Source organism: Manacus candei, unplaced genomic scaffold (genome assembly GCF_025592945.1).
Source record: "Manacus candei isolate 608988 ecotype Guabito, Panama unplaced genomic scaffold, ASM2559294v1 h1tg000056l, whole genome shotgun sequence".
In the NCBI taxonomy this organism is placed as follows: Eukaryota; Metazoa; Chordata; class Aves; order Passeriformes; family Pipridae; genus Manacus; species Manacus candei.
The window spans coordinates 890805-1034983 of NW_026138104.1; the positions used below are offsets into that span (position 1 = coordinate 890805).

At 37.5% G+C, this 144179-nt stretch overlaps 2 protein-coding genes across 7 annotated transcripts; one reads left to right on the plus strand and one right to left on the minus strand.

Moving 5' to 3' along the window:
- Nucleotides 1-6661: 6661 nt before the first annotated feature.
- VPS50 (VPS50 subunit of EARP/GARPII complex) lies at nt 6662-87244 on the minus strand. Of its 3 annotated transcripts, XM_051802164.1 has the most exons (29): nt 87108-87244; nt 85272-85340; nt 76208-76330; nt 75548-75619; nt 71160-71213; nt 68157-68227; nt 67624-67741; nt 67501-67536; nt 64922-65004; nt 63080-63122; nt 61786-61884; nt 58517-58657; nt 53865-54000; nt 47345-47442; nt 46528-46622; nt 45793-45891; nt 42747-42837; nt 41047-41223; nt 37881-37999; nt 36284-36390; nt 30129-30250; nt 29040-29096; nt 26127-26207; nt 15662-15810; nt 14532-14628; nt 14226-14384; nt 11914-12035; nt 8797-8986; nt 6662-7408 (listed from the first exon to the last, which is right to left on the minus strand). In XM_051802164.1, exons 1-29 carry the CDS (start codon nt 87138-87140, stop codon nt 7289-7291), a joined length of 2961 nt encoding a protein of 986 aa, XP_051658124.1. In that variant the 5' UTR covers nt 87141-87244; the 3' UTR covers nt 6662-7288. The 3 variants fall into 3 exon arrangements, with proteins under 3 accessions (XP_051658124.1, XP_051658123.1, XP_051658122.1); XM_051802163.1 differs by lacking the exon at nt 29040-29096 and having other exon boundaries at nt 47345-47436; XM_051802162.1 differs by lacking the exon at nt 29040-29096.
- Nucleotides 87245-89702: 2458 nt separating this feature from the next.
- HEPACAM2 (HEPACAM family member 2) lies at nt 89703-115814 on the plus strand. Of its 4 annotated transcripts, XM_051802178.1 has the most exons (11): nt 89704-89973; nt 94508-94858; nt 95668-95952; nt 101779-102075; nt 104790-104915; nt 104998-105022; nt 105146-105183; nt 106501-106574; nt 110081-110193; nt 111060-111078; nt 113088-115813. In XM_051802178.1, exons 1-11 carry the CDS (start codon nt 89904-89906, stop codon nt 113148-113150), a joined length of 1461 nt encoding a protein of 486 aa, XP_051658138.1. In that variant the 5' UTR covers nt 89704-89903; the 3' UTR covers nt 113151-115813. The 4 variants fall into 4 exon arrangements, with proteins under 4 accessions (XP_051658135.1, XP_051658137.1, XP_051658138.1 ...); XM_051802175.1 differs by having other exon boundaries at nt 89703-89973; nt 104998-105183; XM_051802177.1 differs by lacking the exon at nt 111060-111078 and having other exon boundaries at nt 89703-89973; nt 104998-105183; nt 113088-115814.
- The last annotated feature ends 28365 nt before the right edge of the window (nt 115815-144179 follow it).

Below are 144179 nucleotides of genomic sequence, written 5' to 3' on the forward strand. Positions count from 1 at the left end.
AGGCTGCTCCCCTGCTTCAACAGTGTGGGGAAGGCAGTAAAACAAACCAGATGACTCTCTCTTGACAGTCAGGTCTCCTCTGGTCACCAGCCCCCAGGTCCTTGTCAGCCAGCCCGCTTTTTTCACCCAGCGCCCCGCAACCTTTCTCTGGCCAGCTGCCCCACCACTTCCAGCCCTCTCCTTGGAAGAGCAACACAGCCAGGACAGTTGGCACAGTGCAGAAGGTCACAAAGGTCCCACAGAGGCACAGTCAACACCTCAACAGTCGCAGGGCTGGATTCTGCTTTCGACTCCAAGGGTTGATGTCTCCACCCTCACTGACTCCAGTGCTAAACCTGGCTGTGTTGACAGAAGGTGCTGGCAGCAGCACAGGCTTGGATTAGTCTCTGGGGAGAGAGGCAGCTCCACTGGGTGACTCAGCACTCTATGGGGGGGGGATAGGAGAGAGGATGAGGGAGATTCTGTGCTGTAGTTATATAAACAAGCCAGCAGAGATTGCCAAAATATGGCCTGCTACCTATGTTAAATTCAATTCTGAGCCAACAGAAACCATTAATTTCATATTTTTGACTGAAATCTCAGCAGAGTGATCATGGGGTCTATGACTGGAGCTCCTGAGTGCTGTTGCAAGACACATATAATTTGGTAGTAATGCCAATGAAAAAGGCTCTCCCCCAAGCTGCCACTGACCATTAGTATATTCTTTTTGATTTTGCAGTGTACAGTAGAATGCAAAAGAAAAAAATGCAAAAATTTTTTTTACATAGTAATCCATCCTGTAAAAGTAAAGTAAGGTGAACATATTAATAAAATATTTAAAGAAGCCCAGTCTTCTGCATTTTCTGTAGTTTTCTTTTCCTAAAAAATTAAAGTTAATAAAAGACAAAATATGAACACTATACTGTTTTCAGGAAAAAAAATGTGGGAACAGAGAGTAGAAGAGTTCAGCCTGAAAATCCTTCACTGACCTTATGAAATAACGAAAGCAGTAAGATTCATCATGAAGTACCAGACAACCCCCCAGAGAATACTGTACTTCTATTTTTCAGGTTGTAATCCAGGCACAAACTATCCTCCAGAAAATTATTAATCAAATTCAAGATTTTTTTTCTCATACCTACAAAGTGCAGGCTTCAAAATTTCGTGCACATATGTCACTCAGTCCAATTCCCAGTCTTAACCATTCATTAGAGATTAATAAATGTGTTTTAATAATTCATACAATTCACTCCTTTCAAATGCAGAAAACTGAAATTTAATACAGAAATGAGTCTCAACATAAAGACATGAGATAAGAGCACACAAGTTCACGGGAACTAATCATGTAGAATCTTAAACAGAGCCTACCAGCTTAGAGTCCGCACACTCACCCAGACAATTAAAGCTAATCAATTTAATGCCTCCAGAAAAAAAAGTGTCTAAAGATACCATCCCCTTATTTCCCATTATTGAAAACATAGATCTTAAAAAGCATGGATAGGCATTAAAAAAAACATTCCCAGGTCTCTTTACCTGATTTTTTCATTTGTAACAGTCTCAGATTTGGGCTTCGCAAAAAAACCCCCTGTTATTTGTAAAGAAAACAAATGCTCAAGAACTTTGTGTACCTTAAGAAAAATAACTTGTGCTTCAAGGAAAAGAAAAACATGATCCCCAGAGCCTCTCCTGCTTCTTTCCATGGGGTAAGAAGTTCTGCTGATGAACAGCAAATGTTTGGTTTGTAAAGCCAGCAGAGACCTATAACTGGCCTAAGATGTCCCACACGGAGCCTGCTGCCTTTGTGGCCCTCTTGGCCCCTCTTCCAGCAAGTGCTTTGCCAGCAGTGCTGCTGTGGGCTCCTGCAGGTAGACTTCTCACAAGTCACCGCTCTCTGAAAGGATCCTTGCATAAGTCCAGGTGTCTGGATATGTAGTGAGGAAAGCATGGGCTCTAGGTACACACAAATGGGAGAGGAGGAGAACTCATGCAATGAAAACCACTTATGTAGAAGGGGAAGATAAAGGCTTGAATCCTAAATGAAAAACTCCTTGATAAGCTCATTAAATACATTTTCCTTTAGCTAGAAACACACTGAACATCACAATAAATATGAGATCTTATTTGCAAATGTCTTGCCTTCTTATAGCTCATGCCTCTTTGGAAGTTTCCCTCCCAATAAGGCATCTTTCAGTCTGCATCCATGCAGTGTCTTCAGGGTACTTAGCTCCATAGTAGCTAATTACTCCCATGAGTCACACAGAGGGCATGAGTTTCTACTGATGGTGTACAGTAGGACAGTCATGAGGGTGTATGTATTTTTAGTATCCTTTCATGTTTTCATTTAAAAAAAAGACATAAATCTCCCTTTAATTTTGTTGACAGTCTTCCCTACCTAATCTGTCTGGTAGTAGCAGACCATTGTAATACATAGGAGAGTCCTATCTATAGCTCAGCCCATGTTTTCTGGTCCATAGGAGGGTTCCCTGCCACACATGCAGCGGCACAGCCCAGTGTGGTCTGGAGCACAGCATCAGAAGAACTTGCATGAGATTACTGGCTTCTGTCCTAATACAAGGGAAACAGCATCTAAAAAGCCTGAGACACAGGAAAGGAAGTTTCCTTATGTGCCATCTTCTCCACAAAGAGTTCATGTTTCAGCTTCCTTGGGGTTAAGTCACCAATGGTCACTAAAAGTACAGTTCACATCTATGATACCACGGCCTGACAGCACTTCATAAAACATGAGAGACAACGTCATTTCTTTTACTCTTGGGTGAGTAAAGTACAGGAAAACAAAACAAACTTCCCTACACCAGGCACCAAGACAGAGCAGAACCTGAATCAAAGCTCAGGACAGCTCTGTGACCTGGTTGCTGTGGTATGCAACCTGTAGGTATCTAACCTGTTAGCTAAGGTGCCACCCATGGGGGGATCCATCCTCCCGGCCAGGGCAGCCATGAACACGAAGAGCTATCTTACTGCACACAGGCAAAAACACGTGCATCACCCAGAGCCCTGCATCTTCCCACAGGGATTTTGAGCAAGAGAAGGTAGAGGTAAACATCTTATTAAAAAATAAACAGACTTCAACATAAAGGTCTGAGAAGTGCCTTGTCAAACAGCAGAGGCACCAGCACAACACTGGGCTGCGTGTGCAAGGGGGGAAGGAAGGGCTAACAGCTACGATGCACTACTATTTATGGCAAAAATTTTCTCTAGTTGAAATGCAGCACAATATAAGCCATTCATGAACACACTGATGGTTGGAACATTTGGCTGCCTAAATATTCAGACTGTGCTGGAGGAGACAGCTGAGCTGGCAGCTCAGGGCCAGGAATCAGTCCCTGGTCAAAGTCATTTACATCAATGACATCTTCCTACACTTCCAGAAATAAATGGTCCTAAAAACTCACAGATGCTTACTACTGTGCTAATAACTGCATCAGGCATCTGACAATTGCCACATTTGCGTCATTTAGAGTATAGCAGGTCTCAAACAGGAAAGACCCCAATATATCACTTCCATAGTAAGAAGAGAGATCTTTTTGTGTATTCTGTGGCACAGTAACAAGTCAAGAGCACAACCCACATCTGCAGCTTTTCACTGGGTATCTATCAAAGACATGCTTTTGTCATTCACATCTCCAAAAATTAAAAGGGAATACAAACCTTTCACAGAAGCTTTGGGGCAGCCATTGATCACTCATCACTTTTTTCCCCCCTAACGGTGTGGGGACAAAAGAAGGGAGGCTGTTCTTTCAGTGAACAACAAGCTATAATCTATATCCTACATCCAGGGCTCGTGATATGGTTTGAAGCTGGCTCCCTGCCAAGTCTCCAAACCTTACCACCAGAGTTCCCCCCCCCCCAAACCTCAGGGAGAAGAGGGAGAAAAAAAAACTAAGAAAACCCAAAATGAGAGAGAGACAACCAAAGTGAGATATATAAATATATTTACACTTACATACAATTAAAATAAGGGAAAGGGAAGGGGGAAGGGAAAAGGAACAAAACCAAAATATTATATATATATAAATATCCCAATTAGCAGCCCAATATCTATCCACTAAAAGAGTTAGCAAAGAAATAGCTCACTGCTCTCCTGGGACAACCGAGGGTCGCTCCGGAATGATCGCCGGCAACCTCTGTCTCCCAAGGTCGACAAGGCCTTACCAGGCCTCGCTCCCCAACACGGCAGACTCAACAGCAGGGAACCTGCACCTCCAAGCCGCCGGAAGGAAAGAGAACGAAAGCCTCTCCTCCTTTCTTCTTATATCCCAGCTTACGTAAAAATCGTAGGGAATACTGGGTAAATCTGGACCCTTCCTTGGTTACAAACTAGTCACCAAGGAAGGCCTAGCCCAAACCACCACAGTTCGCTAAGCAGATATGGCCAGGGCCTAGTTTTTCTCAGAAGCAAGTAAAGCTTTTATTTTAGACATGGGAAGACTCTTACCCATGTGGGAACAACAGAATCCAGAACTGTCAGTTACCTGAAAATGTACTCTTCTGAAAACATGGAGCATTCGTGTACATACCCAGATAAGGCAACTGAATTAACACCTCCAGGGGCTGCTCTGTGCACTTCCCATCAGCTGAAGCACTGCTGTTCCAAGGCGGTCTTTCCCGGCAATTCCATTCTGCTTTGAATAATTAAACCTACTCCAAAGCAAGGACTTCAATCCTACACCAGGGCCACAGCAAACAATCAGTTGGCTTCCCCTTATTTTTGTCCCAGTAGCTGCTTCTTTGCAGAACAGCATCACTGTGAGATGTAACTGAGAGAAGATGACTGTTGAAAACCCAGTTGTGCACTGATCAGTGCAGGGACAGGCTTTGCCTAATCAGAGATTTGAAAACTGCTCATCTATGCTCCAGCTGAGTTTGGCAAACATCAGAGCCCTTACTGTCTGGGGATCAGGATTTAAAGTCTTCATTAGGCTAAAGAAGGACAGATAGATGCACTGTCCACCTCTGCACTGCTGGTCATTCTACTTGGAGACTGAAGGAAATTTTCTCATTATTAAAGTAAATCTCCTCTAAAACATAAATGATATTTAAGCAATATTCTCTATTGCACAAAAAGCAGTATAAGAGGCTTCTTATTGCTCAGGAGAATGAAGATGCACAAAGATGCTCAAAAATCAATGGTTTGTAAAAAATTCTCACATCAGAGGATGGAAACCACAAAACAGACCCTTAGAAAGTTAACAATTCAGCATTCAGTGACAACTTGGTTTCATTAGTCACCCAGAACCATGGAGTATAGAATATCCTGAGCTGGAATGATCCATGAGGATCACTGAGTCCAACTCCTCACTCTATACAGGGCAACGTGACAGTTAAATCTAAGAGTGTATGTAGGTCACTAAGCTATGTGGCTCTGCCCTTAGCATCAATCATGGGGAGCAAGGGAAGGCTTCTGTGGAAAATATAATTTCTGAGGCATATATGAATGAAGATCAAACAGTTGTTGCATAGGTTTAACACTGCATCTCGCACATTCTTTTATTTGGGGACTTACTTAAAAATAACAAGTCAAACTATACATACACTACAAAAAATCACTGCTGACTATGGTTCATGCAATTGCTCGCCTTGACTCTACATTCCAGTCAATGCTTATACTCCTACCTTTTGGTACACAATCAAATTACAGTGACCTAAGCAGTTCAGGAGAAATTAACCATGTGTTCAGCTCACCAAAGCTCTGGTAAAGATATCTGAATTTCTTATTTCATCCAAGAGAAGAAAATTGAAACATATTTTACACTAATCGTCTCCGACACGTTTCTGTTTCTTCTGAGAGCTCTCGCTCAGGATCTGACTTCAGGGCAGATACGCTGACGCAAAAGTCCACACTTTCATTTGAACCACCTTTTTAATGAGGGTAAAAGTGATTCAGCTTCAACCTACATGGTGACAAACCGCTTAGCAAGTTTTAAATGGAACTAGACATGACAGCATGGTCAATAAAGAATGGTGCTAAATTTTGTTTTAAATCTTATTTCCTTTAAAATATACAGATAAACAAGGAAGTTGAATACCACACAGTCAATATTTAAAATGTAAATTCTATCATTCTTCTAAAACTGTATACAGGCTTTCTTAGAACTCACACAATGATGCTCAGTACACTTTTGAAGAGGAAATTAAGCCACAGAGAAGAGCAATTGATGATCCAAGGGGCAATTTTCTGTCACTAGGTTACTGCTGTCATTTGTATGTCCTGATTCTCCTATGTCTGAATTAAAAGTACAATAGCAAGTATGAATCACAAACTGAGAATTTTGCATGTTGTATACATTAGTGGATTGCATCCGTGTGAATTATTTTACCTATTAGCTCAGAGTTTCCTTTTAAAAGGTCTGAGAGTACTGCAAAAAGTTTATTACGTAATAAAAAATAAAATTTCTACAACTTTACATACTGAAAACCAAGGGCAAACCTGAAAACTTCAGTCTAGTCAGTGAAGCTCTGACAAATTGATTTCTAGGACAAATATGCAGCCAAGCCATTTTGCTTTGCTCAGGATCACTCAGGATGTCTACAGCAGAGCAGGAAACAGGAAGATCTTAGTATCAATCCAAAACTTCAGTCAGAAAAACATTATTCCAATTCCCTGGCATTATTGCTGACATTTTGAGTTGTTGAATTGAAAAAACAAACTCTCACAAAGAAATCATATTAGTGTACAGAATTTATTACCTTCTATTAATATGAGGTCAATAATTTTGATATGACTAAATTAATTCTGAAATAAACAGACATTTTTAAATACATATAAAGATGAGGGGCTTTAACATGAGAGTTATTTAGTTGATCTGGACTCTTAATCCACATGCAGGATACATCGATCGAATATTGTACATTTCCTTTCATTTTACACTGGTCCATAGTATAGCACAATTTCTGAGGGTGAAAGCAGGGAGGAAAGAAATCATATTTTCAAGTAGCCCTTTTATTTAAAAAGAGCATCAATGATATATTAAGCCAGTGTCTTTCTATCTGATTTTGATTTTACTTACAGTATAACTTTTGCAAAATATACAGCTCACCAATGATACACAAACAGTGGCCCTTTACTAAGGGCAAGTAACAAAAAAAAAAAAAGAAAGAAAACAGAAAAGAATTCTACAGATTAGAAAAGTCATATTTTAGAACACTATGTCACTTCAGAGTGCCTCCAATGTTGGTAAGAAAGGTCATGCACAACATTTCATGTTGTCATTAGTTCATGGGAGATTTGTCTGCATGCTTCACATGAACAGAAAAAGGTACAAGTCACAAGGAAAGCAGCTTTCTCCAGTTATCTTTTAGGCCTGTCTATGTCGTCAATGGCAGCTAACAGCTTCTGTCTTGCCTTTTTGTTGATGTGGGAGCCCAGACAAACATTCACCAGATTGGTCAACTGCTTAGTGGAGTACTCCTGGCAAACAAAAGCAGATCATGTTACGCCAGAATAAAACACCAAAGATAGAAAATTAATAAAATGCAGATATACTCAGTGTGGACTTTTCACATAGTAGCAGTCAGTACACAAGGCAGATTTAAAGCGGTAGTTAAGTCAGGTCTGGAGAGTTTTCAGAGCTGAGGTAGAGGACAAAAATGTATTTCACTACATGGCAGATTATAATGGAAAATGCTTAAGACTTTAGAAGTGTTGGACAGACTTCACAGAAAGTAACTGTGAATATGTATATAAATCAATTTTTAATATTTTTTCCATTCTTTGGGAGGTATGCTGGGAAATATGTGTGCAAATGGTTAAGCTTTTAACACAAACTGTGACAAAAGTTGATCTTTTTTATTTTGTCTTTTCATTTCCAATTAGCTTCTAAATGCTTCTGTCTACAGAGTCTCCAAACAATGTTCATTTCAGTACATGGTAAAGGAGGGAAAAATGACAAAAATGTTAAGACAAGAATTCTTAACATCTGTGAAAACACCATATTTGCCAGGATTACCTTTATATCTAACACTATCCAAAACACAGCTTCCACTAATGGGTTTAAACAAGAGTTTTTCCACACAGGTCATCAAGCAACAGCTCACAATCTCTCTCTTGACTCCAGGTAAAACACGGAAAATTACATTAAAGACAAATTTCTTTCATTCATTTCTAGTGGGATTTAAAGTAATCCCAAAATACAAATTTCAAGTGCTCCACTTTAAAAGACTCTTCACTTCAACAACGGGCATCTCCAATAGCAAGTGACCGCTACTAACAGTCTTGTTATAATTGTTAGTTTATGCTATCATGAAAGTATGCTAATTGTTCTCAAAACACAAATGAAGACATCTCAGAGAGCAATGTTAACCCTGACTAAGCACTATTAAATAAGGAAAGAAAAAGCAATTATTCTTATTCCTTGTGCCTTACAGCTTAGTTTTAGCAAACTACTCCTAAAGGCAATGCAAAACTTTATGGTGCAATTTCAAACCATACTTCTTGATGATGGAGTTGTGCACTTTGGCATATTCTGAACAGCACACAAATGTTTTCAATTTCACTTTGCTCTAGTTCTCTACATTTTTGGATACAGTAGGTAGCTGTGACTGGTTTAGTCATCCTTCCTAGTCATTAGACATTAAACCAATACAAACACATACTGACTTCATGTGAGAATGAACACATACATGCACACATGCAATTACTTATACTTCTTCCTATACAGATTTTATCATAATAAATTAATATACTCACATATATGTATATATTAATTTTTAACACATTATTTACAGTTGTTAGCATGATTTTATCATCGTGGTGAATTTTCTTGATAGACAATAAAAGAATGCAAATTTAACTCTTACCCTGTGTTCTTTTATCCAGCGTTCCATGTCATTTTCTGTTAGGTAGTATGCTTTAATGTAGGTCTCCACAAATTCTTTATCTGGAATAGGCCTAATGTCTGTTAACTTTTCTAGTTTCATTAGGAACTGTTGAAAGTCCAGTTGCATCAAGGCACGTCCTTCATTGCTGCACTTCTTTACATTGGCATAACTAAAAAGAGAAACAGCGGAAAGCAAAACTTACAAGGAAATAAAAATTAATTTTGCTTCTCAAAGTTGTTTAACCTAGCCCTTCAAACCTTGAGGAGGAACATAATTATGGTTTTAAATTAAAAGTAGACAAGAACTTCTAGGATGTCTCCTGTAGAGCTCTATTTGCATTAGTATGATACGTCTTAGCCCCAGTCATAAAACAGAATCCCACTTTACCCAATGATACTGAAAAAAAACACATGCCCCTCCCAAAGCCAATAAAAATCCTACACTGAACACCTTACTGTAAGTGGCTTAGAGGAAATTAAATCAATGCCCATCAGCACACTGGACAGTGGTTTCACATGATCATGACCACTAAAGTCTGAAAGGTACTATGCCTGCTTTAGGAGTGGTCACCAGAACTGTTCAACTGAGTGGGAACATCAAAGAAAGGCACAAAGCTGTTTGCTCAAAATCAGCCACAATAACCAGAGGATAAAGGGTGGCAGCACTGCCTAATCCCTCTAAGAACTTAGTGTGTTAATGATTGACAGAAAACTGGTGACAGGCTAGAAGAGACACTAGATGAGCTTAAGGCAGGTAATACTAGCAAGGATTGCAGTGGGGTGATACGCAACAAATGACGAAAAGGATCTCTGCGGTTTTTAAAATGGGTAAGGAATTGCATTTGTCAAGATCAGATGAAATGACATTGCAATGCCCTTAACAATGCCAATTTCAGTTGTGTACAGGGAATAAAAAGGCTTTGGTCAGGAGCACAGTCTCTTGAGAGACTTAATCCAGCTCACCCACAGGCTGCTGCCCAATTTATAATCCTGCCCCACTCTACTCCTCTACTGAATGTAGAACAAGCTCACTTTTCCACTGATTGATGAAGTCAGCCCATATATATATATGTATATATATATATGTATATATATATGTATATATATAGTCCCTAGATTATCAGGTCTGATGCAATGGATGCAGCAGAAACATGCAGCTAAAAACCAGATACGCAGCAAAATCAGGTTAAGAGTAAGAAGAAATTTCACACTTACAGTTGGTATGTAGAAAGAATTTGCAGAATGCAAAAATAACAGAGGCAAAAAGAGAGGACATCAATACAAAAGTCCTCTAGAGGACTTCTACATAGAAGATTAGAAGATGATTCTCAACAGGCTCAAGAAGCCAACTGGAAAACAAGAGACAGCAGAGAAAGTGGAGATAGGGAAGGTCAAAATTCAAAGAAAGATATCACTGCCTGTAGTGGAGATGATTCTTCACTCAGTAAAGAGCCTAATGAGAGCAATTTCAGTTGACTGGCTGACTGAAGGAAAACCACCTCCTTCATGGCTTTGAATTCCCTACATTCATGGAATACAGAGACGAAAGAAGTTACGAAGGTATTCAGGAGTCAGCTGTTCAGAATACTTTTCTTCCCTTTCCCCAGTGGGAAAAGAAACTACAAGATATGTAAGAAAAGAAGAACTGGGCGAGAATGAGAAATTACAGGCAAATATTTGAGAGTAGATGATAATGAGTCCTCTTTACACTCTCAGAAAGGGCACAGGACAAATTATATCAGCAAGGTATTCCCAATCCATCCTGACCAGTCAGTGAAATGTTTAGGTTAAAGTGACAGTTTCATGGTAAGTCATAAGCGTGAACCAAAATTGCAGCATGGAACAAGACATAGGAGCTAAGAATGAAGTTGGTCATGAACACCAAAGTCACAAAAGATGAATGAGATTGTGATGTAAGAAAAGAAAACAAGTTCAAAACACAAAGCTTGTGAGAAAGGAGGTTGGTAGTGACTGACAGTGTTATTGACTTGAAAGGTAAGGTGGCCAGGGTGAGGAGAAGAGAGAAGACTTTATTTCACTTATTTTGATTTGAGGTATGATAAGTGGAAAATAAAATTTCAAAAAGAAAAGATAGTTGTATAGGTCATATGTCCTATGAAGGAACTGAGAAGCCAGAGGGAGGTCATGGCTGGATTTAGTTGCCCTGAACATGAAATTGATCTCTCAAGAGACTGCAAAAGGATCACGGCATGAAAAGAAATGGGCATGAGTTAAAAAATGATGGTTTGATGGAAACAGTGAAAGCTGACAATCCTCAAAAGGTAGCTAACACTTGGAGAAGAAGGATGTTTTGTTGAGGTCCTAATTTAGAGCAGACAGCAGGAGAGTGGGATGTCAAGAAATAAAATAGGTAGTATGAAGTGCATAGGGTAAAGAAAACCAGGAAAGAAATATGGAAAGAAGCAGTGGAAGACAGCACACATTCTATGATGCAGAAGAAGTTGTGATGAGAGCCCAGACATACGTAGCAAGGGGACAAACTCACAAAAATAAATGCAGTGGATGAAAGGTCTACAATACTTAGGCTACAATATTGAATCTGAAAAGACTGGGACACTGATTAAAAAAGAGAGGGATAAGCAAGTTGTTACAGTTCCTAAGGTGCTTGAGCCTCTACTGACCAAGCTAACTAAGACACCTTTCTATTCCTGATGCATTTGGAAAAATCCTGTTCCAAGGCTACTCTAAGATGATGGCTATGGTTGACAACTCCATCTTTCTTCCTGGCTAAGATAAATTGTATCACCACTGAGGTGCTGACAATTACCCTTTTAATTTTCTTCTTGCCCTGCTGGGAAATGGTAATTTTCATACAGAAGTAGCTTTGAAAGAGCACTATGTTTTCAAATGCTTCAGTGAAACATTCGATGTCATTCTTCAGAGGTGTCTAGGAACAAGACCATCCCCTTTAGGCTTAGGGCCACACTCTGTGAAACAGCTGCTAAGGAGTACGTTAAGCACTATTTTTCAGGCTCCCCAAAAGCATGTGGGCACTACAAAATTAGAACTTCCATAAAATAGATGTTATCATTACAGACATACTTACCCAAAAGCAAGAATTTCATGAAGTACTCACCCTTCCACTAGAGTTCTATTGGCCAAGCGTATGCAGTGTTCCCAAAGGATGTTGGAGACTGGCAGGGGAATACGGACTCTCTTAGACACCTCATTCAACCTTCTGTTAAATTCTTCAAATTCCTGGCAAAATATAAAAGATGTTTATTCTTTTAGCAAAAAATGGATCATACTCTATACATCATACAACAACAACAAAGAATTAGAGATGCACATGAAAGAGAATACTGAAAAATAAGAGCAAAGCTGAGAAGCTTAAGACACAGACTGTACAGACAAGATTAATGTCTAAAGTAGAAAACATACCACTTTCTGGTATATAACTCACAACATCACCTCAGTGATTTTTTTTTTCAAAATGAAATGCTGCTCTGCTCCCCAGGGCTGTAGTTCTCTGTGAAAATGACACCTTTGAAAATGAACCAAGTAGCTTATCCTTCAAATGCCATTTTCATTGTCTCACTCCCTAAACTCATATTTAACTTCTTTAAGTCAATATACAGCCACTGAAGAAAATCCAGTGATGATCTCTTTATCCCTCTAAATACCCACCCCATCAGCTTTAAAAGAGAAGCTCAGAAATATTGTAACCATTTTTCATTCTTCAACCTTTCAGATTAGATAGTTCCTCAGTCCTTTAAAAGCAGCTGAGAGAATCCATTGAAAGAAGCCAAATCTAACAGTTCAGGAGCACACTGCAGCACCAGATAACAATTCAGGTTAAGAGAAGGCACCTGTTTCCACATGAAACATCAATGGCCTGGATGGATTTGAGCTGATACTAGGAGTGAGAAACTAGTCATAACTGAATGTAAGTACTACTGCAATGATTTTGTGACTTAAATAAAGTGAAACAGAAGTTTGCTGCTGGTGACTCATGCTTCTATTGTTTAAAAAATGTATCAAATTACTTAAATTTAAAGCAGACTGGTAATGAACTCTTCTGTATAACCAGCAAAAGCAGTTTGCAGTGCGGCCTATTAAGACCACATTTGTCCAACAAAGTGTTTTCATTCCAAGGCTGTTAATTTCTTCTTATACCCTTCCCCATCAAAAATTCAGTAAGTGAAGAAAATCAGAAAGGAATCTCAGTAACCAATTGGTGTTTAACACAAATTTTCTGAAAGATGAATTTGGCAAGAAGAAGTAGGGTACCACAATGTCATGCTTTAACTGGCATACAACTCCCACTTCTGAAGATGCCTAAGCTCCACAATAATCAACTTCTTGAACAATCATCTTTCCCCATTTTATCTGCTTCCATGCATACTCTGAATATAGGATTTTGCATATGTGTGCACATGGCTGAAAGTAGTTGATTATTTCTTTAGACACTACCTATATTTGACATTCCTGGAGTCCTAGTGTACACAGCAAATCACTAATTGCTTAGCAGTAACCTAAAAGCTTTCATAGTAATTAGTACCAGCCATATAATGTACAGACCAGAACTGGGTTTAGATGGGATTAGACCTGATTGTCCTGAAGCAAATTCATCAGCAGTTGCACACGCACAAAAGGAGAAAGTTTTACCCCAGTGATTAACTATTTTAAGTACAAACTGATATCAAAAAGCCATGGCAGCATAAACAAGGGTAATCACAAAGACTCTGTCAAATTCAGTGCAACAATATATCCTCTGTCAAATTCTTCCTTCTTTGCCCTGATTTTTTTTTCAAGCAGAGAAGAGCTACAAAGTACAAAGGTGTTATCAAAACTGTTATTCAACACAGATGTGTAGCTTTTTCTGGGATACACAGTTCACACATCTTTAAAATAAAACGATGAAACTTTCAGTTTCTCTGTAATATAGTAGTAGTACAATTCTACTACTGCCAGATCTTCCCCCTGAAGACCTTTAGAAACATTATTTAGGCATATATAAAAGAATGAGAAAGGGATTGTCCCAAGACATAGCAATTGTATAACCACTTCTACTGAATGCAATTGAGAAGTTGGATTAATAACTTCCCTTACTTTCCTTTTCAAGTATTAACATCTAAATATAGCAACTTCAATTAGATATTGTGCGATCATTATCGGTGGTGATTTGACCTACAGCCCCTAAGACAATCACCAAAATTATTCAGAACAGCAAAAAGACTTTGTTAAAAAAAACAAAACACATTATCCACCAGATTTTCCTCAACGTTACTCTGTTTGCTACACATTTCTCTACAATTTTAGACTTGGACATGAGATTCATTAAACTTTTGTGGTGCCTTTCACCCACCATGTAGTCAACAAATCATCACTGAAAACAGTTTAATGCTTATATAAACTCTAGCACACCATTTCTCATAAAGTATTCACCTTTAAAAGAGCATCTACATATACATTGTGCTGTGACATGATTTCCTTCACATCCCATTTCACATTAGCCATGAGAAGTAGCATTTGTTCATAATCAATGGCTTTAGCAGCAACAATCCAATACACTGGTTTACGTAGTTCACTGGCAGTTGACACTGTCTGAAACAGAATATAAATAAAATTCAATTCAGTAAATTTCTGGCTATTAGGAACAATATATAACTATTATGTACAAGTATTTGCACTGTAATGTACAAGTTTCAAATCTTCTGTTCAAAAATCAGCTGTGAATTACACAATCCTGACCTGAGAATAGAACTGCTGAAGAAAAGGCTTCTTGGCAGCTGGCATCACTGCATCAAGATGAGGTTGAAGAAATTCAAACTGCTCAGCCAGAAATACCCTTTGAAAGCAAAGAAAATTTACTGTGAACTAAATGCAATGTTTGGCATGTCTCTTTACAATTTTTACTCTACAGTTGACATATTTGACAATAACAATATGTAACCTTGGAAAATTTAGTCCTGAGAAGAACTGTATCAATTTCATGACAGCATAACAACAAGTATTCTCAATTCTGACAATTTTAAAATATGCATGCAAAGAAAATGCTTGAATAAAGAGACTAAGGCTTAAATACCAACAATTCATATTTCTATTTTACTCAGGATACATTGCAAAAGTCTGGTGCAAGGTCTAGTGGCCAAGTGTCAAGCAATTTCCATACTGCAGGATAGTGAACAAGAATATTAATAAATCCATGTCATAATTAAAAAAAAAATTCCTAATTACTTATACATTAGTGAATCTATAAGACAGAATTTGGTATCATATTCATTGTCACAGGTAGAATTTGTTAATAACAACATAACAAGGAAATACATTTCTAACTAAGCGTAAATGAAAAATATATTTTTAAAATTAATTTCTAATTTTTAAGTGTCATCTTATGTAGGGAAAAAATAATTCCTACCTGACCCTTACTACTATTCTGATCAAATAAAAACCACTGTGTAACTTTGCATTACTTGCTCATTATAATCTCTTCTTCACAGTTCTGCTTCCACCCATTGGAAAAAATATGGTAATCCAAGCTAAACCAATATGAACTAAGCAGTTTTGAGTCTCAGCATAAGGTTAAAATGAACCATACAGATTAAATTAGCCTCTTTAAAATTAAATGTTTTTCTTGTATTGGCACAAATTACTGGACTACCTGCAGTAAAATTTAATTGTTGTGCTTGCAGGTTGTTAGACCAGATGGTCAGGCCCCACTATCTTTAATAAAGAAATTACCTCTATCACTCGTATTTAAAGTGTCATTAAGATGTAGGAATTTTTCAGCTCTCAAGAAGGTTTTGGCTTGTAATCACAATTTCTTAAACAATCCCCAGCTTTCAATGATCACAAAATACTGTATACAGTAAACAACCTACAAGGATTCTGTGGCCACCACTCTCTCTGCCAAACCATACAGTGAATTGCCAGATGTCAAAACTACGAGATGACTGAGATGTGGGCTTGGCACCTTCTCTTTTCTCTCTTCAGCAGCTGTGAGAGTTCCTGAAGGATCAGCAGAGACCTCCTAAAAACAAAGAATTAAACAAATTAAACCCCACAAAACCAGCAAGGATAGCTCCAGCTGAGCAGTTTCAGATGCCAGATAAGATGAAGGAATGTTTCAAATTTTAAGGCGTAATTTAAATCAAGCCTGAATCTAAAGATAACCATAGAGTATTCTATTTGAACAGTATAATGTTCAAATGGGTGAAAAAAATCATATAATATAGATCAGTATCTAAGGAAAAAATAAAAATAAGAAAAAAAGGCAGAAACAAACTTCTCACTACACCTTAACATCCAAACAGGCTTTAGCCCAATTGCCTTTTGCAAAACTGACTTCTCACCCTTGCAGATAGTATTTTCAATCTTACAGCAACCAAATTAAAAGACATATCAAAGGAATGTTACTTATGCATGGGCTTTACTGCTTATGTGAGCTGTGGCTAATGTAAGTAAAATACAATTGATGTACTCAATCAAGCTACCATTCCACAAAACCTTCTATTCTGAAGACATCTTGATGGCAGAAAACCAGAAAATACTCACAGCAAGGGAACAGTAACTGTAGTAAGAAACAGGTTACACCATTGCCCTGTTGCAAAATTAAAGAAGAAAATAGGGAAAACCTCCATCTGTACATTTGAGGAATGTATGTACAAGTTACAGCTAGGAGAGGAATCACAGAAGGAAGAAATTCCCAGAGCTATCATATTGGTCTAAGTGGGTGTATAAATGGACACCCCTTGAAGCTTGGCTACTTCCCAAAACCGCAGGAGGACATGGAAAAAATCGTAGTTCTGGCTTTGGATTAATTACTCATATCATGCTTACACACAGGCTATAAAAAGGTGAGAAATGCTACAAAGTAAAGGTAATATAAACCCCAGAACAGATAAAGAAAGTAGGCATGACATGGCACTGATTCAGTAAGTAAGAGCCTTTTATGGCTCTGGAGATAGAAACTCTGTGGCCAGACAGGTGCTACAATATATCAGCCTGTATGTTTGGAATGAAAATAAATAACAATAGCACAGTGACAAAGTAGTAGTAAAAATAATTTCTTCAAAAGCAAGATCAGTGGTACAACATTTCTGTTGTAAAGCAGCATATGAACACACAACAAATGTGACAACAACAATGCCTAAACATAATATTTATGGTTGGACTCAAAAAATCAAATCAGTTTAATTCTCAAATGGCTGCAAAAAATTGGACAAAGATGAAGCCAAAAACAAGATAATGAAAAAAAAAAGCCTTGAAGTTTGTGGATTGTTTGTTTGCTTGTTTCAACTGGAGATAGAAAAAAAATGAGAGGAAATTGCTGTGAAGTAACTAAAGAAGGAGGAAGAAAAATAGGCTCAAGCTGACCACAACAGTCACCATGAGTTTCTTCCAGGCTTCACAGCAGAGAACAACTGTGAGAAGTGACCTGAAATAGAATCATTGCTATTCACACAGTTTTTTCCAGACACTTTTGCCTAAGGAGAAGAGGAGAGCAATGAGCACCAGAAACATCAATGGAACTTAGTGGTAGTGTAACTCATTCTGTATGTCAAGATTGAGACAAGGAGGAATATGCATTGAAGCCAAGAGAAAAGGTACTGCACAGATGATCAGGTGAAAAGTGGAAAACCAACAGGGAGGTTATTCTGATAGCAAAATATCTGACAGACCTATTGTGGTTATACTGCAGCAATTAAAGGTAGGACAGGTGAAAATTGATTATGTCAAAATGTGTAAGCACTTGGTGAAAATTAAATGAGCAGAAAGATCAACACTTTGCTGCCATAGACAAAGCAGCACCAGAATGTGTTTACTGCTTGGATGAAAGCCAAGCCAAAAAATGACATTAAGAATATAAAACAACTGAGAAGATAATAATGTCCAAGCTGTTAAAATGGTTTGAGGTGTGGAGGAACAAAAATTCACAAGTTTCACTTTAACTATCTTGGATTTTAGTTGACAGTTTCCTCCTGTGGTGTGGCAGGCCAAGGCAACAGGGAGGTAGATTTGCTAAATCAGAAAGGCTCTTTCAGTTTTGCATCTTCCAAAGACATCAAACACAATGATAAAAACAGGCTACAGCAGATGGAACAATGCACAGACTGGGAACGCAGAGTTCTCTCTAACAAGGATGAGGAAAGTATCCTCAGATTTTTAAAAAATTTTGTAATAAGGTTACAGAAGCAAAAAGCTGATAAAGCAGGGAGCCTTGATGGATCCCCACAGAAATTCTGACATTAAAAACAAGGACTGCTGACTGAGCAATACCATCAACACAACTATTTGTAGTGCTAAGAGATCTCACAGAAATAGATTGCTGAGCAGAAGATAGAACTTCTAAAAGAAGCTTATGGCAAATGCTATTAGATACAGTTGCACTGAGCACAGGAATGATTATAAAGGCTAGCCACAATGCTATGTTATTTGCAAAAAGAATATTCATTGCTCTGATCTGTGTTCACATTCAGTCAGATAAATTTGCAATTAAACTGGCCAGATGCTTCACAATACAATGAAGTTTGCATTCTGCTGAGTCTATCAGAATGGATAAGCAAGTCAAAAGGCCTGGATATCTGCTAAACCTCATGTAATCTCTTTCAGGCAGCTCTAAGATACCTACTGAGCACATCCACAAGTATTCTGCACTTGGGCAGTGACATCCGATCATCTAGGCATAACAGTCAATTATGTAAAAATATTAACTGAGCCAAAGACACCACTAATAAACTATTAAAATTCTCTCTTTATGTGCCCTTTTTCTTTTTTCACTTCATTCCATTCTCTAAAAACCCAAACCAACACAAACAAACAAACAAACAAACAAAAAAGAAAGAAGCTTTGAAATGTTTACACAGAACAAAAAGAAACAAACACACAGACCACTCTGTTCTCAGGAGAGACAGAAAGTCACAAAGCAGGGGGAAGAGTATCAGTGGTAAAGATTTCAGCAGCTTTCTTTCTCTCAAAGACTAATTACAAATTATGTAAAAAACAAATATTTTGAAGGCTTAATTTTGTATTTATCACACTTCACAGTTGCCTGCCACTTTGGAGACATTTTAAACACGTTTTTTCTTCCTGCCTGCTTCTCATGAAGGTAAATATCTTATTAATCTTTTAATTGCCAAAATCGTGTTGCATCTGAAGACACAAAACGTTCATGAGAACTGGCTCAGTCAAAGACACGCTAGGATTCAACTAAGGAGTCAAACTCTGGTTCAAATACACTGGCCAAACACAGCATGAGCATTTATTCTCCCAATTTGTTGTAAAAGGCAGGCACTGCAAAAGCAAAAAGGAAGCCCAGGGAAACAGCCGGTGTGCCAATCCCCAAAAAAATCAGAAGATCACTCTGAAAGGGCCTCAGTGATGCATGAGGTTTTTCCTCCTGCCTTCATTAACAGAAATGATCAAATGACTGAAAGCAGCAATACAGTGGCAAAACATACAGGCTAGAACAGGAAAAAAGGCTACAGACTACTTAAAGAAATCAGATGTTTTTCAGTGTACCGGACTTTTAAAGTTAACCCTTCCAGTAATAAGGAAAATCTGCAAGACAATGTCTGTTGCCAGTGACTCCTTTGGAGTACCATAGCAAATAGGTAAAGTCCTGTAAACCAAAAGTGAGTGCCAAGCCCAAGGGGAGGAGGAGGAGAAGGAGGGAAGTATAAGCCAGTACATTAAACAGCAGCCAACCAAATTTTAATTTCAAGAAATGTCAAGTTACAGAGAACATATTGTAGCACCCAGTATCAAGCATGCACAGAGCAATATCAGAGCAGAACAAACTTACTTAGCTTTTCCTTGGATCAAACTAGCAGGTCTTGCTCATTGAGCAGAACTCTGGTATATCTAAGACATATCACAGCCCACACAACATCCTTGTAAGCAAACTTGGAAAAAGAGATTTTATAAAATAACTTCAAGGTATACATGGAACTGATGCAAACTACAAGATGCTCTTCTCCTTCCTTGACAAACAGGAGGAAACCCAAAATGTCAAAAAAAAAAAAAATAAAATTCATTAAAGGTACCAAAATTATCTGAACAATAACTACATGAACTGTAGCAGGTGCAGCAGGACAGGTTAACCAGGATTGCACACAGAAACTTTACAGCTGGTCTTATCCATTTAATTTTCTCTAGTCTAGTCTAATCTCCTCATACCATCATAGGAAAAGAACTGTTTTCTAATGCTACACACGACTGGCATACACAACTAGCAATTATTTATAAAAATGGCTTTGCTATAAAGGCCTGAAAATATCAGCATAATGAAGTGTTAAAAGAAGCTTACGAAACTGCTTTACCTGTTTAAGGGTTGCTAATAACACTAGTATGAGTGATAGTGTGTGCTTCGGGAAGTATCTTTATGAGATATGCATATTTGAATTAAATTTCATCTGGAACATGTTTTTACAAAAGAAAGGCATGTATTAGCAAAGATCAGGTATCAAATGAATAGGAGCATGATATTGTTTAAACAATTGCTGGGTATTTTTACTTTAGCATTTAATTGTTTACTCCGAAGAAGAAATTTTAAATGAACAAGAAGGAAAAAAAACCTGTAAGGAACAAGCATCTCCTTCAATCTCTTCCTCCAAAAAGTGTCATGTGTAATATGAGAACATTTTCATTTCCGTGGTTTGGCTGAACCCAGTAGCAAATTTCTGTTAAGCCTTTCATCTTAGTGGGAAGAGAAGACTATGAATTAATTACCTTAATCAGAAGTATAAACTAAGTTAATTATGTAAGTCAAAAATTTCACATGCAACTTGCAAGAGAGACATTTTTACGAGGCCTGATTTCATCATGAGAAAAGAAGTATGTATTTATTTCAGTTATCCAAAAGAACTTATGACCAAAATGACTGATTATCTGCCAATTATGGTGGGGATAGTTGACAGTTAATTACAATCATCCACTTCCATTAACTTTCAACAAAAACCAGTAAACTCCACAACTTGTCTCCAGCACACAAAGTTCTGCAGATGACACTAACAACCAGTAAATTCTTCAAAACTGTGCTTCTTCTGACCTAATACTTTTGCATAAGACTTTAGTTTTAGAATTGTTTTAATATATACACACACAATAGCAAAAATTTTAGTTTCGATTTTGCAATACCTCTTTATGCTACCAAAAGAATCCCAGTCTTAAAGGACTAAGTGGTGTTTGAAAGGCATGGACAAACCTATACTATCTGAAAAGGCTCTGGCAGTAGAACGGTCTACAGCAGCTCTGACATACCAACACTGTTACCAAGAACTTGATGTGTGCTGATGGACAAGGAAGAGCAGAAAGCAGACTAACCCCAAATGTTTATACAAAACAGGGTAGCTCTATGGTCTCTGTATATAAAACTGTAATTGATAGTTTCTGTAATATCATGAGCACAGATTACAAGAAAATAAAGTGATCAAAGAAAGTGTAACTTCTTATTGTATTCAAAAGCTCTCTTAAAACAGCTCAACTAACTCCAAGTAGTTGCTTAATATACAAGAATTTTTTTCATAAGAAATGTACTGAAAGCAACAAATCAGGTTATTTTCCTCCCTTTTGAGCTTACACTTACACATCCGCAATTGTTCTTGAAACTTAATGCTAAAAATGATAGGCAAGGCCAGTTGTAAAAGCACATTGCTTTCAAGGTAAAAGTACTTTTTGAATATGATGCAAATGTGTTAAGGTTTAAAAATGGTACTTTACAATACTCCTACTATGTTTTCAGTTGCAAGATTAGTATTTTCTTGCTGAGGGGCATGAAGCCTACCAAGCAGGTAATATTGACTCAATTTTTAGGAAAGTAAAGCAAACACAAACAATGTAAACTACTACAATGATCACTACTCTACAGACTTTAAGAAAGCAGATCATTAAAAACCAAACAACAAACCATCTTAAGAAACCTTTACAGCACAAGAGCCATGCTGCAACAGAACCTCAAGCTTCCCAACACATACAGTGCAGGCATTAAGCATCAGCCCCAGGGCTGAGCTGATCAGCATTGACTCACGGCAGGCATGAGGTTCTGACTTCAAGAGTGTGGATCCTCCATGCTCTTTGTCACAAAACAAGCATGTCCCAAACCTTAGTTGGGTCAGTCCCACTGACTTCAGTAGAAGAGTATAAAGTATAAAAGAAAACAATGTTTGTGAAGAAACTTCTGGGATCTTTGCATTTCTTTTATTTTTTAGTGTTCAAAGTTAAATGGAAGACTTTTTGCATAAAAAAATTACCAGAAGTTAAAAAGTTTATATATTTGTGTGACCCAATGCAAGAAAGCCTCTATCAGGAATCACTGTGTGCTGACAGACAACCGAGGAGTCATTAACTACGTTCTAAAAAAAATAAACATCAAATGAGATGTTTAGAAAAGCACGCCCACTGCCACAGCCTTGGGAACCCGAACCACTACCTTACAAAAAAACACGTAAGACAATCTGGTCTGCTCACACACATTTTTACTGCCGCACTTTCTTATACAAAGAAAGTTTTTCAGCAGGAGCTGCCACTGGTTCCCAGGTGCTCAGCTGTAACTATGTGGACAATTGCACTCCTCTGGAACTGTTTTGAGTGCCCAGGAAGGAGAGTCTGAAGTGACTAAAATAAGATGGTTCAGAGATCGCCCAAAGAGAGACCAAGCAATTGCCAAAACCCAGAAAATTTATTCAATTAAATAAGCTAGAAAACTTCAGTAAATTACTCCAGTCTACTTTGGTAATACAGACAAGTAAACAAAAAAAGCTGTATGAAGAACTCTAAATGAATAAATGTGAGGAAGCAAAATAGCTGCAGAAGTCCTAGCATAATTTCAAAGTGCTTGTCATGTCAGAACTTTCTTTTGTATACACAGAGTTTTCTTCCTTTGACAAGCAATTCATACAACATCTTAAACATTGAAAAAGCTTTCCATAAGGTGTATAATGACAAAGAGAGGAAGGGAAAAAAACCCCACAAATTGCGTTTCCTCTTTTTTTCTTCATGTTTTTTTTTTCTTTTAAGCAGCAGGAGACTAAGCAAGGATTAAAAAAATTGCAGAAATTATCTTCAGCCAAGCAAACCTCACCAAGAATCAGAACTACCATTTCACTGAAGACCTTAGTTACGACCTTTAGGAGCTGCATCCTGTGCTAGGCACTGCCATGTCAAGTGAAAAATTCCACATCAAGATTCTCCAGAGCTTGCCTTTGAAATGAAAAAACATACATAACAGGGTGTATGTCCACACTAAGTAATGCAGGACTGTGCTGTGACATTTTAGTAAATGGTTGTTTCCAGAACTGGGACTAATGTAACAGAACTGTACCATTCCACAACATCAAAGGGTCAAAGCCAAAACGGGCTGGAAAGTCAGGCATGAAGAAAATCTTACCAATCCTTATCTTATTTGCACAGATGAAAAATCTACATTTTCCTTCTCTGCACCATCAGTCTCTAACTTACTGACTCTGTCAAAAGACATATACTTTCTGGGGAAAGAGATCAAAAGCCAAAGCAAAGATAGAATATAAAATACACTGACCAATACTTATTTATATCACTAATTCTTTCCATCTACTCTTCTATACATTGCATTGAAATGCTTGTATACTTTACCACAATGATTTATTTCCTACTGCTGTAAGGCAGAGAAACTCTAAGAAACTTCATCTAAATTTCTGTTTTGCTTGGGCAAACTGCAATGAAATATTTATGAGTATTCCATGGTTATTTGCCCCCAATATTCTCTTTTGAATGCAGCAATAACGCTCAAAGCAACTATTTACATACACAGGACATTCACAGACAACATCTAGGTAATGGCAGTATCACAAGTACACTACATTTGGTGAAGATAAGGATGCTGGTTGGAAATAGATAAAGCAAGGAATCAGAAGTAGAAATTTTCCTTTCAAAGCACCAATTACCACAGATCACACCATTCTGATTGATGCCTTGTACCTAGTTGAGGGCTTACAGGTCTCAGTGAACAAACATGAACATCATTACTGTGTAAAAACACATTCCTGTTAGAAATGACAAACACAAGGACCAAATGCGTGCAAGTATCTCTACACACCCCACTCAGGAACTCCAAGTGAGGAGATATAGGCAACTCAGAAACAGGGACTTGTTTTGATGTATTTAGCCTAATCAAAAATCACATCTTAGTGAGGTTGAAAGGATAGCACCTCTTCATCCCTTTTTCACTCTTCTCTTTCTGTGTTTTCTTTTTAATACATCCTGCCGATATGAATGAGTAGAGTGCTTTTAGAGTGCTATTTCTGGAGGATTGAAATTATTAACTCTGAAGCTGCTGCAGAGCAGAAATCCGTATGAAACCCATTTTGTACTATCTGTGCAAGGGCCTGACTATGAAGTTCAGTTCATACTGTTCTCTTACCTCTCAGAAATGAAACTGGACCCTAAACTATTCTGAAACAAATACTCAAAGTGCTTTTATTTTTTATACTTCTGAGTTAGCCTACAAGTATTTCTTTAAGGCAAAGTAGGTTACACACAGAAAGCTCCTTATAGAAAACTACGCTGCCAGGACAATTCCACATAATTTACTATAAGAAAGCAAATAAAGGCAGTTTTGCTAATTGATAGGCCCCTTTTATTTATTTTTAACTAAACCTATTTCATTTATTTATCAAAAGAAATTTCAGATCATACTTAAACCAGTATCTTCAGTAGCAGGGCAGAGATTAGAAAGAGCCATAATTGGACAAAACTTCATTATTAGTATATTTGTAAAAGTTTGAAATCAGAAGCCTGTCTTCCTCATAAATCAAAAAGTGAAAAATTTCCATTTATAGTATAAGACCAGCATAAGTTCATAAGATATTAATAAATCTCATGGAATGCCTTTAAGTCAATAGGAGTTAGATAAGATTTCTTTCCCCTTTAAAATCATACCTTGAACGTAGCCATTAATTTCAATTGACAGTAACATTATCTGTTACAGGACAGTTAATGACTGAGGAAGAAAAAGAACTGCTTTTATTTTTCCATTTTACTCCTAGAAACTTTGGAGCTTTTTTGGTTTTGTTTTGTTTTGTTTTGTTTTGGGTTTTTTTGCTTGATTTTTTTTTGTTGGTTTGGTTTTTTATTTTATTTTTATTTTATTTTTTTTAAAGTTAAAAAAATTCAAGTCTGTAAAGCACTGTAAGGAACCACCACTACAGAGTAAGTTTAAAGAATGGATTCCATAGCTTGTCATTTTTCCATAATCTTTAACTGATTCGTCTGCAAGTTCTTCTGAGAATTAATTTTTCTCTCTTAATACACTGCCTTTGAGAAGAATATTAAGATGAGTAGCCTTTTTCTGTTTTTTAAAGGCCTAGTCTTATTAGTTATCTTATGCTCCCTCTACTGACTCAATAAGAAATGGCCCCAAAACCCTTTAAGACACTTCTCTGAGAGAACAGTTTAGGATTTGATATAATACTTCAAGGAATTAAAAAGGATAAAGTATATTTCTGTGGAGTGTCAAATCTTTGTGAAAGCCAGACTAAAGCATCTGTTTTCTACTTATTTCTAAGGCAGAAGCCTTAGAAAATAAAACGTTCCTGTAGCATTAACTACTATACAACCCAGTTATCATACCCCTAGGAAATTTATTCATAATGTTTGAAGGCATTTATATTTTGGTGGAAAAAGAGAACTTTAAATTTCCATTTCTGTTGCAGTTCTTATCAATATTTCTCTATAAACTCTGCTGCTCAGTTGAATCCACAAAATCTACCTGAAGTCTCCTTTACTATCCTCCTGTGAAAGACAGTAATCTACTACCAGTGTGACTGGTGCAGTGTGACTGCATTTAGTTTTCACATTTTGAAAATAAATCATGAAGTGACCAATGAGATACAATGTAAAAAATATATCAGGGAAAGTTCCCCAAAATTAAGAAATTACTTAATGAAGGACTTTGTATACTACCTCTACTATCTTGAAAGACAAACAATCTTTAGGATGGTTTACTGTTTTGCTATTCTTTCACCTAAGAAAAATGAGTCATCTATTGTGTTGGGTTGGTTTTCTTTTTATAAAACCTCTCTTAATAAGGATAATACTGATTGTCTCTCTTTATTACATGAACTGTAAAAGAAGATTTAAATACAGAATGTCATTGTTACATCTAGCAAACCTATTAAATTAGTTTTGCTGTGTATTAGAAACAAGTCATTTCATACCATAATGATCTCTATATCATGAAACCAAGCCTTTCTCATTACAGACACTGACATGAAAAAAGAAAAAAATCCAAAGGCCAAGATGAAATATAATTCCTAAATTTTGTACAGAGACCTCTATTCCACTGAGCAATAACAAAATACAGGTACTTACCAGATCAATCAGACTCTCCTGGATTCTGTTCAGCGTGGTGCGTAATCTGCTGCTACTGAGGCCCAGCCCTGTTAATTCAAACTGGAAGAAATACATTCTATATAAGTTGGGAAAGGAAAACTCATTGGTTTAAATTTTACAGTTATACAGCAAAACTTAAGTTTGCAAAGACTATCTACAATTTACTTACATTAAAGTTTTAGCACATAATCACAACCATACAAAATGAAAAGAAAATCAACAGAGCTCATGGCACTCAACATTGCACTGGTGTGAGGACTGACATAAGTATCTTTCATGAAGATGACAGCTTATCATTCATGTCAATAAAACAACCAGTATCCTTTACTATTTTAATACTGTATTTGGTTGCAGGACTCTACGTTTTCTCATTTGGGCAATGAGCCCAGATGGTGCAGCACAATGTCCCCTCAGAGACTTGCACGCACACCACACCCAAGCCAAATGGTCTTCACTCTAGCTATAAAATCTCATTTAATTATCTATCATGTATCTTGCATATGTAGAAATTATAACCATTGATCTTTATAAAAGAGTCATTATCACTTAATGCTTGTAAAGATCTACCTGAGAAACATGCCATCTTCATGTTAGTGGCTCAGGAGTATACAGTGCAGAGGCTCAGCTGAGATAAATCAATACAGCTATACTACTTTCCTGCTAAGTGCAATGAATTATACCAGCTGAGGGTCTGATTTGACATGCAGAACTATTGTAACTACTTATCTTCTACTTTTAATTAAAAAGAAAACCAATAAACTAAAAAACAGTGAAGGTGGAAATGGACATCTAAGAAACACACATTTAAGTCAACAATCTTGAAGGATTTGAATAAAGTTCTGGTATGTGATTCACACCAAAAGGCAATTTACTGAACAATATTTAGATCACTGTTGTGCACTGTATTATCAGACTTTCTTCAATGGGCTGAATCAGGGAAGCCAAGTGTTTGAGTTCAAGTCCTCTCCTCTGCTTCTTTAAAAGACAAACCAGTATAATTTAGGTCCTCATTTACTGAATCTAAGTTTCTGACTTAAGATGTCCATCTGCCCCAATTCTCCTACCTATTAAATGAAAATTTACATCTGAGCCAAATTCCCACTGGAAGTACACTCTGATGAAATCTAGAACCTGATCTAGGAGACATAATCACTATCTTGATGTCCACATTTGATAAACTGATAAATAGAAATGTTCATGCCTTTGTTTTTCTGCGAGTAAGATTTTTACTAAAATAATTTGTATTTTTCTTCAAATTTTTACTGTAGGAGCATCAGTTCTGAATTGCCTTTGATTTTGCAGGTATGTGACTGAAAAATCAAATAACATTTTTCCCTTACAGAAACACATCCTTAATTCTTAACGTCATATAGTCCTTATGCCCAAGAAGTGGGCATAAGGACTGCAAATTCAAGGCTGACTATTCTCTCTGTCAGGGTAAGAACAAATGGAAAAAAAACCCTACTTAAAAGAAAAATACACATGTACTAAAAATCTATTTGCAAGTTTCAGCCATTAAATTTTATTTTAAGAAATTCATACCATGAAAACTACGCATCATGCAAAATCTACCGCTAATTCTTTCTTTCTCTACCTTTTGATTGCTAACTTTCAATAGCTATCAGTAACTTTTACTTATTTCTTAATATAATTATAATATGTAATTATATAATTAATATATAATGATATATTTCTTTCTAAAAAAGGGTAATTTCATATTTGAAACATATCTGAATAAAAAGGAATGTAAAAACAAACTTAAATTTCCATGGAACACTACATATTAAGTAGTGTTTTACTACTTAAAACAGATTTACCAGGGAGCCAGTTACAGCCTGAAGTCAGAATCATGTACCCATATGTATGAGTGGCCAAAAAACCAAGAAGCAAACAAAAAATATCAAAAAATAATTGTTGCTCAGAATTTTTCCACACAGACAGAACCTCATGGCTTAACACAGAACGTGTCACTCATCAGTACATCTCATTTGCTTCATAGAAGTTTTTACTAGTTCTATATGCAAAATGATAGGTATTTAAATTCCACAGGTTGATGACCTAGTAAGGTTAGTAAGCAGAGTATTAGACAATTTGCAGAATAATTTTACTCATCACCAATTTTACATAACTCCCTTCAGTTATAAAAAAAATTATGTTTACAAATTGGTGTGATATCCTGTCAAAAGAAAATTAAAACTCACCTCACCTGTTTTCTGCTAAGGAAGATTATTCTGTGGCATGTTAATGAATGTCTTACACTGTAGCGAGTAGATATTAAACAGAGCCAATTTCTTTTAATTTATATTGGATTTCTCCATAATTTGAGACAAAGCAGCTTTAACTTCCATCCCACAAACAAAAAAAGTGTTGAAAGAGCAATTCTGATTACAATGATGTTTAATTTTTGACAGTGAAGAAAGCTAAATACTGACTACTTAGGATAATGGTTCTAAAGAGGTCTGGAAAACATTAATTTTAAATCCCTGGGTTTCACTGAACTGGCAATGAACTCTGTACAATTAATCACTCTCCTTATGTGTCTACTAACTCATACATACAACATAAGCACAATATTCACAAATAATTTCAAACATTTAGGTTTGAAGTTATGCCAGCGTACTCTGAGAATCCCATTTGAATTTATTTTGTAAATAAAAATAAACCAGGAATATTCTCAGTGGTCTAAATCACATACCATCACCCATCTCTACTTTCTATAGGTTTATAAACACTATGGGGAGTGAAGATATTTAAGCAGCATTACAAGAGGGTTTATTACAATCATAAACCTTTGTAAGCATTGTGTTTCCCACAGAAAATCATCTGTCAAAACAAATATTAGGCATGCTACAAAAACATCACAATTTTACCACCATCTGCTATAATGTTTACCTGCCTATCACTGTGCTGTTCTCTGTTAGAAGCACAGAGTAAGGAAGTCGGTATGGGCTTTAGAAACACAAAATGGGAGGTGCAAAAGAAACAAAACAAACAAAAAAAGGCAACACAATGTGAATATCAGAGCAACTGACTAAGCCAACAGAAATCAATTATCTTAACAAAACAAAACCCAAACAAACAAACAAAAAACCAAACAAAAGAAAACAAAAACAACCAACCAAGAAAAAAAATTCAAAAAACAAAACACTCGTCTTGTAAATACAAGTTGAAAGCACATTTGCCCTGCCAAATAGAACAGCTCAAAACCATTCAGAACCATATGCCAAGTCTGAAAATCCATTACAATCTGCCAACAGATGATGATGAATTTGGAACCCCTTCATATTACTACTTGTGGAGTAATTTAGGGGCCAAGAGAGGAGAAAATTATTTTTACACGCAATTATTCATAAACACTTAAAGACAATTCAACTGAAAGTGATCTATGTTATGTAAAGACATTGCCAACAAGTACTTATTTCAACTACAAGATCACTGAAAAATGTTTTCATTAGTGCAAGTAGTTTGACAGAAGAACACTAGATCTGAAAAAGTATTTTTCAAACCTCTTAAACTTGAGTTACAATTTAACTTTCATGGCTCCCTTCTCCTCTTTTCTTTTACTATTCTTATGGAAGCTGGAGAAATACATACTGAAAAATAAATCACCTGACACTCCCTGGGCTCAAAATCACCACCCTTCTTCTGCAGACTGCTCCTTTGCTACCCACTTTCTGCCACTACTTATATGTGTCTCATGGTTTCTTTCCTCCCTTCTAATACTGCTGGAAAAAAGAATAGAGAATCTATCTATTCAAAACATAACATGGTTAATGTCCTAGTGACAATAATGCTTTCAGTACTTATTTCCCTTATGGCTGATCTAACCAGCCTTTTCTTACTTCTACATTCAAATCCATTCTGTTGAAGCTAATTTTTTTGGGATTACATATTGGGTAGTATTTTAAGCAAAGAGATCTCCTTTGTATTTTCATTCTGTGTGTACAGTGATGCTTGAAAACTAAAAATGTTTCCACCTACCGTGTCATTTCGGCCAAAAAACGTATAGACTGCATACAGATAATAATCGAAGAGCTGGGACATGAAGTGGATCACATCAAATGCAATTGGTTTCAGAATATTCATCATCTGCATGTATTTCCCTTAAAAATTAAGTACAGAAGATCAGCTTTCTCAGTATAAGTGCTACAAAGACAATTCCAAGCTCTAAAAACTCAAAACCAGCTTTACAAAGAATATTATTTAGCCTCCAATATTGATAAACAACTCAGGAAGTTTAGAGACTGGGAGGTTTAAAAACCAAGATAAAAATGACACCTAAGACATCACAATGCCTCAAGATTTCTCAAAATGTGGACATTAATCCATATCAAAATGTCTTCTAACATTCTTGACCTTCTGGTACCAAATTCAAAATACACAACTTTCTAAATCCTCTACAAGTTTCGGCTTCATTTAGCCAAAAAATAATAATCCCCTTAAGTAGTTTCTGGCAAGGGCTATATAGAGCCACTGAAGATTTTATGCATTAGTTTGTGTTCATATATGCATATAGGGATATTTTTCAAGCAATAGAAAAGTACAGTATAAAAATTATATGACCAGGATTGGATTTTACCGAAGAACTCTACAAATAATGTGTTTCACATCAGTTCTATAGCATTTCCTGCTCTCTCTCCCTTTTATCCTGGGGTAAGAATCCCAAGCGGTTTTAAGATGTACACTTGAAATACTTTTAGAGGGACAGACTGTAAGGGAGAATGATGGGACCCTGGCACATATAGGGAGAAGACCCTTCCTTCCTGTTCTCTGTTGTAACATATTTGACTTGAGAAAATGAAAAATTTCTTAAAATAATTAAAAAAAAACAACCTCAGGACTTTCATCTATATGTTATCTGAATCAAATGGATCATATGATTTGGACTCAGAAGAAATTTTTCTCTGCAGGCCTAGTTCATGGGGCCTATAGTTTTCAGTTATTTTGTTTTCCAGCACAGGGCATGGCTCTTCATCAGGTCATACAAGAAGAGGATTTAATGAAAACCCTGATACTGTAGAGCCCCCAGACTGCCTGCTGGTTACCTCAAAAATGACATCCTGCTTGCTCTTTTAGAGTTTTAAAAACATAAAGAATATATAATAAGCTTTTGGTTATTATAGTAAGAGACAGTAATTTTTGAACTGTAACACAAATGCAGCCTACCCAGCATGTAGGATATAGCAGATTATTTAACAAATTGTCATATTTCAGACATGTTTTGACGTGACAGGTTGAAAAAATTACATGAGGGTGCTAAAACAATTTCTTTTTCCTGTAGTCAAAAACACTGTTTTTCAAGTTAATGCTGAGCCCATCAAAGTATTTTACTAATAGATACAGAAAATCTTGGTTTAATCACAGAAACTGGGTAACAGAGAAACAAAGTTACCTTTTAGTACTGAGGCAATGGGGAGTTACTTAAATTTTTTTAAGCGAGTAGGGTAGGTTAGCAAAGATAACATTAATTTGACAAATACACAATGCAGCTACATACCTAGTAATATGGTAGAGCACCATATTGGTTGGTAAGAACCAACCAATAACCTGATTTTGCTACTTTCCAGATTTTTATCTAGCTTAGAAAGAATTCAATCCCTGCTTGAATGCTATGTCTGTACCCCTGTTTGCTAAGACACACAAGTGTATATTTTGGTATTTTTGGACATTTGACACAGGTGGTAAAATTCAACAGTTGGTAGTTTAGACCAAACGTTAACTCTATGCATAATTATTAATGCTTTGACCCACAGTATTATGAACAAACTGAAAAGCAGACTTCAAAAATTCTATTTGCCTTCCAAAAGGAAAAACCAAATGCACAGTCCAATGTGGAAATTTTTGGATGTTTGGAAAATGATGGTACCCCAGTCAAAGCAACTGTCACCTCCATGTGTGCTATGTAAATATTCTGTATTGCCACAGGCTGATTTTTTCCACTTACTCTGTGATAAACACATTTTTAAAATTGCCTGCAACCTAAACACAACATAAGAGTTATGTGTCACATTCTGGACAGTTAAGACTTCAATATATCTGTGCAGCTGGCATGAATATTGAACCTAATCTCTTGGGTAGTATCTTACACTTTTCCAAAGGGCTACACACTGTACACTGCCCAAGTATTGTCCCTATAAAAAACTTCTGATGCCAAGAACATTTCTCTATTACTACATCACTCAGCATCTTGACACAACAACTGTTCCAAGAACATTTCCTCTTAGTTGCTCCCTCTAACAGGACACTAACTTTTAATTTCTACACATTGTTACCTAATTGCACTAAAATTCCTATTTGGGGTGGAAAAGGGATATATAAGAACATTTCCAAACAACACAAACTAATTCACACCATGATAGAACTTCCAGCAATGCCTGAAACCACCACTTAACAGTTTCAGCAACTCACAGTAGCTTGACTTTCTAGAGGCTCCCTGCTAATAGCTAAAACTGCTAAACATTTGCCAGGTTTCTTTTGAAGCATTGCTTCCAGCACTCCTTCTATCCTTAAAGATAATAAGTAGAGAGTATTCTCTACCAGACTACTCTATATAAAACTGATGCACCTCACAAATTAGCGCACACAAATCTTTGCCAATAGAACGGCCAACCTGGAAAAGCAAGCTTTAAAGTAGGAAAGCTGGGGAAAAGGGGGAGTTATAGTGACCAACCAAGCATCAAAAGAAGGTTTAAGTGGAGATACCTCCAGCAAGTACTGGCAACCAAAGACAGGACTATAAGACAGGAGCATGGGGCATCCCCTTGCACTCCCACTGGGATACTGACGCACTCATACACCACTATAAAGTGCCTGTACACCAATGTATGCAGGGCAAGGAACAAACAAGAGGAACTGGAGATCTGTGTGCAGTCACAGGGCTTTGATATCATCGGAATTACAGAGGTGTGGTGGGATAGTCTGTGTGACTGGAATGTTGTCATGATGGCCTACATGCTGTTTAGGAAAGACAGACTGGGAAAGCGCAGTGGTGGGGTTGCCATCTATATAAGGCAACACTTGGAATGTATCAAGCTCCATCCTGGGGTGGGTGATGAGCCAGTCGAGAGCTTATGGGTTAGGGTAAAAGGGCAGACTAGAAAGGGTGACACTTGAGGGTGTTTGCTACATGATGCCTGATCAGGAGGAGAAAGTGGATGAAGTCTTTTAATAGACAACTAGAAGTAGCCTCATGGTCACAGGCCCTGCTTCTCATGGGGGACTTCAACCACCCCAACATCTGCTGGAAGAACAAAACATCAAAGCACAAACACTCCAGGAGTTTTCTGGAAAGCATTCATAACTTCCTGACACAGATGGTGGAAGATACCAATGAAGAATGGTGTGTGGCTCAACCTTATACTAATGAACAAGGAAGGCCTCGGAGGTGTGAAGATCCAAGGTGCAGCCTTGGTTACAGTGACCATGAGATTGTGGAGTACAGTATCTTGTATGGAGGAAGCAGGGCAGCAAGTAAGGTCACAACTCTGGACTTCAGGAAAGCTAACTTCAATCCCTTCAGGGATCTTCTTGGAAGAATCCCATGGGAATAGGCCTTGCAAGGAAAATCCATCCAAGAGAGATGGTCAGTATTAAAACACCACTTCTTCCAGGCTCAAGAACAGTGCATCCCGATGAGCAAGAAATTGGGAAAGGGGGTGAGAGACCTGTGTGGATGAACAAGGAACACCTCCAAAAACTCAGTCATAAGCAGGAGGTAGACAGGAGGAAGAAGCAAGAAAAGGCCACTTGGAATGAATAGAGATGTTGTCAGAGTAAGTAGAAACAAGAAAGGAAGACCAAGGCCCATTTGGAATCAAATCTGACCAGGAATGACAAGGACAACAAGGGCTTCTTCAAATACATCAATAACAAAGGGAAAATTAAGGAAAATATAGATCTGTTACTAAATGGAGATGGGACCCTGGTGTGAGAACACAGGGATGGCAGAGACACCAAATGCCTTTTTTGCATCAGTCTTCACTGATAAGACCATCCCTCGTTAACCATTAGTTCAAGCAATGTGTCTGATGCCCCTATTGTACTATAAACTAGCAGCTCGTTCTTTGGGAAAACAATAGGAAAGTACACCTTGTACACCTGCCAGCTGTACAAGGTCATTACAGATGGACTGAACTGCCAGTACAAGCAAGTTGTGAGAAATCCAAAGATGTGCATAAGGGAGGGACTTGTGACTAGGATGTTGATAATACAACAGAGGCACAATGCAGCGAGATGTCATTCAAAGTATTGCACATTATTTTGGTAAGACTCTAACAAAAGTAGAAAAACAACTGGTAAGAAAGCAGGAGATTTAAGTTTCTGGTAGATAAATACAGAGGATGCTAAAAAGCTTAGTACATTCTGTTTAGCAAATCAGAGAGTGAGAAGAAATAGGATTGCTTTCTGTAAAACCAGCAGCACAGTATGCCCTGAAGAACAAGACAATCTGTTAAGCATAAAAGGTTCTTTTGGCATAAGATCGAGTGGGCAGAAAGTAAGTGGATAATTTTTTCTTTTTTTTTTTTTAACCATTAAGTTGTTAAGATTTTGGAATACAATTCCTGTTAGACAGAGTGGTGGGAAGAGAAGTATTTTTAAGCCGGAGCTCAAAATATGCACATTTACAGGCAGTAGTGAATGACCCAACTTCCTATAAGGGGCTGCAGAGGGTCGTTTTCCAATTCCATGTTTCTACTAGTGGTATTATCAGTCATTACAAAAACAATATGAAACACCCCAAATAGCAGAAAAAAATTGAAAATTAATCATAATTCCAGAAGGAGAAAAAAAGTGTATATATGAGCTTTGAAAATTACGTTTAAATTTTGAGTTATGAACAGAATCCACAAATAGAAAGACTTATGTAAAACTGGAAAACCAGAACTACAGCTCCACCTACTCACACACTGTTAGGGCAGGGGCAGAGGCTGGGGTTTGCATGAAAGTGCTATGAGTGGTTTCCAGATTCAATTCTAAATTTTCTTAGATTAGAAAGGAGCAAACAAATCTCTTCAACGTAACTCACAAATCAACGCCAGAAAAGTTACAACAGAATAATCTCAAATCTCATTTCACCTCTATATTGTAAATGCTCAAGGTAAAAAAGTGTTTCAGCAAACCTGCAAAAAACATTTAGTAAATTAATTCCTGATTTACATGCTGCCCCCAAAGACAGCAAAAGGTACTAATCAAGTGTTGGAGTAGCCTTTTTTAAAAGAGCTTACTCTGAAATACAACAATCATTTTCAAGCACATAAATATTGAAGACAAACTTCATTAATGCAACACATACAGAATTCCTCTCTCTTCTGCCTAACCTGATAAATGTAGGTAGTTACTTCTATGAATAAAATGAAAGTCAGTAGCTACTGTACAATTATCTAGCTAATCAAATGGAAGGCATGAACACAAAAAATCAATTCCATTAGACCTAGATTGGAGGCAAGTGTTTTCATAGAAAATGTGGCTAGAAAAGGACTGAAGAAGTGGCCTAGTGCAACCTCCTGCTCAGAGCAGGTGTAAGGAAATGAGGTTGCTCTGCAGCCTTTCCAGTCATGTCTTGATCACATCCAAGGACAGAGATTCCCTGAACTCCCTAGGGATTAATGGGATGCATTTCAATTACTGAAATTACAGTACGGGTGAGTTCTTTTCTTCTAGTTGTTTACCACGTAGTAAAAATAGTTACTCTGGATGTGAGAATTTGTGTAATGAAACAGGAAAAAAACCTAGTCTGTAAGTTCTTACTTCTGCAACAATTCTACTTTAAGACAAAGCATTTAATAAGACACATCAGCAACACAAACATTCATCTTTTTGTTTGCTATCTCCACTCTTTTTACACATTCAGTATGTTAGACAAATAATCCACCATTATAAGTTAAAAATCAATATATGCATGCAGATTAACTTTCAAAGTGAAGTAACCCATAAGACACAAGCAAATTTGTCTATTTAAATAAAAAATACTTGTTTAGTGATTTATTCCTATTTTATTAACATTTTCAAAGAGTAGAAAAGGAGCCAAATTAGGTATATTTTTAAGGCCTTAAGTTTCATTCAACATATTTGCTGTAACAGGTACGTTTGCACAAAAATCAAAAACACTTACAAAAAACTACAATTGCTCTACATACCAACAAGCCGTATTACATTCAGGGTAGTGTTTGTTAGAATAGGTGCATTCACTTTATTGAGGTTGTAATCTGATCTCTTTCTGCTCCTCAGAGTTTCTCGAGAAACACTTTAAAGAAAACAAAATATACCAAATGTGACAATATTCAAGGACATACAAATGAAATTTAGTAGAAAATAAATTATTCCTCCCCTCTTCTTTCACATGACAGTATGTCTTCCGGTGAAGCATTTTATTTATGCCAAAGCATAACTGGGTTAGGATTCTAACATTTAAGAGAGAAGCCTGACCTAATTTACACAGAATTGTACTTGAGAAAGGAATTTCTTGTACTGGTAGTCCAAGGCTTCAGTTATACAGGCCTCTGCCTTGCCCCACCAACTGTTTTAATCACTCTGACTCAAGACAACAGTTCATGAAGTAAAAAAAAGAAAACAACACAAGCCACAACAAAACAGGGGAAGATTAGTCAGGTACAGATGAAAATTACTATCTGGAAATGGAATTAATTTTGAGGAAGATGAAGTTTAAAAAAGTCACTGAATTTTTCATGAAGTCTAGTCCTGCAAGGGGCAGGGAGTCGGACTCGATGATACTTATGGATCCTTTGCAATTCCAGATATTCTATTTTCCTATAAGAGAAACCTTCTGCCAGCTGCCATAGCTCAAAACAATATTATTCCAAAAATTCAGAATGCTTGAATTTCACAGCACAAACATAAGGACAGTAAATATTGTTTGTTCCAATTAAGGAATTTTTAAATATATCTCCATCAATTCTTTGAAATTAAGTAGTTTACATGACGTATCTTATGGAATCATTTAACAATATTTTATCCTGAGGAGTTATTCTGTAAAAAACCCATTACTCTGCTTTGACATAAGTGATGGCATTTTGGTCCTCCTGCAATCCCTACATAAAAATAATGTTAGCCTGCCTTACAAAGTCTGAATGGACATCTAAGTTGTACAGTGTACTAGACAAAAATTTGTATTTCAGATTCTTTTAAAGGCTACAAAGTTGGCTTTTGCTAATATTAATAGATATTAATTTTTTATTATATTCATCAAAATAGAATATGTATATTCATTCATATATGTGTGTGTATATATATTCTCAAAGAAAAAGATAATTTAAAATTCCAAAGGACTGCCTTTAAGCTATGGAAGAATCTTTTTTTTTTCTTCCTCTGTAGAAGCTTACTGTTCTGCAAAAGCAGAAGCCCAAAACTCAAGCCATTTGTCTGCAAACAACTGATTTTGACACAACAGAAATTATACATATGCACAACAGCTGCTATAGAAGAACCTTCAGTTAACATCTAGTCCTTGCTAATCAGTGTTCCACGACCTGCTTCAGAGAGCCTATTTCCTCTTTCAAAATGTTGTTTTTTGCAGCTTTTCTCTGCAATAATGATAAGCAGTTTTATGTTCCTCCCCATTCTGGAGATCTAAGTGCTGAGACCTTCTAACTGTGCAGGCAGCATAAAGATTATTTAATTATTATTCCACTGTTGTAGATTATAGAAAGTGAACTACTTAGAGTACTGAGATGAAAAGCATGTAAATTAGACCAAGGACTCACAGAGCCTACTTACCTTTTTATCGGGGCATCTCCTGTCTGCTCATCCACATAATCTCTTTTCAACTCTTCAGGAACATCACTGTCACTATCATACTCTTGATATGCACCTTTTTCTTGTTCATCTGATTCATACTGTTCAAAACAAACAAACAAATAAATAAATATACTAACATATCTCTTGTAATAATATCACTCGTAATGTGGTACTTTGGTAATTTCTTGTCTTTTACCTTGATCATAATACAAATAATTTTGCTGGTTGAAAGGCTGCTGACAATGTTCATTAAAAATGCAACAGGCAAATTATACAAAGCCATTTTTAAGTGCATTTCTATTTTCAGATCTTGATTGAGTAAGTATCTGCATCATCCTATTTCTCCCATCCTATTTGCATTCTAGTTGGTGTATCAAGTACCCACATATCTGAGATTTTATTATTTACTTTCTAATCTGAAAAAATAGTAATAAAATCCTTTTTGATGGAATAAAGTCCCATGCACCATTTGCTTCATTTTTCACAAATTATTCCAGAATAACCCTACAAAATATGTGAAAGCATAGACAAATGAATCATGTACACCTGATTCAAGACATGCCTTTCTATACATTTCATGTATACATTTGATGGTAATTCCACCTCTTGAAAACTATGAAACTGAAGCAGATACAGACAACTACTGCCTCCAAACTCTCAGCTGCATTTTTGGTTTTTTGAAACTGTTTCTCTCTGTTCAATTGTTGAATTGCGTTTCAGAGATCACAAAAGAATTATTTTCAACTCAAGGATGCAAGGTAGGAGCCTAAAAGGTGATATCTGGAAAACAATAAGCAACAAAGGCTAGCACACAGAAAATACACTTTAGCATTTCCATGCTGGACATCTATTACTATTGCCAGAGTATGAGCTTTGTGGCTAAATACTAGTCACAAATACAGACACTAAATGTTTTTTATAAATATGAAGTCACACATACATATTAAAAGTGTACAATTAGGATTTTTACACCTGTAATTTGCAATCTTTTTTTTCACTCCAATTAAAAGCAGTATTTAATGCCAATCTCTTTTTCAGGTGTTCTAGGTTGTTCTCTAGCATACATGCTTCAGACACTTCAGAAATAATGAAATAATTTTTTTCACAAAGTGAATTTCTTAAGCCAGAAAAGATTAAAGAAAAACAAATGCTTGATGCTCTGTGATACAACCCTTTTTCCTGAACACCTACACAGCGATTACAATGTTAATCGCACCCATCAGGCTTCAGAATGCACTTGAAGAGACCCTATCACTTTTCCTTTTAATTTTCCTTAACATGTACATTGCTTTGAAGCCATTTTATCCAAGTAGTCAAAAGTGACAGATATGACAGACAGTCTGGTTCCAGGATCCTTAAAAAATGGTAGGTTTTTAAAAAAGGATAAGACCTCTCTAGAGAGGAAAACCCAGTCTCTCCATCATGCAAAACACCAGGAAACATATTTTTTCAGTTACGCCTGGCAATTCCCAGCCCAAATCCCAAGTTCCTGAGACTTGTAAAGCCTAGCACTATGAAAGCACCATATTAGAAAAGCAAGAATCCCACATTACAAAAATTCAAAGCAAAAACAGCTCAGGTGGAAAAAAAGAATGTAGTATGAGACACATTCTAAAACGAAATATTGATATCAATAGTATTCACAGGCAAAATTTCTGCCTCTTGACATTTTAGACAAAGGAAAGCTGTAATGAAAGCAGCTCATTTATTTAAAAAATGAGCTGAGTTCAGCCGTGGCTAAGGACAAAAAGAGCCACAGTTTAACTAACTTGGGTGGAACATTAGCACAGAGAATTACCACCACTTATTATGCATTAATATATAATAAATGACATGCTGACTCAATTAAAATCTAGTGACAGTAAAATGATAAATTGAGAACAAACCGTTAACTATAATTCGTACTGATACATGAATCTGACAATTGACATTAATTAACTCTCTTAACATCATAGAATAAAAGGATTTTAAGAAAAAAAAATTTAATGTGGAAAAATACTTTATTAAGTCTCCTCAATCTAATGCTATTAATGATCTGGAAAAGTTATTTAATGAGTTAAATGCATCTGCATTTTAAAGTATGCAGTAACTCACAACTATTAAATAGTGAACTCAACCCAAAGAGATCTTATAAATCTCTCTTGAATATGCACACTCTGCAGTAAAATTTTAAAGTGATGAAATTAATTCAAGTATCTTGTAGCAATAATCAGTTCACAAACGTTTAGGCAATCAGCCCAGGCAAACCCATAGGCAGTGGTAAGATTCATCAAAGTTGAAGAATGCTACAATACTGTGAGTTAACTGTATCACAACAAATACATTTTAAGAAGCTACAGAAAAGGGACATAAAGCATCTCAATGAAGCTCAAGATACAGAGTTGAGGTGACTGGGTCCAGAGGCCCATTTTCAGTTGTCCAGAACTGCAACAACTAAGCAGTTACAAAGACTTTAAAATTCTCAAAAGAAATCCTGGCAGTTCTCACCATCCTACAGATTATATAACAAGTAAATTAATTGCTTATGTCCTTGTCATGATATTTCTTAAAATGTTTGGAAACACGTCTGCATTCTCTGGAAACAAAATTTTGCAACCTCCATCTGCAATAATTTCAATTTTAAGTTCTAAAACGTGCCTCCGGTCAGTTAACCGGTCAGTTAAGAAACCAAAACACAAAGCCTCCATATAAATTTCATCCCACATTACCTAAGCAAGTATTTCTCTTTCTATGTAAAGGATAAGGAAAACCACAGCCTGCCACTGCAGAACTGCTGAGGCAGCCACTCTCAGCCCAAGCAGAGCAGGCATATGGCATCCTGACAGGACCCATCTCCACCACAGTGCTTGCAGTAATACCACACCTACCTGCAGAGCACGAGGCAATCCTTTACTAGCAAACTAATGCCTACTGTCTAAAGTAGCTCCCACTCTGAGACTGAGCCTCACACACCTTCAAAAAACAAACTGAACTTTAAAAAGGATGCCTGACTTTCTGGCACTGTTAAAAGAAAAGCAACACAGTACTGCAGGTAACTGATTCTTGTATCAAGACATTTCGCTGTCATTGTTACACAAAATGAATCAGCATTTACTGAAAGCACAATATGCTTTTTTTTTTCTTTTTTTCCTGAATCACTCCATACCCCATTGGAAGCTAGCACATCCTCTGTCTCGTCATCTTTGTTGTCAGCCTGAATTTCAAATGGGTTTCCTCCATTACAGTACTGCTCAAATAAGGTCAGCGTTGCTGAAATTGCTGAAGCAGGCTGCTTACTGGGTGACACCGATGGGGAACGTGACTGCTCCATGAACTTAAATTCCTATTAATAGAAATAAAGTACAACTTTAATCAGGCAGTTTCAGTATTATTATGACAGCAGTTCTATAAAAATAGAGGATAAAAACAAACTTTTGGACAATTAGCCAAAGATTGCTGCTTATTTAAACACGCTTTTCATGCTGGCTCAAGTTAACCTTGAAAGTGGCAATCTTATACTGCTGGTCTTGGCAATTTTAGCAGTTTTTCACTGACATGCAATACATCTGCATTCTGAAAGTACTTACAGTCTAAAACTAGGTGAAAGCTAATTGGTTTTTTATTTCACAGAAATGAGGAGATAAAACAAGACTTAAATTCTATCCAAAAATGTAGTTTTCATTACAAAAGTTACCAAGAACTTTACTAAAGCTGAAATTTTCTTGTTGATACTTTATTTTTAAAAAGTTCTTTTCCAAATTTTTTATTTCTCAAACCCACTGCACATAAGCTTTCTGATCACTGGGTGAGCGTAAAAACTTTTGCAAATAAATGGACCAAGTAGGACACATAAGGCATGATTTTTGACATTTTTTTCTAAAAATCCTGACTTAGTTGATATACCATTTTTATCTATTAAACTCTAGCTATTGATTTTCAACAATGGCAAAATGTACATCGTCATTTAACTGAAGGTTTAAAGATCAAAACACATGCAGATAAAAGGATTACAATATTAGATTTCTCTTTGCTTAAACGAATCAGTTACTTTCTGCAATTTTCTGCTGCTCCAGTCCCTTGAGCAGTATATATGATTTATAATCCCATTTCTCTACTAAAAATATTATTTCTTTTGTTACTGGATGCTACTGAGCGTCCTCCTTCCTTTTTCCTTTCTACTATTACTGCCCCAATAGCCTATTGCTTGCTTCTACAGTTAACTCTACAGAAGCTGCAAAACTATCTTTTTTCTTAAGATTGCTCCACTAAATCATTTTTCACTTTAGTTATAGCTTTAATCATAGGCACCATGTTTTATTTGGCAAAACAAGTGAATTTCATTCACCACATGCTGAACTTAACAAAAATCACTTGAGGACAGAAAGTGAGCACACCAATTACTTGCTTTCAGTGGGACTTCAGCACAGAAGAATATTTTTTTCCCTTTCCAAATGAGCCAGTATGACCTACGTTTCCAGAAACAGATGCCAGATTGGTACAAGCTAGTGAGCACTCATGCCACTACTTTTAGGCGTTCATCTTTTAGCATCTTACTGTCAGACAAACAATTGAGAAATTGAAAACAGACATATTAACAGTACATTAAAACATGAAAAATAAAGGCTAACATTATGCTTACAACTCTAGTATCTTCCATAAACCTCTACCTGCCTGAAACAGAAACACTACCATTTTAAAACCATTTGGTTCTTGGGTTTCCAATATCATGAAGTAAAATTTAAGAGTTTTTAGCAGCCATTAAAAACGTTTGAACAGTAGTTCATGGATCTTATTACTTCTTAGAACACCTGGACTCTTACTTGTTAAAGTATTAATACATTTGTATGTTTTATACGTAGAACGTACATGAAGCTGCAGAATATTAAAGCTTGATTTAACAGGACAAAGTTCCCAGGTCTCATTCTCCAAAAACATTCTTAGTTCTTCAAGACGGGTTCTGAAAAACAACAAATGAATACTCTTAATTGGCAGGAAGTGTAAATCAGAAAGTCTCAAAGAATGTCTATCTCCAGAATTTGGAAACAAATCTTTTTGGTCAAAACCATTACAAACTATAGAGGGACATCTATGATTATGCAGCAATACTGGACTTTTTTTCCTCTATGTAAACTGTAGAAAGCAACACTGTTAGCAGCACAACAGCTTCTGAAAGACCAGACAAGACAGATGCTCCTTTCAAACACACTGAAGCCAACACATAGCAAAGGGAAGTGGAAAGAACTCATGTCCCACGGGCATCTCAACTTTTCAGAGAAGAAATATTAAATGGCTATTAATCTGTATTTTTCTTCATAGCTTAACTTTCATTGGTACCAATTAGAAACTGTAATAAGGAAAAGTAATCAAGCCATTACATCCCTGCATTGTTTCTGTTATGTTTTTAATCACTAGAAAAGCCTCTGTTTGGTCATAAGCAGAAATACCTTTAATAAAGAAAAAATTTTGCCACATAAGTGGAACACAGAGGAAAAGACAGCAATGAGTGCTTATTGAGGTCACATAGCTCTATCTTTTCTTCTTAATATCTGGTATATTGTTTTGTTTAACAAGTATCAGTTGGTAATTTATGCACTGGGTTTCTAATTAGGTAATAAAATATTCTAGAAATACCACTACTTCAATAATGAACTACAACCACCGCTACCATTAAAATTTGCCTGCCTCAACGAGATAAAGCAATGTGTTGAATTATGACTACAGTTTGCTGTGTCTATTTAAATTCACCAGTTAAATGCAAATAGACTTCAGGTGCTATTTTCAGTGCATTTAGTAGCCATAGCTTGCAGACCTCACAGAAAAGCCAACAGAAACAACAGACAGAGGTGCTGTGAAAACCCGAGTTAGATTAAAATTCTTAGTGAGGGAGACTAAGGGGAAAGAATCACAGAAAAGCAAACATTTAAAACCCACACAGCAACAGGCTTTGTAGCATTTCAAAGCTGAAATCAAGGCTCTGACAAAGTATTTGAACAAATGCTCTTCATTTTCACCAGCATATGTTTAGAAAGGGGCACACACAGAAGACCTGATGCATTCATTCTCTGAAAAGCTTTAGTGATCAGGTACACCTTTTTACAAGTGTATCAGTACAAAAAGTAAATTGAATTCCAAAAAGCACCTTACTGATGCTCTTCACCAAAAGCCCATTCAAATTTCTCAAAATAATCAGTTTTCACCGCAAAAAAGGCTCTAGTACCATGTTCTCTACCACATTTTTTGAATTACATGGCCAATTCCTTTGAATGTTTTCTTTGTGTTGGCAGTTCTCTATAACCCCACACTGCCCAGGAGGTCACATATGTCAAATTACACAAAAAAAGAACTGATTACTCCTGGACACTAAGCATTTCAACTCTATGTAGCTTTTATGTACTAATTAATCCTTAAAAGCTCTACTGCTTTTCTTCTTCCCCTCCAATTAAATACACAAGAGGAACGAAAGCCACATTAGCTTGATCTGAAAAGGCAAGATGCTTAAAGCTTTTATATAAAATAACCAGAGGCACATAGCTGTGAGGCAAGGTTTTTTAATATTTTTCCTTCTGAGGATGAAAACATCAGCCAATTAATGGTCACAAAACCCACACAGCATAAAATACACAGGAAGTATTAAAAGGTTCACACAATTTGAGTCATATCAATAAATATTTCCTTTTATTTTCACAAGATTTACATTACATTAATAAAAAACACAAGTTATTTCAAAAAATTATTTCTATATGTATTCCATCAGTGTTCCTTAACCTTTATTTTACCCAAAGATAATTCAGAAAATTAGTCCTTAAGCAGTTAAACATAAGCAAAACCACAGCAGTCAAAATGATATTTACTTAACCAAATAAGGCATTATGTGGTAAGGCAGTGTAGTAAAAGATGGTTAGGTAGACCAAAATCAGTTAATGAAATTCAGTTCAGGATTCGGAAATGCTTTCAAGAAATAAAGATAGGTGGCATCTCCTGACAAGACATAACGTAGATATGATTAAAGCTCAAGCTTTTCAGACAAACTGGAACTGAGTTCTTCATCAAATGTCCAAAAAGAAATACTAGCTACAAACTACCAAAGCTGGAAGAAATTTTAAACCACATTCTCATCTTCTGAATTTAGGCACTGTCTCATGTTCTCCTGCCATCATTTTCATACTTTATGGATTTTAGGCAGAAAGTCTCAGACCAAATGTGTCTGGATGTATTAGCTGTATGACAGATGAGAACAGATCAAGACTAGGAAAGTAAGTTTCTTAGAACACAGAACATTCTATTTCTTCTCATATCTTTCTAGCTTTTTACACACAGAAAGAACATAATGCTAGACAACTGGAAGAAAAAAGTTACCAATCATCCAAACCAAAATATTTGGAAAATCAAGGCAATTAAAACAAGTAAACAGAAAGACAAGTCTTGAAGCTGTCATAGCCATATATCATATTTGAGTCCAGACAGCACATATTACTGGTCTCAGATACAACAACAGAGTTGACTGAAATGTAATTAGATACTGCCAATGAAAACACCATGAAAACATGACTCAAAAGGATGGACTCAGTTCTAAATATCTCTTTTGACGCAAGACAAAATTGCACACTGAAAAAAAAAATTTCATAGTCATACAGGACCACTCTTTTCAAGCAGTAGCATAGAAAAAGAAGTAACAATTTGCTACAAAGATTGGACTTCAGAGGCATTCATCCTCAGGATGCCAGGGGACAACTTAAGAGTTAACCTGCAAAATTCTCTATAAAAAAATTATTCATCTTTATCTGGCTTGCCAGCTACAGAACTAGGGCTTTCCACAACCACAGCAGAAGCAAAGGTTTCTCCTTTGGAAAAGCATTTACCCAGTAAAACTAAATGCCATTAGAAACATTCACTGCACATATAGCAGTCTCACCTGTGGTATGTTTTGAAATAGTTAACACTTTGTTTTCTGATAGATTCTTGCAAAACTTCAGACTTACTGCCACAAAATTCCTCTCCAACTTGCATCAGCCTATAGTAATAAAACAAAGTTTAGAAATATTTATTGATTTCTTAATACTGCTGTTCCAACCATGAGTGTACAACATGTATCTCCATAAAAGCAGAGCATCAGTGTTCCGCTGCAATGCCAGGGCTGCATTCCACAAAAGCCCATGTCTGATTTCCCTCTAAATCTTATCATTATGTTCCATACACATAGAGACAAAGAGCCATAAGCAAAATAGATGTTTTTTTGAGATCCCACTATGCAGGGCAAGCTGTCAGCTCACAGTCTCAATCTGTCATTTTTTTGCCAAAACTGAAAGATATAATACTGTAAAGGTTGGTAGTACCACAGTATTTTTCTGCTCTTGACTGAGAGTCCCTTTAAAAGCTGTTAGAAACAAAATTGCTAGACCCACACATGTCAAATCTTAAAGGCAGACAATACTGAAATCACATCACACATTTAAGCACTACTTGAGCAGCAAAGTAATTCATGCTATCTCTCCCAAATACATCCTCATAAACTCCCACATAAAGAAGAATTGCTCTTCAAGCTCAGCACATATGACTGAAGCCAAAATGTTAATATCAGCCTTAATCAACTGTGCTATCTTATCAGAGTGGACGTGTATTAAATGGTCTTACAACCACATCAGTATACCTGCTGATAACATCAAGTACAAATATGAAGTCGTCATATTTGAAGTTAGACAGATCCGTTCCCAGAAGATATGTTTTCACTTTCAATTGAACATCCTACAAAACACAAACAAGTTTTTGTATACCTAATACACTAAAGACAAAAAGTGAAGGCTCAGATGCCTGGTTCATTAGCACTTTTCGGTTGCTTGCACTTACAACTTCTGTTTTTGCGATTTAGAGTAGAACTCCATTTTCTTTAACAGGGATGATTTCTCTAAAGTAATTCTATAATCAGTTTCTTTAACACTCTATAAAGTCAATCATAGATGCTTTATTATCAGTGCAAAAGCAGAGCTCAGGATTACAGCTTTTTCATCATACATCTGGGTGTCACTGCACATCAAATTGATCCAGTGGTCAGATCAGGAATACTGTGAAACCAGGCAGGTTCACAAGACTCCAAGTTCTCCATAGCTCTGGTTATACCAGAAATATAAAGCAGTATGACTGTGCTAACACAGAAAAGCACATGAAAAGAAAATAGATAGTGGGGCAGCACACACAGGTTGTGAGAAATGGAATCAAACTGAAAGTCTTGTTACTATATCTTGGTATCTTGACTGAGTTTGTAAGTGTAGCAACCAAGTAGTAACTGAGTCACAGAAATTATTTTTCAATGGTATTGATATATTCAAATCAAACCAAATCACTTTTAAAAAAATCCCTGGAGATATTTCTTTAAGAAGATTAGTATAAATATAACTGTAATTAATAATGGGGGGTGGGGGAAGGGAGGGAACAAATATTTAGTGGGTAAAAAGAGTCAAAAAACATACCTGCCATATTCGTGAAAGCCCATGTTCTAATTTCTTTTTCACATAGTTGCGGTCAAAACTGTTCTCTTCAGTTCCCATCACAGTGTTGCCATCTGAAACTTAAGGTGAAAGGCACTGTACATAGTTCCAAAAGCTTTGAAATGTATCTTATTTTCCTACCCATAATGAAACTTTTCCTTTAGCTATTGCCATATTATCCATTATGCAAACTCCAGGGGACCTACTTTGCTCTAAACTTTCGAATGGAAATGAATAATGCACATGTAAGTATTATATGCTAATGCAAACCAGGAAAGCTCGTGGTGGCTTTTATGTGAGAAAGATATCCCATTAAACAAATTAAGACAAGAGCAACATATACTGATATTTCAAATAAAAAAAGTTAAATGCCTAAGTGAGCACTGCTTATCCTCTACAACAAGATTCTCTAAGACATTCTACCTTTGTAGACAAGAATCATGAACTTAAAAGTTTCAGAAGCAAGATTTTTAACTTTATGCCGCAGCAAATTCTTACTGCAACTCCAAGGAAAAATACTGGAATTTTTCTATGAACTATGCAAACGATATGGCATCTTCTTTCCTTTTCCCCATACTAATCTATGCTTGTGTATGAAATAAACTGCATCACTTTCCAAGAAAGCACTGTAATGCATGGTAAACTGCTCCTGCATGTGCTCCCCCTCTCCCCATGGAGGAAATAGATTTTATTTCCATTTTCAGAAAGAAGAGGTAATATTTTATATGCAGTTTGTGAGCCTATAGCAGTAGTTACCCCTGCAGTCAGTGATGGCACAGTGTCATACAGTTTGCTTCACAGCCTATGACTGACCACAGGAAAGCTCAGGTTTAGCCAGGCTATACAGACAAACAATAACTCTGCTTCCCTGACAAGGAGAAAAGCTATACATGTCCTCAAAAGCCTGAACCATTTAGTGTTTTGACATGAAAAATAAAAAATCCCATAAAATAACACACTGGAATATTACACAGCATACAGTCCTCCTTCCATTCTATCATTCAAGAGGCTGCAAACACAGAAGAATTAGGATTGCCTGTAGTACCCTAGCATTGTTGTGCAGCTCAGACCAGTCTTTCCATATCTTCTGCAACCTGCAGCTAGTTTTCAGTCCCTTGCTCCTGGCCCAGCTGGTCACATCTCTCTACCTCCACACAAAGGCTCCCAACTCAAAGAGATTTCTTTCCCTTACTCCTGATCCCAGCATCTCCTCTCAGAATACTAAGAATACTTGAGCCCTAAACTATCACTTTGCACACATATTAGGAATTCTCCTCCCCTCTGCCTAGGAGTCACAGGAACAGGCAGCACAAAGCCCAGATCCTATAGGTGTGCAGAGAAGGACCTGGAGAAAACTAAATAAACAGGTAAATGAAAGCAGTTGTTTATGATATCGTGGGAAAGACAGTTACTATCTACAATTTGAGTTTACTTGGAGATAAAAAGGACATGTCTAACAGACTAGGGCATGTCTAACGTTCTTGCCTTAGATTATATTCCTGAAAGATAGACTCTTTTTTAACGTCAGACTTCACAGCCAGGTAGATACTACACTGCTACAATGAAGACAGGAAGGCAAAGGAAAGAGTAGAATTTTTAACAGCTCCTCAATGACCTGCAGTAATGTATTGGTCAGCCCTAACTTGCAGAACACTTTATGTGGAATAAATAAACACTAAAAAAATAATAACATTTTATTTCTAGCATCAACAGGGAATTCAGAAGCAATCCAAGGTCACCAGGGAGACAGCACTAAGGTCGTGTAGCCTTTTCAGCAGTTAAACTGTGTGATGCTACCAGATGCCTCAGGTGCAGCTCCAGAAGCTTTTCATTCATGAGCTGACCTCATCAATGCAGGGACAGGATTTCGTGTGGTCATTCAAAACTTGTAAGGACAAAAATGTCACCTGCATACCAAATACCCATCACAGCAGTGTTATTTAGACAGTAATGTGCTACTAGGACCACAGTGAGAGCTAATCCTGACTGACCGTTGCAGTTCTTCATTACCAGGCTTCACAGCTTTTTCCAGAAAAGCTCTTGGCTTAGTTTCACTTTCCTCAGAGGAAAGAGCAATTTTTCATGTCTAATTGCAAAAGAGTCCACAAACATAAAAAACCTACTGTCCTCCATCTGTCAGCACTAAGAAATTTTTGTCAACAACTTGTCAAGCCTTGCCCTGAATTCAGACCTTGCAGTCTAGATGAGTATCATGTAAATACTGTGAGCACTCTACTAATGAGCCAAGTAAGGAATGGGAGGCCAGACACAAGACTTTGATCAGTGTTTTCAGATGTGTGCAGAACAGATCTCCACGGCATTATCTGGACTACCACATATTTAAGAGAAGGAAGGAAAAGCATCCAGTGACAGGAATGGTTATGACTGGTATCAGACACTGACAATTCAACTAAACCGAAATACAAAAGAGCACAGCAGTCTGACCATGTTCTGATCACGTCTTCTTCAGATCATTCAGTACTCACTGTCAAGTGAGTCGAGTTTCCTTCTCTAACTATCACTAATCATAAATAGCACTTAACAGTGTTTCATACTCCCAGTCTTAGGCCAGACTCTGTGTAAGTAGAAGAGCATGATATACATTTTTTCCCCCTCAACCATCTGGTTTCTGCTTTGAACCCTTCCAGAGTATGTTTCTCAGAACAAGAACTGTTACCTATTATATGAATGTTTTTTATATAACATATAAGCATAACAAGAATAACAAAAATATGAAATCTTCAACATCTGTAACTCCATTTAAATTTAAAAAAATGTGTGGAATATGAATACTGAGAAGGATGCTGGCCTTGCTTAATTTCTTTCAGACAGAGCTATGGGTGTATTTGGACATGTTATTAAATTATGAACTTTATCAAACACTGAGAAAGTTTCAACTGCAAGCCAGGGACCATGGTATGAACACTATCAAGAAGAACTGTCTACCCAATATGTCTGCCTAGGAGGCTAGAACTCAAGAATACAGAACTAGTGTAATAGTGTAACTAGCCAGAATGTAAAAGCTCTGGTACTGTCAACTGAATAACTCCTCATCAGAATTAAAAACATAACAAAATACGGTCTGGAATTTGGGCTTATATTAGGGACAAATATTTGTTTCTTCCAAGGCTGCAAAGCTATATTCAACTTTTTCCTCTTTAAAGTCACTGAGACTGCTTTTGCAGATTAACAGAGAATTTACCCTAATTACTCAAAATGAGATGATAAAAGGCTGCTTGATATGCAAACAAGACCCAAACATAATTCCACACTATATCTATTTTTGCAGGGCACTTAAAAAAATTTTTCCTTGTGAAAGAAAAATCATAAAACAAATATTAGTCTCCTAAATATGTTCATCTTCTGAAAGTAATAATTCTGACAAATGCATTTTCATAAGTGATTTACACGGAAGATTAAACAAAATATAAACAGAAAGAATAAGCCAACCAGAAAAACTCTAAGTGGATTTACCATTTCTCAGACTATACAAGGAAACAAACCCAGCTATCTGAGCCACAGCACGCTCTTTGTATGATTCTGTGACCTCCTCTGTTCTAAACTTCTGCAGATTGAGGCCACTCCTAAAAGAGTCAGTGTCTTTGACATATTCTCTAGATTAAGACCATAGTCCTTGTACTCATAAACTGCTACTCATGAAGGAATGGTTGGACAGACATTGTCATATAAATGCTATTGTTCAGTGAAAAATCCATGCAACATTCTCTCTGTCAATCTCCCGGTGCTCACATGGTTTATGGACAGTCATGCTACAAGGTCTTGTTTCCAGTCTTTTAATGAACTGTACTGCAGCTAATTTCACACATCCAAACATATTAATTTAGGATAATTTCCTTGAAAATCAAGTATGGGACAAAGGTCCACAAGCATTTATACTTTTTGCTTTGAAGAATTTGTAACATGTAGCAGAGCACCCAAGGAGTTATTCTTCTAGATGCCTGATTTAAATACAGTAATTCTTCAGGTTTTTCAATATTTCTCAAAAACTCATAAAAGCAGCCTTCAATCATAACAAAAGGTTTTTGTTTAATCCTTGCTGGACAGAGGAAAGGGAAAAAAACCCCACCAAAATCAATCGCATCTCTGTCCTCTAGCCTCACTTTTTCACTCTCTGAATAGCAAGCAGATCTTGCAGAGAATTTACGCAGTACTATAAATGAAAATTTTTGAAAATTAAAATGGTTGACATTCGATTTACATCTTGCATCATTTTCTTCTTGCTTTTCACTGAATCTATTATAGATATTAGAGTTATTACTAAGGATTACACCAACTGTAATCCTTTTACCACTAGGATTACACTTGTGAAATCAGCAAATGCTACAAGTGATCATTTTACTGCCCCCTTTCGTTCTTCTGTTAAATCATTGTCGCATAAATACAAGTAAATTACATCAACGTCACAGTAAATTTTATGGTATGTGAAAATCCAACTGAACCAGACAAGGCCTCGCACAAACCAATGCAACTTCAAACTTCACTTTGCTTAGAGCAGGGAAGACAAAAATGACCCGCACAAGTCCCTTTAAAATTCATTTTCTATTTGATTCTCTAGTATCAAACAATGCTCTGACCACAACCAATAATGCCATGGAAAATTTTCCAGTAAGTAATTTATTTTCAGCAATGAAACCCCATATCACAGCAATTTGCTGTTTACTGTACAAGCAACAAAATCACACAATAAGCAACAGTTCATTAAATGTGACATAGAACTTACTTCATGCTATGAAGTTGATAAATTTAATTCACTAATTTTATCTTCAGTAGGATTAAACAAGTTCTACCTATGGACACTTAATTCTGTCTTTCCAACAGTATATTAGAGTACTTAAGTGTTATTGATAATCATAGAACTATTAATACCATACATTTCACTACGATTTACTGAAATTCTGTTACAGAACACTTCAGCAACCTAAATCTCATGATTATTTCCTTTTTCATGAAAGGTTCTAAAATATGTCTCATTATTTTAAAATAATTAGGATTCCATTTATATCTAGAGATAATTATCTGTTTCCATTTAGTTTATTTCAAGCAAGCGTTTTTTCAGTTGATCTTAGAAAAGGTAATCCCCAAAGATCAGTCCACACTATGAGTGAAATAAATTGCAAATTCTGAACTCCATTCAATTGCGCTTCAGACTTCTCAGAACAATAACAAGCAGAATATTTGAAGATATAAAGCAGATGCCTCTTTCCTCAGAAATGCAGAAGGGCAATTATTTACAAGTTAGGCAAAGTACATTTTAACATCTGTAACAGGCCTCAGTAATCACAAACACTTGATACACGACCTATATGAAGTGCAACCTCCTTCTGATAATCCAAGTAGGACTTCTTTTGGATAAGCTTCAGTATTAAAATAGAAAGAGCTATGTAAATCATGCCATCGAAGTCCAGCTTCTCACTTCTACAGCTGCGTTTGTGCCCTAAAATCAAGAATCCCTTGACACACTTCAGGTACTTTCTTAGAGTGCTGACATCAACTGGTACAACGACAGAAAAATACCAGGACAGCCTCGAGTTCTCAAAATGATAAAAGGTAGACAAACACACAACACTGAAGCCTGCTACTTCTATTGCTTCGGTCTATGGGGTTTAATTGAGGAAACAATTTTAGCATAATGTCCTGAACTGCCTCCCTCTTTCCTTCTCACATACATGCCCTTTCTACAGGAATTTTACTCTTTGGCTTTCGCACATATCACAGCCATTAAACTAGTAAGTATGGAATTACTAAACCATGTATGGGTTTAGTAATTACTGCAGCATGAGCAATAAGTTTTAGAAAAAACCTTTAGTAGATATTTATAGTCCCTCTGAAACTGTACTTGCAAAATTCCCTCTGTGTGCTTTATCATTGCAGAGGTATTTGAAAAAGTGATTCACTAGATCAACTATATTCCAGTTGTACACTACAGCTAAGCCACATCTCCAGAACCTCAAAAACTAAGAGACAGAAGATTAGTAGTAAACATACCAAAACACTCTGGCATGCATGTAAAAAGCAATGAATTTAAAATTACTCATATGACTGTATATACCACTTCATTAGGCTTAATGGTTCCTGTAAAAGGCTTTGCAGTGCAGATTATTTTCTTTCTTCAGGATATCGCAAGGAACGACATTAAGGGGAACTAGTTTTGGAAGCGCATCTGTGGCTGAATAAGTTGTCAACTGTGATAATGTTTCCATGCAATAAATACCTGCTTGATTTTACAACACACAATAGGGGAAGGACATGTCCCCTAAGAATCGTTTAAAATAAATGCATTTATATCTACAAGACTGGCACATACAAATATTAATTAAAAAATGAACCTTATACTGAAGAGTGCAAAAATCCAGTGAGTATTTCAGTTCTTCCTGCACTCTATCAGCAGTAAGGCTGAAGGCACCGAGTCAAGACCACAAAGATATAGCACAAGAAAAGTTACATCCAAATATCAGAAGTTTTGTTTCCAGAAGTTTCTTACCAGAAGACACAACTGCTGCCTCATCTTGGTCATGGTTCTCATGCCACTGCATTGTTCGGTAGTAACTGAGCATGACTTCCCAGAGGGCTTTGCAGAGATCAGCCAGGCATGGAATGTAGCTGTCTGATGTAATATGCTACAGAAAAACAAAATAACATTGTGAAACTTCAAAAGTGTGTTTGTTTTTTACAGTGGCAACACAAACCATACAAACCCTTCCATATTCATACAGCTGAGGTGCTTGATATATATCCGTTTCATTTTCAAATGTATTTGAGAGGTGACAAATTCCTAATTTTAGTCAATTAATCAAATACTGTCCAAAAGTGCAAAGTTTATTTGTTAGCACTTTTCTCAGTTGGCCCATATGTTAAACACCTCTGACATTTATGGAACAATGAAGCAGATACAGAGGTAAAGCCATGAAGTCTAATGATCAGCACATCTCATTGTCAAAGAGGGATGCAGACACCCATGACATGCAGACACTGCATCTTTTCAATGATGCAGATTCTTGTACTTCAGTAGTACATAGAAGCCATCCTGGTTAGTAGCCCATTGGGTTGAATGACGTATAAAGAAGTAGTTTAAAAGCAAACAAACTTAGATGGTAGCTGCCCTACTTCCCTGAATCACCCCGCTCCAAAGAGTCAACTACGATTTCAGATACTCTTTAGGCGAAGAGTATAAATTTTATCAGAGAGCCAGATACACAGAAGAAATAACTAAGATGAGATTGTCAGGAAAAAGGATGACTTTGAGAAGGGGTCTTGCTGGATTAAAAAAAAACTGCAAAATATATTGTTCATTGGAGTGGCAATGCTACGCCACCCTTGTCTCAGTCACTGTGAAGCAGTGTCACAACTTATAGACAAGGGTAAAGTCCAGCTGCATAGATACGATTTTAATTACATTGTTATTTAAAGTTTCTCATAGAAGTCTGGAAATTAGCACTTCCAACTAACACTGCTCTAGAAAAGAGATCATGTTTTCCAATAGCTACGTCAGTGTCCACAGCTGGCTTCTGCAAGGCTAATTAGCTTTTACCAACTGGGTACTGTGAGCCTGCTAACCCAAATACGTATATCCATGATGGTACAAAAGTTTTGACATTAGTTACAAGGAAACTCTTCAAAAATATGAACTGCTTCTGCAACAGGGTGTCAGCATAATCACCAAAAGAATCAACCATGGATTCCATAGAGAGTAAACCTTTAATTAAGGCAATCAATTCCCTCAACTGCATCCTCATCCACTGATCTCACCGAGGCTTTCAAAACATGGTGTGTCCTTCTCAAGAATTGTAACATCACTAATCATCTTCAGTACATTTGTTGGAGAATAAACATTACACTGAACAGATTTCCTATACTCCTCCTATTTTTCAGCTTTCAAGTAAAAAAAAAATATAAACCGCACATCTTTATTTTCTATTTAATCATGTTCTCGTTTCCCAAGCTTAAATAATGTTCCTGGCAGTAGGACATACCACTCAAGCCATATTTGCCTAAATTCCACTTATGATTAAGGACTCACAGAAACTGCTCTTCAGCATTAACAGATGTCACTAGCAAAAGCATCTGGAGACTTCATGTTAATAATCATGTCCTTTCATTATGCTTGTTTGGGTTTTTTTAAACTGAACTATTATCTTGGTTCTGTACCCTACCAAATCAGAGCTTCCTCAAGGATATAAATTAGGCATCCTGAACATATCGACAAAAAAAAGAAAAAAAGTCATGTTCTTGGTACATAAAAATTCTAACAATTGAGACAACTACTTTTTTCTAAAACACCCCTTAACTGAAGAGTTGATATACTTTAGTGACTGCATTATTGAGACATTTTAATCTCAGATACTATAGGCCTTTACTAACAATTGAACAAAACAAGGTAATAAGTTTATTATTCAAACAGTAAATTGTCCTGCCAATTCACCCACTGCTTCAGCCATTTTCTCTGCCAATTCATCAGAAATGTTACTCTTACTGTATTTCATGGTGTTTAGTAGCTATAAAATCTAAACCTTGCTTATGCAGATCATTATACTTGAAGATATACTGGCCTTCAGGTGGCCAGGAAGAAAGTATCACTTACTAATACCAAGTTAATTCCATTTAGACTAAGGAAACGAACAACTGAATTTCTTTGGACTTATATTCTCTGAATATAGAAATTCAAAACTTGAAAGTGAAGCAGCCAAACTCTGCCCTGCTCCAGTAGTATTCTAAAAGTGAAAAGATGTAAAAGCTAGAGCACAGCACGTTGCTAGGAAAAGAAAGAGTCAACAAGGAAATAGTGAGTCTGAGTGCACAAGTACATAACTTGCATAAGTGCTTAAAAATTTCTGAAAATATTATTCTTCTAAAAAAACTCACATTATTATAATATCCAGTATCTGAAGAAACAAACAAAACAAAGAAAAAAAGCCACTATAGCCCCCCACTACCCATATAAAATAGAAATGAGCTAAATGAGTTCATTGTGACAGATTTTTAGAAACACGCAACAGGAGATCTGTCCAAAAAGGAATACTTCAATTTTATATGACTTCCATTGTTTAATTAGAGGAAGTACTCCATAATCACTTATATGTTAAGAGCATCCTGGCTTAACAGCATAGATAGCCTGAAGAGGGTTCTCACTAGAACTAAACAAAGAAAAAGAAAGCTCATATTTTAGTCTTGAACAATTTATTCCTCCAAAACAAAATGCAAGAGATAAAAATCTGCTAGTGTTTTTGCTGCAGGAAGTTAGAAATTTAATTGCTATGACAGTCCAGCTTATTCAGCATTCTGATTTCACAAATGCACTGCAACGGGTAACAACCAACACTGAGCAGCATGGTTTGTAAGAGATCAAAACTTCCCATCTGCAGCCTGTCCCTAAATACCTAATTGTTACCAAGAGAGTAATGAAAAAAATAAAAAACTAAATTACAAGCAAATTACAGCAGTATTCATAGTACATTACAGTCCCAAAGTCTCAGTACCTTCCTTTATACAGACTGCCAGATTCCAGTTATTGCAGGCTCACATAACTTAAGCATCATCTCATTAAGGTTTTGCATAAGTAAAACCAAATAGAAATAGAGGTAATAATTTTGTAACCATGCAGTTAAAGCCACTCTCTTCCTGTGTATTACAAAATGTGATATTTCCAAGTATCTAAAAGATTCCTCTGCACTGTAAAGAATAAGGATCAACAGCAGCACACAACTTGTATTTAGAAGTTGTCAGAAGCAGCTCAGTAGTACTATTTGTAAATGTAAATAAATGGGCTTAGTATCACTAGCATTAACAAAGAATGAGAAATAAACTAAAGGACATACATAAGTATAAAGCAAAAATAAATTTAGACAAAAAGTGCATTAGAAAGTAAAAAATGAAAATAAAACCACACTCTGAAGACTTATAGCAGAAAGATGAAAGGGCTGCAGTCTAGAGAACAGAGATCAGGGTTTGCTGACTTTCTTCAGCTAGAATTCATCTCAGTGAAGTGTGAATTCCACCCATCTGGAACCTTTCTCATTCTGTTCATTAATACTTATGTCAATTATTCCCAATAAATTATTTTTTCATATCACACTTCCATTCATGTGAAGGTCCTTAGATTATGTAAGCTTTCAAAGTCAAAGGGGCACCTCTTTAAAATTAGATGGCTTTCAATGTCGATGTGTTTACTAGTTGAAGCTACATGATTCCAGGAGATATGAGAAGTGAAAGAGCAGAAAATGGATTCGAGTATGAACTTTAATCTTCTTAGGATTGTACTTTAATAAATTGCAACTGACAGGATGGGTCCATGAGTTGATGAAGTATAATAAGTATTTAGCCTGTGACTGAAACAAACATCCTACAGAACATTCAAGATAGAAATATAATTTCAAATTTTAAATCAATGTTAGAACCACCTAAAATATCTAACATTCTTCCTCACCAACACTGAAGTTTAAGCAAATTTCTCGGGGTGTAACAGTAAAATCGCAAGTGAAAAAACTAAAGAGTGAACTAAAAATGCTACTCAAAATACAGTAATTCATTCTAATAACATTTAAAAAAATAAACAAAATACAGATGTGGAAGAAACTGCACCTAAAATTTGTACTAGAGGGAAATATATGGTTATTCCCAGTGAACGTTTTCCCTATTATCCAGCTTTTACATCTCAATATCACAGCTGTTCCTTACCTTGATATCAAAAACACAATGAAACTGATACAAAGTCATTTGGGAAGACTCTAACTAAGTTAGCATCTTTACAAGAATCCTTACTGAAATGCAGTATTATAGAAATTGTGAATACTACTTAAATGCACTAGAATAGAGTTCAAAGTTAATAATTATGCAAATAACTAGCATATTATACCGAAGACATGGGAGTTTTGAAATGTTGGTCTTCTGTTTGTATCCTATAATTTACTTTGTATTTAGATGGAGTGCACAGTAAGTTTAAAGTGTTAAGATTTAGTGCAATCAAAATCAGCATTAAGCTGTGAATAATAAATCTCTCAGTTAGCCTATAAGTTGTACTGATAAACTATAGTAGCTGCAGAGTTATTTTCATAACTGAGTCCCTACTGACATAAGGTACACTTACAACAGTGGAAAAATTCAGATTAAAAAATATACATATATACAAGAATTACATACTGTACAGAGGTCTTTGTACTGTAACTTCTGAAACTTGGTGTCTGTGTTTCCTGCACACAGCTCCACATATCCAAGGACTACTTGAAACACGGTGTTGTGGATGGCTTGAGTGAAGTGCATATGTAACTGGTCCATTGCTGTCTGAAAGAAATGGAGTGACATAAAATCAAATAAAAAGTTCAATTTGTCATATGTCATAATCTTTAAGCCATCACCCTTTAAGGTAAGTTTTTTCAGTTCTGAACAGAAGAAACTGTAAGCAGTATGGCATTCAATCTTTGTCTCAAGAATACCTAACACAGAACCTGATAATACTACAATCCATCCTCCCTCTACAATTCACTGGTTTTTTTACATTAACATGAGTAAATATTAATTATACACCTATATAATATGGCTAATCATTCTTTTACTCTCTCAATCACTGATTTTGTGTCAAAAAGAAATTAGTTGAGATCTGTGCTCTTTCTCCCACTAGAAACACTTCCAACTAAAATAAAAATATTTCCTTTGCAATTATTAAAACTAAAACCACAATTACAAAGTCTTCAATCCATCCACTTGCCAAACTAAAGAATATAAAGTAGCATTAAGTGTTACAGAAAGGTATGTTCATCATATCAATAAATTTCCTATAAAACTCCTCCTTGTTACAGAAAAAAAGACATTTGTTTAAAAATAGATTACTTTTTCCAGAAAAAGATATAACAGTACATGTACTAGGGACTAATGATGGCATAAAATATTAATTTTACCACAATCATGCCTGAGTTTCAGGTCAGGATGTTTCCTTAGTTTTCATGTTGTTAATAGACTGTACATAACATTAGTCCATTTCAGAAATGGAATTTTCTCACTGTTTCATGATATGCAAATAATCAGCATATGGTGTATATAGGAACCAATAAAAAATATCTTTCAAATGCCAGAATGAAGTTATCAGATCCTGCAGATTTGAAAATGTTTACTTTCACTACTTTCTATTTGACATTTTTAGCTACTGACAAGAGCTGAGAACTCAATCATCCCATAAGAAATGAAAAACCAATTCTGCTTAAATCCTATTGCAAACAACCAATCTTCTACAGCTAGTCCTAACTTGAATCAGTCAAAGAAAACAAAATGACAAATGAAATATGAGAATTACTGAATATACTGAAGGTTATTGACATTTTGTTTTCTGAGAAGGGGTCAAAATGGGAGATATTTCAGTAACAATGCAACTAAATTATATTTAGGACAAGTTCAAAATACCTACTTTAAAAGTAATAAAAAGAATGTCAAAGCCAAGTCACTTTATCATGAGAACAAAGCAGGCAAAACCATGCAGCAACAAATAACACTTTTATTTTGTTCAGAAACTTCATTCCTCTGACAAACAATCTGCCTTTCTCAACATATCATGCACTTGACTTCGGAGCAGTGAATGCATTATATCTACTTTCGTTCAGTAAATAAAGAAATCACATACAATGCACTAACAAAGGAAAAGCCTAATTAATCTTCTCCCCTGGTTTTAAGTTGCAGACTCCAGGCACTCTAATAATTCTGCACATTAACGAAGTATGGGAAGATAAATCCATTTCTATCCTATTGCAGAGTTACACTGTTATCACTGTCGAGCCATGAAAAAAAGAATCCAACTTTGCTAGAAAGGTTCTAATTAGAAAGAAAGAAACAAACAAAAATGAAACCAAACCCAAAAAAGCCAATCTACTAACAGATATAATTCTGAAATCTGGAAATACCATTAAAAAACCCAAGCATTAAAAAGAACAAATGGGGACAGGCACTTTGACGTGACTTGTAGCAACTAAACTGTTCTGAAGGAACCTCTTCTCCAAGCAAATCATCACTACTACACTGGCACCACCATGCTCTGCCTCAGTGTGTTATGAACACTGATCACTGACAAAACATGCCTCCAGGATTTTCTTGTTTCTTTATCCCTCTTTACTTCACAGGACCTTGGTATTAGCTCCCATACTTCATACCTGCTTCAGAAGGAAACTGGTTCACCACCTTCCCAGAGAAACCATATGAAGCCTCGAGGCAGTGCACCAGCACTTACATCCTACAGGAGAGCTTAGATCTACTATTTACACAAAAAAATGCTCTAGGCATGCAGAGATGTAACTTTTAGGACATATCCACAGTGTATGTTTGAACACATATCAATGTTCAGGGCCAGGCTGGATAAGGCCCTGAGCAACCTGTCTAGTGGGAGGTGTCCCTGTCCACGGCACAGGGGGTAGGACTAAATGATCTTTAAGGTCCTTTACAACTCTTAACATTCTATGATTTTTTTTTATGCCTTGAGACATATTGTATTGCAAAAAACTATCTCCTCACCTCTTCATTCCTGTTGTGTTACAGTACAATATAAAATGGAAACACACAGGTCACGTACAGGTTGTGCACAATTTTGTGACACAGATCTAGCTATTGGAAAATATTATTCACATGCCCAAAATCAATTAATAATGCAAAGAGCATTATAAACAGAGCTGAAATGTGGAACTGTTACGTATGCTACGTGTTGGAGTAATACGCAGTTTACCTTTACCAAGTACTGTTAAATTATCCGAGCATTACAAAAGCCTTTGATACCTGGTAAGATTCATAAGCATTAGTGTGCTGATTTTAGCTGGAATAGAGTTCACTTCCTCCATAGTAGCTGGTATGGGGCTATGTTTTGGGTTTGTGCTGGAAACAATGTTGATAATTCAGCGATGTTTTAGCTATTGCTGAGCTGTTGCTTACACTGAGTCAAGGCCTTTCCTATTCTTCATCCCACCCCACCAGAGGGTGGGGGTGCACTAGTTGTTGGGAGGGGACATAGCTTGGACAGCTGACCCCAACATGGTCCATAACATGTGGCATCATGCTCAGTAATAAAAGCTGGGGGAAGAAGAAGGAAGGGGGGAATGTTCAGAGGGATGAAGTTTGCCTTCACAAGTCACTGTTACACATGATGGAGCTGAACACCTGCCTGTCCATGGGAAGTGTTGAATGAATTCCTCATTTTGCTTTGATTGTGTGCACAGCTTTTGCTTCCCCTATTAAACGATCTTTATCTCAGCCCACAAGTTTTCTCACTGTTATCCAATTCTGTCCCCCATCTCACTAAAGGGGAGAGAGTGAGTGGCTGTGTGGGGCTTAGCTGCCAGTTGGGACTAATTAGGAAAATAAATTTCCATCACAGTACTCAAAGTTCCATGCTGTTACATGACTGTTCTTTGTAACTTACTCAGAAGATGAGTACTAACCTGTGTTTTTCCAAGCAGCCTGTAAGCCTGCTGAACCTTTGTATAATGATTGATATCAAAATTCTTGCATATTTTGGAAAGTGCTACGTCCAGTTGTTCCTATATGAATGAAAAAAAAGACTGTTAAACACTAGATAAAAACAGGCCAAGTAATATATTACTTAAATGACAGCAAAAGAGGAAGACATTTACCTAAACAGTCTGATAATTATGTTTGTAAGCTAGCCAAGATTGTACACAATCAGACTATTCTGAGATGCTTAAATGTTACTTCTTGAGCATAAGTATTTCAGCCTGAACTTTCTATCAGCCAATGAGTTCCACTATTTCCAAGAACAACCACAGTAAAAAGTACATTATTTCACTGAAGTCAAATTCAAAGCGATACTGAGAAGGCCTAGCGCCCCAACATGGGAGAGCTGGGATTTCTAACTCAGTCTAACTGAAGGAAATATAACAAAGTTCTAATTTTACAGGGAATTTAATAACAAGGTACAATAATACATGCACCAATCTGACTTTTTAAAGAGCACATAACCACAGGTGTAGAGAGCTGCTGGAATAGCTAATTCAAGTTCCTGCTAAGCATTACATGCGTATGCATTACATGCACTACATACACATTATATATATCTATGTTACCAGACTTCTTACAAAAAGCTCACCAAGTTCCAGCTCAAAATTACCTAACAGTGGAGTTAAAAGAATTCCTTTTTTTCACCACCAATTTCCAGCAAGACACTTACCATGTTATATTAATTTGCTTTTGTGATACTATCTAACTTAAAACTGGTCTTTGTTCCATCCTTCACAATTATTTAAGTCTTACTTCCTCTGGCTTAGCACTGGCCCTATCCAGCAGTTTGCTGACCTCTAAAATTTCCAGTGATACTGTGATCTCTTGTGTAGCTTATCCAAACCTAATGGTTTGCTGCTGATTTACTTTTCACAACTATTTACAAGTAGTCTAAAGAACTCACAGAAGTTCAGTACTTCAAATGTTATTTGACTTTTTAATTTGACTTCTCTACCACTTACAGTGGGCACAACTAGTGAACTGGGCTCGTAAGTATGACAACATATTACAGAGCATTTAGATTAATTGCATCACAAAAGTTTACATGAACAGCACTGCCCATAGCATTCCAAAGAGAGTAATTGAAAGAAATGTGCACATTCTGTAATTGCTAACAACGTTGTATTGGAAAGCTCTAGTACTTTAGAGGTTAATTACTAACATATACTTAGAGGTTAAATATTAAAATATACTAAACATCAATATATCAACTTTTACCTCTATTTGTTCCAAGGTGTCTTGCAGTTTTGAATTTAACTCACTATTAATGAAAGAAGAAAATGTTTAAAATAAAATTACTGATTACATTAATATTTCAGACCAAGTTCCTTATTTCCAAAAACACGTTTGCCTGCTACCAAGCCACAATATAGTAATTTATCATAAACCATTTAAGCTGTTGTTACTGTGTCAGACTAGCACCATCTCACCACTGTTATTATTGAAAGGTATCTACTTCAGGCATATGCAGTATTCTTAATGCTTCAAATTAAGGTATTTGTTGCAGCAGCACATAACCCTAGGTTTACAACACAACACTGTTAAGATGGCCCAGATAAGGTCCCATCCTGCTAGGGTTTAACTAAGTATTCAAAGACATTTCCAACTCCCAATTCATGCTTTAAATGTTTTGGTTTGGTGCTGTGGTCTAAAGCAGAGCATACCCAGAAAGGTCAAGGCTATCAGGCCTTTGTAAACTATAGTAACTTTTCTTTGTTGCTCGGGAACGTGTTACAGAAATGCTATAAAAGAACTCAAGCTTACAAAACTCTCAGAAAAATTTTTAAACACCATTATTTCAATTCTCTGAGCTATACTTGGTATAAAAAGATTAACAAAAATTAGCTACCATAAGAGACACTCCTTAGAACAATGAAAGGCACCGCTGCACCTTTGCAACAATCAGGTTTAAAAATTTTAGTACGCCGGCCAGAAAAATAAGACACAAAACATGACTACAATGTTTTTGTTCAGAAGGGTCAAAGCAACACAGAAATAGGCAGGATATTCTCTTCATACATGGAAAGCACAGTTTTCATTAAATAATCACCATACCTGATTTTAAACAACTTCCTTCTGTGCTCTGAATCCTCCCCTAAGGGGCCTATGTTAATTATCAAAAGATTCTAGCTTCCCTACTTAGTTCTGTAGCTTAAAGATTATGCCCATCACCCTCCTTTTTTGGTTCCATTAGATAAACTGGACACAACATCCTCCAAAGAAAGGTTTAAATGGAAAAAAACTGCATCAAAAAAAGCTGGCATTAAAAACCAGAGTAGAAAATACTTCCTTATTGTTTCTCCACATGCAACAAGCCTTCAAACAGAAAAGCCTCCACAACAATTTGATGTTACTACATCTCCTGCTGGAGTTCATGAGCATTTCCTGCTTATTTTTTTTCTTTTTAAAAGTATGGAAACATCAAGTCTTTATAAGTTAGGAACTGCAGATATTTGGATTAGTTCCAGTTCTGAAAGCAATTTCTTCATGTCAGCATGAAATTCTGCACTTGCTAATTTCAGTGCCAAGAATTAGGGTAGGTTATCCTCCAGAGGCCATCTTGCTGTAGGTAAATTAATTCCAGAATATAAACTTGCTTATTAAAAAATCAGCTCAGGTATCCCTAGGCTGCATGTTGTAGCACACTTATAATTCAGTCTTAGTTGAAACTTTACCTGCCAACATATTACAACAGTTACAAAACAATGATATAGTCCAAACACAGATTATAGATTGTGAAGACTGGTTAGTAGTGGTACCAGAAAGCAGGAAATTACAGTGGATACTTAGGTTTTTATAACTGACTCAATTTTACTTTTCTAAGAAGAAAATAACATTTCCATCAAACCTTCTTTAAAGAAGAAGAATTAATGGTCACTGTTTCATACATTGAGACTGGATGTGGCACTTAGTGCCATGGTCTAGTAACCATGGTGCTGTTGGATCAAGGCTTGGACTTGATGATCTCGGAGGTCTTTTCCAACCCGGTTGATTCTATGATTCTATACAATTTACAAATAAAATCATAGAGAAGCTAAAATCTGCACAATGTTACCTTACCTTATACAACTGTAGTGTTTGAAGGTGCTGGCAGCTTTCTGGCATTCTAAGCACAGCTGAATAGCTCCTGGATAATCCTCTTCCTTAGGATAAAATACAATTGAAAGCTCATTTGAAGCAACAGTACAACACCCATTTTTACTTGCATGCTTACAAATTAACATTAAGAATAAAATATTTTGCCTCATGTCTATACAGTAAAGTTAAAGGAAAAGAGTGAGGGTCTACTGCAGCACTTAATGTGCAAGTAGTTTGGAAATTGAAACAGATGTTAGCAACGTCTGAAAACACTATCTATTACATTACCTTATGCAAACAACTTGCATTGTTGTTTCCTTTGTATTGTTTCCTTTTGCATTCATAAAAAATACATCAGAAAATTTTTATTACAAAACAACTAACATCTTCTCAGTTAAACATCTTTCCAGCCTTTGTTAATACAGTATGATCTACTCATGAGCATGGAAAGAGGTAAGTTCAGACACTGGCAGGCTTAGGTTACAAAACCTAAAAAGAGACAAGGAAGACACCTCTAACATTATGCTCAAATAAATACTATTTAAATTGACACATTCTATAGGTTATTAGAAATTAATTTAAATACAAGTGGCCTCAGACCACACAAGGCCTCAGGGCAAAAAGAACATACTTTAGAATAAAAATGTGGGCACATTGTCCTAATTTGTAAAAAGAATATCCAATAGGTAGACAGATGAATCAGGAAATATATGAAGATGTCAGGACAAAAACAAAAAAAAAAACATAGACACAAAAATATAAAACCCCAGGATCTTGCCATCAGAACATGGACAGTGTCTTGGATATATCTACTATTTTTGTGTTTTATTAGACATGAGACCAGAAAGAGCCTCGGAGAAAGGAAAACCCTCTTTAATAGCTAAGAGCTTCCCTTTTTTGTCATAATTACATCAGCTATAATATGTGCTTTAGAGAGCTCAAATACAAAGCTGTTACTGGCATTTCAGTCATTGACTGAAGAGTAGAAACGCAGGGGCAATTTATATTCAGCTATTATCATAAAGGAGGTTCTGAAATGAAATTGGTTTTAACAGCAGTGTTCTAATGCAGATCAAGTTTAGCTAAAAAAAAATACACAAAAAAATCCAAATACATTATCCATTAGATGAAAACAGAACAGTACATTGGTCTAAAATGATTGCTGCATTTACAGGTCTTTGCATCTTTCTCCATTGTAAACCTGGTATTTGCTCCATTAAGTCTAACAGAGCTCAAATCAGAAAGCCTGTTTGCATAAGATATATTACTAATGTATTCCAGATGCAGCTCAGCCCTATAAGCTACTGTAGCTTCATTTCTAGCCCTTTTCAATTAGGAACCCTTTCCAAATCCTCTTCTGTGAATGGCTACTAATAGCTCTCGTGCATATTCCATTACTAACTTCTTGGAGTAAAGACAATTAACTGGTCAATATCTGGGATAACTTACTGGGAGCAGACACTGAGCACAGCTTTAAAACTGCACTCAGTTAGAAACAGCAGTTCCAGCCCTTAAATATCACTGATGGATTAGGATAATCAGATATCAGAGTCTGTGTGTGAATGCAACACCCACACCTCTGTCTCAAGACAACTCCTACTAGTAGACAGTTGATTTCCTCTATGACAAAATACAGCACAGAAATTAAAAGCTAATTATTGTACAGGGCTTAATGAGCAGAAGGCAATATTTATGCCACCTGAAAATGAGTACATTGCTGCTTGGTACAGAATAAGAAAGTTTGCTGACACAAGAGGATTTACTCTAGATGGAATTAAACTCAAAGAATCTTAAAAGTTACAACCATTAAAAACCAACTTCCAAATTTACTAAGGATTATCATCATGACATTCCATCCAGTAGTAGCTGCAAATACATGTACTATGATTAAAACATAGTTGTCAATAAAATTCTGAATTTTCTTTCACACAATTAATCACGTTAAGACAGGATCTTATTTCACTCTGTGCAGTATCTACTGCATTTTTAGGCAGTATATACAAGAGTATCAGAATTTTCAGTGTCATGAGCTGCATGTTGCAATGTTTTCTACGAGTGACTACTAAAAAGCCAACCCAATGAATAAGGAGAGAAGCTACTACACTTACAAATAAAATACTATTTTATTAATAGAACAAAAATAATTTACAGCCCCTCTATAAATTTGTACAGTAATATACCAGTAGAAGTACTTTATCGAGACACAGCATATCAACAATCAGCTCAATCTCACCTTCTGTTCTTCCCAACTATCAAGCTAAGGTCAGAAAAGAAGTATAAGTTGAGGGCAGTAGGGGGAGTGAAGATTCCACAGCATTTTTACCCAACTAACTCAAGCCTCAGATCTAAAGGTAGGATTAAGGTTTTTACAAAAAATACTCCCTTCTGGCAGAGGGGCTATCTAATTGGATATGAAGTTTTTTGCACAACATTTTTAAAAAAGAATAAAAATAGAATTTCATCCCATGCACACACAGCCACAGCCTGTTTGCAAGAGGAAGGGAAGAGACAAAAGTAGACTTAGAATAGCTTCAAATTTAACCAGTCCAGCAGGGACTTACCTCCAACATCTCACTCAAACGCACATCAGTTCTTTGCTACAAAAAAAAACGAAAAACAAAGAACAATAACTACACAGAAAATAAGAAAAATACTTCCCACTGAAAAAAAAAAACTACACATACCAGTGTTTTTATTGTTCTCAGAGACTTTAGCAGTCCAATAAGCAACTGTCGCTTCCTCTGATTTGCAAGAAGCCCCAAACTAGTTTGTGTGAAGCCTTCCTTTGCTATATTCAGGTGTCTGCAAAAGTTACAAATTAACATAATCTTCAACAAATTCAGAAAATGAAACTTACTTCTAATCAATTCTAACATGTCTATCAAAATACATGCTAGAAAATAAGATCATCAGCATTTTTAAGGAAACTCAGAAAATGAGATATCAACAGACTACTAAGAAGGTACATCCTCCCTTCTGCATTTGTCTGTGGTTCAGTGGTGTATCTCAAAACCTTCCTGTTTTGAAGAGAACCCCCAATGGCAAAAGTGAGAACTGCAAGAGTTTGCAATCATTTTAGTATCCTTAACTTCTACTGCTAATAGCATTCAGTACATAATATGGAAATATCATCAGCAAGCAAACTTCCTGGGTATACAGATTTCTTCTTAAATACTTTTTCCTCCTTTCAATCTCTGCAGTTACTTAAGCAAGATACCTTCTTCCATTTGTGCAAATAACAGCTGCTAACTGAAGGCCAGTCTGCAATGATGTAACACGTTCAAGTTCCTACAGAGAGACAATAGGTTGAATAAATATACAATTTAACATTGTGCTACACACCAATAAAGACTAGTGATTAGTAGATTTCTCTTGAGATGTTATAAAGACCTTGTAGAGTTGCTGTATATATTATTTGTTTCATCATTTTATATATGCTAAGCATTGCAATGTAACATTAATGAAAACTATCTTTTAAAATACAGCTCTCTTTTGAAGTAAGATATTTGAAATCCATTTCCATTGCAGTGGGACCCTCTATATTTATATATTATACATTTAGCCTAAGAATCTCTAAACCATTAGTGCATCACAACAGAATGATCAAAGCTTCAGGGACAGAAACACAGGGACAGGCATAATTAATATGCCACAGAGCAGCAAAACAAAACAAACAAAAAAAATCATGTTTCACACAGCATTTTCTTGTTTAGAAGCACTTGTGTTCTACTGATTTAATAGATGTCACTTCATAATGAATGTTAATTGTATCCTGTTGAATTTCAGCTGAAAACTCTTCAGCAGAGGTGACCTGATTTTAGCTTGATTTTTGACTCAGTGAAGTGCCTAGTGTAATCCCAACTATTAGGATTTCTTTTGTTAGGAACAGTACTGTAGAAAAGTGAATGCTTTCCCCACACTACAGAAAATGATAATTTTTTTTAAATTCTGTTCATCATTTCAAAACATATCAAGTGCTTTCCATGAGGGGAAGGGAGACTTTCACTTTGAAAATCAAACTAATTCTAAAGATATGACAAGCAAAAACAAGTTCACAGTTTAGTTCAGTTCCAAATCAGCTCCTGGTCAGTCTCCAAATCACTGAGCTGCACCTATCACCAAAATCAGCTCCTTTATGTCACCAACGTTGCTTTTGTAAAAATGACAGCTTTGTTGCTGATATGCAAAATATCTTAAGAAACCAAATTCAAAGATTCCTTTCCTCAATACCTACTAAAAACATACTTTGAAAATATGAGAGTTATTCAAAAGGCTTTTATTTCCTTTTTCATGAGGAAACACATACAATAAGGAGCAACTCCAGTCCTGCCTGTTGCAAAGATTCTATAAAATCTCTCCTTTGAATGTGACTGGATGAAGAGGCACAAGGAAAAAGTGCAGCCTAAAGGTCCCCAGAGAGAGTCTTCTGCCCAGCACTTAGGGCTGAATAAATTTTTTCTCTTCTCAAAGACAATCTTCCACCCGCTGTTTGTTCCTAAAGCATGCCTTTCCTTTCAAGGAGAAGGGAAAACTATAAATCCCTTGCCCTGTGTCTGTGCTATGCCTCTGTTAGCCCATAGTAGTGCCTGTTAGACAAGTATTCCATACTAGAAATGGGGTGCAAATCATGATATCCCTAAACTTTACTTTGCACAGTTAAAATGCGTCCAGGAGACAGTCAACTGCATTTTTTTATTCTTCTAATGACCTGCTGCTGTAATTGGACACTGAACTGCAGATGCCATTATTGACTTAATCAGGCTAATATGCACTTAAAAGAAACGTTTTTAAAAGATTCCTAGTGGCACAATGGATTTTTAACTGTCCCATTGGAACATCTGAAAGCACTTCTTGATATAAAACATGAGCACCTTACCAAGATGTTGCTGCGATAAGAACATTAACATTACACAGCAAAATGCAAGCAGCACATTTGCCGCAGTGAGAAGAGGTTTTCAAAGTGAAGCTGCTGGATTCAGAAAAGCAGCACTCACTCAAAAGTATCAATTTCAAACACGTGTGACAGTGCAATAATACCAGAAGGTTTTTATACCACACAGTTACTCCCCCCTACACTATCTTACGAAGTGTCAACCACAACTACCAGCCTCTTTCTGCAATAGCCTGCCACCTCACTCCTTTAACTAAAACTGAAACATTACTGTTACAGCTTTTTTCTTCCACCAGCTATTGCAGGAGATGAACCAAGCAGTGCCCAATCCCCCACATTTATCTTTAAACAGCAGCACTCCTCCTTTCACCCAGTGAAATGCCAGAGCACAGATGGCAGGGTCAGTAAGGCTGGATGCACGGGCCATAAGCACAAGCGAGGAGAAGAGGATGTTGTGCCCTCAGGATGAAAGCGGAAAATAACTGCAGCTCCATGACATCTACCATGGGTTCACATTCAGAAGTACAAGCCATCATTGCTCTCCCACACTCTTTACAGTTTCTTGACCAATATGTGAATTGCCATAATCACTGGTATGACAACGGTGACAAAAGGTGCTGCACATACACAGAATTATTCATCACATGATAATTCTCAGACTAACTTGGTAACAATCACTATTTTCCACTTTGCAGAATTCTCCATGTTGTTTCCTGAAACAATCACATAAAATCAGGCAGTGCTGACCACACATTATAGGAACAGTATGAAGAGTAAATGAGTAAAAATAAATGAAAAAAACATCTTCTTTTTAGAGAATCATTATGACAGCTGTTGCAAATATGTTTTGGGAGGAAGGAGAGAAGCCATGCCAATATTCTACTGCAAGCAGTTAAAGCAGTTTTGCTTTGTTTTGCTTTTAAGAGATCTCTGACATAGTGAGACTATTTGCAGCTCAGTCTTCTCTTACATGCTTTCTTCTTGCAACTGCCTGAGATCAGTGAAACTGTTCCTAAGCATAGGCACTAAAGCAGCTCCTATTCCAAGTCCACTAGAGGTATTAATCAAGCTTGTGAATTCATGTTTTCAGAAAGCCTTCTTAAAACTGACCATATGCCAAAACATTTATCATCCTAAGGAATTCCAACTCAATATGCCCTTGGTTCTTTTCATTATAGAGGTTTAGCATGCATAAATAGCTGGTTCCAACCAGACATTAGCATCCCTACTAACAGATGACTATATCAATCCTCAATGAAACCAGTGCAGCATTATAACATCACAAAATTGAGCAGTTTACTCTTAAAAAGTAACTGTTAGTCTTCTTACCTCAACATATGCAGGCTGTTTCTCAAGGATCAAGTCTGCAACTTTTTTAGATACCTAAAAAAGAAGAACATTCCATGTAGTACATAGCAATCTCAATTACGTAGGCCATGCCCATACTAAAGTTCTACAAGTTTGTGCTTCTCTATCATTTACTTCTGTATTTTTGAAATTTCTTAATAAATATTCCACAACAACATTAAAAAAAATCATAAAAATTATGATCAGTTTTCCTTAGAAGCAAGGTAAGAAAAATGTTCACAGTTTCATCTAGGGATTAGTGGGCATTTTTAAATTAATCCCTTAACTCTCTGCTTGTTAAGGAACATGCTAGAGTATATAAATAATTTGGCACACTGCAAGTATATTCTGCTCATCCTACTACTAGAGTACAAATTTAAGTTAACCATCTACCAAGGTGTGCTGGTTTGAGCTGGGCTGGAGTTAATTTTCTCCATAGTAGTAATATGGGGTTGTTTTGGACTTGCACTGAAAAGAGTGCTGATAACACAGAGATGTCCTAGCTGAGCAGTGCTTGCACAGAATCAAGGCCTCTTCTACTCGTATCACCTCACCAGTGAGTGGGCAGGGTGTGCACAATTTGCTGGGAGGGATCATAGCTGGGATAGCTGACCCCAATTGACCTAAGGGACATAGGGTCAATATGATGACCTCTATGTGACCACACAGTGACATGCTCAGCATGTAAAGCTGGAGGGAGAGGAAGGAAAGGAAGGATATTCAGAGTGATGGCACCTGTCTTCCCAAATAACTGTTACACGTAATAGAGCCCTGCTTTACTAAAGATGGCTGAACATCTCCCTGCCCATGGGAAGTAGTGAATTAATTCCTTGTTTTGCTTCACATGCTTTTGCTTTACCTACTTTTCAGCTATTTTTTTTGCATTATCTACATTTATCTTAACCCATGAGTTTCCTCCTCCCATTCTCCCCTCCATCCCACTGGTGGAGAAATGAGTGAGTGGCTGCAAGGTACTTCATTGCCAGCTGGAGTTATACCATGATAGACGGAGATCTAAGAAAGCCATAAAGACTGACATTGTATTAAATTAAATCTGTGTCAAAATGAATATTCACCCTGTGCACATTATACCCTTTCTTTAGCACACAGGATATGCGTATTTTAAAATTTTCCTCATTGTTCTCAAGTAATAGTAAGTGAAATACTACTGAGAGCTGCTGTCTGTACTGAATTTTAAAAAAAGGCATTGCTACCTTAATCAATCTCTTGTGCACAAACACAGAAGCTTAAAAAGAAATACAACACTAACAGTCTTATAAATGCAAGCTTGAGAACAGTGTGTTTTGTTTTGTTTTTCAGAAGGGACTACAAATATTTAAGAAGAAATGGTTTCAAACATGACAAAGAAATTATTGGTATTGTTATATATTCTTCTGAGGGAACAATACTCCCAGAAAGAGAAATAAAATAAAACTGGCTGACAGCCAGCCCACAGTACACTACTGGCAAAGAGAGACAATGAGGTTTTTCTACACCTGCCTGCTTAATCAAACATAGCACGGAGTTGGGATCTTCAATAAGCATTCCTGTAACAAACTTCTACCGGCTCCACTAAGTAAATTCCCATCCTCTGGAAGAACATTTGCATACAAATGGTCTTCAAAGTATTCCAATATCATCAGTTGGTAATCTGGAAAAGGGGCATATACCTAGCTATGCTTTCTTCCTTCCATATTAAAAGCAGGTCAGAATCACAAAGCAATTTTAAAACTTCTTGCTGGTTCTTAAAACCTCTCAGTAGTTCTATAATTAATAAAATGTTCCTCTTGCAGGACAGCAAAAGAACCACTCCAGAGTGGGGTGTGGTCAGGAAAGGATGTTATCAGACCAAATGCCACACAAGCCTACATGACCTTCGGGCTCTTAAGAAATTTGTTCACTGCACAGTCTATGCCCTGTGAAATTTTTCCTCCCTTTTCCAACATGTTCTTCATTCTAGCCCTGCACCTGTAAGAAACTTCAGGACATGGATATACCTGCTAGTTATGCACTGCTCTAGTACAAATCTAACAGTTTGATTCTTCACTGTTAAAGCAGTACAAGTGAATAAGAGATACACTTGTGCTGTGTTAACACTTGGAATCCTGAATTGCAGTTGCCAGCAACAAATGTGACCACCACGGTTATCAAGGCATGCCAACAACATTTTCTGAGGGGACCAAACAATTGTCTCTTTCCTAATCACATCAGTAAAAAATATTTCATCTCCTGAAGAAAAAACAACACAGTTGAGGATATCAGCCTACTAATTAAAATGAAGTATGAAGTCTAGCAGACATACAACTCAAGAAGCCTTCTAATACAAGTTGTCCATAGTAAGGTGATTACAAATTAATGTTGTCATGATACATACATTAAAAAAAGTTTGAGTGAGCTGGAATCCATCCAGTGGAATGAAAAACCAATGAGCAAACTACAGAAAATACAGAGTCTACAGTGACTCTAACAACAAAGGCATGTCCAAGATCAGCTGTGCAAATGCAGATGGTAACAGTCAGTGAGAAGTGGAAGATTAGAGCTCTAGTATCTGTAATTCACACTCATATGAGTGCTTTGTATAAGAGAAGTTTAGAAGTTGGTATTATCTCTAAACCACCATTGTAAATTCCTATGCTACCTATAGGTACAGACACTGAAGTGAAAAAGGCAGTATTTAGTCTTTTTCAAAAGCAGAGGTATTGTGTGATATGTCAACAGACTTCTTGAGTCCTCTACCTAATAATTTATTCAAATCACGATTAAAACATTTCTAGGACTGAACTAACAACATACAACACTCTGTAGTACTGTCTTCCACAGAGGACACTAAGCTCCCTTAATGCAGACAGTAATCTAAATGACCTATCACAAGATAAATGGACAATAATTGAGACAGAAGAAGAAAACATGCAACAGCCTCTCACACTCCACCTGGAAATATGACACAAGGACATGAAATACAGCATATAAGAAATTTTAGCACCTTGGCACATGCCTAAGGAAGAAAACAACCAAGCAACAATTCCCTCCTATAGCAGAAATACATTTTGACTAGATTAAGGAAAGGCCCAATCCTGACTGGGGAGATGGTAGGAAAGAACTGGGCACGTTTCTTGTCAAAAGTTTTTGCTTTTACGTGTTTGTATTCTAAAAGAAAGACACATCTGGGTGATATTTACTGGAAACCTTGTATTCAGTTCTCACCCCTATTATTCATTAGTTGCATGCACTTTCCAGTTCAAATATTTCAGCAGCAGCCAAGCCCTGAAACTATTCCCCCAGCTGCAACCAGTTCCCATCCTGAAAGCAAAAATGGCCAAGACATTGATAACACACATAGGGTTATTCAGCATATCTCAGTGAAGTTGTCTCAGTCATGAGAGCATTTCCTTTCAAAACAAGGTAATCACCAGATGTCCCCTTAAACTTAAAAAAAGAAAAAAACAAATAAAACAAAAACCTACCACTCACAACTTCTTTCCTTATAGCTCTTGGTGAGAAATATGGGATATTGGAATATTCATTCATTTCCTCAACTTCTCACTAGTACTTCACATAATTTCATATGCATATTCTGGGGGAAGCAGCCTTAGGCAGAAGGCACTTGTTCTCTATGTATTGTTAACAATGCAACATTTCCCTTCTATACATTTCTTTAATTTAAAGACATGCATTAGGACTACTGCTTTTATTTTACTTGCAGATACTCTCCAAATACCACAGTTAATACATTTGTTTCCTGTACCACATTATTCATCTTAAAAGAGCAATGGAACAACTAATGTATGAATAGAAAATAAAAAAGCCAGGAATATAACAAGTACCTTTCAAAAACTGCAGCTTCGACTTCTCACCTTTGACTATTCATAACATTTCATTCAGTTTATTATGTAATAACTGTGTACCAGTATTCACTAGAAACTCTTGTGGACAATCAACAAATTGGCAAATGAAAAGTAAGAGAAAACAGCATCTCCAAAGGAGACAGTTTTCGAAACATTTTATGTCTTATGTTGCTAGAAACCCCGCAAAAAGAGAGATAGTACTGCACCATTCAGTGCCGTGTTGAACATGACCTTTCTGGTAATAGACATGAAAAGATGAACATTCAGAAAATCAAGTTTCTAAAGAAATAGTTAGTACATTTGCTCGTTACTATATTTGTCACTAAGACTTACTTCCATGATTTCATACAATTATATGAGGTAGTGATGCTTTTCCACTATAAAGGCACACAATATAATATTTTTTTAAAATTGTATAATATTTGAAGTGTTTAAGAAACCAAAACTTTTTCAGTTACACTTCTTGCTAGACTTATAGACAACATGCAAATTGTGTGAGGGTACAGAAGAAACAAGTTTACTTACAGCAGCTTGCTGTTGTTTTAATTTGTCTCTGTACTCTTCCAGTTCTTGAAGACTAAGTACTGGAGGAAGCCTCTGCATATAAACAATAAATTAAATTCAGTGAGAAATTAAAGGATGTTAAATCACACGTAGTATTAACTAAGCAATCAATTTCATTAAAGAAACATTCTTATTGATTTTGCAATCTAATTTGCAGAATTAATCCATTATTTCAAATGATGGATACTGAAATCAATTAGTGGTAAGATATACAATGTATTATCATAATTGCCTCATAATTACCTCAAAGTTACTTTATTTTAAGCCATATATACACACACACAACCCCCAACAAGGAAATTATTATATCTCAGTTAGTTTGCTAAAAAAAAAATACACAAAATATAGAACCGACTTTTTTTTTCCTGAACATTTTGGCTTTTTCACTATAGTTTGAATTATGAAGTGTCTGTTAGCACAACTGATATTAATGCTACCACATTAAAAGAGACTGCACCAATACTATACACTAGAACAGCAAAATGACGTAGGAGAGTATGGTTTCATATTAATGCAAGACATAAGAAACAAAACAAAAAATAGCTCATTGAAATAAGCATATTTTTGATCTTCATTTTTTGTTATGCTGCTGTCTTTTCTCTTAAGCAGAGAAAAGCTTACCTCTAACTCATACTTCACAATATCAAAGGAATCATTGGAAAAATAAACTTCTTCAATGCTGTTAATTATTTCCTGCTGTGCCTGAGGATCAGTTGGTTCTTCATGTAGTTCTCTGAACTCCTCCTGCACAAAACAAAAAAGGATTTCCATAATGTAATAACACACCCTAACAAAAACAATGTTTTAACAAACCAACAATCTTTCAAAAGCCATTTACAACATTAGTACAAGAAGCAAGGGCAAAAAACAGAAAGATGAGTATGCTGTGGCTTGTTCTTCCCATTAGGGACAGCAAGATACTTAAAACATTTCAAAAAGCATAGTACAGATTCCAACATTGCAGCTCATTTAAACACTTCTTCATCAATACATTTATGGCACAAATGCATGTTGAGTCCATGGATTTTTCCCCCTGAAGTTTAGAAATTCTCATAATAAACTGGTAGGCTATTTCTCAGAATTAAAAAAAAAACAAACACCAAAACCTAAACAAATAAAACCTGAATTTTTAAAATCAGAAGAATCCTCTTTGCAAATGTAAGGTAGACAGTGACACTACAAATGTATAACTTTCAAGTCAGCACTCACAATTCACTGAAATAAAAGTCATGTCATTAAACACTTGAATTTTTTACAGGTAAACCCAGAACAGATCTACCTTCTTTGCACAAGATTAACAGCTCTCAGATTTTAGTACAGTGGTCTAAGCAGAGCTGTGCTGTCAGCTTTCTGAAAGCTAATATTCAAGAGGTAAGCATTCCCTCCTTGCTGTCATGATCTCCCCTCAGTCTTCTCAATGGCTCAGCTGCTACCAGTGGCTAGCAAACCAAGAACTGAGACTCCCCCTGCTGTACTGGACATTGCAACTAATTCTTATCCTGTCCCAGATGTTGCTCCCACCAAAGGAACGAAAAATCCTTCATCAGACACTCTAAAGGGAGAAGTGCTAGGATATTCTTCCATCAAAAATAAAGATAAAATGGACCAAATTGCTTGATATTGGAATTAAACCCTGGTGAACCAATCCAGAGGACTGAAGAGTCCCATAATGACCCTGAGCCTCCCAACAGTGCCAGGCTGTTACAGGGACAAAGTGTCTGTATTTTCATCACCAAGAGCTCAAGGGCTTATTTCACTAGCTAGAGACATCAGATTTTAGATTAATTGACTAAACAACCACTAACTTGCTTCTTTTGTACATCAACTGAAACAAGGTCAATGTGTACATGTTACGAGGCAAAGCGACACTTTTAATGCAAGCAAGGTGCTGTTTTTCTACAGAGTTGGGGGCAGCCAAGGGGTGACGAGTGGACAGTTTGGAAGAGCATCAGAAGGAGCCGCTGCTCCTCTGAAATACCTCTCGCCGGAAAAGAAGAGAGGGGCGAAAAAAAGAAAAAAAGGAAAGAAAAATAAATAAAAGGGGGGCAGACAAAAAGCAGAAGCTCTGATACACAGAAGAAAAGATTTCCAGCGGATTTGGTGATCCCGAGCGGCCACGACCGAGGCTGAAGGAGCGGGCGGTGCTCGGGCGCCACCCGCTGGGCCGCGGGCGAGGCCGCAGCTGGAACGCGTCTTCGAGCCGCCATGGGGCAGCGGGTAACTCGGAGAAAAGCCCTCGGAGCTACCTTCTTCCTCTCCTGGGCGGCCCCAGGCGCCTCTGATCTCGTCTGAAACGCCTGATGCAGCCACTGCCACCAGAGCAGGTGAACGCAGCGACCCATCTACCAACAGCACGCACCGGCAGCAGGTGAACGAGGGAGGGCATGGACTGCACCAACAGGCCGAGAGAAACAAGGAAATAATACAGATCAATAACTATATATATAACAACATATATAATAAATAACAATATCAAAGGAAACTGATGCCGGTTTTTAGGCAAACTCTTAAAGACGCATTTGGAGCGTGGACGTGCCACGAGCCACAACAACGCCTTGCCGAGAAGAAAGCAAAGGCTGGGTCAGCTCCTGCCACTGAAGAGCAGAAGGTGCCAACACAAGTTTGCAGGAAGCCCCTGCAGCTCCACACCGACACCTAAGAGCCAGGCAGGACTCCAGGCAGCCAGGACTGTCCCTTCAGCACCAGCCACACAATTCACCCAGCAGTGACACCTTTCCACCTCATGTTTCTGCTTTGCCAAGATCACGAGAAACAGAGGACAGGAGGGCTGGTTAGGGATGAGAGCAAGAAGATTTTTGACAAATAGTCCTTTTAGAGTCTGTTTCAACTTTTTAATCTGTGGTTTGAAGTTTCCCTCACGTGAGAGCACACGGATTGGCAGAGGACACACACATTCAGACTCAACGGCATACCACTTTTGCACTAATTTAATTTAGAAAGCAATGAAGCTAATAACTAACCATATGCATTCCTGCCCCTTAAAACAAACAAAAATTATTTCCCTCTGGGCTCCTTAACAAATCATAGCTTTATACTGTACATCCCTCTATAAATCAGCTTCACATCTTACAGTACATTTAGTTTTAGCTATATGAAACTAAAATTAAAAATTATCCAAGACAGGAAACAGGGTCCACTGAACCATTGCAAATGGAACGATCCAATTTATCATCTGATATTTGCCTACAAGTTCCTGCATTGCTGTTTGCTAACAGAAAAAAGATGAAAAACTAAACCCAAGGAGAAATCCTCAAGATCATTTAAAATCTGCACCATTGATATCTTGTCATATTGGTGAAATAATATGTTAATGCATAGGTCAAGGTAACTGACATCTGATAAAGATGCATTAAGAAAGCCACTGTGGACACATATTCTGGATTTGGATCCATGTGGTAATGAATTGGAGGCGTGTTTTTAATATTAGGATTTCAATGAAGCCTTATCAATCACCTTTTTGCTGTCATAGAACACCACAGTTTCCAAGACAAACATAAAGCTGATGTTGATGTGACTATGAAAATGGCTAAGAAAGCATTTTATCCTGCCTCAGAAAGACCATTCACCTCCATGTTTCTTGCCAAAATACTACTCAGGAAAATATTTTTTAAATGGACAAGGTTTTTCATTATATTGTATATTTTTTTAGAAAAGCAGTCTAATGAGATAACTCTCCAGGATAAGCTTTAGCTCCCATATAAATTACACTGTCTGCCACCAGACTTTATGCCATGATAACCTGCACCTTCCAATACATTACACTCCACTAGTTTCAAGGAATAATATGCTGAAGGCCAATGTATTCACTCACCACTGAAGGATGCAACCACCATTGGCTACAGTTTATTTGCTGATATTCAATTTTCATCATCCCTTCAATTAGATATACAAAACAATTTTGCTATATATAAATAAGCCCACAGTTTCAGGGGCCTCAGCAAAGGCCAGATTTAGCAATGTGAAGCTTGTACTCACACACTTTGCAGAGGGAAAGAAGGAAGTGCTATTGAATCCCTCAAGGCATTTTTCCACCTCAAAACCTTTAACTATTGCCACTTAAGTATCTGCCTTTAAAAAAAGTCATCATTAAAACATGCTTGATAGGAAATTTTATGTTAATTCAGCAATTCCAAGTGCTATTCTGAATTTAAAAAATTGCAACAGAGGGAATCATATGATAACAATCATGCAGAGGACTTTGCCATTGCTAAACTGAATCAATTAGATATATAGGAGATGAAGAAGAGCAGCATATTGGCAAGGTGGATCCCACAGTAGTCACTTCAATCCCCCTGCCCAGGTTAATACACACGTTCAGCAGTTGGATCTCTCCAAGCAATAAAGGGCCAACAGCCATCTAAGAAGCTGTGTCATGGGCTACTCCTTTTTACAAAGTTTTCTTCAGCAAGAGGCTTCACCTCCTGAGTAAAACTTGTGTCACTTGTGAAGCCAACTGTGCTTTTCTTTTTTCTCCCAGTACTTTCGATCATACTTTCATGGAAATACAATTTCTCCTGTCAGGCTGCCATCAGTGCAACCCTCAGCAGCAGAGCTCTTCATAATGCTCCCTCAATAGATCAGTGAAAGACAGCTTCTAGGGAGGGAAAGAAAAAAGAAAAACCCTACCAGTCTGATGGCTTTATATACTTGAAGAAGCCACTGCCAAGTAAAATACAGTGCTTGCATCCACACACTTCTCACGTCATTTTGCCTACCTGTTGCAAGGAAATAAAAGTTTACCATCTAGGAGCCTGTGGCAATTCCTTGAAATATATTTCAGAAGAGTCATCTCATTGCAGACTCATCTGAAATGCAGTTTAGCAAGTTTTAGATGACTACCCAGCTATTTCCCAGTGCGTCACACTCCCACTCTCCTTGTATTCTGTGCTGCCTGTAACAGCAAAACCAATATTGCTCTGTTGAATGAAGCATTACTGGTAGGGAGTTGAAGCAAACACCTTCTGTATTCCAGTCACTATCAACTAAAAGACTTGGGAAGTGAAGACGTTGAAAAAAGGTAACTGCTACTACTCAGATAAAAAAAAAAAATTCTAATCTAATTAGAAGCTGAAGTTCAGAAACAACCTATGTACCTCTACTCAGAGAGTGCCAGGAGCCAAATCTGTGCTATACTCACTTGGACACAGCCTCCTTCTCTTTGTCATGAAACAAAAACACACCAATGAATATGGTGTAGATTTATATCCTTCCATTTTGAACAGGAATAATACTTCCGTTAAAAGCTAATCCTAAATACCAGGATGAGGGCTCTGCTCAAAAGATTCAATCAGCAGGTATACTGCAACATCCTACCACTATGAAATTAAAAAATATAAAAAAGTATTTATATACATATATACATAAACCAAATCGTTTATTTTAACAATATACAAATAGATAGACAGATATAAAATATGTGTTCTATAATGTATATATAACTATATCCATAAACTCACTTTGTTTGCCCTCCCTTCTTCTCACCCACTTTCCCCCACATGTGGGAAGGCAGTCCCACAGGGAAGTTTAAGGTATTCCCTATCTTTGATGCAAAAAGCCCAGAACTTTCTTTTGCTCTTTCCTCCTTCAGTATGTATAGAGAGTACTTATTAAAAAGCTCTCACTAAACCAAAACAAACTGTGAAAACAGCTCTCCTGATTAAGAGAATAACAAAGCTGACCTATAGAACAGCTATTAGCCACACCACCACTTAATGCACTCCTTTGAAGCACTCAGCTACTGCTGGGGAAATAGACTAACAAAGCCATACTTCTATATATATAGGAAAAGCATAAAAAATAAACTTTTGGTGTTGTTTACCACCATAAGCCACGAAGTCAAATAATAGTTGTATATTGTGTATGAGCTGATTATCATCAAAATAAACATAATCTAATTCAAAGTCAACTCATCATTAACCCCACACACTTGAATTCAAGCATAGAAAATACCTATCTCACCCTTTTGTGACAGAATCTGCTAAACAAAACTGTTATCAGCTTGGAAAACTACAGAGCTGACAATTCCAGAATGGTTCAAAAAGAATTACCATTTGCCAGGGCAATCAAGGCATACCAGTGAAGTAAGATATCTCAGACAAAAAAGATATTAAGTCTTTCTGCAAACAACTTTTTCTTCTAGATATCATAGAATCATCACAGAATCATAGAATGGTTTGGATTGGAAGGGACCTTAGAGACCATCTATTTCCAACCCACCTTTCACTAGACTAAGTTGCTCAGAGCCCCGTCCAGTCTGGCCTTGAGCACCTTCAGGGATGGGGCATCTACAGCTTCTCTGGTCAACCTGTTATATCCAGCCCAGCAGTTCAGATTTGATTGCTCTGCAGACACTAACACAGACTTAAACTATTATACACTTACATCTTACTATGATACAATTACTATTATACACATACTTCCCTGTGTGAGTTGGCTGTATGAGTCTGTATTGGAACATAGAGTAAAGCAACTTTGCTAGTGATTTGGCTTCATGTGATGGAAGCAAATTGAAATTTTTCAAGATAGTTGCAGAAGTTATTGGAATACTGGCTAATGTGAGTGCATTCACTCAGTAAAATACCCAGGAACCAAATAATTTCATTCCTTAAAAATAAAAAATTGAGAAGCACAGTCATAATTGAACATGCTGGCCAGCAAGCAGTCAGCAAACTAACAACTTTCAGACATCAACACGCAAAGGAATTTTGCCGGATTTGCCATCAAGAGATGAATTGTCAACATGTTCTTCTTCCCGTGCTCCATATTTCCCATTTGACCTCCAAACTAGTGTGACAGTCCCTCATCTCAAAAACATGGTTTTGTTCCCAGAGTCAGCATGATCTATCAATGGCTTGTGCTTTTTCCAGTAATTCATGCTGGCCCTGCAGCCTTTCACTCTGTATAGCCCTCCATAGCTTTAACACAGTTTTTTGAAGCTTTCAGTAACACTTGCCCTAAATCAATCTGGAGATATGAAACCAAATGTGGAAGTGTGATGATGAAAGTGCAGCATCATAACCATTCTGTCATCAAACATCTTGAGACTTTCATGATTCAAGATATAAACAAAAACAGTTATAAAAACAGGGCAGAAAAGAAAAACATTTGTGTTCAAGTAGCAGCTTGAAACAGTACAAAGTTATGCTTTTACTCATTGCCTTTAAAAATCTGCACCTTTTCCTAAGTCTTTACTTTTGCATTCAAAAGTGAATTTTCTTTACCAAACCTGTCCATTAAAATACAATAATTACTGAGAGGCATTAGATTATATCCAGCAAAGCTGCTTGATCCTATAATTATAATGCAATTCTGTTTTGTGACATCAGTACATTGCCAGGGCACTGAATACAGCTTTAGATGAAAATAAATACCAATATCCAAAAGCTCAATGACTTTCAATTTCTGTGAGTACTGAAACCTAACCTCCTTGACAGTTACTCATACCAGAAACAGAGACAACATCTCCCTCTCCTCAACCCTCAAAATTCCTGTTTTCAGCATATCTGAATCTACCCTCCCAGTGACAAGAAACATATTACTGCGCCTCATCTGATGTCTCATCACCTGAAAAGTAAACTCCTACAATAAAGGCTTTAACAAAGCTGAGGAGGCATGACAATGTAAATCATTCCTCTTAAAGAAATGGGCTGGAAGTAAAGTTACTGTGACAAATGGGTTGGGACCCTAGCCAGAAGTTAAACTGATCAAAACACATTCATTATACTCTTAGAATCATAGAATGGCTCAAGTTGGAAGGGACGCATAAGGATCATCAAGTCCAATTCCCAGCTCCTCACAGTACTACCTGAATATAAACCATATGACTAAGAGCATCATACATAATCAAATAACCACTCAAATTTATAAGACTTTCCTTCAATACAGCTTTTTGAGGAGGTAAAAGCAACTCTGAATATATTCCAAATATAGAATGTATATTCTGAATATAGTTGTTATTTTGAGAACTAGTCACTTAAAACATTTTTGAAGGAAAAAAACATAATTATAGAATTACAAAGTGGTTTGGCTTGGAAGAAACCATAGAGATCATCTAGTTATAACCCCCCTGCCCTGGGCAGGGACACATTTCACTAGATCAGGTTGCTCAGGGCCTCATCCGACCTGACTATAAACACCACCAGTGTTGGGGTATCCACAATTTCTCTAGGCAACCTGTTCCAGTGCCTCACCACCCTCACAATAAAGAATTTCTTCCTAACATCTAATCTAAATCTACCCTAAATATTAAAAGACTGAAAAATATAAAAGCTTTATTCTGTGGCACAGGAGAGAATAACACTTTAATTCTATCAACTCTGAAAAAAAAAGTAATCAGATTAAAAGTTCCAATGTTGATGCAATCTAGGTTTTTCAGGCCCAGATTTCTGTTTGCAGGACAGATGCAGATAATTTTTTCACATTGCATATGTTTGACATAAATGTGTGAAAAAAATACAAATTATTGAGAAGTATTCGATTTCCCATTGTCGTTGATACACAGCTTAGACTTACCAGACACGTAACATCAAACTGTTACAGAACAGAAATCTAGCCAAGATACCCTTCATCTACTTTTACATGAAGAGTCAACTTCGTTAAAAACACAGTTTGAAACTGGATGCTCAGTGTGTGGCAAGAATCTGCAATTCTGAAATCTAAGCCATGGAGATGAGACAGTTCTTTCAACATCGCTGCGACTGAATACTTTTGCTCTTTGATATCAATATATTGGCCACTGTTTAATAGAGTGTCATGTACCAATTCAGAGATTCTTACTTGATTTTTTAAATATACAGTAATGCTGATTTTCTGGTTGGCCTCAGCATAAGCACCATATTACACAGTACTTATATAGAGGCAAAGAAACACAAGCAGTCTTTTGGGTTGTTTTTTTATTGTAAAATGGCCATCCAAATTCAAGTCAGTGACTTAAATAACTTATTGGTTAAAGGCAAAGCCCAGATTAGGGGAGAATAATAGAATAAATCCACAGAAGTCTTGTGAATCATCCACTCAGATCAAAAGGGTATAAGGAACGGTCAAATATTGTGGTAATTGTTCCCTGACACACAAGTTATTCAGCATGACTTCTGAGATGAGAGTGAGTTACCATTAGTTATGTATTGAGCCCCACAAAATGCCAAAAGCTATTATTATTATTATTATAAAGATACAACTTTTAAAATAGAACATGAGGTTAACTATATATGCTGAAGATCAAAACCATGACACTACAAAATATACTTACAGCACCAAAACCATGAAGACACTAAATATCAAGACCAGAACTATACAGGCTACCCATACAGTATCTACTTTCCAAAGTAAACATTAAAAAAGGCATTTTCCTTTCTCCTTCTTTTTTTAAAATTCACTCCAACAAGAAGGAAACCTAGATAATATTAAGATCAGCATCCAGTGACAACTCAAAAGTTTCAAGAAAGAAATTTTCATGCAAGTTCATTCAGAGTTGGTGAACAGGTTTGTCTCACAGCTCTTAGTTCTTTCATAAAATAAAATATTTTCAGCAAGAAACAAAACTCTCAAAAAGAACAACAGCAAACCTTGTGTTTAATAAAAAAAAAGACACAACTAAGTGTCATCAAACTATAAAATGAAAAAATAAAAACTAAGGACATGGGAGTGGAGGGATGTTGTATCATACCTTAGTAGGAATCCGAAAGCTTTCAACAGGACTGAGGTCATTAACACTCTCCTGAGGACTTCTTAGACCCTTTAAGAGAATTTCCATAATCAGTTATGATTGATTACTTTACGTATCTTGCAATCAAACTGCACAAGTCTTACCTGATGTTGAACAGATACCTGTAGGCCCTTTGACAAATACTCTGACGTGGCTGGAAGGCTAAGACCTCATTCTAGAAACATTTAAGCAAGATCATTGGTCTATAAATTATGCTCCTCAAACATCTAAGCATTTCCAACTTTATGCTGCACTATGCACCTTTTCAGTGCAGTTTACTAACGTTCTCTTCATAAAGTTCACTTACATCCTCCTCTCAACTTCCAGACATTACTTTAAATTTTAAAATGAATGTGTGTCCAAAAACCCTAAGTACTCCTGCAGTTGATGCCAACAGTTTTTTTGCAAGCCCCTTTCAGGCTCTAGGTATCTATATTTCTTTGAAACAAAAAGACCTCTGCAAAACTACTATGTGAGTTTACAATGAGAAAAGTTTTGTATTTGTCCTTTGAAAAGGACAATGCTAAAGTGTTGTACATCACTTCTGTTGTAACTACTATATTTTACAATTACTTCACCTTCCCAGAATGCAAAACCTCTTCATTTTGGTGTTGATTCTCAGATTTCATTGTGCATCATTTCAAAACATCCTCCCTTTCCAGTTACCACCATCAAAGATGACTCACCTCTATGCATCAGAAATTCAAGGTAAGGAATAAACAAAGCAACTGCTGCAGCTTCTTGTACTTCACACAAAATCCTTCACATATACTCTCAAAAATCAGCAGTACTAGCAGCTTATCTCCAGAAGCAATCAAAAGTTTCACTTATCAAATGCTAAATGGAACTTTATCCTTTCCAAGGACTGAAAATTGTTCAAGCCGTATTATTTTCAGACCACATCTCCACACTGGGCAGACTTCCCACTATTTTTCTTAGTCAAGCTGTAAACTCATCAAGTACCCCTATACTGAAGGGAAACAGAAGATTATTTTGCAAATTCCACTTCTGTGCCAGTATTCATTTTTAAGCCCTGCCTCCTGCATAAGCATTATGACTCTGAGGACATAGTTTAAGAAAGAAAAGCTTCTGACTTTCTCATCATTTTCTGTAACTATCTAGAGTATTTGATGTGGTAGGTGACACAAGTGATTAAGTTCTCCAATCTAGACACATGGACAAACAGGCTTCATTTCAGATGTATCTCATATACATGAATTATCAAATGTTCTGCTGATACACTTCTTTAAAAAGGCTCTCAACCTGAGAAATACTGGTCCAAACGTAGGCTTAGATCTACATAATCCTAAAGACCACTGGTACGACTGGTACACAGCAGTGCGGTGACAGACACACACCGAGTGCTCTGGCACACATTCAATATGTGCCCACCCAAATACATCCCCGGCATCTCCACAGCCTCGCCTACCTTTAGACCGAAAGCGTTTGCTGTCAGACAAAGCCACGCTATCGAAACACAGCCCAGCGCTACAAAATTACATGTCAAAAAGTGAACATGACACAGGCCGGCCCTGTCATCTCCAACAGCGATTAGTCTGGTGTGACACAGCTACGCGCTGGCACCTGCGCACGCTTCCACTTCTCGGTGTAAAGAGAAAAACAAGGTGGATGCCGGTGCCCCGAGAGAGATCTCACACGCCCCGAGCCCTCCCTCCCCGGGCAGCCGGGCAGAGGGCGATGCCCGCGCCTCGCTGGCCCTCCAGGGGGCCCGGGCACGGCGGCCCTAGGAGAGCCCCGGACCCCCGCGGAGAAACGCCCCTTAGAAGAACCGCTCACCTGGCGGGTCATCAGCGACTTGATCTTCTGCATGATGGCCTCGCCGCCCCCCGACAGCGCTCAGCGGCCCCGCGCGGCGCCGGGGCACGGCGCAGCCATGTTGGGCGCAGCCATGTTGGGCGCCACCTGACCGCGCCCGCCCGCGGCTCCCTGGGACCGGTAGTTCGGCGGCGGCGGCGCCCGACTACAATCCCCGGCAGCGCAGCCGGGAGAGCGGGAGGGCTCCGGGAAGGGCTCGGGCGTGGGAGGTCTCTTCTGTCGCGGATCGGCTGCTGGGCGGCGGCTTCGCTGGGCCGGCTCCTCCCGGCGGGGTGCGGGGGTGGCTGGGGCTTGGGGTATGCCGATGGGGTGTTTGGACCATGAGGTTCGCTTGTGTAGCCTTTTGAAAGCGGTTTCTTGAGAAGACAAAACGAGGCTTTGTCTGTGGAGAGAAACTAGAAAGTACACGTAGACAATGAGCATTTCCCGGTTGCCGCGGGTTATTTCGAGTTATGCACAAGTGCGTCTGGCCTGGTCACGGGTGATGGGGTTCTGCGTCGCCAGAACAGGCTTGTATCTCTGTTTGGTTGTATAGATATCAGCTACAAGCAAGCAAACAAACAAAAAGCAGATAGCTTCTTAAATCTACTTCATATCAATGCAAGAAAAGGAAGAATTTATCTGACAACCTTTGCTTAACATCCGGCAGTAAAACTACCAACACATTCCCTATAGCATAGTAGTACCTCCAGAAAAGGTGGTGTTTCCTTCTGGAGTTTATAGAGTGTGCACGTAAGTCAGCCCAGCACGTGTTTCCCAATCCTGTTGTTATCTCCCATCTGACCAGTGTGTTTGCAGGGTAGGTCAGGTAAGAGCAGGCGTCTGAAACGACATAGTGTCAAAAGGAGGGTCAGGACCGATGGTCCTCTCACTGCTTTCTTTAGCAGGAATTCATTACTTCTGGCTACCATTAGGCATATCATGTGTAATTGTTTCTGTGGAAACCTCTAACAAGTTTAGCACGTAACGAAGTTACTTCTTAGTAATAAAATAACTAAAATTTGCAGAAATGCAAGTGTTCAAAATGCTAGTACAGCAAATAATGTTGCTTTAATGTAGTTGCTTTTATTCAAAAGAGGGAGGTTTGATTTTCGTAAAGTCTAAATGCCATTTAACGACTAGCGCAAGTTAGAATTCTATAGAAAAAATAACACGCATTTTTAGCATGCACTACATTTGTGTGTTATTCAGTGTAAAACTTGCAGCATATTAGTGACATCAAGAATTATTCAAATGCTGGAAATGAGGGGACACACTTGAAAAACATAACTGCTACTCTGTTTGGTTTTTTTTTTTTAATGTCTTTGCCCATATCAGGTGTTTAAAGCACCAACGCAGGCTCTGTGCCAATGTGAAAGCTCCCATTTCAGTTAGAAATTAGTTGGAACCTGTGATATTTTAATATATGTTGAAATAGTAGATAGTAATTTCTAACTCGGGTTTTATAAAAGGTTGTGATTTGATATATCTAGCCTACAGTTAAGTGGATTAAGCAGGTTATAAACAACAACATTCAGAAGGGGCAGGACAATGGACCCAGGAAGCCATTGGGAATATGTGAAATACCCTCTTCATCTCCTGGCTAATGTCAGATGGTGATATTATTTCTGCTGGGACCACTGTATTTCTGTTTTTGTTTGCCTGACATAACCCTTATGTGTCTTCCATTGGACCTGGAAGGATCTGGGTGTTTTCGCCTCCCTTTAACTACGGTAAAAATTGAATGTTTGGCCCTTCTGCTGAGGGCTTAGAACCTTGCTGTACCCCTGCTCCTAGCACACGATGAGGGGAGACATTTCCTTGCTACCAGTCCCTCATGCACAAAGCAGGATACAGTCTAGCCTAATATTTGTTAATCCATAATAGCCAGCCTAAGTGCTGTATAGTGAAAAATATAATGTGTTTTTGTATGGATAAACCATGTCTGTTGCTGCAAATATTTGCTGTTGCAAACTGTTACTGCACAAGTGGGGGAGGGTTTGCCTGATTTGCTGCTGATTTGTATGATGAGTGACAGCTTTGGACAAAATCCAAATCCTACATTAATATTAATTTATTGTTGTAAATACATGCAGAACAAACAATAATCAGCAGCTAGCTCAACAACTGTAGTAAGCTGTCCACTCTAGCCATAGGATTCTTATTTTGAAGATGCCTGATAGACACTTGACATCATGTGTTGTTTAGAGAAAGGGAGTAAACTCTTTGCTGAGTTATGCTTATGTTAAGGAAAAAAAGTACAGAAAATTTATGGGCTTGAAAAGTGCTAGGAAAAAAATTAAGCGAGGCTCTTTAATAGCTGTTTAATGTTTTTTGTAACAGAAGAGGAGAGGCTGTCATTGGCAAAGATCTGAAAAAATATTCTGAGTACTAATTCTAGTTTGAAATAAGCAGAAGCATGTAGCATCAGGGTATTTTTTTATGGAACTATAACTAAGGGAAGTTAATAACTATATAACCTGTACACTTGGTGCGTTTACTTACTTCTATTAATTAAATGTACTTTGTATTGTGTGCCCCATTTATTACATTCTGTGTCATATTTGCTGTGGCTGCCGGGGAAGGCAATGAAGATGGGTGCTCATCTAACAGGTGCTCCACTCCCTTTGTTCTTTGTATACACATATTCAAATCACATAAGGCAGGGGACAGGATAGGGCCTGTTAACTCATTACTGATTTCCCTAGCAAATAAACCAGCTGCAGGTCCAAGCCCTGGCTTAGTGCTGAGGAGAAGGTGGCATTTGTGTGGGACAGGATGCTTTCATGGAGCCCCTTAGCCAACTTCTTTTGGGACTTAGAGTGCAGAATATATTTTCTACTTGTAGGTAAGATACACTATAAATTATATTTGATTGTCCTTGTGGAAATGGAAATTGATTTTATAAGATTTATCTTTATAAATTTAAAGATATTCCTGTTGTGTTCTCAGATGTTTTGTTTCAGGAAAGTAGCCTAAAAGCTTTTAATCATTTAAATCAGATACTGGCTCCCTGTTTTATGAGTGGAGCTCAAGTTTTAGCACCTAACAAAAATGAGTGCTATACATAATCTATATGTAAAATGTGGGCATTGATTAAATATATATATAGTCACATTTATTGAGTACTATATACATTGTGCATTCTTTTTAAAAAGTAAGGCTGGAGAGGTTCTAAACCAAAGTTTATACAGAAGCTGTTACATACCGCTTTAAAAATTTGTTGAGACAGTCCTGATACATTATTTTTCATTTCATTATGATTAATTTATATATAATATTTAAATGTACTTAAAACACAATTAAGCTTTTAGTCAAATGAAGAATGTCTCCCCAGTAATAGTGCTTTTGTTTGGTATCTGGGTGCAGTTTTCGTAAGTGTGAATTTGTTATCCATGCAGTGGATAAAAAGCAGATGTTCTATGCACTTTGACAAGAATGTCCTGTCAAATGTTAGAGAAACTTATTTCTACAAAGTACTGTAATTAACTTTTTCTATATTTAATTGGGTTTGTAAATGTCAACAGAGGAAATATATACTATTACAAGTGTAGTGCATCCTCTAATCTTTCATCTATAAGAAGAATTTTTCTATCTTCTTTGTGAACCTTATATAAAGTCATCTAGTTTCCTTGATTTTGAGCTAAATACTTTTTCAAGAGTTTTTGCTTCATAACAATTGCAGATTTATATGAAGATTATTCAATCTCTTCTTTAAAAATGAAAAATCTTTGGTTGACAAAAAACACAGCGAATGTATGTTTTCTTTACATTACAACCTTATTGGACATTTTTCATTAAAACCCTACTAGAGATATTGTCATGCAAACAGAGTACTTTAGAGTACATTTGTTCACCAGGAAGTCTCGTCTTATATCCTTACTCAGATATATATATTTTCTAGTAAGGGAAATGTGCTGCTCATACTTAATATCATGACAAGAACCAGGTGCATTGGAGACATGATGCAAAGCCCACTGAAGACATTGACCTCAGAAGCCAAAATTAAGTCCAGTAACAAAGCTCAGTAGAACTTTTTCTTGGGCAAAAATCCCAACCCAGGGAACAGTATTCCTGAGTTTTTCCTGATATAAATGGAGATACAGAAATCACAGCTTCCCTGGTCCATTATATCTGGGATTTTTTTTCATAAATGAACATACTTGCAAAAAGTGAAAAAAATGCAAAAACTAGTATCACTGATCTAGTGACATTTTACACTGGGTTCAGGGAGTTTGGAGAGCTGAAGAGCTAAATGAACACTGGTGAAAAGCAGTTGAGAGTCTAAACTCACTTTGACAAGGAGATGTGCATGTTAAATTCAGAGAATGCTAAAACCTCACTAGGCAGGTTTCAGTTTATGCCATAAACTCAAAAGTTATGTCATAGTTTTTTATTTAAACTAAAACTGCAGCCCTTGTTTTATGTCAACAAGTCTGTTGTGCTTGCTAATACTGGTGATAGCAAAGTGAGATGGAAGCAAAGCACAGATCACTGAGCTCCAAGTGGAGGTCATTTTGGTACAGCCCTTATGGTCATTAAACAAAAACTAGTTTCTGAAATTACATTGTCTTGGAAAAATATATCATATTTGGAAGGCTGTAGGGATAGGAATAATTATATGGAATTTGTGCCTGATGAATATGAATTTAGTTTGGCACATTGGCTTGATTTTGCTATTAACATTAATTCAAGGATTAGTCAAAACGGTCTTCAGTTTAAATTTAAAATCAAGACTAGTCTAATACAAGAGAATCATAGAACCGTTTAGGTTGGAAAAGACCCTTAAGATCATCTAACACTGCCAGTTTCACCATTCAACCTTGTATCTGATCAAAACGTCTACGTGTCTTCTAAGTACCCCCAAGGATAGTGGTGAGTCCACCTCGTCCCTGGGCAGCCCATTCCAATGCCTGAAAACACTTTCGGTGAAGAAGATAACCCTTTCAATAAAGAATATTCCGGACTGCAGAAGGTATGGTCTCTGCAAAAACCAGAATTCTTCCATCAGTGCTCCTGTAAAACCCTTGCCTTCGACAGAGCACCATTTTCTAATAACTTGGCCCAGTCTCAGCCTGCCTTGTCCCTTGCCCTGCCAGCCATGGAGAAGTTCCTGTGTGCTGGTGGCAGTCCACAAAATCATCCTAGCAGAGCCAGATTGAGCAACAAGCCACTCCTGAAGGGACACCAGGGGAAAAATGGAGTTTCCGCCCTCACCACCAATGGTCTTGGCTAAAAGAATTTCCTTAACTGCACATCAAAATGTCTTTCCAAGCTGTTACACGGAGCCAGTTTTCCCTGTGAATCAAGTGATGTTAATTTGCAGTTTCTATTCCCGCAGTTTTTAACTGCAGAGAGAGTAAGCTTTCCAGCCAAAATTCTCTTCTTCTTGCTCTAGTATGGTGTTACCTTTCATGCTGGTGGTCCCACTTACCCTGCTGCTTGCAAGACCTTTTGGGGTTTTGCTAATTTTCTGCACAAACAGATCTGTGAGAAATATTATTTGTTTTACATATTTTATGATTACATTGCAGCTGTTACTGGCTTCTTATCCAACAGCACAATCGCTTATTGATAGCTAAATAAACCCAGAAATTGAGCAGCATCATGTGTAAAGAATGAGGAAGGATATGGACAGATCTTTTAATTGGTCATTTACAGATCTCCCAACTCTCCCATTTACAGATCTCAAACAACTCTCTGTTTGAGAGATGTTTTTTACTTCATTCCAGTTGATATAAAAATTGAAATGTATTTGATATGTTATATAAAATAGATCTCCAACATTACAGATTCTACTGAGAAGTTACTCTCTTTTTCTGTTTTTTTTTTCAACTGGACAACAGCAATTTAAATCTGGTTTGTGCAGTAGGGTTGTCAGGGAATTAACCTCTGAGAAATGTTACACACATATTTTTTAGCAGTCTTTAATAGCACAGTCACATATTTTTCACACGTAGCTCCCTCTGTCCTCCCCCTACTACACACCACTTTCCAGGTAGAAATGTACTCTGTGTGCTTCAGGTGGGGATTTACTTTTTGGTTACAGGTATTTTTCAAGAATCACAGAATCCCAGGTTGGAAGGGACCTCAAGGATCATCTGGTCCAAAGAAAGATGATCAGTAGCAGAAAGAGAATAGATGGTGCCTGGTGAAGGCATTGCATGTTGTCCTGGGTAGTGCATTCTCAGTCTCCAGTGTGCTCTTATGCAGTGTCAGATTACTTAAATCCCTTTTTTTACACGTCCTTACTTATGAGAGGTTGCCTTTTTTTTCCTAGGGTTATGTCTTAGCACTTGCAGTGTGCTTTTCAGCATTACTGAGCACTCAAAGCTGAGCAATTAAACCTGGAGTCAATAGGAATTGCATCTTGAACATACTAAAATATGTTTATATGTATTTTGGGAAATCCAGTCCTTAACATTTCAAAATGATCATCCAAAATAAGTGGGTATTTTTGCTGTTAATTTTCTCTGGGCTTAAATTCTTCACCTATAAAATCTCATCGATTATAATGGTGTTGTGAAATCAGTTCAATAATGTATATGCCTTACATCGTTGCTGTTCTTTTGAGTTCTGTGGAAAAGTTCATGTGAAAATCAATCACTCAGTCCAGAGACTAAACCTTTAATAATGTTCTCTAAATATGCACAGTGAAAAATTATTAAAAAAAACATACATGGGAAAGACAATGATTAACCAAGGAGTGGCCTTTTTGCACCATAATAGAGACAGAATGCTTGGAGAACAGAATTAATCATGTAGCTGAAAAATTTGCTTTTGTGGATATCAACATCAATTCTGCTAATTTCCTAAGACCAGAATACTTGACTTTTGCAGGCTTTTCATAAGTTTAGTCTTGCAGATACTGAGCTGTCATCAATAATAACTATATATAATTATATCAAACAGTCATGGAAGTTCTGCTTGTCACATTTTCAGTCAGTTTCTCAATATAGCTGGCAAAGCAACTAAGAAGTTGCTCTGTAGCTGAACCAACCTAGAAAAAATTCCTAAAAATTGAGTGTGCAATCCAAGACTATTAGAGAGTGTAAGACCTAGGAATTTGAAATATTTTAAAGGGAAAATATTTTATACATTAATGTAAATGTACATTTTCTCATTTTTCTCAAACTTTCAACAGTAAAAGGTCCTTCCTTTGGTTTTCTTTATATTTTGAAGCTGCAGCTAGACCCAACTTCACCAAGGTCAATGAGCATTTGCCTCTTTCTTACTTGATTATCTGAGTTATAACCGTACAAAAAAGTGTAAGTTTTAACATTGAGAGTTTTTTCATTATGAGAATTTCTCATTCAAGTTTTCCAGGTTTTCCAGTTGTGGTTTGGGTTTGTTTATTTGTTTGTTCTTTCATTTTTATGCAGGTATTTGTTCTGCCTTAAAGTTGACAGTACCATCTCATACCATCCATGGTATTGAGGGACAGCCACTTCATCTTACTGTTGACTACAATTTCAATGCTACAGCTTCTGAAATCCAGATAATTTGGCTTTTTGAGAGGCCTCAAAGTAATCCAAAATACTTGCTTGGCTCTGTAAATCAAACAGTAGTTCCAGACTTGGAATACCAGCACAAGTTTACCCTTGTACCACCAAATGCATCTTTGATGATCAATCCATTGCATATCAGCGATGAGGGCAATTATATTGTAAAGGTCAATGTCCGTGGAAATGGGACAATAGCTGCAAGTCAAAAGATTCAAGTAGCTGTTGATGGTAAGTTAGTAAGAGATGGTATCTTCATTTTGAAAATAGAATTGCAAAAGTTTTGAAGTACTGGTTCTTGGTATCCAGTTACAATAGTGTATCGTTTAATGCAACCATACATTAATAAATTCTAACAAGTTATGTTGTTTTGTACTGCTACTGAAGGGAATGATAAAATATGTCATCTTTAAACAAAATTAATATATTGACTGATGTTTCTGTATCATAAGTAAAAAACTGAAGAGGTAGAATTATATAAGAGAATGACAAGAGGCTACTGTAATTTATGGATTACACAGAGAGAGCCCTGTAACTGTTGGGCTTGGAAGAATGAGATGAATGACATCTTGAGGTGACAGAGTTGTAGCTGCCATTTAACTGACAAACCCATCCCAGTTTGCAGCCATCCTCACGACTGGATCACCCAGTGGTGCCCAGTGTGGGCAAAGCTGTGGGCAGTCATACTGAGAAGTCATACATCGTGGGCAGTGTCATGCTTTGTGCTCTTTTCATTTCTATGGCCTCAGTGATTTGTATGTGAGGCAAGAGCTGGAGGCTGTGGTATACCTCACTGCAGCCTTTATCTTATTACCAGTAACCTAAACAGTCTGGTTTTATTCAAGTACTGTAACAATTCTTGCAGTCACCAGCTGAGAGTATGGCTTTCTTTTTTAACCTTTAACCACATTTAATAGATAAAATTTGGAGTATGAGTAATTTCCAGTGAGAATGATGACTGCTATTTGAATCATCTTGACAATGAAGACTGTGATATAGTGGCTTGTCACTTTAACAACTCCTATCTCTTTATTTTACAGTTCCAGTCACAAAGCCAACTGTACATACTGAACCATCTTCAGGGGTAGTGGAATATGTAGGAAATATTACCCTAAAATGTATTCTGGGTAAAGGTACAAGGGTAACTTACCAGTGGATGAAAAATGGGAAGCGTCTCCATGCTGGCCCTAATTATACCTTTTCATCAAACAATGCTACACTTCTAATTGTTCCTGTTGTAAAAGAAGACATTGGGAATTACAGCTGTCTAGTATCTAACCCTGTCAGTGCAATGGAAAGTGAGATAATTGCACCAACCATATATTGTGAGTATATGAAATATTCATTACTACCTTAGTATGAATGATCTGGCTGGAAAGAGTGCCTCTAACTATGGAAATGGGCAGAAAACAGTTGAGTCAACATTATATGTGAGTTTGCATTCCAAATGAGCTTGTTTGTAATAGCTCTAACTGACGACAGGATAATCAAGTTACTCAGTGTTATGTGGTTGTGAAGCTCAGTCTCAACTGCAGAATTCAAATAAGAATTCCATAGACATCTTGAGATCTGGAGGTGATGGGACTTAAAGGAAAAAAAAATAATCAGATGGTTACACATGTAAATATTGTTAAAAATGGAGGTGCCAAACAGTGTCAAAAAGCTAAGCACAGAAAGTACCAGGCTGAAGGACTGGTGTTGGTCGGTTTCTTCAAGATCATTTGGAGTCCAGTCCTGTTTAATACTTCCAGTAATGGCACCAGCATAAAGATTGGGAATATCTCAATGAAGTTAATCTGTGACATTAAATAGGAGGACTGAATAACTAAAACACAGTAGTAGAACTGGTATGAAATTTGCTAGTAAAAACTAAATGGGCACGGCCTTTTAGGGAATAAAAAACATGAACTTCTGCTGGTGAGATTGAGATCTATTGGGAAATAATCAAGACAGTGAGCCTGGATGATTGAGCTATCACAAGATTTTTGTGAACTAGCAGTGTGATTCATGCATGAGAAAGACATATATAATTCTACGGTGATGGGCAAAGGATTTCCAACAAGGAAACAATAGAATACTAATGGCACATAGAAAGTCAGCCCCCATGTAGAATGCTGTGTGCAGTCTCTGCAGCTCCTAGAGCACTGATCTCAAACTGGAAAGAAACAGAAAATAAAGAAATGGGGAAGAGATCCAGAGAACTGTCAGGCTTAGCAAAACTAGAGCTGAAGAGACTGTTTGCTTTCCACATCAAACGGGAAACAGGAGGGAGAAAGAAGAGTTGCATAAAGACCAGTGTTACCAGAAGAATAAACCATAAGGTAGCCATATATTTTGACTGGAAATGGAGGCACCCGAGAAACTAACTGTGAACATAGATTGAGTTCATGAATTAATTTAATCAGTATTCAACAATTTGTAGTATAAATCTTAGAATGGGCACTCATTTTTCCCTGTGCGTCCAGGATTTGCAAGTAGCACATGCTACACGTGACCTCTACTCATGTCCTCAGGGGCTGAACTGTCATTCTCAGTGGAGAGCTGAAATCAGACAGGTCAGGACCTACTTTGCCACCAATCCTGTTCAGATATAACCAGTTTAACAAATGGCAGAGTGGATGGCACAGTGCAAGGTCTGGAACAGGATTCCTGTCCAGCCAAGTGTTAGTGCTCACTCTTGCTTTTACCAAACTCTGTCATCCGGCAACTGGTAGGCAGCATATGCCCTAGACTTGTTATGATTGCACTACCAACAAATTCAGAACCTACACCTCTTACTGTCATATTTTTCTTCTCCTCCTTTCACCTCTTTCATTCTTCTACTTATTTCTTTTTAATTATAACTTGGAAGAATTAGATAAGGGTGTGACTTGCACCTAAAGCGTGCGTCCGGGATCTCTACACTGCACTGTACAGAAAAAGATTGCCTAAATTAGCAAAGATTAACAAGGACATTGTTATATATGAGCTGATTACTAATGCAGACCTTATAAAATTGACAGCAATGCAGACATGAAGATGAAGAAGCTGCTGCAAAGAGTCCCGAACAGGGCAGATGTGAATTGAGCTTCTGTCTCATTAAACAGAGGAATCATGCTAAAACACTCTACAAGGAAATAGCTCCAGCACCATGGGAGTTTTAATTTATCATTACCGTAATTTAAAAAAAACCCCAACATTTCTTCCTCAAGGTAGCACATTTTTAAATGCCTGTTTTTGTACAGTCAGAATCTCAGCTCACTTAAGTGTTTAAATTGCTAAGTGTGAGAGATGAAGGTTTATGAATGCAGTGCCTCTATTGCTTTTTTCATTTTAATGAGCTGTGAATGGGCCTTATACACCTCTTTTTTCAAAGAATACTTACACAAGTAAGTATCCAGCCCAACAGCCTTCTTTCAATGCAATAAAATCAGGTCAAGCTAGAAAAATATCTACCACTCTTGCTGGTGTTCAGACTGCTCTTTTTGTTTGTGGCACAGCCTGCATGGCATTTGCATTTCTGACCTGTTGCACACAGGATCAGCTCCAGAGCAGTGATCACACTGATGGGTGTCTGGGACACTTACACTGACCTTCAGTCTCAGCCCTAGTACTGCTTCCTTCCTTCTTCCTCACTCAACTACATCACAGCAAATTTGAAAAATCTTCCCAAGCTCTAAACTGGAAACCTATTTTTGACCTATTGTTTATCAGAATTTTAAAATGTCAAAGTTACTTCAATGTCCACTTTTCTAGAACATTTTGCTGTTTGAGTGGTTGGGATATGCAGCTCAAAAGATTAGTATATATCAAAAACTTTGAGATTAAGTTTTTCTCCATATGTGTAAATAGCATTGTAAGTATTTGCATTTTCAGAATGTCCTTTGTAATTCATCAGAACTGAGGGTTTGCTTTGTGCGTAATGTAAGATCTGAAAAAAAATGTTAAAACAATGCAATGCTGAAAGACTGCAATACATTTGCTGCTGTCTGTATCCGAGTCAGTGATGGGGATTGAGGTCTTATTTCCTGAGCTGTATGAAGTCACTTATTTTGGTTCAACCTCTGCCTGCAGAGGTAGTTTGTCTCCCAGCTCCCAGTTGTCAATAACAATCCAGAACAGGCTCTGGGATCTCTCCCTGTGCCATATGTCATTGCTGCGGGGGAGTTACTGGAGGTGATAAAGAAAAGGTCACTCACGGTAAATACCTGCCATCTGCTTGGAAACTGTAACAGTCTCATGGTGATAGGAGCAATTGGAAATATTCCCATAGAGCAGTAAATTGTTACTCAGAAAGGATGATTTATTATTTTACAAGTCATTTAGTTAACTGTTTTTACTGAGACAAAAGGCATGTTGAAAACAATACTGGAAAGGAGACATAGAGCTGAGGGACCCATGAAGGCTGTCACCGTGGTTTTTTACTAAGTATCAAATTAGGTTTTTATTTCATTTCTTATTAGTATTATTCTGCTTCTCCATTAGCTATGATGATAATGCACCCCTGAACATGGCTACTGTAGTAGTCTGACCCAGAAACTAATGATTTCAAGAGTGGAAAAAGCTGTTGTCCTAGAGGCTGCAGCAGAAACTGTTGTACTGTATTCATGGAGTTGAACTTAACAAGCTAAGTGGGATTTTCTTCCTTGGGACTTCCCAAAGCTGGAATATATTTACTATTAGAGCAGAGATGGTTAATTACCTGCTTTTCAGGATCATCCTTGAAGCTGTGTCAGCTGTCAGCTACCTCGTGTTTAGGGATCTCGGTGAGGCAAAAAACTGAGCCAGGTGAAGCAGAAGGGTTACCCAGTCCTTGTGTTGACTTCAGCTAGGAATGCCACTTTTCAGATTTTGCCAAGATTTGACTGTTTCTTAAGGAAACCTCTCTCTATTTTTTTCAAACATACTTCCCCAGCCAGTGTGCATCAATGTTTTTATAATGGTTTCTTTCAATTTGCAGCTTTCATAAAAAAGTGTAGTCATGTTGTCAGTGTTACCTTTCTATGCTGCACTGTTACTGATAAAACAGTATCAGAACTCAGTTCTGATTCTTTTGCAAATGTGGCAAATCACCCACCAGTCAGCTATTCTTACCATTAGTCTCTGTTTACACATATCAAAGGTTATATTATCAGTAAAAATAAAAGCTAATTCTAAGAAAGGAAAATTGGATAGGAAGAAGCAACAAATTGCTCTGAAAAGTAAAAAAGTATGTTCCTGCCTATAAATAGTGTGTGAAAGTCTTTACTTTCATTTATGAAAAAGATCAGTACATCCCTTATCCCTTCCCATCTGAAAAAGGGGGGAAGTAAACACCTGTAAAAGGCGAGCCCCTGAAAGAAGCTGTTGTTCTGGGATAGGTCTGTGCTTCAGAGAAGTGTTCATTACAGGGTTCATTACAGTGGCCCTTGGAGACAATAAAGCAAGTGACTCAGGAATTGCAGAGAAGAAGCAGCCCAGCATCTAGAGTTTAAAAAAATGCCTTTATTCTTCAAAGTGGCCCCTGCAATCTAGGTGGGAGCAGCACTAATTCATGCTAAAGTGAGTCTGTATTTTATTTCCCAAGTAAATATTTTGCATGATGTTGGCCATTCCTTAAAATGAGGCTGCAAAAAGCTTGCCACTAGGAAATAAATACAGAAAATAAAAAGCTTGACAAGTACATGTTGTGAAATGTGGACATTTGGTTAAAAGTGGACTAAACTGAAGTCATGTATGGTAGGCATTCTCTTGTCTAAGTCTTCACAAACAGAAAAAACAGAGGCATACCAAAAAATGGCCTGTTTTGTGCTGCAGGTGGCCTGTGTGTTCTTAAAGAATAAATGAGTCATAAAAAAAGACAGATGGTAAATAGAAGTGTACGTTAGAGGAAGCTCTAACATCGGCCTGCATTTCCTGGTGAGAAGTAGAGTCTGAAATGTACCAGTGTGCAGCTTCATGCAGCAGGGAATTTCACATTCAAACCCAGCTACATTATCTTAATTCTTCAGACAACCATAGGAAGGTATAAATATTACTTGATTGCATTGTCTACAGTGGACACAGTACTGTCCCCATTTTTTGCTATACCATTGTATGTGAGGCACTTGTCAGCAGCTTTACTGAACTTCAGGGATCCTACCAAAAAGATATTCTTGGTGTTTTCTTCTTTTGACTCTGTCAATATTAAGTCTGTGCATTTTTGATCATTCACATAAGTCCTTAGGGAATTAACAACAATAAAATTATTAGTTTGTGGGGGTTTTTAACTGAAAAAATTATTTAATAAGGCACATTTTAAGTATTATATTCTCTACATTAATTTCTATACTTTCAAAACTTGAAAATCATTTTAACATATAAAGATATAAAAGCCCCATGATCTGAAATGATCTAATAAAAATAACATGGGAAATATTCCTATAATATTTAAATATATTGTTTCCCTTCTCATTTTCCTATGAAGATTATCCTAGAAATACCTAGCTGCTCAATTTTTTCAGTAATGAACACATGACTATTGGATAATATATGTCTTTTCTAATTATATTCAGAAACACAGTCTTCTTTCAGCACAAGGACTTACTCTTGAAAAAAAATCTTAATTGTTGGAATAGTATAAGCCTACTAAAGTGGGGGAAGGTTAAAGTTTATTCTAGCAGTCATTTATGGAAAACTTTTTCTGAAGTTATCTAAGACCCACTCCACTTTATATTATACCTGTAGAATAGCTCCCTAAATAATTATTATGCTGCTAAATATTACAATTAATGTTTATATACTCCAAGGCTAATTTATTCACTTTTACATTTACAGAGAAATTACTTATGCCAGTAAATTTGGCATTGAAGTAAAAATCAAATATGCCCCTGAAGAAGATATACTCCTTTACTTCATAGCTTTTCCAACTGATTTCAGTTTTCATTCTTTTTATCATATTGATCAATGCATAGACCTGTGCCTTTTCCTTAAACAGCAAATAAACCAATATCGAGTGGATGTAGTTTGAGCTAAACCTGGTACAGATCCAGTTATTGAACTGAAAGCTAGACTAACCTTTAGAATGGATTCTAGGTAAGGCTAGTCTAACTTAAAAATTTTAAGTTTAGAGATATGCTCCTGTTTAAAGTTTAATTATATACTTTGATTTTCATTTTCTCACTGTGTTTTCCTTTTCTTTTTTTTCAATGCAGATGGACCTTATGGTCTTAGAGTTAAGTCAGATAAAGGTCTGAATATAGGGGCAGTGTTTACAGTTGACATGGGAGAAGTTATACTGTTTGACTGTTCAGCAGATTCAAATCCACCAAATACTTATTCGTGGATTCGAAGGGATGACAACACCACTCATGTAATCAAATATGGACCCCACCTGGAAGTTGTGTCTGATAAAGTGGCCCAGAAGACAATAGATTACATGTGCCGTGCTTTCAACAACATGACTGGAAAACGAGATGAAACTCACTTCACAGTCGTGGTTACTTCTGTAGGTAAGAAATTAATGTCATTGCTGTAACTGTAATAACTGATTGGAGTGTCAGCCACATAGAAAGGGATAATTCTTAGAGTATGTATCAGAATTGAGGTCTGGCTAACAATGCAGTAAAGGGCCTTTTGGCCATTCAAGGTTTGCGATACAGGGTTTACTCGCTGTGTGACGCAACTTCGAACAAGGCCCACTAAGACTGAAGTTTTGTGGGGTTTTATTACGATGTTCATAAAAATTATTTCACTGTCATTGTTGTGAATCTCTGGATTGACTGCTAGGTTCTGTTCTCCTACACTATAACCTCAGCTCCTCTATCAGATTGTGTTAAGGAGCAACAAAGCAGTTTTTCAGAAAATCTCCAGAAGCATACAGGGAAGAACAAGATATTGAGGAAGTGTGATATCTCTTATTAGTACAAATGGATACAAGTATTTTCAGATAAAGGAGTGTATGTTATTAATGTTCAACAAGGTAGAATAGATTGCCTTTAGAAAATTTAACAAAGCAATTTCTCTTGTGCAGAACAAAGAGCTCAGCCATTTGTTAGTCAGATAAACAAGGAGAGCAGATGTCCATCATTCAGGATGATTTATTGATTCATCACAAATCCATGGCTTTCAGTATGCTGGAAGAAAGATGCGTTGCAATTTTACAATGAAAATACTGCACTTGAAAACTAAACTTTGTGGTTAGTGGTGAAAGCAAATGCAATAAGAGCTGTGTCAATAGAAATAAACATGACATTTCTCCAGGAAGTTTGTGTAAGCTATGATATATATGTGATGTTCATCAATATGTGTTAAGAAGTGTAAGTTGCACTTGAAATAATAAATTTCCTAATTACAAATATTTTACTTTAATACGTATTATTAAAACATTTTATCCTGTGTATTTAAAAATGTAAAAAGGCCATTTTCCCCCTCTGTAACCATATTCTTTTTGATGAGTGTTTATCCAGATAGCACTAAATCCAGATGTCAAGCCCACACTTTGCAATGCAGCACTGACTGATTCCAAGAGGTATGAATTCACGCTCAAGGCTAAATCTCAGAGATGCTGCTCAGGCTAAATTCTGGTTGTAACTGAATAAACATATCAAGCAAAGACTGTGAAAGTTGCTCCATATTCCTTTTCCCTATCCCCATAATCTAGATATGGAGCCTGGACTATGCCTTTCAAAATACCAGAAACCCCATTTTCAGCAGCAACAGGAAGTCTGATGTTTCAGAAGACCTTACACAACTTCCCAACTAAAGGATAGAAACTCACCTATATGGTGCTATAAACAGCTGCCTAATTAATACTAAAAATGATCATCAAAAAAAAAAGCATCAAGCACTGTTAAATAATTGCATCAGTAAGTTACAATTATATCAACAATTGCACTAAGCTTTTACCCAGTTTTAACCAGATTTCAAAATAAGAGGAGGTATCTCATTATGTGCACAAGCCATTGCTCAGTTCTCAAACTGAGTCAACCTGAGTGTGTTAAATGCATGCAGAGCATGTCTTTGTTTTCTGCACTGGTATGATTATTGAATCTAAATTTGAAATAATTAATTTTAAAGGACAATTTTAAGAACTCATCTGATTTTCCAGCATTTGGCCTTTTTTTCCCCTAAGGAAAGCAGTACATTGAAGGACTATGAAAAAATTTGGTGAAATTGGAGTGATTTATTTTCCCTTATCTTCAGGACACATCTAGTTCTAAATCCTCATATTTAATCTTCATGATAACCACTGCACATGCAGCCAGCACAATGACAGTGTACAATAGAGATGTAAGTAGATGTAAACAATTCTAGCTCTCTGCACAGGAGTTCATCAAGTACAGGAAATACATCCAGCTAAATAGTACACATTTGAATTGTACTTATAAAGCTGGCACTGACAAATATGCACCATTAATTTACATATACGGATTGTGACATGGCCATCAATTATGAGAATTCTGCACAGTTCAGAGCAAAGGTGGAGATTAAGGGTGCACAAGCAACTATGTCTGGCACTTCCTATCACGTTCCTGTCTTTCCAAAATTCACTGCAAATGTTTTCCATGTGCTTTTGAATATGTAATTTTAGGCAATTTGTATTTGTGTTGTATCAGTAAATCCTGCTGGCAAACTGCTGCTAATGCATATCCCAGCAAAAGATCTGAGCAAGGGAAAGAAATATTTTAGATATATTTAGACATGAATTCAAACAAACATAATTTATTGGGTTTTGATGGGGTTTGATAAACAACCAGACCGTCAGTGATCTGAAAATCTTGATAAAAAGTATAATGGTTCTTTTATCCCCTCCTACTCTACAGCTCCTACCACTTAGAGGATTTCCCTCCCATCTAACACAACCTGCTCACTTGTCACCCAGTTTCTTGGTAGTTCAGTGTCTCTATGCCTAAAGTTAGAATACAATCCTACTTTTTGTGATGCTGTGATTTGTGGATTATATTAACTAACCTTCATTTAACTCTAGGTACCAACCTTCTTCTGGACTTGTTTTTGATATGCGTATCATTGCTTTCTTAGTTGAAGATTTGTGGGGAAAAGTAAATATTACCAATTCACAAGAACCCAAATTTTGTACCTGTTTTGTATCTCTATGCAGCTTTACTAGCTTCAAAGTAATTTCAAAAGATGTATTTTTCAGTGTCATTGTAGCACATTGTAGAGAACAAGAAACTAAATACACTATTCATCTTCTTTGTCACAGGGTTGGAAAAGCTGGCCCAGAAGGGAAAATCTTTATCTTCACTTGCAGTAATAACAGGAATTTCGTTATTTTTGATCCTAGCTATGACTTTTTTATTCCTGTGGAAAAGATATCAGCCATATAAAGGTATGTAAATGTTAGGCACAGTCCAGTTGTTCTTTTGAATCGTCAGAGCAAAAGGAATAATTTTTTTTCTTCTTCTTTTCAGTGATACAACAGAAGCTGCAAAGCAGGTACAAAAATAAATCATTCTTAGGTCTTGAAGTCCTTTCTATCAAGAGAATTGTATTTTATCATATTAATTTTCTTTCCTTGACTTGTGACGTCAAACTGAGAAACATGTTTATGTTTTCTAGGCCAGAGGCCGATTACAGAAAGGCACAGGCATTTTCAGGTAATGCTAATAAAAGAAATATGAGCATAAGGTCAAAATCCTTTCCTGAAAAAAAAAATCTCCACATAAAAAAGAAAGAAGACAAGGAAGGGAAGTGTGTTTTTAACTTGAGTTGCACACCTCTATGTTAGCTTAGGACCAAAATGACAAGTCAGCATAGATTTAGCTCATGCCTGGATTTCACAGCAGTATGTACCCTATTGGCTTGAATTCTAGCTGTTAATCTCAGTATTTTGAGGTTAGAGTCATCTGTATCCCACTGCTCTCACCATATGACATAAATTATTGTCATTCTGGGATAGCAGTAAGAGGAGATACACCATGGGAGGATCACAATTACAGATGTTCATGGCACCAATTGTTACAAAATCATGAGATAATAACATGATATTACAGTGTATATATTTAACCTTCTACCATATTCTGTACTACCTTTCTCTCTGTCATCAGGACCCAGAGTGGTTTTTTTCACTTTCTCTTTTCCCTCCACAATCCTTCCCACATGATCCTGGGCAGGATATGGAGACCAGCCATCCTTTGGAAGGGTAGCACTTTTATTCCCATCCCTTTCTACCAGAGTGTCAGAGCAGACTGTAAACTGCTACATGCATGAGAATAGGGAACTATACAAATCTTAGGAAGGTAAGAATTTCACTTGAGCACAGAGAGCCCTTCACCCAAACAAGTGATATCAGAGGACAGGATCTCAACATTGTTGTTGGTGCTGCAGTCTTTGCTGTGGAGTGATGCCCAAGAGACAGCTGAGAGTCTCCAATGTCCTGGACAGTGGGAGGGTAGAGAAAGAGACTAACTACGCCTAACTAGCAGCTGTTAACTACATCTAAATACAAGCTGTACCTGGCATCCCAAATAATAATTTGGCACCTATTAGTATCATGTTTCCTTTTATTATTGTCAGCATTGTAAAAGATTCAGGTGGTACTGCCTCACTGCAGTGTAGATGTGCAGAGTTTATGGATTGGGCCTCTTTTCTATGGGAAATGAAAGTAAATTTGTCACTTTAGCCTTCCAGCAAAGACAGTACCAATGGCTCTACCAAAACTAAGGTTAGCAAGATGCCCCTCACTTGGTCCAAGATGTTGGAGATCACCAAGCACTGTGCACACCAGCTGTGCAGCTGCCCTTCCTCAGTCTACACCAGTTTAAGAGCTTGGCAGGGAAGTAGTTTAAATCAGATCACATAAACAGTATTCAGATGTTTTAAAAATTAGGCCAAAATACTTTGCCAACCATTATTTTCCAGGTTCATATTACATCTTGATCCTTTTTTTTCATGTTTGTCTGTTCTAACTTTAGGACATGAAAGTGCTTCAGATGATTTTGGGATATATGAGTTTGTCGCTTTTCCTGATCTTGCCAGTGGTTCTAGGGTATGTGCTTTTATATCATAAGCAGATGGTTCCTCATCTATTTCTTAAGGTGTGCTAAATATCTGTACTAGAATCCTTCCATAGGTTTACTTCTTGTTGCTTTTTACAGATGTCTGTATGACACTATATTCATGGCTATTGTTTGCCCAGTATTTACTCTTTCTTTACTGCATTACTAGTTCAGTACTTTGTATCAGCATGGTGCAGTAAGGAATAACCAAGCTCTAAAGACAGGAATCTCCATTCAACTACCCTATATTAAAAGAATATTAGTAGTGTTAGGTAACACTGAACCACTTGTGTCACACAAGTAACTATTGTGATGCCATTTTGTCCCTTGACCCTAATATTGCTGCTCATGCAAAATGCAACTCTGTCAGTGCAGAAAAGTCTCAGGGAGGTATTTAAAATTTTCATTGTAAAAAAATATGTAAGCCAAATCTCAACTGTATTTCACAAAAACCTATTTGTTTAGCTTCATGTATTGTAGAGCAGGACAAGCAAAGGAATTTTGCTAGCAGAAAAAAATCCTACTGCATTTGCTGCTTCTATGCATTGTGTCTTTGCTGAGATTACTATATAGTAGTTGGAGATGATTCTGAATGTTGTTTAAAAGGACCAAGAAAAAATCAGAAACAGGACCACAAAATTTAGGGACAACAGAGTGAAATTGGGAGGAAGCGGAAGAGCGACTTCCCCACGCTAGAGAAAATTTCTGGCAATAGAATGTTGTGCCTTTTGAGAGTATCAATATGTTCAGGTAAGGGAGAGCTCTCAAAGCATGGTTACAGGGTCACATTGTCACACCTATTTTGTTATTATGATTAGTACTCACAATACATGATGTATTAGGAAAAAACCAGTCATAGACTAATAAATTCTCTGATGGAGTTGGATGATTGAAATATACATTTATAGGGCTAGAGTGCTATCATAAATGTTAGTGGAGAGGACAGACTTTTACAGCAGCAGAGATAAAAGGCTCTTAGAAAACAGAGGAACTGAACTGTATCTGTGACAGTTTGTGACAATGAGAGGCTTATTAATTTAGAGATCAGGCCCTAAATGATTACAGCCTTCAGTACACTGTGATATTATACTGAAGAGGGTATATTTAGATTATGTATTAGGAATAAATTATGTACTGTGAGGGTGGTGAGGCATTGGAACAGGTTGCCTCAGTTGTGAATGTCCCATAACTGGAAGTGTTCAAAGTCAGGTTGGACTTTGAGCAACCTGGTCTAGTGAAAGATGTCCCTGCCCATGGCAGGAGAGGGGTTGCAGGTAGATGATCTTTAAGGTCCCTTCCAACCCAAACCTTCTATGATTCTATATCCCTTAGGCTGATCATATCACAATTCTGCAAGAATCAGGGCCTTGGTAGGTCAGAAGGGAGAGACTAGTGACAAGGACAACAGAATGGATGTACAAGCAAAGAAATCTATAATAATTTTCAGTAAAATTTCAAGGAGAAACTCCTCTGGTTTATGTTCAGTTACTCAGATTTGTAGTATTGCAGATAAAGTCGGCATTTGATCCACTCATTCACTGATTTGATCCACTGTCAGCCTGACCTCAATGCCTGGCAAGGTTATGGAGCAGATCATTCTCAGTGCAATCACACAGCACCTACAGAATGGACAAGGGATCAGACCCAGCCAACACGGGTTTACGAAGGGCAGGTCCTGTCTGACCAACCTGATCTCCTTTTATGATCAGGTGACCTGCCTGGTGGATGAGGGGAAGGCTGTGGATGTTGTCTACATGGCCTTCAGCAAAGCCTTTGACACCATCTCCCACAGCATACTCCTGAAAAAACTGGCAGCCCAGGGCTTGGATAGGGGCACTCTGTGCTGGGGTAGGAACTGGCTGGAGGGCCGGGCCCAGAGAGTGGTGGGGAACGGTGCTGCATCCAGTTGGCACCCGGTCACTAGTGGTGTCCCCCAGGGATCAGTGTTGGACCCAGTTTTTTTTAATATCTTTATTGATGATTTAGATGAAGAGATTGAGTCCACCATGAGCAAATTTGCAGATGACACTGAGTTGGGGGGAGTGTCGATCAGCTGGAAGGCAGGAGGGCTCTGCAGAGGCACCTGGACAGGCTGGAGAGTTGGGCTGATTCCAATGGGATGAGGTTCAACAAGGCCAAGTGCCGGGTCCTGCACTTTGGCCACAACAACCCCATGCAGCACTACAGGCTGGGCACAGAGTGGCTGGAGAGCAGCCAGGCAGAAAGGGACCTGGGAGTTTGGATCAACAGGAAGCTGAACATGAGCCAGCAGTGTGCCCAGGTGGCCAAGAAGGCCAATGGCATCCTGGCCTGGATCAGGAAAAGTGTGGCCAGCAGGACCAGGGAAGTGATTCTTCCCCTGTACTCGACAGTGGTGAGGCCACACCTGGAGTACTGTGTCCAGTTCTGGGCCCCTCAGCTCAGGAAGGATATTGAGGTGCTGGAGCAGATCCAGAGAAGAGCAACGAGGCTGGTGAAGGGACTTGAGCACAAATCCTATGAAGAGAGGCTGAGGGAACTGGGGTTGTTTAGCCTGGAGAAGAGGATGCTCAGGGGAGACCTCATCACTCTCTACAACTCCCTGAAAGGAGGTTGTAGCCAGGTGGGGGTTGGTCTCTTCTCCCAGGCATCTATCAGTAAGACAAGAGGGCATGGTCTTAAGCTGTGCCAGGGGAGGTTTAGGTTGGATATTAGGAAGAAATTCTTTACAGAGAGGGTAATCAGGCCTTGGAATGGGCTGCCCAGGGAAGTGGTGGATTCACTGTCCCTGGAGGTTCTTAAGATGAGACTGGATGTGGCACTTAGTGCCATGGTCTAACACAGTGGTGTTGGATCAAGGGTTGGACTTGATGATCTCGGAGGTCCCTTCCAACTCGGCTGATTTTATGATTCTATGATTCTATGATTTTGGTTAGTAGAGAAAGGGAAAAATAAGAAAGTGGAGATAATGAAGAGCTGGAGGTAGGGTATAGCCAGAAAGACTGGGAATTTCTTATGGTTGGGGAGTCTAGGTATGTCTGTTGTGTTGACATAAGATCAGATTAATATACTAAAGATATTGAACAATTTCATTATTACTTCATTTATGGAAATTCTTTGCACTTCTCTGTCTTTGACATGCTAGTGGGAGTTTTATGCTGAACCCATGCCCTGAATATTTTCTCCTTTTTTACTGTCTGTTCTTCTGCTCTCTCTTTATTGAATGTTTCTTTCTTGACTTGCGGTATGTTAATATAAAGTACTTGCTATATTAAATGCAGAAGTTGCATCCTAAATCTTCTAAGGTGCTAACTGAATTTAAAACTATTACTTGCCTTATTATAAATGTGATGAATACTTACCCAAAATGAAATGTAAACTAATAGACACGACCTGTTCAAGCCACACAAAACATTGATGAAAAGTTAAAAAAAAGACAAGTTACATTATCAGTCTAATTTCTGTTAAATCTTTTCCTATTTTTACTTACAGTAGGAATACACTTTGCTACTTTTAGGTTTCAAGTCAAGCTGTTCCTGGCTCTGACTTTGTCCCAGGCCAGGATATGCTTAATACGGTTTATGAAGTTATTCAGCATGTTCCTGACCAGCCGCAACAAGACCACCAACAGTAAGTTAAAGGCTGCGTTCACTCATGTGGTAGCTCAAAGGCAAAAACTTCAGCATCTGGAACAATTTAAATTTTGGTAGCTGTTATTTGATTCCATTGAGAGCGGTAAGGAAGGAAAACAGGTAAAAGCTACACCAGTTCCTCCACCTTTGTCTTTAGAGCAAAAGAATTTTGTTCTGCAGTACCTTGTCTGGGAACTCCACAGAAACACTTTTGCTGAGTTAAACACCAGGAAGGCCACAGCATGTTGTTCTTATGTGGTTAGCGTCTGGTAGACCTGGTTTTGTTCAAGTCACCTGCTGTGCAGCGCTTCTTGGCATAAGAAGAGTGGATACACTGTAAAGTTTCTGTAATTGCAGTATAGCTGCCATAAATCTTTTGTGAATATTGAAAGTCTTTCTTACAAATTAAGAACAGGACACAAGACTTTATTTGATAACAAGCCTATTATATCACATTGTCCATTTTTTTATGATGTGTTCTATTTCTTTTTCGGTTGAAAAGAAAAATACACACTCTTACCCATATAGTAGTCAGTTGGCTTAATAATCACATTGTTTATGTGACTGCATTAGCATGCTGTACTTACAGTACAAAAAATTTTGTGCCAGTTTTATCTTCAACTGTGTGTCCAAATTACATATGCAAACATACAGCCATGGTTGTAAAAACAAGTTGTGAGAAAGCAACAATGAATTACTAATTATGCTTTTGTTCTGCTTGGCATTTTTCACTTCGAACCCTAAGATGATTTTTAAAGCCAGATGTACAAAATAGCATTCATAAAGTACATATTTTTTTATTCTTCCCTCCTACATGTCTTCCTTCTCAATTCTCTCACTGATACGTGACCCCTCTGAAAAAAGGAATAAATGCAACAAAAAGGTAACTTAACTTTGTGACAGTTCAGATTTCAACTCAAACTTCGCAAAGCATATTCTGTAGTTGTAAAGAACTAATTTGCATAAACCTGTTTTGCTGCTCTTTTCATATTTCATATTTTAAAAAAGAAACATAGGAACAAAATTTTCACTAATAACACAAAATCTGCTAAGCATGATAGTGGGTAAACTACTCAGATTAGAAAGACCATGTTCATGAATTTTCCAATTCCTGACCTGCTGAGAAGGAACACTCTGAGTCATAAATAAATAAGGACAACAGTGAACACTGGTGCTTACAGCAGGATGCTTCAGCATTCAGTATAAGGGAAAAACAAAACACCACAGAACAGGGAATAAAGCTGGGAAAGTAATTGCAAACTCCTGTAGTGCAAAGTAATGATTGCTTATGGATGAATCCCACAGACTTGGTATGCAGCCATCTGTACAATAATCAGCAATATTCATGAGAAAAATGGTACAAAACTTGATTGTGCTCTGCTTATGGCAGGAATCTCTCTTTGTACAAAACAAAAAGAACAGATATGGGAGCCAAACAGTTTTATTAGTAAACTGATCATTTTGCTCTTATTCCCAGTGCTTCCAACTGGAACTGCTGTAATTTCATAAATGTATTAAAATAAATGTGCAAAGAAAAGTCAAAGGCAATGTTTCATTCTCAGATTTGCAGTCTGAAAATCCTTCAAATCCTCTCTTGAGTGTAACTTCACCAGCATTAGCTGGTGTTCTCTCTCTTGCTCTTAGAAATCCCAATGAGAGTACAAGCACATTCACAGACTAGCCAATGCCTAACACCTGGGAATAGCTTTTCCCTTCCACTTTTCTTTGTGCTTTTATCAGCATTTTTATCCTTTTATCCACACATGCACTTATGCCTTTGACACACTAAACAGTTACAAAATTTTAAATGCACATCAGCTCTTAAAAGGTAAAAATACCGCTAAAAAATAATTAAACTCTTCAACTCTCTTGGGTTTGGACTGCTGTACTCATAACCTAATTGCAGTTGAAACATGAGGTGAGATGATAGCTGGCTGTGCAAAGTTTTATATTCATGTGTTCACATTAGTTGCTGTTCACAACAGTCTTTTGCAGATTCACCTCCTCTGCTCCTCAAAAGAATCAAATGGAAAACTCAAAGTCAGATTTTGAGGAAACTGTTCTGCTCCATCTCTCCACAGTCAGTGGGAGTTACAGGACTGTCACATACTCAAGTATTTCATTAAGACTCTTTTAAGCCATGTTGGTTTGGGGGTTTTATGACATTTTTTGCACATTTTTTTCAGCAAAATATAAATTGTGTGACAAACAGTACAACAGGCTCTTCCACATATGAAAGAAATATGAAAGTGGCTGTAAATGCTAATGAGCTAGAGATTTAGCCAGCTTTTACAGATAAACACTGACAACCCTCAACTGTTCTGATAACAGAAACTCTCTGTAACTTGGTTTTCATTTTCACTCCAAATGAAGATAATTTTACATCATCTCCCTCTCCTCTGATCCACAGTGTTTCTCTCAGATCAAGACTTAATCATTTCACAGATTTCTGCTCTGCCAGCTGCTGAAGAGCAGTGAGGATGCAAAGTCTTGCCAGGCATTTCAGCACAGGGTTTGTACTGTGGACTGCACTGACTCAGCCCACCATTACCACCACCCTTTAGCAAGTGCTCCAATACATTATTGTTGGTAATGCATGAGCAGCTTGAAATATCTGTCCTGAAAGAGCAGCAATGCAGGGTGCCATATTAGCAATTATATTATCTATGTCTCAAATCTGTCTTGTCTTTTAAATATTAGACATATTATGCATACTGAAGATTCAGTCAATGGGTTGCAAATGTGCCCCAAGAGCAGGCTGAAGAACTGTTTTACTTCTGTAATTAGAACTGCTGGTTTGTTTACATGTTTACAACAGTGTTTTTTCTAAAGAAAAGAAAGGCAGCATTGTGGACAACTGTTATATATATCTATATATATGTTCTTTCCTAGATGTATATGAAGACATGGGAACAGGAAATCAAAGCATCTACAAGTACTTCTTTTTCTTTATAACATACTGAAAGGAAATGCCAACAACTCCAAGAATGGCAAAGGCTTGTGCCACGTTTGCTTGAAATAGCAATTTTTCTTCAGACTGACAGTCCCTTTCCTTGGGGTGCTCCAAACTGCCCATTTCTTAATTTTTTCTTTTTTAAAGTAATAATTCCCTGAAAAATACACGTATTTTTCATTAATTTCTTTTCTTTATTGGTGAACAGAAAAGACAAAGAGACAGCTTTAAAAATGCAGTATAAAACCTATAGATTTTAGTAAAATAATCAGTAGAGGCACAAGAAGAAATCAGGCCCAAGATGCCACCCTCACTTGTTTTATTAAAAAATGGCAAAAATCGCATATGAGAGTTTTTCATTGGTGTTGACTTTTACAAGAATACTGCCATGAAAAGTAATAAATGCAATATGACAGATTGCAAAATACATTTGAGGTTTAAAATAAAGTCTTTTAACTCATTTAATGTGACACTGTATTTTAATTTACAAACATAGAAGCTGATCTGTCAGGCAGTTAGAATTTAAAAATGTACATATGTATATTATTCAAAATAATGTGTTCTCATTAAATTCTGTTTCCTTTGCATTTTAACTGTTTTTCTATTTTCTGCTGAAGAGCATGTTTCTCATTGACTAGGAGAGCAAGTAATATTCAAGTTATTTCTTAAAGCTGCAGAATGTTCAGGCTATTTGTGTATTAAAATGGTAATTCTCCAGTGCAAATGAATCCGATCTTACTCTGTTTAAACAGTGTGCTACAAGTACCTTCACAAATAGAGGAATACTCTTCCAGAAGCTTCTGTTAGCAGGCATCTGAATCCTGCAGAAAAATTCACTATTATTTCCTCAGAGTCAGCTATTAGATGGTGTCAGTTGGCTGCAGCCAGGGAAAAGGGGAATTATGAACTGAATTAATCTGCAGGGAAAAAAAAAGGATACTTCAGTAACAGCTAATTGTGTGGGAAATCATTAGTGTGAGTAATGAGAAAGCATACAGTGTCTCCATCCTTTAAGACAGGCTGAATGGGATTATTTAAAGCACTCTTGTTTATGAAAAATTATTTCCACTCATTTAAAGTACCTCCCTAATATGCATTTAGTAAACATTCTTCCTGTCTCCATCTTTAAAACACAAGGAAAAATAACACAGTTTTCAGTGAATATTCTGATCTTGTGATGCTGAAAAAAGGGAAAAGGACATCTTCACCGTTGCATGTGAGGAAAATAGGATTTGGCATTTCACAGAGGCAGCTGATGCAGCCCAAATATGCAAGAAATACTGACGTAATCTAAAAGAATGTAGTCACCAGATTTGCTCCCTAAGAAATAACCCTCTGACATGAAGGCATCAGGCAGAGGCTGTAAGCATAAACATTTGGGCAAAATTCTAAAGTACTGAAGTTGTCCCAAAGGACTTATTTAGGAACTCAGGGGGTTCCCCACAAATTCCCCCATTGTTCATTTAAAGCTGACTTCATCTGTGTGTTTCACGTTGAGACAGCCCTTTGGGATGTGCGAAGTCTGAGTTTCTGCTTCTTTTTCTTTTCTTGATGGAGTGCTCTGAAATGAGCATACAGATTTCTTGAGACCATTCCATCCAGACCATCTCAGACATATAATGTCACTGCAGGGCCACAGGGCAGCAAGTGCAAATGGATTAAAAAAAAAATTACTGTTTCTGCATCTCTAGAGCCTTTGTATTTAAAACTGACAGTAGTATACATTTTTCTAAGTTTTTCTGATGAAAATAAAAAGAATTGGTTCAATATCAGTTCTGTTCTGCATGCTTTTAAGCTCACTTAGGCCCATGCCTAAGTGCATTTTAAGTTTCCCCAAACATTTTGTTTCAGAATCTGTGTATGTGTCTTGATAATGGATCAGCAAGCTGTTTTGGATTAAGCCATTTGTCAATAATGCGAGATGACCTCAGCAATCCAAGACAAAAGTCCACCCTAACAGTCTATCAAACTTCTGCAAAATACCTGTAAAAATACCTGTAATTTTAATAAAATAATTTTGTTTATGCATCACATAATGCCTAATAGTTCTGTGGGTCCATTTATGGCTATGCATTTTCACTGGAAAGGTCACATAGCATTAGGTTGGTAGATAAGAAACAAAAATCTGCCTGTTGAAAGTAAATTGTTCCCCGGGGGTTCTGTATGCAGGTCATGGTTGCCACATTCTCACTCTCCACTTCCACATTCTCACTCTTCACTTACAACCAAAATTTACAGAGAAAAACTCAACTGGTAGGGAAATTTATTTCTTTATAGAAAGAAGAAATATTCATTGTCTGGGTTAAATAATTCTACTAACCATGGCAGCAGAACCAACTCTGCAAATAGAATTATGTTATTGCAAGGGACAGAAAGCAAACACAGGCAAGTTGCCTTCTGCTGTTATTATATTGTTCTCATCTCTTTTTCTTTCACTGCATCTTGTGTGTTACTAGCTGTTAACCAAACATCTATTGGTGGTTTAAACTCCTGTTCAAACTGTGCTCATTCTTTACTGTTCTTCCAAAATCTGCACAGTGCATTGAGCTACTTTTCATGGAGAAATACTTTTGGTGGAGGTATAAAAACAATAAACTATGGAGAAAAAACAAATTCTGAAATGTCATGTAATTTTAATGGATGAAAAAGGCAGCCTTTTCATATTGTATTCTTGCTCTTTTCTCCCTGGAACTACAACATTCAAAAGAGATTGATAAGTTTTTATTTATTAATGTAAAATCTTTTCCAAATTTTACCAAACCAGTGGAAGGTTTATCCAGTGAACTAGATGATGTATACATTGGGCTGTTCAAATATGAGTTGGGTATAATGAGAAAGCAGTATGTTCAAAGCTTGAAATGGGGTGGGGGGAGATTTTAAAAAAGTCTTGCCATGTTTTTCCCCCAGTCCTTTTGGTGGAGGCTTTTACCATTTCATTTACCCACTGATAAGGGTCAAGAATGGCTTTGATGAAGTGAGGCTGTGGACTTAAGATCAAAGGTAGGGAACATAAGCCATAACTCTGGAAGTTTGAAGTGTAGGAACAGCAACAGCAGTCAGACCATCTCCAGGCACTTGTACCAAGTCACAAGGTGGTGTGTAGTACTTGATCTTTTCTTACTACATAGCTTAAAGGCAATTCATAAGAATACTGAAGAATATGGGCTGTCACCACTGCTCATGTGGGAATGCTCCATCTTACACTTTGTTATGGCTTTCAAATATTAACTCCTTCTTTCGGGGCAACAGACTATATTCCACAGTCCTATTAAGACTGCGGGAAGATCAAGACCAACAGTGTCCTGGGCAGCATTAGGAGAAGCATTGCCAGCAGGGTGAGGGAGGTGACCCTTCCCTTCTACTCAGCACTGGTGAAACACATCTGGAGTGCTGGGTCCAGGGCTGGGCTCCCCAGTACAAGACATGGACACACCAGATCAAATCCAGAGAAGACCCACAACAGGGATCATCTGCCATACAATGGTGAGTTGAGAAAGCTGAGACTGTTCAACCTGAAGAAGAGGTGCCTCAGGGGGATCTTATCGATGTTTATAATATAAGAAAAATCTTTTATAGTGTCAAGGCGGTCACACTCTGGAAGTGGCTGGCTGCCCAGAGAAGCTGTAGAGTCTCTGTCCTTGAAGATATTGCAAACCCACTGGATGCAGTCCCAGGCAACCTGCTGTAGTTTAACTAAAATTTGCACTGGCCCATGCCATCTAAGGAGAGAATCTGGGATGCAAAGCATAGAATTACAAGAGTAGTTATTTTATTCATGCATATGAGGTATCCCATTCAAAGCAATGCAAGCGTTCAGGTGCAACAGGATTTTACTAATTACTGTTTAACAAACACACACTACCATTTACTCACCATAGTAAAACTTCACAAAGCAACTATATTTATATGATTCATCATTCACCAGCTTCTTTATTGATCAGATGGCCCTGGAGTTGGTCTTGCTATAGTTACTTATCTATGGAGACAGACAGTGGGAAGGTTTCAAATATATGTTAGAAGGGCTAGGGCTAGGATGCTGGCATTATCTTGGTTGTCCAGGGGTATCTTTTATCCTTCATGGACAGTTTTTAAGTTTCCAAGAAGTAAAGTACTTATCTCGGGGACTACATTGTCCTCATCATTACCATGAGCTGGGGCCCTTTGTTTTGCTTGCTTAAGCATGGCTATTCAGTATACAATGTAAACTATACATAGGTTTGAAAGTTGATACAATTTTATACTGTAAAGATTAATTGGTATAATAGCTAGGGAATGAGATTTTCCTGAGACCCTGCTTTGAGCAGGAGTTGGACTAGATGATCTCCAGAGGGCTTTCCAGCCTTAGTCATGCTGTGATTCTGTGAGCTCGGGGAGGGAGATGATTAGTACATAGGTGTCAGCAAAAATGACACTAGCAGTTATAACACAATGAGTTCCTGTTAATGTAGAGGGAATGTATGCCTCCAGATAACACTCCCTTAAACATGCATGGCCAGCTAAGCAAGATATAAAACACAGTACTGTGCACGGTACTGTGCATGTACCTCCATGCTTTAGCTGTAGAAAGCTGAGACTTGAAAAGGAGAGACCTTATTGTTTTATGATCTCAGGTTAAAACAATTTTTTAAGCAGCTTCTTTTCTATTTCTTCTTTTGCCTTACTCAAATAAAATAGAATTACTTATTTTCTATGGACTTTCTTTAGTGTTAGCATAATTCCTTTGGAAATCTGTCACCGGTATGGTGCTATAATGTATCTGTATCATACATCTTTCTGGAAGCTAGAGGGCAATGGCTTCCCACAGGACATGGCAGGAGCTTCTGGATAACTATACATGGGACAGTGAGAAAGAGAAAGGGAAAGGAGCTTATATTAGTAAACACTAACTTCCTGGTAGACACATGAATTGATCGTGTCTCATGTGAGTTGTACATTTGAAGGAGGACTATTTCCTCAATCCTCTGTCCTGGAAGAGGCTTCCTGATTTATAGAAGCTACTTTCTAGGTAGATAAATGGTTGTATTGTGAATATTTTTGTGGCTAACCAAGTATTTTTTTAATGCTGCTGTATTAGATGCCCTTGAACAGTCAGTCATGCTCTATTTTTGGGTATATTCTCTACCCATACACAAAAAACTGCAGAATGTTGTTCATAAGCATCTCTTAAAAACTTTCAAGTGCAGTATCCAATCTTTATCATTGGCTGACAGTATAACAGTCTATGTAAGTCTGTACAGAAATGTTTTGCTCAACAAGTAGTCCTTCCTAAAGACTCATGAGTATGAAATGAGCCCAGCTTCTACAGAGTAGGAGCCCTGCTCCCTCACTGCCTTTCCGTGGAGGCCATAGGACTTTTCTAGAGAGGCAGAACTGCTCCAAAACTTTCCAAACACTTCACAAGCAGATATAAAGAGATCACATTGTAAGCCATGAAACTGATGCAGCCTTGTGATGGAAAGTGACAGTTGTGCCGTGTCATCAAAATAATGAGGGGAAAAAAGCAAATTATCATTTCATGATTAGAATCTGTGGTAAATAAACAACAGACAAAAGATTAGACATCTTAAGAATCCGTTCAAGTGTAAATCTGCATCACAGTTCAGTTAAACATGCAATGCAAATACCAGCATGTTGGAAATCCTGCTCCACCTAGAAAGATAATACGAATGTATCTCCTCAGGCTATGCGCTGCGTTCCAGGGCAAAGTACAAAGCTGCTGGTTACAGAGGATCTCGTAACTCAGATACAATTTAATGTAGAGATATTAGGGCAGGGCTTCTGACCTAGAGCAACTCAATACAATAGCATACCCCAGCCAAAAATTAACACATGTTCTTATTTAGGAAACTAATGTCAAAGGTCAACGCTCATATCTTCATCAAGGTACATATTTTTTATTTCCTGTAGTGCTAAAAAGTATCTTCTATATAACTGGTTTTCATCTTAATAGTAAAGGTGTAAGGATGTTTTGCTAAGTCGAGACAAAAGCTTACCTGGGAGAGAACTAAACTGTGTTGGACATCTTTCATATGTTTTCCTTAGAGCTACACTTTCCTCTAACTTCATCTTGCTAAATTTTTGTATGCTGATTAATCAAATCATATTAAATTCAAAACCTGGCTTTCAAGCGCTTTTGAAGTCCTTTGAGTCTGTTGTGTTTAGTCCCATCCACAAGTTATATTTAAAAGTACAGAAAATTCCAAATACATTCAAATATTCTGGATCACTATCCTAAACAGCAGGTTAGGACAATGAGAAAACTGGATTCCATTTGAAATTCCTTTCAAGTCTGTCTGAAAATACAGCCAAATGAGGAAAGCTGTAGAGAAGCAACATAAATGAGAAAAAGTTTAGAACAGGCCTAAAAAACCATTTTATCTTGGTGGGAAAAGATACAAAGAAAGATGAAGTAAGTCCTCTAGTATGTAGAAAATTTCTTCTAACAAAAGGGGCTGTGATCACTTCTTGTCCATTTCTAATAAGACAAGGAAAAGGAAAGACCCACTTGGGTCCTCTGAGAGGTCTGCAGGTTCCTTCTGTCGAGTCACCTGGTAGTCCAGCTTTTTCCAGTTCTCTGACTCCCTAAGTTTCTCAGACACAGGTATTCAGCACTGGCCACAGAGCTCAGGGGGAGTGTAAGTAACATAATTTGGGTTTCAGCCCCTCAGGCGTCCTTGCTGTCTGTCTGCACTGCTACCAGTACTCACACTAGCTAATTCAGCTAAGTTTGCACAACTTGCAGTCATAGCAGCATGTAACTTCACAAAAATACTACTGAGCTTCAGCATGCATCCCCATCTGACTGCCAGCATGAGAAGGGAAAACAGAGTGCCATTTGTCAATGATTCCTCTTTAGGAAACTGGGAAAAGAAAAGACTACTCAATAAATGTATTTGTTCCAGCTTCATCAATCATGCATATAATCTACTTAGAACTTCCAACACAAGAAATAAGGGTTGTGAAGTATAATTTTGTAACATTGCATAACACAAAAGAATATGCATAACAATTTCGGCTGTAGATTTTGGAAGCCTGCAAATGCACATGTCCATACAAGTATGTGGTTTTACAACACCTTCCACTCATTCCACTGGCATGATCTGGCCCACACTAATAAAGAGCTCAAGCAACCTCATAGAAAACTGACTGGATCTGACCTGTCCATAGACTAAGCTGATGTATAACAGTGTGCTGCGGTTCCTGGGACCAGCTCACCACACAATCAGTGCAAGAGAAGAGGCCAGAACTGGAGGAAGGATGATACTGCTTCAAACCCTACTGAGATCAGAAGCTAGGGAATGTTAGGTTAAGAGCCAGTTTTGGGGAAGGAATGGTTGTCACATCAGCCCATACAATAAAATCACAGAATCACAGAATCAATTAGGTTGTAAAAGACCTCTGAGATAATCGAGTCCAACCTATGACCTAACACCACCTTGTCAAATACACAATGGCACCAAGTGCCACGTCCAGTCTTTTCTTAAACACCTCCAGAGACAGTGAATCCACCATCTATCTCCCTGAGCAGCCAATTCCAATTCTCTGTCACCCTTTCTGTGAAGAACTTTTTCCTAATGTCCAACCTAAACCTCCACTGGTGCAGCTTAAGACCGTGTCCTCTTGTCCTATTGCTGGTTTCCAGGGAGAAGAGACCAACCCCCACCACTACACTTTGTTCACCCCACAAGTCATCTTTGCTCTTTGAGAGGCAGGTGAAAGTAAGTGACATCTCAACAGACACAAAAACAAATTGACAAATTTGTGGACCACTCTGCTCTAACGCAGCTCTTTTTTTAGTTGTAAATACAGATAAAGAGTTTTATTATGTAATCCAGACTGCTTTTCAACTCTAGCCAAAATGTATTTCACTTGGCAAGAATGTACATTTCATTTTAATCCATATCCTCTTTGTTTCTAACTGTACACTTTTATTTCAGATAGGATAATATAGGATCAATTTTCATGAAAATTTTTTATTTGTTCTAGTTAGACCTCAGGATATTGCTGTACAGTCTATCAAGGAGTAAAATATTTGCCCTTTTAAATAAAGATTTACAGCAAATAATTTGCCATGGCTTCATGGCAATTGAAAACCTCAGTCTTCATCTCAGTCAAACATACCTCCTAAAAACTGCAAGTATTTTGATGTGCTCAAATCCAGCTGAGCTGTATAGGGTGGCATGTTGGCCACACCTACAGGGTGCAGTGGTGGGCTGCTGAGGGGTACTCCGTGGTGGGGAGGCCATGAACCATCCTGGGCTGGAAAGGGGTGACCCTTATCAAGGCTGGAAACCCCTGAGGGACTGTAGCCATGGGCAACCCACACCAGGGCAGGGACATCCCTAAGGAACTGCAGTCCATGGGTGAATCATGCTGGGACAGGGACACTCTTGAGGTACTGCAGCCCACAGGTCACACCCACTGGGGCTGAGGAAACAAGAAGGAAGGAGCAGAAGAAAATATTGATAAAATTAGGCCTGTGCCAAAAATTTTCCCCTTGCATCTACCTTTTTTCTTCTAGCAGAGTAAAGCCTTTTTCAAAAGAGATAGGTAAACTACTACACAGCAAAGACCAACCTCCTTTGCTGCAGGTCTGTCACCTTGGTTAGGAAGGTGGAAGGAGAGGTGTTGGACTGAAGTTGAAAGAGGAAGAAAGGCGTTTCCCTGTGTCTGCTTAGGTGTTTGTCTGCTTTGCTTTTCAATACCCCAATCAGTAATTTAAGTTTTATGTTAATTGGCAACAAATTAAGTCAAACTCCCCAAGTCAAGACTGTTTTGCTCCCAGCACATGTACATTTACTAATAACACTTGGGATCTGGTACAGTGTATTATCTGCCAGACACTGCATTCTATGCCTATCTTAGTTTACAGAAGTAAAGATCTTATTATTTGTATACAGTAGTCTGTTTGTTATAAAATTGTATTTTTAGCAGTAGTTTGATAATAAATACAGGTATTTGATAGCATCTTTAATTGCACAGTGTGGAACTGTATTTGATTATATATATATATGACAGAAAAAGGGTGACAGAATTGCTTTTTACAAGAATTTCCTATTTTCCATTACTTTGTAAGATTTTTTTTTTTTTTTTGTGGCTCATAACTTTGTTGATCTTTGTATTTTGAAAACTAAGCTCTCCCATGACAAATATCTGCCTCAGACATATTTTATATTAATTAAAGCCAAAAGGCTCAGCTTCCAAATGTGAGGTCAAGGAAAAAATATGTTGTATTGCCCATGTTAAACGACTCTATCAGCTTTTGCCAGCATGCTCAGGAATTTTTTGGAGTAGTGTTTAAAAAAGGCTTTACTCTGCTAGAGGAAAAAAGGTAGATGTGAGGGGAAAATTATCTGCACAGGCCTAATTTTATCAAGTTGCAAAGCCTGAAAAGACTGCCATTCATTCCTATGTGGACATGTGTAAACTTAGGATTTAACAGAAGGGTCTACACACAGGTAACAGCCCAGAAGTTGCAGGTCTGGGCTGTGATTGCCCAGGTCAGTGCTAAAAACACAGCCCTGCACTCAGTCCTGAGTCTGGAAACCTGGAGGAGACAACCTGATACAACTTGGTTGTATAGGAGCCAAAGGCAGGTCTGCAGGAAGGAGGAGAGACAGGGAGGCCCAAGGAGCTGTTTAGCTTTCACAAACCACTGTGCTGCTCCCTCAGCAGCTTCCTCCACTGTGCTGATGGAGTGGTCAGGGTCCCCATCATGCCCAAGCAGCATCTGTGGACTGTGAACTCCTGTGTGGGAACAGGAGCTAAGAAATCCTCTCTTGGAAAAGTGTAAGACCTGCAAATACCATTTTAGGGGGTGGAAGTTAAGAGTACTGAGGAACTTTCTCTGTCTAAAATCAGAGGTAGAAGTACAGAACATGGAGGGGGCTTCGCAAGTGGCAACAGAAAGAAAAATTTTCACTAAGGAGGGCTTAGGGGAAACAGACTGGAGCATCCTGCCAAGATTTAGGATAAGAACAGTAGAAAAGGGAAAGTGGAGGGGGATATGCTGTCTTCTAACAGATAAAAGGTTTCTGCAAAGAAGCAGATAAAAGGGAAAGTAGTAAGACGTTCACCACACCTGAGGTGGGCACAGAGTGAGGGTAAAAATATACCATAGGGTACTGGGATTACCTAGGGAAAGCATCCACAGAGGATATCTCCTAGCTGTTCAACATCAGAGGAGATTCCAGTCACCTCTCAGAGGAAAAGATGAAAATTATATTGGTGGTTCTGTCTTGTCTGCAGTTCTGCCTACTACTGCTGATGCTATAGTCCCATTCCTGGATATTCAAAGAGAAAGATTAGGTAGCTTTATTGCCATACTCCCCTCTTTTGCCTGTGCAAAGAATGTGTCTATCAAAATGTAAGTAATTCAGCGTCAAAGTGCGTGGCAAACGCATGTCTTTTCTCTTTAGAGGCCACTGTGATTACAGATTGGGATAGTTTTGTCATCAGCACCTCAACAACTTCAGCTATCCATTTTGAGATTTGAGCATATCTCTGCAAGACTATAAGATTTGAGTAAAACATATTATTTTTTTATTGTTATTTCTTCATAATGACTGTCTACTCAATAGGAAAAATCCACTTTTCATAAACTTGAGGTGGGTACCACATGTAAACCACGTGTAACCACGTGTTATCTGGTAATGCCTGAACTGAAACCTCATTTCTGTCATTCAGTCTCCATATGACATAAAGGAAGCAATGTTATGCCAATATTTCTATCTGTGAAATGGAATATATTCCTATGTACTCATAGTAAATATGTAAGAATAATTTAATATTTGTGTGTTAAATTTTACTGGTACTGTCTAGTCTTCCTCTCACCTCTGGCTGGTGCAAGCAGCAGTGTCTCTGATACTCTTCACACTTTTATTTCAGACCAAAATGGTGTGGTTCAAGGTTTTTGATAGAACAAATGTGCTTCTGTTTATTTCTGGGTTGTTGGGTTTTTTCTCACACAATTGTGTACAAGACTTAAAAGATTCAGGGCTGAAATGAACTAATGCATCCGTGGAATGAGAAAATAAGGCAGGATGAATTTTACCAAAAACGAGAGCTGGGTTTATCTCCTTGGCTGACGATGAAGCAGTTTTGCAGGGCAGCAGCAACAAAGATGATTCACACACTTCAACCCTACGGGTGCTGTATGCGGGGGCCGCGGGCTCGGCGGGCACCGGGCGGCGCTGCTGCTCCGCGCCAGGAGCCGTGGGGAGAAGGCAGGGAGGGAGGGAGGGAGGAGCTTTGGCCATTGTGGTCGTTATAAAGAAATATCAATTAAAAGAATAATAGGTTTTACTCAGATCTTATACTCTTGCATAGATATGCTCGAAGTGGACAGCTGAAGCTGAAGAGGTGCTGGTGACGAGACTGTCCTGGTTCTGTAATGAAAACGGCCTCTGGAGAGAACGTTCTTGACACATGCTTTAGTCACCATAGCAAGAGACAGCCAGTGCTCGTGTCGTGCCCACGTGAGAGGGCTGTGGAAAACCCCATCCCCACAGCCACGGAGAAATTGCTCCAGAAAATGCACACAAGGCGCACGAGAGTAACCGTGAGCGAAACCCACCATCAGTGGGACAGGGCCTGTCGCTTCCCCACCGCATCGCAAACCCATGGGAGAATAACCAGCAATGGTGTGGTGAGGGGGCTGAGCATGGACCTGTGTGAGGGTGTCACCTGTGCCAGAGCAGTGGGACGTGGCCCTCTTCATCACCGCTGCCCTTTGGGCAGATGCTCAGCAGTAGGAGTGGAGACCAACAGGGCTGCAGCAAGTGACCTGGGCTTTGTCTAAGCACAAACAACCATGTTGGGAAGCTTCAGACAGGGCCCAATACAGGTGTCAGTGTGGCAAGAGTTAATGCATCCTGAGCAAAAAAGACAGGAGGAGAACGGCTGAGCTCAGCTGGAGGGACTTTGCCTTGCCCAAAGAGAATGAGGAGAGCCAGCACCAGGAGGATTTGCTCACTTTGGGTTGATTTCAGCTAAAACAATGTACTCTCCAGTGGAGGGAGTGTTGGCAGTGACAAAGCCACATTGCTTATTTGAGGACTCTGCCGCAGAAAGCTTTTTCTGGTTTCCCTTTGCCTAAATCTTCACTTTATGTAACCTGTCACAAGACAACTTCTGACTTTCTCTTCATAGGCACTTGCTTGTTCCTGGCTGTTGCTTAAAAGCTCAGAATGAAAAACGCTCTCTTTCCTGCTCAGCAACTGTGTTCCCTCAGAGGAGCTTAGGGCTCCATTGCTTCTTGTTGAGCCAAACTGTAGCACCATCTTCAGTGCAGGTATGGTTGAGTTGGCAGAGGTCTGACTCTGCAGCAGATGGAAGACTGAAGGAGAAAGTTGCAATAGCAAATAATATAATAACAGTTATGAATTGATAATTATGATAATAAGAAGAAGTGAGAAAGAAGGGAAGACAGGAGCCCTGGTTTTGTGCTAAATTCCCACCTTCTTCAATGATAAATACAGTGTGTAAGTCTTGTAACTGAGAGAAACGAGAAAAGAACAGGTTTAGTTCAAGCAGTCAAGATGGATCCAGTTTATGCATATGATGGGATGTGTGTGCTCCAATGAAACAAAAACGTAGGACAAGTTACAAAACATACCTCAGACATGAGTTACCACCTCATGATAGACTGACCATTGGACTGTACAGCAGAGGACTGTAAGAAACAAGATCTGAGATCCTTGGTAAAAATCCTATTGGCCAATGTGTATAGGAGATTTCAAGGTAGTGATAATCAGTGTGACCATATAGGGATCATTTGCGAATTCCATGTTAGTATACAGACTTGCTCTCCCAAAAGGCCAAGTAGAAGGCAAAGATAGAGCAGGGATGAGAGTCTTGCTGAAAGCAAAACCAAAATGGTGTTTTAAAGTCCTGCCTCGTTAAGCTGTTTGTAACTAGTCTTGCAAGTAGGGTTTTTATATTAGAACAAATCTTTATTGGTTAAATTTCTTCAGCCTGCAGTTGTCATGAAAAGGCCAGTAGCAAAAGAAACAAAATGAGCATAATAGCAAAGAGAAATCATCTTTCTTGAGAACAAGCTGAAATGTCAAAGGATTAGGGTCTACAGTGTGCTGATAAGATACACCATTTTGTGAACTTTCCCTCCCAGAGCCATCCATCTCTATTATCACTGCCTGGAGATGGTTCTATGTCAACTTTGCATCTGCATCAGTAACTCATTCTGTTCAGCCATCTGTTCCACAGACATCAAACTGTTAAGAAGCCCCAGTACAGCACAATCTAGTCCAGTAACACAGAAACAGAAAAGAAAAGATCTCATTACCATTTGAATTCACAGGCTCTCCTGTGATACACATACAATATTTTTTTATATTGACATGAACATGGTAATTTGGTGAGTAAACTCTCAGTTATAACAAAGGGATTAAAATCGAACACTTAATATGCAACAGCTTTATTCAGAGGCAAAATAGTTATTGAGTTAAGCCAGGATTTAAGGTAGTTGGTTCTCACTCTGCAGACTTTAACTGAGTTAAGAAAACATTCATGTTAACTAGGATGACTATTATATCTTTCCATTTTAACTGTTGAAGATTTCACCAATAATTTATAGTCTGGATGAGGCAGGCATTTAAAAGCTAAGCTCTCATAAGAAAATTATGACAGTAGATTGTTGACGGGTTTCTAGTGCAATTTGATGTTTCTTGTTTTGTTTTTATTTATTCAAGTCCTTATATGATAGAAATTTAGGATTTTTTGTTTCAATTTACCGTCTTGTCTTTCTAAATTAATATGTCCCAAGAGCTTGTAAAGTTATATCTAATTCAGTGGCTTTGATTTTTTTTTCTGTTTTTTAGCACTATAGAACTGGGATAATTAAAGGCCAGAGAGCTGGATTCCATTCTGGCCTGTAAATCTTCAACAGAACTGGTGCTGAAGTTTCAATAACAAAATCATTATTGTGAATGATTACTGAGCCAGAGAAAACCATTGATTGACATTCAGATTCTTAACTGAATTTGCAGATGCTGCGAAGTGAGAAGATTTGGTGGGAGGTCTGTGAGTCATTGAGACAGGATCTTAGCCTCACAGTTTTAGAGAGCTCTCCAGAGAAGCACTGCACTCCAGCATTGCTTTTGGGCTTGGGGAGACAGGGACTGCAGAATCGTGCAAGAGCAATGTCCTCAAGCCTCGTTCAAAGGAAAATGAATGCTGTGTTTAAAACAATAATCCCTTTGGCTAATTAACGTGTGATCTGATTGGTAAATTAGCCTCTATGAAGTTTTTGCTAGCACAGCTCAAGTATTTGAAGTACCTAAGGGCTTTTATTTTTTAAAAGGAAAGGAGGCAAAGATTCTGCTTTTATATTGACCCTGTATATTCTTAACATATTATTAAATGTAATCATCTGTTGTGATATAGTCTCCACTGAAGAGCTGGATATACAGCCTGATACAGTTTGGGACTGTGTAGCATGCATCCCATTAGATAAACTATACTCTAAGCCACGTGTTAGATTCTATTATGTTCTAAAGGTTTACTACAACCTTTCTGTTTTTACATGACACTCTGACCTGCTCACACATTAATAGTGCACAGACCCTGTCTTTGGAGCTGAAACTTGCTGTCTTGTGGCATATCTTTCATTTCACCTCTATCTTTGTTTTATATAACTCTCCCCCCACTGTCTCTGGGAAAGAAATACGCCAGACTTGTGTCCCCCAACAGAGCTGTGGTCTCTAAGGAAACTCGTGCATTAATTAAGGAATAGTATAATGGGTATGGTTTTGTTTTGTTAACCAGTGCCCCAAGGAGCATCGTTTCACTTACGTGAGTATGTTGCCCCCTCCCCCTACTAGCAAATATCAGCATATTTCTGTTAACTGCTATGTGGGTATGTTCAAAACTATACATATGAGATAAAATTTTGTCTTTTGAAATAGCAAGCAAATTGGCACATGAATTTAATTTCTGTAGTAACTGTCTTCTCTGGTTACTGGTTGTTGGCCTCCCTCTCAAAATGTTCTAGTATTGAAGCCAACACCCATGGCCACACACTAGGTGTGCTTGGCAGCTGCAGGGCCCAGATGCCAACCACTGGAATGTATTTTATGTACCAGTGTCTCTGCCTGTGGCTTGATTTCTTGGCCAGCCTTTAGCAAAGTCTCTTCTCTGGACTCATCTGGCTCCAGCGCTTGCTGCTCTTGCAGCCATGGAGCTGAAGCAAAGGTGATTTACAGATGACCTGTGTCACCATTCCAGGAACCACTTGCCTGCACCAGTTCTAGCAAGATATATACACTGAATCCTTTTAGCATGCGAAAGAGAGATGTCCCACTTGCCTGTGTTTATTGTGGAGGACCAACTCCACAGGAGTCTGGATTGACAGGGGCCTGAAAGGGCAGAGCACCCTGCCAAACCTGGCAGACATCCCTGATAGCTACTTTTTGATGTCAGACATGGAAGCCGGTATTTGCTGGACTCCCAAGAAAGACAAACCTTCCAGACTCCAAATTTCTCTATTAAATATCTATTCAAGAAGGAAGGAAGGGAGGGAAGGGAAGGGAAAGGAAGGGAAAGGAAGGGAAAGGAAGGGAAAGGAAGGGAAAGGAAGGAAGGAAGGAGAAGGAAGGAAAGAAGGGGAAGGAAGAAGGGAAGAAAGGAAGAAAGAAAGAGAGAAAGAAAGGAAGAAAGAAAAAGAAAGAACAAGAAAGAAGGAAGAAAGAAAAAGAAAGAAAAAAGAACAAGAAAGAAGAAAGAAAAAAGAAGAAAGAAGAAGGGAAAAGTCCACCTGGCAAGAAAGAGCAAGCCGTCTCATTGTCAGGATACATTTAAGTAAGAGAGAATACTGTGTTTGCACAGAAGATCCATTAGCATAGCATGCAAAAAAAAAAAAAAAGCTTATTACCATAAGTTATTTACTGAGTAGCTTTTTGTAGAATAATTATTAATGTTTTATGTTTTGTAGGGCTTCCAATCTTAATGTTTTCATTGTAGCATTCCACTGTGGTTTCTCTGCTACGGTACCCTCTAGACTTTCACATTTGCCTGTAAACCTGGCTGCTCACTAAAGACACGCCAAGCAGAACACTGGAGGTGTGTTTTGCTACACGCCCACGATACAAAATTGACTTAGCTGCAATTGCATGCAGCTAACTCCACTAGAGAAAAACACAGCTCCTGTTAAGAAGCTGCAGTAAGAAAATATTGATTTCTCAGCTACTGAAATGCTCACCAAACTGATACAGAGTTGCAACCATTGACTGAAATACTTTTAAATATCTACAACACTACAGGAAATAATTTTACACCCGCTTTGTCGTGCATAAGGGTAATCTCAGCTTCCTAATTTGCATTTAAGAATGGCTGTAACTTGAGAAAGTGCACAGTTAGTTAACCATCTCATCTTTTGAACTGTATTTAAGAACAATTATGTTGACAGTGGAAGCACAACACATTTAGTACATACACTTCTGGATCATGTGTGCACTCACAGGAATTAAAAGGTGTACAAGATATTACTACATGCTCCTCTGAAAGGTGTCCTTTAGGAAAAAAATGTGAGTTTATGTTACATTCTTAAAATAATACTGTTCAAAAGAATATGGAACTGATTCTCTTCTGCCTTAGCATTGATACAGCTATGTCTTGTAACCGTATTTGCTTCAGTGCTGTCATTTCTGTTGGCATTGGTGCCACTGGGAGCACCATTATCAACTGGTGTTGTAAGCAATATTTGTGCAGATTTCTCAGTGTACTTTTTTTCAGTTATTTTTTTTTTTAATAGCATTAAAATATAAAATTCCACAGTATGGTCATAGTTGGTTAGGACTCTCTAAGATCTTTTTCTAAGTGAGATTTTCTCTCCTGTTTTTTAACCTGGAGGAAAAACAATAGCAAGCATTGGTAAAAGAGGGAAAAGGTGTACTAAAATGGCAAGAGGCTAGGAAAAACAAGGGGAAATAAGGAAAAGTAGAAACATGACAACATAGAGATTTCAGTGCGGGTTAAGTCAAAGAAATCAAACTACTTGTGCGTGTTGATGTACTATAAATCTGCTGAGAAAACCTATATATTATTACAAAAACAAGATCCACTCCATTTTTAACAGTCATTGAAAAGCAAGCAAGAAATTAAGTCACTCTAAGAAAAACATTGGGAATAATATTGTAAACATTTTAATGCCACATAGAAAGGGTTTTACCTTGCTAACCTGAGTGTGAGATCATAAGAGTTCTCATAAAATCCTTACTAGGGCAGAGAAGGATTTCAGCACAAATTCAGACTAAAAATTTTGGGGCAATTTAGACTAAAAAGTTTGAGGCAATTTAGGCTCCTTTGGGGAGAAGGGATATTAGAAGAAAGGTGAAGTGATAATGGGCTAGAGAAAGCCCATTAGGCATCTGTATTTTGCTTCTTGTATTCCAAAGAGTATATTCAGTGAAATTAATAGTAAAAAGTGAGTATCAGTTAGTGATGTTTTCTACATAATGAGTGCCTGAAGCATGTTACTGGAACACCTGAGACAGAAAGCTTTGCAGTATGTTTTATAAAATTGTTCAGACGTTTGTTTGCATCATATAGATGTTTTCTGTGAGGTCAAGCAAGACAAAATCTGTCAGACATATCCACCTTCAGTTCATAAGAATCACATAAGCTAGTTATCGGATCTGTTAGTCTGCAAGGTCTGTTATGACACAACTCTCAATGATGGGTGTTGCCCTTCTGTAGAATTTGATTTTCGCTGTATTTAAGTATACAGCCATTATTGTGAACCTGTTTATCAAGGTTTACATTACATACTTTCTCTTCATTTAAATGCCTGTAAAAGTAAGATGTAGGTCTATATGAATATAAGTATCTTTTCACCGTCTTTGAGCTCAATATAAAGGTACCGGTGGGGGCATTAAGTCTGCTGTAGCTTATACCAATTGTTTAGCCAATCATTTCCCTTTGACAGGAGGGATATAAAAATAAAAAGATGGACAGAACAGTGAATGATCTCAGGGAACTGTTTTGAATGACCCCCCAGTGACAGAAGAGTCAAACTTTTCATTATATAAGCTTGTTGTGGTTCAACAATCACAGGTTCCTTCTCACTTTGGTATTTCAGCTATTCTTTGAGCCCAATTGCATCTTCCCGTGCATAGAGGCGATTGGCACATGTCTCCAGTACTTCAAGCAGCAGGTGGGAAATGAAGTGGAGAACTTACAGAGATGTTATAGATGTTACAGAGAAAGGGTAAGATTAAATAACAGGCATATTCTCTTGATTTCTGATATTAAGAAAGCTCAACTCATAAGCAGGCCTCCTTAGTATTTTAAACATCAACCTCTAAGGAACTGATATTCGTATTTCAGTGAGTAGTGCCCTGACATCATGCCACGAGCAAGTTAGAAAACAGTTTCCTTGCTGATGAGAGCCACTATCGTGTTCACTATGACATTCTCTGACTAGCATATAAAATGGAGGTCTAGACTTAGATAGCACTCTAAATAATACAGTGGTTCAACTGTTTTAAAAGGGCCGATCTTCAATTACAGTAATATCTTAACACTTCCTTGCTTACAGTGTTGTTTCATTTCAGTAATGCAAAGTGGTCTTTCCATTCACACATTTGAAGGAATAAAACAAAATCCCACCAGTGTAGAATGGTAGAATGAAGACTCCAGTGTCTCCTTGCACTAGTTTTACCTCCGTGTAAGTGCATTACTTCAGTAGAAGTAATCCTGGGTCCATGCTAGTTATCCTCCTTTAAATTAGGGAGACTAGAAAAAACAAGCAGTGCATTCCAGTTATATACAATAAAAATCAAAGTAGGTATATCCCTTTTTCATATCTATTTTTCATACAAATTATGGGGACATACAATACTGGTCATTTTTGAAGGTGAAATGAACATTCTTATTTCTTCTGAATGAACATGAAGGATCTCAGGTGACCTATTAAAGTACAATTTCCTTAGAATCCCTGCACAAATTCTCCTTCCCTAGTAAATGGTAGGGCTATCCATCAGTGGTTGTATATACATGCAATGTGGATGTAAATGTTCATAGATATTGTATATGTGATGTACCTACATGTACAGTTTCACACTGTGTAGATACTGTGTATACATACAGTATTATCTTCATAGGTATGTGTACAATATCTCGGTGCTATTGCCTAGTACAGACACAACATACTCTGTAAGTTGTGTAATGAAGGGATGGTATTACATGGCAAATATGAAATCTGTCAGACTTACAGCAAAGTCAGTTGCAGCAGAACAGCTTGGATCCATCTTCTGTTTCTTGGAGGCAGCAACAACAGTGGGAGTAAATCTAACAAGTCTCAATAGACAAAGATTTTGTTCCCATTCTTCCTGCCTCAGCTCTGCTCATTTTGCTTCACACTACTTAGACAAGTAATTACTTTTCCCTTTACATTGTCACTTCAGTTAGTCCAGCCCTGAACCTTTACTGGTTTTTCTTCTTCTCTAACATTCTTACCCTGGAACTTTCTGCTGAGTGTGCATGTGTATGCATGTGTCTGCACATGTGCAACTGTCAGAAATGTTCCTTTATTTATTACATTATTGAACCTTTGAGATAAAATGACTGTTAAAACGGAGGGGCCTCATCTAAGTGCATTCTTTTAGAGCTCAGCATGGGGTTTATGGCTCACAGAAGCATGCAGTCTGACCGTATTTTTCTTTCATGGGAGAACATCGAATAGCAATTGGTGTTTGTGTTTACTGGAGTTCACATCTCACAAAGCAGTTCAAAACAGAATGCAAAGGAAACTAATGTGTTACCAGAGAGAAGAATATGGAGAAGTTAAATAGTTAATTTTTAGTAGGCACAAATCACATTTCCATCAAGTGCAAGCAGTCAGCTGTTATTGTAGGTCACTAAGATACAATGAATTATTTTCTGCAGTTCGTGGAAAACATTAGGCAGCTGTAATAAAGTCAATGGTATTTCCTTCCTCACTGAAACATTACTTCAGCAAATCCCCTTGTTTTGTTAAAACACCATTTGATGCTTGATAAAATTTAATTGATTTCTTCTTTTATATTTTTTTTAAATTTCTTTTATTGATTACTGTAGATAGAGAAAACACTGAGGGAAAAATATTAGAAGTGGCTTTTCGTGTTCAGATGGATGACAATTGATCTAAATTAAAAAGGCTGTAAATGGAAAGGGGAAGAGAGCACTTCAGTGGCCTTTATATAACATAGATATTCAGTCCAGGAAGCATACCACAACATAAATGTCTTTTTAAGACATTAAAACTCATCTTAAGCAACAGCTAGAGTATTTTATACCCTAGTTCATCACTTTTAATTTTCCTTACATATTTATCCATAGTTATCTGTAGTAACATACGAAGTTATGTTTTCAAAGTTTATCCTGCTTTATAAGCATCTATTTAAATCCTGCATAAAGTATCTGTAATAAATCCCTTCAGGTCAGATAATAGTACGGTTTTTTACCCTTGCTTTCTTTTAAGATCTGATGAATATGAACAATTTAAGGATTCCTGGGAATTTTGAATGAATTGATTAAGAGAATCTAAGCTTTTTTTTGAGACACTAATCAGTGGTGAATGTCTCAGAATGCTGTGAAATGAAGAATAAACCTTGACTGTACATATGCAAAAACTGGTCAGCCAGCTGGTTGTGCATTATCAGGGAAACACTTTTACTTTCTACAGGGAAACAGCAGCCTCAGTGTTTCAAAAATATGTACCGTCCTATGGATTGGCTCACAAACAGTAGCAGCTGGACCTCAAGTTAGGTACCCACACTTTAGTAAGCAAACTAACATTACAGCAGAGGAATGAGAAAAATGTAGGAATTAGTAAGGGCTAGAGGGGCATATTTGGATGAGAGGTTATGACATTTTCACTAGCTGGACAGGGACACAGCTTGGATAAAACCTGCAAGGACTTTTGTAAAATGTTGCATTAACAATTGGCGTACTCACTTTTCTTAACAACACTCTATTAATAAGATGGAGTTTCATTCCCCTCCTCCCTTTCAAACTATTTTAGCTACTTCAAATATATGTCCAACTGATAAGAGTTTAAAAATGCCAGATCACAAAGCAATTTTTTCCTGAAAATTCAGGAATAATATCCTTGATCCTGGAGGGCTAGTGATGTTTCGTAAAGGTTTTTAAACTAACATTGCTGAAGTTGATAGATGCTGGCCCTCTCATAAGAGGGATTGGCTAATTTAGAAGAAGTAAAAAAAATTGTGAATCATGCTGTGAATTCTGGACTGGACATGCATCAGGAACAGCAGTGAGTTAAGGGTAAATAAACGTATAGATCATATTCAGATGTGTTCTGATGTTAAATATTCATTCCTTGTTACCAGAGTTCTGTTCATGTTTCTAAGAAGTGATAAGGGTAAGTGGCTTGCTCTATGTTAATGTACTTTCTGTGTGCAGTTCCTAATCTGCTGCATATCTTGCAGGGCCCTGAATATGTATGTGATGAGGTTAACATAACCAAACATGCTTCTGCAAATCTTTCTGCTTTTTTTTTTTCTACATACCATAAAATTTTTACTACCTGCTTGAGCATTGTATACATGACTTCAGCTTGCCACAGTTTCTTAAAAAGAGCTGGTCATTAAGAAGTTCATCTGCCAGTAAAACAACCAACTCAATTGAACTGCCCCATTTTAAGGTAGGGGAACTAACAGGAGCAGACTTCAGCCTAGTATGGAGGTCTACATGACCACGCACATACTCTGCTGCACCATAAAGCAAGCCTAAAGAGGTACAGCTGTAGCTCTGGGCACACTTAACAAAGCTTTGCCTTGGTAATACATTGCTTGATGGATTAACAATACAACACACTGCTTATCTTTACCAAACATTTCCAGAATATAGGCAAAGGGTTACTAGTCCTAACTATTTAGTTAAGGCAACATGGGAATTATATGACCTTTGTTATTATTTGTCTTCCACCTACATTCTAAATATATTTCTTTTCTCCTATAAGGTCCCTACCCCATAATAAACTCTGTTTGTGCCATAGCTTTAGCACCAAGCAGATCCACAAAAAGCTATGAAATGTAACTCTATAGAAAAAACCAAAATGTATGTAATAACATGTAATAAACTTTAAATAATGGGTTTGCAGCTTAACTAACTTTATTTGCAAATAAGCATGCCTCCATTCTTCTGCTGAGAGCATTTGCACCTCAGAACCTTATCTTTCCTGCAGTTAAACTAAGCAACTTGTTGTCTTGTCAAGGTTAAGATCAGAAGAGATCATTAGATCCAAGCATCTAATCAGTATATCACATTGCTTTTCAGTCCCTCCCCACTGTCCTCTGTCTTGTCTTCAGCTAGACCACGTATGCTAAGATATCTGATTGTTCTTCAGACCGATTTCTCCATTTCCCCTTAGCCGTTTCCTCCCTGTTTAGCTACCACCAATGAATTTTTTTGTTATTCTTCTTCTTCCTTGTTCTAAGAAGTACTTTTTCAGTGAAACTAACCTTTTATATATGAAATTTTCTTTGCTATTCTCCAGTTAGAACGTGGTGTTGTCATGTCTTCTTCTTCTTCTATATATGTCCTCTGTCTAGCTGTATTAAAATGTGACATTCTGGAATGGGATTATTATTTAATCTGGTTCCTCTGAATTATTCCAGTAACCATTTTTTCACCTGTTAAATTTAGCAGAACTGGTTTCACATTTACTCCCAGATCACTTGCAAAACTGCTGATGTCATAATGACAGAATGATTCTCTAGTGAAAATACTTCTGATTTGTTGATTGCTTTTTAAAACTCCTGTTAAACTTGTTCATAAACTGTTTTAGTGCACTGAAGAGTGGTGATGCCCAGCAGAACACCAGGTAAGACTTAAACATCCTATGAATTACAGTATTTCACCTGTCCAGTTACCTTTACCAAGCAAACTTGGAATTTTCTTTTATAATGGCTACAGTCTAGTTTAAAATCCTCAATTTAAAGAACATAGAGCTTTACTGAAAAGCATGAATTCTATTCCCACCCATTTATTCTGCTAACTGAATTACACCACTATTTCCTTTTATTCTGTCTGGACCTGATGTCACAGCAGCAAAAAAACTCGGACCTTTCTTTATGTCCTTTTTAATACTGAATCAATGTTACCTCATTTCTACTCTTGTAGACTTTCCTCACTGTTCCAGGATTTATTAAAAATGACATTTTCCCAACCAACTCCTTAAGCGACTTTTGGGTGCTAGTTATCTAGCTTGCTGATTTAAAAACACTTAGTAAATGTTGTTTATCACGCTTCAGAGTTACTAATGGGCTGCAAACTACTCCATCATTAGAACGTGAGAAATGTGTAAACGTGTCTTTCCTGATATGGGACAGAAACATTTGTTAAGTATTTCTGCATTTTGCTCAATGCACGTCAATAATTTAACCTGTCTTTTAGAACTGAATCATAGAATTAAACTGCTCAAAGAGTTCTGATTTGTCAGTAACTCCTTATTGCTACTTTGTCTTTAAAATAGCAATTCTTTGTGTCTATTTATATGTGATGTAACTGAGCTCTCTAATCTGAGAACTAGAGAAGGCATGTATGCTTTTACTAGCTGTCTATAGTGGTTTTCACATCAATACCTTTAGAAGCTATCCCTATGACTGGTCTTGGGTTTAGAGGTAAGCAAATGGTGAAGGTTAATTTGCACTATTTTTTAAAATAGCCTCTATCAAATACTGCGTTTAGAGTAATGAATATGAAATGAGCCTTTGTATAAATATCTTGAATACCTAATTTTATGTATTCCTCTGAGGATAAAAACCCCACACATCCACAGACACACATATGCTTCATTGTGCTCTAATAAAATGCAAAATGCAAAATTCAAAATGCTCCATCCCACTTACTCATTAGTCAGTGTGAAATGGTTTCTTCTTCAGTCACTGTGCCTGTATAGTCTTATTGTCTATAGTGTTATTTTAGTAATGGGTAAGCAGTGGCAGCTCCAGCAGCACAAAACACCTTTAAAATTGTTTTTATAGAGAACTTAATCACACAGGATCACCATACACCGTAACAAACAATAGTCATTTTTCAGGAGCTCACCCACAAAAATCAGCTGTTAGGATAGAGGCCCCAATACTTCACCTCACTTGTGTTGCAAAGACTGGATTTTAAATCCTCCACTTTTAGTTGCTTAGGTACCTGACCACTCTGCTAGGGCTTCCTAGCAATTAATGAAGAGACATAGCCCTCTCAGAGAAGTCAAAGCACGTATTTCAGTCAGGGTCCTGCTGTGATCAGCTTCTAAAGCCTTCTCTCTCATCAAGTTATTGTTTCAACAAAAAAACTTACAAATCTGTGGTGAGCAGAAGCCTGAGCACTGGCTTTGGCAGGGTCGTTGTTGGCCTGTGACTCACAGCTCCACTCAGTCACATCAGTGCAGATCTGATACTCAGGTAGCTGGAAATGGAGTGTCCTCTGGAAAGCTCTATAAAGAGAGAGAGACAAATATCAGGGTTAGTATTTGTGGTCAGTACTCCTTCAGACAGTTCAAGATCGTTTGGTCTAATGGGTCATTGTGGTATTACTTAAACGAAAGAAAGACAATAGCACGTCCCTGGACAGACCATGCAAACAAGGTGTTTTCGTAGAATCCATGCATGCTTGACATCACACACAACTCTGCAGTCGACTCTAAAGGTACCAGAAGGCCTGTCAACCAGGATAAATGCAGTCAGTAAATCTAAACAGAAGGGGACCATCGTCCAAAAGCAATAATAAGAACCTAAGAACCTCTGGAGAGCCAGAAAGCCAATATTTTTTCAGAATCAATTGTTCCTAGAACAGGATGTTTACTGTTAAACAAGAGGATGATATATATTTTCTTTTTTTTTTTCCCCAAACAATCAAGGTTAAAAATGCGCCTGGTTAAGGAGCAGAATTTTTTTAATATTCCTAAAACTGAAAAGTTTACTGTGGCAATCTTTGAGAAGTATGTAATAGGCCAGGTGTGTAAATGTTAGTCAGACTGCCTGAAAATTTGTTTGCACCTGAAAAGAAGCTAACTCAGAATTGCATGTTCTGTCTTCTGTGGAAACATTTTTTTTCTACTATTTTTCCTTTTTTATTTTCCTGCATTTTTTTTCTAGACATGTAATATAAGGGGAAAATAATCTCAGAGACCTGCAGGTAGAACAAGTACTTCCATATAACAACTATGCTGATCTCATTAGCCCTAAGAGGGCTTAGGTTAAAAAGGAAAATATTCACAAAGAGCATAACAAAATATATATATCACATCAACATTTTTGTGTCCTGAAACTGGGAATAAATCATGACTCTTGGCTGACAGGTTGAGAGCTTTATCTATAGATCCCAGCAGATGGTTTAACTTTTGGATTCTCTCCATTTGAGAGAAAGGCACACTTAGACTGTTGCTAGATGAGAGCCTCCACAAACACAGGGAGTTCTTTTCTTTAGAGCATTTGCTCTGGAATCTTACAGGCTCAGTTACACAGCTTGCACATAGCATCCACATAATTTATGGCTGTAGGAAATACTGGATCATTTGATACGAGTCTACTGTTGATGTTTGCAGAAAGCAAGACCTTTCTTCCTATAATAGAAAATTTAAATAAGTTTAATTTTAAGGTGGTCTTGTAACTCATTTTTAACTAAGCATCATAATGTTCAGTGTGTTTCACGAGTTAATGTGCAATGGGGCAAAGTGAGATTTTTGTACTACCAAAAGGGTGTTCATCAAAGGGAATTCTACACACAAAATGCTTATCATATCATGTTTACAGGATTTTAGTCTTTCAGTTTGGTTTTACATGAAAAATGATAAATCCCAAACAGTACCGATTAGTTGTCCATGTCAAAACTGTCTCTTGAGTGTTTCCTTTTCTTTCCACATCAGTTTGATTGCCCTAAAAACATTAAAAGCACGTGTGCTTCTGGACGACATGGAGCACCCATCCAAACAATGTTTGGATAGAATGTGCTGTAGCGTAGTGTAAGGGAACGGTATTTCTAGATGGTGAAGCATTGTTTTGGGTTCCTACAATCAAACTGGCTTTTTCCAGATATCGTTCTAGTGTCTAGATCCTAAAAGACTGAAGGCACTGAAAACCTTTACAATTGATTGTGCAAGGCACAGGGTCCAGCCATTACCTTGTGGAATCCCTATAGAGGTGTTGCCCTACAATGCATGAAGTCCTTTATGACTCTACGTAATAAGTGACCAGTGCCAACTGTGCACTTTGACTTAATACTTAAGTCAAAGTACTTTTTTACTTTGACTTAATAAATTTTTAGTCGACTTGAAGTAACATACAATTTTATCATACTTAGCAAGGTTCTCACCCACTCATTATTTTTCCAAGCTCTTGGGACTTTCAGGTTACCTTAACCTAATCTCCACAGAAAATTAAAAAAAGAAAAAGCCTTTGAAACTTGAAAGAAACATCTGCAGAACATATCTGCATAGAGAAATCTGGACAACTGCATGGCCACTTCCCCTGTATTCCAAACTACCCGAGGGAAAGACAGCTCTGATCCAGAAGCCTTGTAATCACACTTCTCTAGCTTTTAATCAGACTTCATTTAATGGGACCTCAGCATCCCACTAATTGTTTCAGAATCAGAACTGCTTCATGTGTAGTTGACCTAAAGCAACTTCCTAGTTTTCTGCTGCTACCTGAATACCTAATGAATACACTGAGCCATGCAAAAAGTAGATAAAAAAAAAAATTCACATAACCCACAGAAACACCATCCTCAGATTTCAAATTTTCTCAACCAGAGTCCATCATTTTGTACTGTGTCTGTGTAACAGCATATGGGGGTCTTGTCCACCCATGTTTTCCCAGGTGTTGCCCTGATACATGGAAACAAATCCGTTTAAGTTATATTCAAAATGTAAAAGTACCATAGCAGATATTTTTAGTGATATTTGGTCAGGTAGCCGGTATGATCTTTTTTAACTTTCTGAAATGTTATGCATCTGCAACTAGTACTGGCTTTAGGAAAAGCTGACCTAGTCTTGTGCAAAAATAATTCCAGAAGGCAATCTGACCACATCTGTGGCCACTGTGTTATACAGGGATTTCTGTTTGCAGGATTTGCCTATCTTAAGAAATTTTTAGGTTAAACTGTCTTTTTTGTCAGTAGTACCTTGTAAGGTAATTCAGAGCAGGCCACTTAGGATAACCTCTTCACTAATCAGCCGTAAGAGGCCCACACCTTATTCCTCTCACATGAGGACCGTGTTTGTCATAACCAAAGAAGAAGTTGACCTTAAAGTGAATTTTGCTTTGTTCTGGTTCTTAGTTCCCATTATAGCTATATTTCTAGATGTCTCTCAGATGTACGAGAAGCACTTCAGCTAGTTTTTGCCACATGTGAGCAGGAGAAGGTCAAACAGAGAAGGGATTTCAGATGTTAATTCTAAGAGAAAATATTGATATTCAAAATACTTGAAACTCTCCAGTCATACTGGAACTTTGATTCTAGTTTAGTGATTTGTCCCTTTCCCAGTAGTAACTTCTAGATGGTTTCCATCAAACTTCTTTATTTACCCAGTTACAGATTTTAAAAATCTCTGCATAAAACACAAAGAGAAAAGGAAATAGATCTTTTCTTATTAAGTCCTGAGTGCTTTTTTGACAGCTGTAATCAGGGAAAAAAATGCTTCTGTAAGGTTGGTTACTAATCTCTGTACTCTTGTTTGTTCACAAATTCTACTTCAGGTTGTTCTGAATTTTTTTTTCAGATTTCAGATTATTTTCATAAACGTACACTTCTTTCCATTATGTTTCTAGAACTGGTAGTTATTCAATCAATATGCTTTATTTAAGATTTTTGCACAGATTGCAATTTCTACAGGGTTTTTGTTGCCTTGGGAGCATACAATGACAGAATGGCTTTGTACTCAGAGAAGGATGTTGAGCAGCTAGTTTACATATGGCATCAGTTCCTGTTCAGACACACTTTGTAGGTGATGTGTACTTTTTGCCTGTTATAGATGCTGCAATTTTCATCTCTTGAACTCAATGCTTTCAGTAGAAGAAAATATACTACGGCTGCCGTTCTCTCTCTAGGATATTGCCTTCATGCAGCCCTTTTTGCTGCTGTAGAACTGGAATGGGATAACATTAGTTTACGCCGCTGGAGTCACATTTGGAATGCAAAGACTGTGGGTGTTGCATGTACCCAGCAAAAGCACAATGACCTTTAAAATAGATTTTGGATTTATAGGCAACTTTGAATTAAACCAATGCTGTATTACATTCATTCTGTTCCTTCTGTTCCCTTTTCTCAGTATCCCCCTCCCTATTTCTGACTCAAATTTTCTGAAGCTATTTTTCTTTCTTCTTTTATTGTTGTACCCTCAATTCCTTTTATTCTTCCCTTAATTTTTTTCTTTCTTTTCTCCTTTTCTTGTCACTTTATCTTTCCCTTTCTCTGCTATTTGTGTTTTGGTTTTTGGTTTTTTTCAGTTGGGGAATCAGGAAATTTTACAAAAAAAAGCTTACCTTTTTCTAGGTCAGAGCAACACTACCATAAATAGGTCTGATTTTCAGCGCTGTTATAGGCTGCATAGAAATCTGGCCACTACCAACTTGTACTCACACTGTATTTCTGCACAATTTTCTTCCTTTTCCAGAGGATATTCACTGACAAAGTTATAATATTTTTTCCCCATAGTAAATCAAAGAGGTCCAAAGTGCTCTATACAGAAGGAGAGAGCCTCTGGAAAAGGTTGGTGTAAATGTGTAGCTGTTCTACAGTGATACACAGTGCTGCAGAAGTCCTTCTACTAGTGCATGCTAGAAAAGAAGTACCAAGCTAGATTCGATGTTGACAAGCTAAACTTCCTGATTCTTTTGTCAGTAGATGTTCAAGTTCTTGGAATCCTTTCACTGCAGCAGTCCTGAGTAAGGCTTGCTCAAAGTGAAGTGAAAACCATACACCTATTTCAGCTCACATGTAACTGCAGCAACATTCTTCCTTTTTTTTTCCCTCTGCCTATGACTGCTGCATGAACACCATTATCACTAATATTGTGACTATTCAAGAAGCATATGTTGCATGGCATGTGGATGCTCTGCAACATCGTAACACAGATGTGTCTTACATTCTTAGTATGTGATATGATGACTTTCATTCTGTTCAGTCATATAAATTGTGACCTGCTGCAGTACTGGGCATTACTAAGAGCCTGAAACAGAGCACTGAACAAGCTAATTCTGCACCATGGTGAAATCACAAGGGAAAAATATATTATTCCAGGTTTGGGAGATATTGTGTATCTAGGCAATGACATAGAAACCTGTCTTTCTGGTCTGCTGTGGCATGGTAACTTCAGCTGTAAAAGTAGTTTATTTCAGGAATTTTCAACCTTTTTCTTACTGGAACTTTGACAGTTCCCTAAAACTTCTGTCTTTTCATCTTATTGAAAGAATGCTTCACACCGAACTTCTAACATTTGAGACACTATCAATACAATACTTCAGCATTTCCACTGCTTTTAAAGTTTTTAAAGCCTGTGTGCTTGCCTTCTCTTTCTATGCATCTTCAAGCAATTCCATTTGGACTGTCAAATCAAGGCAAAATTTTCATATAAGTCTGTGGCACCTCAAAAGAAAAATTCTAGTTTTATGGCATCTCACCTCTGTATATGATTCATTACTAATATAATGATTAGCTAACAGGCACAGAGGTTTTCTTTTGGTGTGACTTTCCATTACAGGTGTAATAACAACATGTCTACATAAGTAGAAATGCATCATTTTGTTTGTACATGAACAGCATATGTGAACCAAGATTAAACCAAGTAATCAGTCAAATGGAACAAGTAAAAGGAGATAGATATATATGGGGCAGACTGTAACCAGATTATACAAGGGCAAGGAGAAAATGGAACTGAGGTGTCAGACATCTCTTCATGACTCCAATATATCCTATGAGGATAGCAAGCCTTGTACCCTGCTCACAAACTCAATCCTCATCACAAGGTCAGAATATGTTTTTGTCTACAGAAGAAATGTACTGTTTCTATTTAATAATAACTTCTTTTCAGCAACAACTGCCTATATTAGTGCTTCATGATAAGAGAAAAGAAGGACTGGGGTCTTGTGAGGGTGAGTCACAGCTACATAGAACAGATTTGGGATTGTTCTCATGTTCTGATGCACATTTAAGCCAAGAGGTTAAATGTACATCATGTAAGCAAAAGAAATAAGCTATGTGTTCATACATCTTATTTCTCCTTCATCCAGCACACAGGGTGGACACATGAACTGTCTCGTGTGGACAGTCACTATTACAATGATTCACAGTGCACATCAAATGCTTTTCCAAAGCACTAGTTGGGCAACTGCTCACAAGCACAAACCAAAAACAGGTCAATATAACAAACAGTATGGAATATATGGGATCCTGCTCCTGCTTGATTATTAGTATAGACAGAGCAAAAAGTGCCAAGAACAGATTTTATGGAAACAGAACAAGCAGCAGTGTTTCTGAAGACAGAGCTGTTGAGGTTTATGAAGCACTGGAGCAAGTTGCCCAGAGAGGCTGTAAAATTTTCAACCTTGTACATATAAAAGACATTTTAAAAAACCACATACAACTGGATCAAACTTTGATATTTGCCTTACTAAGCCAGAGACTGCTTAGGACAATCAAGTGTTCTCTTTGGACAGATCCTTTACTAGAGGTTCACCAACCTGTAAAGTCAGGAAGGGAGACAGGGAAGCAGACACACTATGACTGATGGATATCTTGTATATGACAGCATGTTACTGAAAAAACAGCCAATTTTGAGACTTGCCATTACTAAGAAAAACCTGTCAGGCATGGGTATGCTGCAGATCTAAAACTGCACTTCACTTAATTTTACTGCTTCCAAAATTTGGCTTTCATTAAAGTTGGAGGAGTCTTTTTAGACTGTTTTTACAGGGCTAATACTGGTAACCTGGATGCCAGTAGAATTTTTCTCAGGTCTGTTAACTTCTGTCTAGTCTTTTTCTGGCATTTTGTTTGTTTGTTTGTTTTTAAAG

What these genes read in the sequence shown, in the direction of transcription:
- VPS50 (XM_051802164.1), bottom strand. Translation starts at nt 87,140, where the DNA reads ATGCAGAAGATCAAGTCGCTGATGACCCGCCAG. An exon ending in ACACCTTGGAACAAATAGAG is followed by an intron (nt 61,885 to 63,079) that starts GTAAAAGTTGAT and finishes TCATTCATATAG; the next exon opens with GAACAACTGGACGTAGCACT. An exon ending in TTAATATTCTGCAGCTTCAT is followed by an intron (nt 41,224 to 42,746) that starts GTACGTTCTACG and finishes TTCTATTAATAG; the next exon opens with GAATTTAAGTTCATGGAGCA.
- HEPACAM2 (XM_051802175.1), top strand. Translation starts at nt 89,904, where the DNA reads ATGCTTTCATGGAGCCCCTTAGCCAACTTCTTTTGGGACTTAGAGTGC. An exon ending in GATTCAAGTAGCTGTTGATG is followed by an intron (nt 94,859 to 95,667) that starts GTAAGTTAGTAA and finishes TTTATTTTACAG; the next exon opens with TTCCAGTCACAAAGCCAACT. An exon ending in ATCTTGCCAGTGGTTCTAGG is followed by an intron (nt 106,575 to 110,080) that starts GTATGTGCTTTT and finishes TGCTACTTTTAG; the next exon opens with GTTTCAAGTCAAGCTGTTCC.